The 144179-nt window shown below is 41.6% G+C and overlaps 6 protein-coding genes across 10 annotated transcripts in view; 2 read left to right on the top strand and 4 right to left on the bottom strand.

Moving 5' to 3' along the window:
- Nucleotides 1–265, top strand: part of RAMAC (RNA guanine-7 methyltransferase activating subunit) — a 4294-nt gene extending 4029 nt beyond the window's left edge. For both annotated transcript variants that reach the window (XM_038147553.1, XM_038147555.1), the window contains exon 3: nucleotides 1–265. This exon is cut by the window's left edge and continues 879 nt beyond it. The gene's annotated coding sequence lies outside the window, so the exon portion shown is untranslated.
- Nucleotides 266–16954: 16689 nt separating this feature from the next.
- On the bottom strand, nucleotides 16955–20475 carry C10H15orf40 (chromosome 10 C15orf40 homolog). The gene is made up of 4 exons (XM_038147137.1): nucleotides 19762–20475; nucleotides 19556–19682; nucleotides 18633–18760; nucleotides 16955–17767 (listed from the first exon to the last, which is right to left on the bottom strand). Exons 1-4 carry the CDS (start codon nucleotides 20419–20421, stop codon nucleotides 17675–17677), a joined length of 1008 nt encoding a protein of 335 aa, XP_038003065.1. The 5' UTR covers nucleotides 20422–20475; the 3' UTR covers nucleotides 16955–17674.
- Nucleotides 20476–20502: 27 nt separating this feature from the next.
- On the bottom strand, nucleotides 20503–33957 carry BTBD1 (BTB domain containing 1). Its single transcript, XM_038147135.1, has 8 exons — nucleotides 33438–33957; nucleotides 28496–28652; nucleotides 28148–28253; nucleotides 26536–26733; nucleotides 26082–26274; nucleotides 25404–25491; nucleotides 22514–22660; nucleotides 20503–21636 (listed from the first exon to the last, which is right to left on the bottom strand). The coding sequence occupies exons 1-8, from the start codon at nucleotides 33830–33832 to the stop codon at nucleotides 21478–21480; spliced, it is 1443 nt and encodes a 480-aa protein (XP_038003063.1). The 5' UTR covers nucleotides 33833–33957; the 3' UTR covers nucleotides 20503–21477.
- An 8261-nt stretch (nucleotides 33958–42218) lies between these two features.
- On the top strand, nucleotides 42219–63540 carry TM6SF1 (transmembrane 6 superfamily member 1). Of its 3 annotated transcripts, none has more exons than XM_038146805.1 (10): nucleotides 42219–42436; nucleotides 44330–44433; nucleotides 44931–45028; nucleotides 46053–46156; nucleotides 46955–47037; nucleotides 48392–48513; nucleotides 52972–53076; nucleotides 55102–55194; nucleotides 56156–56275; nucleotides 61724–63540. In XM_038146805.1, exons 1-10 carry the CDS (start codon nucleotides 42345–42347, stop codon nucleotides 61913–61915), a joined length of 1113 nt encoding a protein of 370 aa, XP_038002733.1. In that variant the 5' UTR covers nucleotides 42219–42344; the 3' UTR covers nucleotides 61916–63540. The 3 variants fall into 3 exon arrangements, with proteins under 3 accessions (XP_038002733.1, XP_038002736.1, XP_038002734.1); XM_038146806.1 differs by lacking the exon at nucleotides 42219–42436 and adding an exon at nucleotides 42471–42954; XM_038146808.1 differs by lacking the exons at nucleotides 48392–48513; nucleotides 52972–53076; nucleotides 55102–55194; nucleotides 61724–63540 and having other exon boundaries at nucleotides 42240–42436; nucleotides 56156–56241.
- On the bottom strand, nucleotides 57655–100878 carry HDGFL3 (HDGF like 3). Its single transcript, XM_038146809.1, has 6 exons — nucleotides 100379–100878; nucleotides 78137–78213; nucleotides 74733–74871; nucleotides 73303–73461; nucleotides 71593–71739; nucleotides 57655–64579 (listed from the first exon to the last, which is right to left on the bottom strand). The coding sequence occupies exons 1-6, from the start codon at nucleotides 100460–100462 to the stop codon at nucleotides 64574–64576; spliced, it is 612 nt and encodes a 203-aa protein (XP_038002737.1). The 5' UTR covers nucleotides 100463–100878; the 3' UTR covers nucleotides 57655–64573.
- Nucleotides 100879–126120: 25242 nt separating this feature from the next.
- BNC1 (basonuclin 1) overlaps nucleotides 126121–144179 on the bottom strand; it is a 21096-nt gene continuing 3037 nt past the window's right edge. The window contains exons 2-5 of one of the 2 annotated variants that reach the window (XM_038147578.1): nucleotides 134816–134918; nucleotides 134420–134655; nucleotides 131300–133221; nucleotides 126121–129224 (exon numbers count right to left, since the gene is read on the bottom strand). In XM_038147578.1, the coding sequence (XP_038003506.1) occupies nucleotides 128543–129224; nucleotides 131300–133221; nucleotides 134420–134655; nucleotides 134816–134918 (2943 nt within the window). In that variant the 3' untranslated portion in view covers nucleotides 126121–128542. Of the gene's footprint in view, nucleotides 129225–131299; nucleotides 133222–134197; nucleotides 134245–134419; nucleotides 134656–134815; nucleotides 134919–144179 lie in introns of those variants that run through there. The other variant, XM_038147579.1, reaches the window with a different exon arrangement.

The raw sequence follows: 144179 nt of genomic DNA on the forward strand, positions 1-144179 counted from the left end.
TGTCATCTTCAAATAAATTCGGTGTGTGCAAAATAAATTTTGGAATTCCCATTTCAGTAAAGCTGTAAAACTTTGATGCTGTTGTAGTTTGTATGAAATACTTTGTGCATGTTATAGAAAAAAAGAACTATGATCAGTACTGGTCTGTACTTTTTTCTGTATGGGAAAATAGCATAAACAGTGCAGAGTGTTACTCAGTTCTTAGAATTTAAGATTTATGGGGTTTTTTAAGTATTCACACAATAAAAGTATAGTTCACATGAAAGGATGTTTCTGAGTATTTCTGAAACCTACTTTTGAGACATTCAGGACTGCAACATTGTCTCCTCAGCCACCAGCTGAACAAGGAGCTGCACTGACAGCTAAGTGCTGACATTGGACAGCTGTGGGCTTAAGTCCCAACAATGGCCTACTCAGCTGCAGTCAGAAGGATGAGACACATTGTGATTAATTAGAAATCTGGAGTGTTAATCCACTATCCACATTTTGCTGTAATAGGGTCAGAGTTCCCTGTTTCCCCATTTATGTGATCAGCTAATTTGTATCAAGGGAGCAGTGTGTGTCTTTGTACTTGACATTTTCTTCAGCTGCTGTGCAGAAACAGGGTCCCATCCCTGCTGACTGCTGTAAAAGTCATGGCATTATGTGATAAGGAGTGCAAATTAGTGCATCTTGATTTAAAGACAAAGTACAGAAGTTAAAAGCAGAGTCCCCCAGCTCATCAGATGCTTTTAAGAGCTGAAATGTGTGTTTACACAGAAACAGTCACTGTAGGTAGCTTTTACATAGGCTGTGGTACACAAGTGCCTTCACCTACCTGCTAAGTATTTGTTTTCTGCTTTTCATATAATGCTGTTAGCTCTGATACAGGACTTAACATCCTGCTCCCTGCGGTATTTGCCTTGAATTCAGTTAGAAGTCTTTTCACAAGAGGTTTGTTTTTCCTCTAGGGATTTCTAGTGGATGAAATGCATTCCTTTGAACCCTCATTAATACAGTGGAGCTTTTAAAAAGGGAGATACAAGATCATGCAAAGTTCTTAGGTCTGCTCTGTGGGGAGCCTGCAAGTCAGTACCCTTGGTGAAATTCCCATTCAATTCACAATCATGTGCAAAGTGCCAAATACCCCAGGCTCCCCCTCCAAGAAGGGAGTGCATCTCTTCCTGCAAAGAGCCTGATACTGCCAGCTATGCCACGGAAGTCAGGCTGTGCCAGGATGCTCTTCCACACCATCTGGACTAGCAGCTCAGGTTGAAATTAAACCCAGCAGAAAGAACAGATCTGTTTCATCTGCTGCCTTTCCTCAAGCTCAATAACTATTTTATTATTTTCATTATCTTCCAGCTAGTGAAGAAAGAGTCCTAGAAGGGTTTGGGTGGGAAGGGACCTCGAAGATCATTTAGTTTCAACCCCTGCCATATCTTCCCCTAGACAGGTTGCTCAAAGTCCCATCCAACCTGGCCTTGAACACTTCCTGGGATGGGGCATCCACAGTTTCCCTGGGCAATGTGTGGCAGTTTCTCACCACACTTGCAGGAAAGAATTTCTTCCCAGTATCATCTAAAGCTGCCCTCTTTCAGTTTGAAGCCATTCCCCATTGTCCTGTCACTACATGTCTTTGTTAAAGTCCCTCTCCAGCAGCCCCTGGAGGTAAAGTCTCTTAGGAAGAAAAGAGCACCTCTTCTGAGGAAGGTGCTCTGAGGTCTCCCCAAATTCTTTTCCAGCTCTGTCCCTGTCTTCATGACAGCATCGTGAATCCCACTTTGCTGGCTGTGCAGCAAAGCATGCCAAAAAAAATGCCAGGGGGTGTAGTATTCCAGAAAATGGCAAATCCAATCTTCAGCACTGTGGGTGAACTGTAGAAGCAGATAGATGAGGATGGTCTAGGTGGAAGTTATGAAACAGAATCACTCATTTCCTGGTCTTGGCTCTCTTATTCTGAATTCTTTGATTGAGATCAGGAGAGAGACAGGCCAGTGCAACTTCCCAGCTGGTGTTTTTATATTCATGATTCCCATATGCCTTACCAGCAGAGCTTTCAATTCATCCTTAAGGGTTTGTATTATTTACATAACTTTTCCTTGGAACAATTATGGCAAGAGTCTAATTTGGGGAGGTGGGGGGAGAGGAATACATTGCTAAATACATGCACCCGACAGAAAAATAAATAAAATTCAAAATATAGTACCTAAATTTCCACTTCTATTAATTGTATTTATGATAAAGTCCAGTTTAATGTCTCTGTCAAGCTAAACAAAACCAGTTGAGTATTGCCTGCAATTACAGTTTGTGCAATTACAGTTTGTGCTTTACAGTGTGTTACAGATGATAAAACTGAAACTGGGTAACTTTAATATTTGCAACTTCAAACACTACAGAAATTGTTTGCTTTAACTGTGCTGGAGATTGCAGAGTAAACATTAAAATTCAGTGTCTGGAATCTGACTTTAGGAGATCTCTTCGATCTGACATTTGCTCAGACATCATTATTATCATGAATAAAACAAAGGTAAGTGTTATGTATTAAAAAACGACTGCCATGTTACCAAGAGTGTGAATGCGAAGTTCTGAGTAGGGCTTTGCAGCAGTTCTAAGTCCATTCCTGAACACATACAGTGATTTTGCATGGCTTGTTAATTGATACTGAAGAATAATCATGCTAAATTACAGGTACTGTGGCAAATAACTAAGAAAAATCAATAGCTTTTGTACAATTTCTTGACCAGCATTTTAAAAAATGATAAAGGCTTTAAAAATCACCGCTAAGCCCCTAGAAACTTGAATGCAAAAGAACATGCACAGTAAAAAAAAAGAAATCTCACTGTGATTTGTGAGATCCAGTTTTACAAGTTTTCAGTGCTATTCAACCTCTATTTTATTCTGTCTGTGCAGCAGGGAACAGAAATGTGCAGATGTGCTTTGGAAGGTTAGTTAGAAGCTGAACTACTTTCAAGAAGCTCTAGTAGAGATTTCAGACCAAGTAGACAAATGCTATTTGCAATAAATCAACATTCAACTCCTGGAACAAGGAAGATAAAGTATCTACTGTTTCAAGATATTTTAATATATTGCAGCACTTATACATTTGAATATATTTAAACTCATACTATTAATTTGCTAATAAATATTCTACTTAACTAAGAACATGTCCACATCTGCTTCATACTGAGATGTTGAAAGGGAAAAGCTTTTTGTATCAAATTGAAGAGAAGGTTTTATCTGCCACCACCCCTATCCCTTAGGTAAAACAAAAATCTCTGAATTACACAACACCAGGGAATTTTTCTGCCTGGTCCAACTGTGCTGTCACACCTTCTCTGACACTCAAACAAGAGGAGCATGAGCATCAAGCAAGAAGGAAGGGAAAACAGGACTGCTCCCTCCTGCAGGTGCTGACCACCTTGGGAGCAGTTTGGCAAAACTGCATCTCCTTTGCCTTTCATTTGCCAGTCAGGAAAAATTGCTCTATCTGTCCCCTTGTCCCTGAATGTTAGAAAAGAGCTACATAACGCTGCTGAATTACGCACAGCGCTGATGCTCTAATGCCCAGCAGCTAAGCAAGATTATAGGGCAGATCAGGTTTCCCTGAAAGCATCTAGGGAAAATGCAGCCTGATTCCAGACACACAGAGGTAAATCTAGAGATCAAAACCAAGTCCAGTGGCTCCAGCACTGCCAGGAGAGTCAATGGCAACTGTGCTGTGGTGGTGCACCATAATCTTGCCTCTCAAGAGGCTTATTTTTCGATTAGGCCCTGCAGGCTGAAATATATTTTTGTGTTTACCATGGCCTATATTTTTCTTCAGAAAGCCTGGACTGCACTTAGTGGCTGTCAGTCCTCATTTGCTTGTGTGAAACAGCAAAGCCAAAGTGTTATTTTTGTACAGCTTACCCCTGACTAAGTGCCCTGCCCTGCTGAATACAAGAGATGGTGGAAGTGGCTAATACCTACATTTTACTCCAAGTCTAATAAACACACAACAGAAGAAATCCTATCACCATCCTCAATGCATATCTTTAGTGTTATTTGTAACTAGCATGAAAACGAATTAATGTTGTCTTTTATCCTAACACAGAGATGCCTTTTTTAAAATCAAATCATACTTCAGCTGCTGGCTTTTCCCCCCATTGAGTACAGGCTCTCTTTTATTTTGGGGAGTTTTGTTGTATATTGTGTAATTCAAACTTTGCTTCATTAATAAAAGTACTGCTGAGGTAAAAGTTAAAAGCCCAACTATATTGTAAGATATTTCACACAGCTTTTGGCCAGGTTTAGCATGATCAGAGAGTGGATGCTTTTTGTCCAAGGTCATGCGTGAAGTTTGTTTCTGAAGAAATCCTTGAAATTATACATTTTTCTATTGAAAGTGTGCTCAAGAAAATTACAGTAATAATTGCCAAAAGCAACCAGTCCCAAATGATTACACATTCTTCTTTACGTATCAAGAAAATTATTTTTTCCACAGCAAAGGCCTGGTTTTCAGTCATCACGGCATCTTGATTTATGAATGCCACTGAGACCTAACCAAAGTACATTTAAGAACACTGCTTCAGTGGTTTTAATGGTATGAGCATTTAAATACAGCATAGAAAACCTCTGGAGTTTAGGTCTGTTTAGTGCAAGAGCTCTGTGGGGACACACATTCTCCTCAGATCAAGCTCATACTACTCATTTACAAGCCACACACTTGAAACACAAGCTCTGAAGTGAGCTGAGGGAGCATCAAGCCTGGGGTACACATATGCTCCTCTAAACCCCAGCTAAACTCCTGTAAGAAAGAAAAGCAGCTTTACCTTAAATTGTCAAGATGGGAAAATCCTATTTCTCCAGGCTTGTGGCTCAGAGGATACTTCCATCAGAAGGAGTAATTTATTTTTATGTTCTAAGAGCAAATGGGAGTGGAGAGGTGTTGTTACAGTGCTGGCAATGAAGGGAAGGAGCACAGCTGAGCTAAAGGATTCTTTCATGGCTGTTTCCCCATGTGTCCTGCAAAGGAGAGTAAGTGTTGAGATTTGACTGCTGTCATCAAGTGACTTTATGGCCACATCACAGCCTGGAGGGTGGGAAACGAAAACCAAAAAAAAACCAAAAACCAACAACAAAACAAATTCCTCCCTCCACAGACTCCAGGGACCTCCCCATCACAGAACAAGCTGGCAGAATGCAGAATCTGGAAGCAGTTAAGCAGCTGCCTCATTACACTGGCAGGCTTAAGTCCTTAAGTAAGGTGGACAGATCCAAGGGACAATAAACAAATCACTGTTTATTACATATCCTGCAGTCTGGGCAAATCCAATTGAAGAAGCTCTTTAGACCACACCCAGCAGGATTTTAGTTTTTAGAGACAAAATGGATTTAGTGCTAGATAATAAAAGCTAAGCCTAATCTTCCTTCTCTCCACACCTGCATTGAACATATTCTTTCTACTGACCTAAAAATGTTTTTTATAAACCTGACACTGTTTTTACTCTTGCCTTCCTATCCCTGCCACTTCCGGGCACCAGGCCACTTATTTCAGATACAGCTGTTTTACTAGTTTCTCATATTCTGAGCACTTCTGAAGACAAGAACTCTGAAAGCTACTTTAAAATTCTAAAAAGACAATTTTGCCACAGTTCCAGAACTAAAAAGAAAGTGAAAAGGATGTTTTCAAAAATAGAACCAGACATGCGTGTTACATGCTCAGCTACAAATCACATTTAATGCTTTTGTGTCTCAGCTTCCATCTGTAAAACTGTGGTTCCCTGCCTTGTTTTCCTCTTTTGTGCTCTGAATTTTGGCTACAAAACCTACCAGGCAGCAGCTACTCCATATAAAGCATAGGTGTGGTGTATAAATCTCAGCAGGGGTCTGTGTGTTGCAACACAATGTATTAGAAACATTCTGGTGAAGAAATTAATTTGTTTGTTGATTTTTTTTTTTTTTAGCTAAACCCAAAGATATTATGAAGGCAGTGACTTGTTTTAAACAGTGTCTTTATGTCACTCCATAGTATTACAGCATAAGTATTTATGGGATTCTGCAGCCCAGGAAGCTCTCAAAGCTAAACCTGCAGTAAACACTAAATGATTCTAGTACTATGGGTATAGTAGAAAAAGCCTTATAAATTTAAATGGCATAAAGACAGCCTCATCATAACCAAGAAGTGTGGGTAGTCCAACACTGAACCATATAGAAGTGATTAAAAAACTGAATTATATAGAGGTGATTAAAAACAAGGGGACAATCTACTCAAACTAGATTTCACATCAATAAACTTGTGACAGTAACTGTATTGAATGTGCTATTCATGTATATTTAATGATTTTATAAACATTCTCACACACACCATACAGTCATAGCAAGGGTGAGCAAAATTCCATTCTTAGAAGTATTGCAGTGCTTGCTTTTTAAAAAAACCCAAGTAGATGCAAAAATGGTAATGCAAACAATTAAAATGACATAGTTAAACATCTGAGTTTCAAAAAAAAAAAACAAACATAAAAGGTAAAGTTGTTCTTTGCACCTACAGAAAAAGAAAAGAAAATACAGTGGTAAGGGGAGGAATGGATGAACCAACTGTGATGGAAGAGGGGATGTACTGGTGAACAAAAAGAATGATAGATCAGCTGTCGCAAAAAAAGTCTCTTATCAGAAATAAAGTTTAATTCTAGAAGAGTCTACTGAAAGGTCAGTGTCCTTAGTAGCTGAGAAGAAGAAACCATACAACTGAAGGTAAAACAAAAATCTATTTAAAAGTCATTTGTAATTGAGGAGAACTGGAAGACAAAGATGGCATCACAAACCGTTGGCAAGAGAATTGCTCCATATGGCATCTATTTCTCATTAATGCTCTGAGGGAGGATCCCAGACATCCCAGCAGGTCCTGTCGTGACTTTGGATTCAAAGCTGTCCACACACTCAGCTGCTCTCTGGCTGAACTCCACTTTTGCTGCACATAATGCACGCAGCAGTGCCAGGAACACGGGCCGATGAACGGCTTCTGTCTCTTTCATCACACCTCCCATACTACATTTGGAAAGGTGGAAACCTGTCCCTAACCATGCCACCCAAGACATGGCTCAGAAAACCTTCTCAGATTCTTCCTATTTTCTGCTGCTGGTATAGAAACATTCAGTATTCTCTCTGAAAGCTGCTCTTTGAACCCCTGGAGCTCATTGCCAATTCCTTCTCCCAACAATAGCTTAAGCCTGAGAGCTCTTCACCCACTACACTGTTTATCATCAGCTATGGATTGGTTATTTTGGGATAGCTTCATTGTGGAACAGTGTGTGGCAGTGACTTTGTAATATTTTTGTCTGTGCCACTTGGGATAAAAGCAGCTTATTCAGAGATCCCAGCTGAGTTCAAGATCCTTACAGCACCTACCAACATCTCTATGGAGCACAGTGCTTGTAAGAGACAAGATGAGTTTAATATGACAATCTCAGTAAATTACACAAGAGTGCCTCAGTTTCAAAAGCTGAGAGGAGGTTATTAAACAAAGAAAATTACTGTAGGTAATAAAAATCACTGACACTTCAATGGGAATTGCCTGGGTTAATACAGACAGGGTGGAGAACACTACAGACTTGAAAACAAGGAAGGGTCAAAGAGCAGGATTTATTCGAATTCCTATGGATTAAGCTGCTAAATAAACCACATTTTTTTCCTATGAGCATAACAGATCTAAATACATAGGAGCAGTCAGTCCACTGCAGCATGCTGAGAGCCCAAACAAACATTCTAACGCACGAAGGATCTGGTGTGTGTAACAGGCAGTGCCTCGCTGGGGCTGCCGCTCCCGGTGCCCCGGTGTCCCCGTGACACTGCCAGCCTGCAGGCAGAGCAGGGCCCTGCTCACTTTGGTCACAGGGCTGATGAGCTGCCAGCAGCTGAGAAACTGCAGATTCCCATGCAGTAACAGCAGGGCCTTCTGCTTTAACTAGCAAAACACTATAGCAGGATCACTGATCTGTAGCTAGGATTTTCTTTAATTCATTAAATTGTTTACTCTGTGTCCACATCTTACTCCATTTCCAAGTCAAATTAACACGTCACTTCAGACTAGGATAAGCAATACATCCTGAATACTGATACAAGCCAGAACATGATTACACTAAACTCAGGTTAAAAATCTTCTTCATTGACTCTTTGTCAGGAAACTTCGCTATACACAGAAGGAAATAAAGGAATAAACCAAAGATTGTATACTGAAGAAACAACTAAAATGGGTATTTTAATTTACATTTGTAACTTTCTAAGAGATTTCAAATTTATATGGCTTTAAATACTAATGATTTTGACAAAACAAATTTTTTTCCTCTGTGAAAAGTATTAACAAGAAATTGAAAAGCTCAAGGAAAATGAGGTTCCATTTTTCACATCTGAGATGAGCCTACTCTGACTGTGCGGTGGGAGATGTATTTATCATGCATAGCCTGTCCTCCTCCTTGGATGCTGCTCTCCAGTTTGGACTGGAAGCACTGTGTGTTCGAGGATCATTAACCAGGGTCATGTACATCATCTCTACCTCACAAATGAACACTGTCAACACTGCACCAGCCACAGAGACACTGTATAATCAGGGCCCAATGTACACATTGTGGCTCGCACACGACAAAGCAGACAGACTAAACTGCACAAAAGAAATCTGGTTTTCCCTGAAACATGCTTGTTCCAAAGCAAGGGCAAGGCAATATCCTCATAACTGCTGCAAGGCTCCTTGGAGCTGGTCTATCCATGCAAAGCACAGGCCCTACACAGACACCTCTGGCCCTGAGGGATCCTGCCACCAAGAGTTACCACAAAATTCTATTAGCTGGCTTCCAGATGGACAGTGTCCTTATCCCTTGGATTACACAAAGTTTCAAGCACGTGACAGGAGCTTTACGCTGTGAACACATTATGAAAAAAGACTGGAGACAAATACCACGCTACACTGCCTTGTACAAATCATGGTGTAGGGAATGAGTATCGTTTCATGGAGCAAAGATGTGGGTCAGAGAGCCATGTCACATACTGCTTTCACATCCACACTCTCCAAGAAACACTGGCTGCGTAGATTTACAAAGCAATCAGATTGCATGGTGAGAGGTATAGAGGTATATGGAAGATTTGTTTTCTTCACACTTACGTTCCTGTCTCTGAGCTCTAAATGCAGTTCTCTCTGACCACTACTGCACTGCTAAAATTACAGGAAAGTAATTATTGAAACGGAATTAATATCTGTTAAGTTTTTCCCACACAATCTTGTTCCTTACATGGCACTCTTGACCCCTACCATTCTGGAAATCATTTTAGGTTCCTCTTTTTGCCATAAAAGAGAGGAATGCAACGCAGTACTGAAGAAAACTGAGTAAGAACTTCATCTCCTTCCAGGAGTCTCATGATCTACTCTTAAATCTTTTTCCATTACTATTTAATGGTATTATAATTACTGTTACTCTCCAGTGTTCAGAATAATCACAAAACAAACACAACCTTGATTATGCTCATATTATTATTTGTATTACAGGGGCAACAAGAGATTTTGAGCTTTACCCAAGGAACAGCAGAATGTGCATCTCCAAGAACACCCACCTAATCTGTAATGAGAATTTGTAGGTTATAAACAGAAGACTGGAGAGAAGGGGCAAAATACAGAGGTTGGTATACCTTGTTTATATGCTCTTATTTTCTTACTTTATAAGTCTGACATTTTTCTTTTGAAAAGATTCTTTCCTTCATGAAAATGGACACATAGTATAAGACATATAGGCTAATCAGCAGTCCCACTCTCTACAATTGGCTGAAACCTCATTGTTTAGGACAAGTTCTTCTCTAAAACCCCTAAATACAGTTATCTCCTCTGCTGCCAATCCAACATTTGCGACAGCCTTGATAGCTTATTCCCTGCTGCCAAACCTGCCTCCAGTCACACTTTTCTGGTGCAACTAAGAAGTCACAGATTTATTTATCCTCTAAAACTGTGGGCTGTATTTATCCTCTAAATCTGAACAAGCATGTAGCAGTAGACAAAAGGCTCCTTTGTGGAGAAAGCATATAATCTGGAAGACAGACGGGTGTCTCTCCTGCTTGATGCTGTTCACAGACAGCAGAGCAAAGGAAAATAAGTGTTTGATTCACTCTCTCACGCACTACACTATCAAGTGAGTCAGTTAATCAGAAAACCTGATTTAACCATTCTCAAGTGATTTCACTTAAACTGTGAAGTGTCATCCTCTTTTGGCATTTGCACTTTTTCCAGCAGTGACAATCCATGCAGCAGAGGGGCAGGTCTGAACTTCAGAGATGAAAGGTCCCAATGATGGGCATGAATTTATCCAAATTAATCTTTAATTAACATCTTTGTACTTTCTTTTCTGACACAGGAGAGCATGTCTCATGTTTTGAAACATATTTTTAATGCAGTCCAGAGTTCTCTTCCCCTGCAGAGCCAACTCACCCTATATCCACTAACCTGAGTGAGCATTTCTGGCAGCAGCTCCTCCTGGTGCAAAAGGCTGGAGGCTGGGCTCCCAGGGCTCCCCTCAGTGTCAGGTGAACCCGAGGGAGATCTCACAACACTTTGGACAAAGCTCTGTAGATAAGACAAGACCTGGGAGCTGCAGTTGGTTGCCCGTGGTGCCAAGGAGATGTGCCAGCCTCTCACAGCAATTACAAAGTGTTAGTCCTCCCTTGCTGCAAGGGGTAATAGTTCAGCCACCAACACAAAAAAATATTGGCAAGATGTAGCTGCCTTTGTAGAATCAGTTTACCTAAGATGGGAAGGCAGAATAGATGAACTACTTACAAGTAGTTGATCAACTTTTTCATCTGAATTTGTATTTTAACCCACACAACTTTCAAAACAAACACATAATGGATACTCTTTTTATATTTCACATCAATGCCCCTCACATGAACCTATAATTTCAGAAGATGAATCTTTCCTGTTTGAAAATTTCAGATTGGCAGGACTCAGGAGTCACACTAAGAGGGCCACAGGTAATATTTTACCACCTAGATTCACAGATTGCCAGCAAGAAATAACTGTGAAATTTATATTGCAAATTATTAGATTTACAGTCTTTGAAAACCTGACAGGTTTTTTTCCCCATTCTGACTTGAGTGCTAAACAGCAGAGGAGGTGCTATAAAACATCAAGAGTCTATCACACCCTCTATTCTGTGTATCTTTCTCAGCAGAGTTTAGAAGGACATGCAGGACAAGCCTGCCAAGTATTGCTCCTAGCCCAATAAACTACCCTTCAACAAAATTATTCCATCCCTCCCCATCATGTTTTATTTTCTTTATTTTTTGATTCAAGATGTTGACCTATTACATAAATCCAGGAGTAAAACTAATAAGGTCTGTTTCTTCAGATGGTCTTATCAAGGTAACATTGGATAATCACAGGGCAAAGCCTAAAACCCAGCCTGAAAATCTCTAAGTCCTGAAAACGAGCTAACAGGATTTGCTTATTTAAGTTTGGAAGTCCAAGTGTGTAAAACCTAGAGCACTTCACTAAATTCCTCCCCAGGTAAAAAGACCAAGTTGGTTCACTGAAGTGAGCAGGAATTACATGCAGCTGAGAAAGCAAAGGTTTTCTATAGGTTTCCTGTGGAGACCTACCTTACAGCAAGATCAGTGAAAAAAACCCTTTCAAATTCAGGTTTGCAAAGGCGGCCCCATAAATCTGGCAGAACAGCTTACGGCAAGCTCTGGTATTAGACATTCTTTTTGTCTTTAAGTGCATAAAATGTATATCAACACCTCATCTGACAGGACCCTTTACTTGTTTTTGTGTATTTAGGATTTACAAAGTAGTGTTTAATTAGATCTTACACCTTCTCTGCTTTTACATACACAGGTACTTGACTACTGAAAGATAGGCCTTGCCTCACATTCTACAACTTAACTGCAGCTATTGTCAAATTAATGTTTTCAGATGTTCCATTTTCACATTTATCTTCTGCCAGAAATATTGTCTGGCATGATATTAAATAAAGGAAAAAATTTATTCCAGATGATATGTCATGGCAATCACAGCAAACAGAAGTCATAGACTTTGAGAACATCATTATAAGCTGATCATCCTTTAAAAATATTTAACAAAAAGCTCCTGGGTCTGCTTTAGCAGCTGAACCTGAACTCAGCGAGGAAGTGACTGAACAGAATCAGACATTCTCATTAAGTAAAATTAGCCAAGTGCAATTTGCCTGGCTGGTTCCCTCTATGTATTAGCATTTATATTCAGTCACTGATGAGCATAATCAGGTTTTTCAAACAAAAAAGGAAAAATCTCCTCAAAACCCATAAACCTAACAGGTTTATTACTAAGTTTGCACTTCCATTGTAAAAAGGCAGTTAAGAAACTGAAGAAAATTGCCTGTTCAGAAGTGTATCTGAGTAGCTACCAGCAATCTCTCCTCATAGCAGGAACATGACCTCACATACATGCTGGCTGATTGCTGTCAGATTTACTGGAGACAAAAAGAGACGTTTCACTAAAGGGCAAATGCCAGGAAGCTACAAAAAGCTGCCACAGGGCCTCACTGGAAGGGACAGGTTTGCCCTCTGATTGCAAAGATTGTATCACAAGGTCTTTTCCCTCCTTCCTCAATGAATCCATCTCTAAGGGCTGTCAGGCCCAAAAAACAGAAAAAGAAATGTGGTGGCATCTAAGGAGATAAGCATCAGCAACGATGCTGATGTGACAAAAAGAGAGCAGAAACAACCCCTGAGAGCCCGGTCCTGCTGGAGGGCACTTACCTGCAACAGCAGCAGCAGAACTGAAGGTGAGAGGCTGCAAGAGCAGCCAGATGTGGCAGGAAGGTGGCTCCTGGGACTGACTGTGTGTGCTGATACCTCCATCAAAGGCAACCCCACACCCCTTCTGAACATCAGAAGGGAAGCAAAAAACTTCACAGATTTTAAGACAAGCTATGGAAAGCAGCACTGATGGAAAAAAAAAGGTTCCACACAAATTGCTTGTTTCATAAAATTCAACTTGGTAATACCCCTGTCAGACAGCTGGGCACAAAGTACATCGTAACACATGTTGAGGGCTTTCAAATTTGTTATAAATTATGCCTCAGTGCATCCTGGTTTGCAAAGCATTACAGCAATAAAAGCTGTCCAAAGGAACAGCATTGCTGCAGCCCTTCCCACAGGCACTGCACACCTACAAGGTATTTAGGAAAAAACCAAATTCGTGACAAACATCCCAAGACTATAGTTTGTAACTCTGGTTGCTCTCTTAAGGCAAACAACTGCTTTATCCGAGCAGCATGAAATGAGGCTTTGACCCTCTGTTGTTTGTTCTTCTTTCTTTGGGTCCATGGCTGACTGCTCTCTTTACAGCATGTTTCTATAGTGACCAACTGCTGAACTGATACTCAATATATTTCACTTTTCACCTGCCATACTTCAGATTTGGAAACTCTGAATGTTATTTAAACAATATTCCAAAAACTTACCCTCAGGCTGTAGTAAGAGATGGCACAGTAGATACTTCATCACTCTAACTTCCTCAGCTCTTGAAAAAACAAATAAATGCACCATTTATAGATGAAACAAAATTTATCACAGCTCAGTAACAATTACTTGAGAAGTCAATATATATGGGATCAGGAAGAAACAAATTCCCAGTACCTCAGAGAAGTACCAGACTCCTCCTTTCAGGCAAGCATTTCATTTCCTCAGAAGCTTTTTTATTGTGCCTCAGTTGTATTAAGAGCACTCTGCCTCAAGTGCAGCTCCTTCCTAGAGAGTAACAACCAGGACAGCTTTTACAGGAGGATAAAGCACTGTGTTCCCCAAAAGAGACAGGGGAGCCCATTTTTAAATCCATCAATATGGCAATGAATCATCCTCCCAAGACAAAGACTAAAACATTAAGAGTGGAATACAGTAGGTAGAAGTAATGCAGAAACAATTTTATTAACTCAGCTGGTTCAAGTTTTACGCATGCAAATAAACATTATGAGAGGGGAAACAAGAATGAGATGTGAAGTACCGAGCAGGAAGATCAGGTGTATTTATCTTCCTGGAAGCTGGAAGATATTAAACTGTGCTTTCTGCTAAATTGCTGCTGCCAGTTATTGACAAAGTTGTCAATTATCCAGGATTATTTAGACTGATGATACCTGAAAAAATGAGGATTTAGAAACACTTGGGACTAAAAGGGGAGATAGGAATGCGCTCCAGATGATAAATGGAGTGGATTGAAAGAAAAAGAGCAAAGAGACCGTTTCAGAGGGTATAATTAAATATCCTTAATTAGCATATTACATTACTACAATGAAACCAACTTTCACAGCTGGATTTTAGAAAATAAATATAACTGAATGGATGAAAGACTAAGACCCTTCTATGCCATAAGAGTGGCATAGAATTTATTCAGATAACTTCGATTTTGCTAACATTTAAATTATGTAATTATACTTTAAAATTGCACTGACTGTGCAGGTCTGCAAGCAGTCAAATATTAAATCACCATTAGATGGATTTTACTGAAATAGGTCATACCATGGATTAGAGAAAGAGGATAGTGCTTGATTTCAATAGTTGAGTAACCATGTAGCTTAATGCACATGGATAAAGCAGGTAGCAACAGGTAAAAGTTATGTAGCAACAGGCACAATGTTTTTAAATTGGTCCAGGAATAAGAATTTATTTTGAGCAGGGATTTGTAAAGTGTTCTGAATTTCCCAGAAGAAGCTTCTTACAGTATCACAAAGCTCTGCTCTATGAAAACATACTTTGCTTTGCACAATTTTTTCAACAGAATGAAAGACATTTTACTCTGTTCATGAGGAGGCAGTTGACAGGTTAGGATTTCAATGCAAGACTTGCAGGAGCTAGGCCTAAATCACAGTTTTGGCATTGTTTGGTTACACAAGTTTCTTAGCTCTTCTCTACCTCTCTGGATATCCAATGTGTCACAGCTGAGATGGCCACAATAGACAGGGTATCATCAGACTTCTCCCAGAAAGCTTCAACCCATACCTTACCACTTCAGAAGGCTTCAAGCATCTGCCCATGCAGAGTAACATTATTCCACTTCAGACAACTTCAAGTGTCTGCTCTTCTTGTTCTTCAGCCCAACCTTTTACCCCATCATGTTCATGCACTGCACTGTGTGCCCTCTGTTCCCTTGTGCTTGGTCAGGGCACCTGGGCACTCCATGGCTCATGGCTGTCAGTGCTGCTCACCTGCTTCTCACAGCTGCACCCACCAGGGCTGAACCTGGGCCAGCCCCATCCCAATCACCACAAACTGTGTGCCTACAACAATGCACCAGCAGACACTGCCCTCCCAGGCATTTAAACAGGTTACCTAAATCCACAACCAGGATACTAGGGATACAATTGATATAGGGATAAAGAGCACAAAAAACATTGACGTAAGAGGCTGTCAGACATGATTCTATATGGCAACACTCCAGTGTTACTTATAAAACCATTCCAAAATAATTCTGATTACTCACATTACATAAATTGCACATTCCCAGCAAGTAAAGGGTTTATTTGCCACACTATCAGGAATTTGAGTTACTTTCATCGATCAGGAAGAACAGATGCAGAATGGCAGCTGAAGGCGTTTAGGAAAGGTGAAGAAGCCAAGCAGAAGCCAGCAAAGCCTCGGCAGAACCTGCTGACAAGACAGAGAGGGCACTGAAAAACTAAATTGGCTATTTCAGGTAATCATCACTGACGATCAATGTACTTCACACTGTATCTGTCCACACAGCTCCTCCCTCAGTGGAACCGGTTGGAACTGGTCGGAACGGGTTCAAACCAGTCGGAACCAGTCACAACCAGTTCAAACTGGTCTTCAACAGAGTATATAAGCTTTAAAAAATATTTTATAATGGCTGTTGCAGCATCCAATTCCAAATGTAATTTATAAAGACAGAATTCCTCAGTCTTTTTATTGCCGTTTTCTACTTATCATAAGAAGTTTAGGAAATAAAAGGAAAAAGCCCCAACACCAAACCACTAACACTTCATCTCGGTTTGCCTGGCCTTAATTTTTCTGCAAGACATGGCACCCCTCTGCTGGGCAAGAGCAGATCCAGCAGCAGGAAGGAGTGATGTAAAACAGATGGAACAGTAAAATAAAATCAGCCTGTGCAGACTGAAAAGATAAGTAACAAAAAAGGACTGAGGCAATGTATGGCTGCCCAAATGCCTGAGAAAATTCGGGGCTCAGGTGTGAACCATTAAACAAACCGAATTCAGAATTTAGACTTATTTCTCCAGAAAGTACCATTTTTCACAACATCTTTAAAATTAGTCACCTTGAAGGAACTGCCATCTTGAAAAACACCAGTTCTCCAGCTCCAATAGCAACCGTTGCAATATTTAGAATAACAGGACACTGAAAGAGTTCCCTAAAGTAAAAGACTTTTGCCCATGAAAAAGCTGAATTATGAGCTATGAAGCCTGTACTGAATCAATCTGGCAGGCATCTGCATAAATGCTTATGCATTCACAACATTGTTTTCCAGGAGAATGTATGACCAACCTTAAGCAAACTTTCAGAATAGTTTATCTTTTTCCTTTAGCCATTACTTTATTTTTAACATGACAACCATAGGACAAATACAGGACAATTTCAGACATCAGCAGCGATGCAGAGGAAAAAACAAAGACCTGCCAGAACCACGTGTGGTATCACCCACATCTTTGAGAAATGTCAGTTAAATCTTCCTCTGACCTCTGAAGCATGATAAATAGAGAAGTTCAGCTTTTTTCTCATCAGCCCTGAAACTGGAGTATAGTTGCCCATTTTGTTGCAGACTTCTTGTTTTGTTGTGTTCTACAAATGACTCAGCTCTGTTCTCTAGGGGTTGCACTACTTCTCATTTTTAGACCAAGGAAAGATTGTAAAAAAAGGCTGTTTCAAAGTAGCATTCTATGAAGACGTTTCTAGGAAACAACTTTTTTCTTTGTTAAAAATATAAACACAAACCAAAGCCTGATAATACTTTTTGCCCCTTTTATTAAAAACAATCATTACAGGTGACATACAATTGGCAAAGATACGTATGACCATATCTCTACTTTTAAGGAAAGTATTTACAGACCATTACAAAGTGACCCCACGTGTGCAGTGACTGGGTCCAGCACTGGTTTTTCATACTAAAAACTTCTGGTTTTCTTTCAGTTGCTCATGAGATTCTGCTTTCAGTTTGTCTGTGTGATCAACAACAGCACACTGGCTTCAAAAGACATTTATTTTAGATATCTGTAAGTGCCCACAGTGAAAAGCTGTACACAGCACCTGCTGTGAGATATCAGAGAGAACATTCTCTTTTATGTCTCTGCCATCCAGGTTTGTCCTTTTGTACCACTTCCCACATGGAAGGCTGTCACTCCAAGCCCCTCACTTTGTTAACCAACATTTGCTCCACTAAAAAAAACCATGTCCTAAACCATTTGTTTAGGGACCAGGAAAGAGGACAAATCTTACCCACAGGAAACCATCCAGAGCAGAGGGAAGTCTGTAGTGACAGAAACAGAGTCTCAGTTTTCCAACCAAACTTACAGAAAAACTTCAACTGTACAGCATCTATATTAACAAGGAGAGGGGAAAGAAGTATCCTCCTGTAGTCATTACCCACACTCTCAACAGCACTGCATTAAGAAAGAATATCAGTCCATGTACCAAGATGCTTTTTCCTATTTCCTGCTCTTGTTTTAGGTCAGCTGGAAGCTTCTTTTTTCAGTTTTTCTAAAACCTCATCTGGTGTCGCTGATACCGAAATCTTCACCACTTTGTCACGTGATTTACCACCCTGGTTTAGACAAACAGAGAAAAAACCTATCTGTCAGAGAAACACCCTTTAAGGTAAGAAAACAGTGCTATTTACGAAATGCTGATAAACAAATGAAGCAGTTTGCCCATGATTCAGGGAAAACAAGACTCACATCCTTTTGTCTCTACCTTTTCATAACATTTCCTTGGTCATCTTATCCTTTACTACTAGTCTTTAAAAGACTTCTATAACTACCCCATTAAACCAGCAGACGAAAATAAAAAGCACCATTTTTCATTGTGCTCTTGTGCCTATAAACTATAAATGAAAATGGCTGGAGAGATTGACTTCAAGTACAATGAATTAATAAAACAAATTATTTATTCAGTGCAATGAATAAAACAAAGATTTTCCACTCACCAAAGTCAAGCCATGTAAAGTCTAATACAGAGAAACTCTTGTGGCCCAGCTACAACCCAAGTGCTTACATATGCTATTGCTTATGTGTGACAGTAAAATGTCAGAATCTTTTGATGCAAATACATAAGTTAATTTTTTAAAAAGTGAAAAGTTATTAATAAAATGCACATTCTCTGCAGAACACAAATTCTGTGAACTCATTTGACACGAAAACAAGAGAATCTTGAAGAACACAGAAAACCTGAATTACAGAGATTTGCAAAACATTATAATGATAACCCTTCTGGTTAAAAGATCTCAAGATCAGCCATAGTTCTTCCTACACTAAGCTTGTTCGCAATGAATCATTCCATTAACTCAACTAAACTTTCTGAAGTGTCTTTCAGACTGAACTTGGAGTAGCTCCCTGTACTCAATGTGTAAGTTTCAAAGTCTTGAATTTCAACAGCAGTAGGGCAAAACTGAAAGGAAAGAAAGGAAGTACCTTCTCTAAAATAACATCACTCTTCTTCACTTCAAGCACCTTGGCGAGGTAGCGACACAGCTCTGCATTTGCCTCCCCTTCCGACGGAGGTGCAGCAATAGCTACACCTACTGCCTCAGCTGTCACATCTGTAGCAAACAGTTGGAGGAGTTTATGCTCAAAATATTCAAAACATCACATCATAGTTTCCTAAAAATGAATGTTTGTGCTTTCAAAAGTGTTTTGATTTAAAACCGTGTAAATGTATAGATTAGCAGGCGAGACATTTTCACATTTCATGAATTCCCTTGATTTCTGGCCAGTACAATCAAATATAAACTCCTGACGATACAAGCAGCGAAGCCTTCATGCTGTGGCAGGGTGCAGTCATGAGTTACCAGCCTTCTCACAATGGGGCACTGCTCTGAGCTCCCCTGCCCGTCCTGTGCAGGTGTTGTCCCGCTTGGCACCACGTAACACGACTCAAATCGGTTACCCTTTCCACCTCCACCCCAAAAGCCGCTTGTTAAATCAGTCTGCTCAGAGAATTACATTGAAATTCCCGGTGTGACCAAAGGGGCCTGGACATTGCCACAGCCCGCGGGTGTCGCACACACGGGGTGTGTGAACGCAGTCCCAATGCGTGCAGGCACAAGCCTAGGGCTGAGAGGGAGAACACGTATTATCAGATCCAACTTTTATGGCTCTAATAAAACCGCACAGACCCTGGAGACACAAACAGCCTGCACGAAACCACAGATGCCAAACGGAAGGATTTAGGATCAGGATTTACCCCGTGCTCACCGCGCCACCCAGCGCTATACAGGGGGAAGAGCCGAACTCTCGCTTCGGTTTCCGGGCGGGATTTTGCGCGTTCCCTCCCTCCGCCCCGGCTCCTCAGGGGGCAGCGAAGCAGCGCCCGGTGCCCCGGCCCGCAGACCCACCTGTGACGGCGCTGCAGCGGGCGCCGGGCTTGGCGCGCACCGCCACCCTCACGGAGCCGCCGCCCGCCGCCACCACCGGTCCCGCGGCGGCGCCCGGCTCCGCGGGGCCCTTGGCGGCTGCTTTTCCCTGAAACAGAGGAACGGGCGCGGTCACCGCGGGCACCACCCGCCCCTGCCCCCCTTCCCTCTCCGGGCCCTGCCCGCACCTTCCCGGGCATGGCCCCGCCGCTCCGCACCGGCGCCGCCCGCACTCGCAGGAACCCAGCGAGGCTCGGCATGGCCGGGGCGGCCCTTCCGGCAACCGCGCCGGGCCCGCCCCAGGCGCCTGCGCGTTCCGCACGGCCCGGCCGGGCCGGCCCTGTGCCCTCCGCCGCTCCTCCGGCACAGCCTCGCCCTGTGCCCGCAGCGGCTCCTCCGGCACAGCCTCGCCCTGTGCCCTCAGCCGCTGCTCCGGCACGGCCTCGCCCTGTGCCCGCAGCGGCTGCTCCGGCACTGCCTCGCCCTGTGCCCGCAGCGGCTCCTCCGGCACAGCCTCGCCCTGTGCCCTCAGCCGCTGCTCCGGCACGGCCTCGCCCTGTGCCCGCAGCGGCTCCTCCGGCACGGCCTCGCCCTGTGCCCTCAGCGGCTGCTCCGGCACTGCCTCGCCCTGTGCCCTCAGCCGCTGCTCCGGCACTGCCTCGCCCTGTGCCCGCAGCGGCTGCTCCCGGCCGGGCCGGCCCTGTGCCCTCCGCCGCTCCTCCGGCACGGCCTCGCCCTGTGCCCGCAGCGGCTGCTGCCGGCCGGCCCGGCCGAGCCTCATGCCTGTCTCGGAACAGCGCCGTGCCCTGGGACAGGAGAGCGCTGACGGAGGGTGCACACAGCTGCATGTTTGACAGACACGTTCTAGACGCAGACTTTGGACACCCCAAACCTGCGTGACCTCCCCCTTAAGAAAGGAAATTTTCTTATTTTTTCTCCTGCATTGTCAAATTTTAGTATAACGTGGGGGAGGGTACAGGTCTTTGTACACCAAGCCATTCTGTTACTACATGGTACATACTGCAAAGCACTGAATACTATATACATACAGCAATTGCATCAAATTATTGTATGCCAGCTGTAAAACTCCTTGCACACCAATAATTCTTAGGTTTATACTCATTTTTTTAGTACTAGAATATCCAATGATAAAATAACATCATTACAAGTCTCGTATTCTCATTTTCACATTATACATCTTTTATAGGCACATATGTATATATACAGTGGCTATTTGCATAACCAATTCTATATTCCAAAACAGCCCTTCTGAATTAAGAGAGATTCGGGAAAGATCTGTTTCTTGCTGAATTTGACTTAATATTTATTTCTTCAGTGCTGCTGCAGATGTTCTCTGCAGTGCAAAGTCCATTAATTCTCCATGGCTCTTGGAAAAAGTCAAGATGACGGCAATATGAACGCAGCTTTGCTGATGTACTTCAAAAAAATACAGTAGCAATCCATGTCCATAGGGTCAATCCAAGGTAATTTTGGAAAGAAGTGCAAGATGGGACTACAGCAGCAGCTTTACTGTCTTTTAAGGACAGATTGGAGAAAACATACACAAGTTGTTCATAACAAGTAAGGATTTTCCAGTTCAAAAAATAAATTTTACTACATGAGAAACAAAGGGGTGAAAACACAAAGTAATTAACCACAAGGTACTACTTAAAACAAACTTTTCAATATACAGAGTACTTATGCCATTAACATTTCCTTTAGAGGAAAAGCTAAATTACAACCTACCAATAACGATGAGGAAAAAAATAGCTTTTCTGGTACCCCTCAAACAAATTAAGGGTTTTTTTACACATTAAAGTAATTTAACAGAATTTTTTTAACTGCTGCCAATGGTGAGCTGAAGTCCACTGAGACACCAACACATTCCAGATCATCATGTGAAACTAAGTATAAAATATTATTTCTGGTATCTGTCCATCTTCTATTGATGTACCATTGTTGTTACCTGGTGAACTATAAAAGACAAAGCATGTTTTGCTAGCAGTAGGAGATTCGTGGATCACTTTCTTCAAACCTTTTGTTCCATAGTGGGAATCAGGACCCTGAAAAGCATCACAAGAGATTAGCAACAGAATGGAAGTGGGCAAGACCCAAAAATTGCTGATGGTCAAACACAACTAACTTGGGCTATTTTAGTAGTATAAAATTTCTGTACCCACATCATATAAATTATATACAAAATCACAGGCAACAGAAGCAAGGGCCTATGTCTAAATAACAAAAACATATTTCTCTGACAGCAGACTTAAACCAGTTGATTTTATCCAACTAGCAATGAATACTTTCCAATAATTCTCCTTATTACACAGGTTGTCTGTATTCTTACTTAGTTCCCTGACTCAGCTGCTTTTTATGTGCAGGACTTTTTCCAACCCACTGAACTCTGATTTCTGTATAGGGAATTATATTTAGAAGAACATTAAAATATTTTTGAGAAATAAATTTGTTCACAACACTAAGAGGAGACTTTCTGAGAACAAGTAATTCTTGCCTATTATTTCAGCACCAGTATATAAAAAGTAATGAAAAAAAGCTGTTTTCTTGAATTTAGCTAGTGGTTAGAATATCCTTGATAAAAGAAATCAAACGTAAATTTTGATAGAGAGCTGCCAGATTATGTTTTCTAGACAGTGCTTTTTTTCCCCCACAGAACCAGTGACTTCCATTAGAAGTATTCTAACTCCTACATCAAGCAAAAAAGTGGGAAGGCACAAAGGATCCAATTACGAAATCTATACTGTGGCCCAGAAGAGATGTAACAGTCTTACAAACTACAACAGAGTTCTAACTATGTCCTTCTTTAGCCCTAAAGTTAAAACAAATTCAAGATTCAGAAGACACTTTCCCATCAGAAGACTGATAAAAGAACAACTCTTGCATCAAAGTAACACTTTCTTCCGTCCTGTTAGACATGCTTACTTTCAAGGTTGCACAAGCTGTGTAGCAAACCGTGGGCAGGATCTCTATGGGCTCCTTGAACATGACTCTGAAGGTACTGGCTGTTCCGTCACAGCTAAATCCAGTGTCGTTCTGTCCCAGCGTCTGATTCTTCTCATAATCAATTATCTGGGCAAAAGCATGAACATTGTAGTTTTATGTTTACAGGCGTGAGAAAGGTTCTGATTGTATGCACGTGAGAAGGTTACAAGCAAACACTTGCCTACCCCACCCAGCCTAATGCAAGGACAGTGCAATCTCAGCTGGAAAGGAGCAGTGATTTCCTGATACCACTGGAGCTGACGCAGCAGCTCGGAACGATGGCTCGCCAGTTTTACACGGGCTGTGGGCACTGCTCCAGCCAGGTTAAAGTCTGTGCTTGGGAGATGGAGAACAGCTCTCACACTTTCAGCTCCTGACCTTCATATACAATATCTAATCCTGTGCTTAGGTTTGCTGATCTCTGCACACCTTCACAGCCCACATGAGGGAATCTCATTTGCTGCCTGTGGCTAGTTTAGAAAACAAGTTTTAACAGATGATGTTGGCAGTCAATGACACCTTCATAAAAGAAAACAAACTTGGGCTGTTATGTTTTATATAATTTATTACTAATCTTGATTCAGTATAAAAAATTCTACTCAGATCACACAATATTTATTTTGCCTTCAATTTCAGTGGTGAGTAAGAATCACTAGTTCCAGGGTAGTAATAGCAGATTCTTTCCCATTTTGATGGCAATCCTGATCCATGCTGCCCAACAACTCTTGCAGAAGTTGGATATCAGAGCTTTAGAGCAGAACACTTCTTGTGATTACTGCACTAAGAAGAATCCTATCAGTTTTTACAGTTTCTTATTAACTTGCCATATAACTTCTAGTATTACCCATGCATGAGGTGAAGCTTTATTGTAGGCAAAATGTACTCTATTTTTTTCCCCAGCCACAATCAATAGAAATATGAACAATTGTAGTGCTGAAGACTTAAGCCCTTTTCACATAACAGATGTATTTGCAGTGTACATTATCACTATATTATGGCAAGTTTTAAATGTTTAACTCTCTGAAGCTCTGCTAGTACTGATGCAGAGCCAGGAAGAAAGCTAGAGGCACAAGACTTAAATAACTGTCTGAAAAGATTGTGACAAGAAAGTTTCAGATTCATCAGTTATTAGGGATACTTCCCTAATAGGGTAAAGAGAACCTAAGTAAGATGGATGGCCTTAATATGAAGGTTTATTTAGCCTTTCAGTCTTTTTCAAGTGAATCTTCTAGTCATTCCCACTTAATATGCATTGGTTTGAATTGAAAAAAATCGAAATTCTTTTCAGATTAAATAAATCCAGCAAACATCCTGAGGGAACACATCGAATGCTTTCCTCTGCTAGCAAGAATTCAGCTGACAGGTTTAAAAAAGGGTTTATGCGAAGTAAAAATCCCCAGGTATTTTAGTATAGCTGCTAGGTTCCCAAGATCAACTCTTTTGTTCTACAGATCCTGTCCAGTGCACTATGCTACTCATTTACATGGATGTATAGACTGACAAAACCAAACTGAAGATACTTCAAATAGAGGATTTTGCAAGTGAGCTTTTAAAGTGAGGAAGGTAGAAAAGCCAAATTCCTTCAAAATGCCATTCCAGATACATTCTGTTTGGAACATCATTAAGAGGAAAGGCAAAATATTTTTTCCTTAGGAGACAGACACAAAATCCCTATCCTTAAGTACAGAGTAGACAGACAATAATAATCATCAAATAGGAAGCAGAAGACAATTTGTCATTTAAACAGAATGTCCATTAGTGAACTGAAACAAAAATTCCAGCACATGCTGGAAGTCTTGAAAGATAGGGACAATAGAATTTCTGCCCCTTTATGAAGTCACAGACTATTTATTTCACAAAATTTCCATGCACCTAATAAATCAATGTGACATGGTAGTATCAGGTTATGAAAAATGCAGCACAGGGTAAAACTGTGCCAGTCATGGAATCCTAGTAACTTGTTAGAAGCTAAACAAAACCAATCTCTACAAGAAAAATATATCAAATAGACTGAAATTCCACACTCAAAAAGGAAAAATAAACCAGTGCTGGATCAATACTACTAGAAGACAATCCTGACCACAACATGCTAAGGGATCTAACAGGCTACAAGAGCAGGAAATATGATTTTAGTGGTGTCTTCAATTGCCTGCTGGGACCAGGCAAGGGTCACATCAGGACATGAAGCAGGGGGACATTTTTAGATGCTATCACTGGCCACTTCATGAGCCTGCTAACCAATTGCTCAGCAGGAAGAAACGCAACCCTTGATTTGGTACTGAGTGATGAGCAGGATCAGATTCAAAATTTCATAATGGAAACACTATGTAACTGTGTCCATAATATACTGAGAGCCAACACTCCCACATGAACAACAAAAGCAAATCCCCCACAGCTGTGCTAAACTTCAAAAAGAGAAAAATGAGGAAGCTTGCTCAAAAGAAACTAAAAGGAACAATTACAAAAATCAAATCTTTATGAGAAGCAGACAGGCTACTGAAGGACATAACATACCCAAGAACAATATCAGTACATATTTCCTATTAGGAAAGGCTTGAGAAAAGAGGAAAAAAGCTGTATGTTGAGAAACACCTACACTGAAAATGATTGGAGGACAGCAGAATAGAGGAGAAAGGGAGCAGAGTTCCATAGTGTTCTTTTGCCTAGTCACCCACTTATGCCCACTTGTGACAAAACACAGCTTAGATTCCTGGCCTGTCAACTGCTCCCTCCCAAATATAAACCAAAGCTGCTGCAAGTGCTACCAGTGTAGCTTCCTTCTGCAAGTTCCTACAAGTGTACAAGCCTATTTAAACATAATATACTGTACCTGTATATTTACTTGATAGTCTGTGGGTCCATGAATAGATCCATATAATCCAAATCCCACTATGGAAATTCTTCTGTTAACTGTGAACCTGGTAAGACACAAGAAAGGAATTCAAACAACTCTGGTGAGTGTGTTACCTTATTTCAAGTAGGAAAAAGACTCCCACTGAAGAGTAGGGAAGTACACTGAGAATGGCACTGCATTTTTTTTTAATAGCACTTTTTATTTAGATTTCAATACTAAGAAAAATGCTTTGTCAGCTTTATAGGTTAAAGCTTTGCTAATTCCTCAAGATATTCAGTATTAATAAACAAAACATAACCAGATTCTTTTCAGTATCTCCAAAATGAAAACAGATCAAGTATTTCATGAATTTTTATGAAAATTCATTTTTATTTTCATGAAATTTTATGAAAACAGTATCAGGTATTTCAAAAAGAAATATACAGATAACACTCAATCATTCTAGAATGCACCCAATCCTCCCAAATCTCATTCTTCTATTCATTTTATGTGTGTAATAGTCTAAGTTATTTAAAAAAGTGGAAAATATCAAAGGTGTGCAACAGACCCAGCATGTTTGCTACTGTACCTTATACCAAAAACTAAAAGTTGAATGATTTGCTCCCTTTCTCCCCACCCATTTCTGTCTCTCCTTCACAGTTTCTGAAGCCCCACCTGATCCGGTCGCTCGTTCCGCTGTAGCCCCAGCGACTCTCCACCTGCTGGAACCTGTTGATGCTGCATTCTTTTCCTCTAAGGCAACACCTTGGTCGGTCAATATAATCTACTTTAGGTTTGGGATTGACAGTAAAGTGCAGAAAGAGATTTACTACTTCCCTATCCGACAAGATTCCAGATTGAGCAGGGCCTGTGAAAACATAAAACTTCTAAGATGATTTGAAGGATTACTCCAGCTGCTGTATTTAAACCACACATATTCACAAACTGAAGACAACAATAACATCTTCCAACAGCCAGAGCATCATCTGCAGAAGGTTTTGCTTTCATTTGTGCATCACAACTGTTATTAGTACAATATTAAAAACAGAATTGAGTGCTAAGCATCTAAACACAGTTAAACAGCACTGAGACATGGTTTGACAGTAAGACAAAGAACTCCAAAACTCACCCGCTGCAAACTCTTCAATAGTCATTAATGGAAAACGGATTAAGGAAAGAGCTCTTCCAAGGACTTTCTGTTTGTTCCCGAATGTCACAGGCAGTTGTTGTCTTTGACATTCTGCTTCTGCCCAGCGAACAACAGCTCCAAAGAGCCGACTTTCTCGAATACTGAGAGTGTCCCTTTCTAGAACTGCACATAATGTGTCTGAAGAAAAAAAATGATAGCAGCTTCAGATCAGTTTTCATCCAAGCCAGTAACAGTGCTACACTCTGTAAGCTTAAAATACCATTTACACACTAAGAACATTCATAACAAGACTATTACCTTTGTCTTATTATTATGTGTGTATATATATATTACACATGATTTATCTTACATAAAAAATAATCTCTCAACGACATATAGATGTCAAAATAAAAGTTAATTTTCCTGCTATGAAGACAGGATATGAGCTTTCTTTTTGATTCCTAAGAGTGTAACTAATCCCTATAGTGATAACAAGAATCCTAAAGGATTTCCATTGCTAGAGCAAGATCTAAACTGAAAATGACCAAACAGTGAATGCACACTACTAAAAAAACAGGTTCCTCATGATGACACTACAAAACCAAGTTACTCACGATGACAGTGTCATATTCTCATCTGGGCAGCCACCTGCCCATCTGGATCAACTACAGCCACAAGCAGCAGTGGTTCACAAAAACCAGTTTAAAGATACATGAAAGTCATCTTAAGCACTGACATATCTGCTATTCACAAAGCCTGAAGGTGAGGCAAGGTACATATTTAAAAAGCAACTTATCCTGTATTTATTACTCCTTCTGGCCTTCTTTGAATAACAGGTATGCACAAATTATCGTTGAATACAAGTCGAAAAATAAATGAGTTTCTACATTCTGAATCTTCTGTCTTCGGGAATTTTTATCTGCCTTGAATTTAAGTATGGCGTGTTTGCAGTTATAGAAAATAGCATATTGGAAAGACAAAACTGATTGAGACTTACCAAGACTTATCACTCAATTTGAGTACAAATCCTACTGAACATGAGTTAACAATGGCTTTAAAATTTCTTTATGCAGTGAAACACCTTCCTTCAGTCTGAATTCTTCCCACAATCTAGCTGAATTGGAATAAAAACCTTAAATACATATAGTAGCAATGAAATTGAGTAAGTATATTTACAACTGCTAGCTTTTGATAGAAGATTAAACAGAGAAACTAGCAGTTCATGTATTCATTTTTTAAAGCAGATTTCATTAATTGTACCTGATCTGTGCAACTTTGAATAGACAAATACCAGTAGCAACAGAACAGTATGATTCCTGTTGCACATGAAAAGCAGATATGGATGCCTCAGGCATGAGGCACAACCCTCAGCAAGTGAAAGCTTTGGCTTCAATGAAGTGTTGGTGCCATCACAGTGGGAGCCCTGGGACACCACCACTGCTCCAACGGGGACACAGTGTAGTGGAGCCCAGCTCAGGAGTGAAGCTCAAAGGAAAGCACTGCAGGGGTGGACGGCCAAGAGGGGAAGAAGTGCTTGGGACACTGCACACTCAGATGGGGGAAGGAACTATCCTGGGCCACGGTCATTTCATGGACACACAGAGTGACTTACCTATGTCGATATCTGTAAAGCCTTCTGCACTTATGGCATCCATTGTGCTTTTGTCTATGGTGTCGAGACAAAGACTAGCAAGCTGAGGTTCATCAAACAAACGAGCCTGGAAAGATTAAGAAATACATCTTAAGCATAAAGCTGACAAACTTCTAATCTTAAAAAGCAAGCATTTAACCTCTATTATAGACATAAATTGAAATAAGTTGATTTGCCTAAGTACTCTTTGTGTTTATACCTTAAAGAGCACTTAAAATCTCAAAGGAGTACATAATTAAGGAGAATTAGTGATTTCCCTCCAATTGGGAATTCTTCTAGTAAATCAAAACTAAGCTTAAATTTACCTACTTGAGTAAGCAGCATAAAGGCATTATCTGCTCGGAGATGCTTTGTTAGGAAATCCACACAATGTGCTTCCAGGGCAGGGACTGCATACTTTTTAGCAGTGTATAAAGTAGTCATGACTGTTTCTGGACCAATTTGAACTTCATCTGAATAAAGAAACCTATAAATCAATACACAAATACAGATCATAAAAACAAATCTTTAGAGGAGCAGCCAAACACAACAGTCTCTTTGCATTTAGAAAACAGCTCAAAGATTTGCACTATGAACAGTGCAACAGCTGACCTCACAGCATCTTCATAAATAAAGAAGGTAAGTTAAAAGGTTCAAGAAAGACTATTATCTTAACCTAATGGCATACATTTGTTTTAAATATGTATTACTCCCTAGGACTGATCTGGCTGTACTAGTTATACATAGCTCCCCAACTGTAAACAACAGCTGAGCTGCAGAATTACTTAACCTACGAATGCATGCTCTCAGTTCATCAGGAAAATATCAACGCACAATCCTCTGTGGCTGTACTCCTGAAATTCATTTACTGACAGTGCACACTGGCTTCCCCTCCATGAGGGAACAGTGTCAAGGACTTAGATTGTGAGAACATCTATGTCAAAGTTACCCCTCTGTAGTATTCAGAGAGGAAAGGGAGTACATTCTAGCACATGACCTTGACTCTTCTACTCCTGCCACACTCTGGCTTGTCTTCACTGCCCGAGGCAAGAGGATTGATTGAGATTTTAGCATAAGCTGAGAACCAGAATACAGGAGCCTCCACCAATAGCAGGAAAAAAAAAACTGTTTCCTGAGCAGTTGTTGTCTTTTTAAAAATAACTTTTCTCAAACGTGACATTTAAGATAATTTCAGCAAAATTTCATCAGCCTTTCAGATAACAATCAAGAACAGTCTGTGATTTACAGAAATGCATTTGTCCCCAACACACATAGGTAATTAAATATGATAAACCAGGGCATGCTAGCAAATGCAAGAATTCCACAATGAAAACCAAGTCTTTTTTTAATATTCCCTAATATTTGTTGTTCAGAACATCCTGGAAATGAATGACACACAGAAAGAGAAGGTGTGTTTAGAAGGGTTTTTAAATGTAGCCATCAGCATTTTGCATCTAACAAGAGAAGCTTGTGAAAATAACAGACTAGTTAAACTTCCTTGCAACATAGAGAAATTGAAGTAATATAAACCCAGATTTAAAGAACCAAAGTTCTTCAATGTTTGTATTTCTTATACTCCAAGAAAACTAATTCTCAGTAGTTGCTAGCACACAAATAAGTATGGTGTTCAACATTGAATTGCTGTCACAACAGAGGTACATATTTACCATTAAAACACTCAGGTCTTCTCAAACAGCCAGCTTGCACATCACTTTGGAAATGTGAATGATGCTCTAGATAAATTTTTTTAAACTGGATTTAAACTGAACAATGTTTAGGAAGAACTAATTTAATTAAATGCTAACTTTTTTTTTTTTTTTTTAAGTAGCAGTTTCATACTGAAGTTTCATCAGTTCAACTAGAACTGATTTATGAAAGCTGTAAACTATTATTACCTGTTGATGAAAACGATGAGCTGACTTGTTCATCACAACTGCTGACAAATTTACTTTTAAGAAACAAATATTTCACAGGTACACTTTTACATACTTAATTGACAAGCTCTTCATTAAAGCACTAGAACATTTCCATTTTGGTTCTAAGATTTAAAATAATCCTGTTAAAAAGCCTAACTTTTGTTGTATGACTTTATAGGAGATTAGAGTCCAAATCATGTAAAAGTTGATTAACAGGCTGTAAAAAAAGCAATACTGCCATGCAAACTATAGTATGCATTTTATTTAACAAAAAACCCCAAATCCCAAGTTGGTTTTGGAACATGATTTTGGTTTTATTCCTTAAGTGAATCCAATCTGAAGCCAATGAAGTGACACACCAGAGGAGCTCATCTGGCTGGTGTTTCACTTTCTGCTGTACCTTCCAAAGAGGGTGCAGTCCTAGGTGTGTCTTCCCTCTACAAATCCCCTGCTCCTGCGTGCCAAGAGCTGTGTCTGTGTTACCTCTCCCCTCTGTGGCACGCCTGAACTAGCACAGCTTTATGTTTACACCTCTGCTCCTCCTCCACTTCACTCAGTGGGACTGACGATCACTTCTCCTTCCCTCCTCTCTTTCCCTTTGAGACAGAAACAACCTAATTTTATTGGCATCCAGGATGAGGGAATGGGAAGCTGGGGGGGTGTGTGTGCATAGTGGAAGAACATTTTTAGTGACCAGAACAAACAATTTTTTCAAGTGACCAGTCAATCATTCACTCTATATAAGCCTCTCATACATTTTATGCTATTTTTATTTACTCTCTGGTTAGCACTTCCTTCTCCCCTTGTGTGAGCATCCTCTCAGTAGCTGAAATATTTTCACCATTATAAAAACATACAGGAATCTTTTTTTCAAGTTGGGCATGATTACCCCTTTATTTAATGCTTGCCAAAATTCTCTAAAAAGATTTTTAGAAGACAGACTGTCAACTTGTGCCATATCATCACTTTCCTTTATCTTGTGATCAAGGGACAAGTTAGCTTATTGTAAAATATGAATGAAAAAAAAACCTTAGTAAAACCAGCAAAAAGAAACCATAAGGCAGAAGCCTACTGAGACAACCTGAATTTTCTTGATCATTGCTACTCATTTTGTAGCTAGAAACACACACAAAAGTTATTTCATTGGGAAATAGATTCAAACTTTGTGACTTTGATATTATTTCAGCTCTTAAGGATTTATCTGTCAAACTACTTTGGTTTTTTTTTCACCAAAAAACCTTTTCCTTTAATTTACAAGTAGCATTTGTCAGTAGATCTTTCTGAAACACATAAACTACAGACACGACATAACAAACCACAAGAGTAAATAAAATGGAAATGAGCTGAGGAACATTAAATAATTAGTAAACTATGCCTGGAAAACTTTGAATTACTTAAACATTTCCTTTACTTGATGTTCATTTGCTATGTGTATTCAAAGATCCTGACTTAATTTCTAGCCAATATACCTCAAACTGGTATTTTCAAACATTAAAGAAATGTCCTGCGAAATGTAATTATCATTATCTGAGTGATTTACTAATGACAGATAAAAGAGGCCAACAGTGCAAGGTATCATTCCTGCCTCTTTCAGTCAACACCAGGAAAAGACCCCACGTTGTTTCCATCATGGAAAAAGTCCAGTACTGGCTTGTATTACAGAAGTTCTCCCTAGTTATGTTTTTAACAAGGTATTGCAATGTGTATTTATTTCAATATAAGCTCAAAGAAATATACAAAGCAGGGAAGAATGTCCTGAAGAGCTGGCACAGACAGCAAGCCTGAGTGATGATATTGAGACAAGACACAAGCACAGTCAGTCCACTGACGCAGGTCCCCTGGCCATTATGCACTGGCAGCCCTAACAACACAAGTGCTTTTGTTTGCTTCTAACACCACCTCTTCATTCATCCTTCAGTGTTCAAATACCATCCTTCTTATCTTTACTTAGGAATCTCTCAGAAATCTCAGCTTCTGTGTTTCTATTTTTGTCCAGACAAACTTGTATTGTTTTTCCCAGCCCGGTGTTTTTCCCACATACACAGACATGAACGGATACGCGTGCCCATTTACTTTAACCTTCAGAACCAATCTGCTTGAAAGACACTTCCCACTACCTCTCGCTCGTCTGCACAAAAAATCCACAAAGAACACTTCATTTGCTAACAGCAACAGAAAGACATTGCTGCTCATGGGGTTTTTGTGCACATCACTTGTTTTGTCTCCTGTGCCCGTGATTGCCTAAGGACGAGGTGACTCTTCTAATTGTCTCAGAATTTGCCTCAGCAAAAGCAGGAAGCCTTGCCAAGACACTGGAGTTTTTCCTATTACAAAAACCTCTGAGACACTACATATTTATTTCCAGGAAATAGTATTACTTGTTTCCCAAATGTTAATTACAGAGAACTGTTTTATATATTTTATGGCTTATATTTTTTTTTTTTTTGCCTAGCAGAGTGGTTTCTCTGACAAAAACTTTAAGGTTACACAGTTTAGTTGTATTACCACACCACAGCCCAAGGCACAAATAAACTGTTAGCAATTGTTTATATGAACAGCATCAATTTTATTTGCCACTCCACTGAGTAAAGATAAATGGTAGATGAACTCCTCAGTTTGTGAACATGTGAACCAGCAGATCTTACTCTGCCCAAATTAGAAATCACTAACACACTTTATTTGCTTTCTGCTATCACTGTGCTCCCAGTCTCACACTCAGATGGCCTGGGAGTAAAAATCAGCAGGTTACTGCCTTCTGCTGCACGTTCCCTCTCTGCCCAAGTACGACTACAATGGGTGTTACTATGGCAAAAAGATGTAACAACTTATTATCATCGCTGACAAAGAAAAGTGAACGGGAAGATGACTAAGACTTCAAAGTAAGTATCAAATTTCAAGGTAAGTGTCAAATGAAACGAAAAGCTTGGTACAACAGCCTCTGTGCCTTCTTAGTCGCTATTAGAAGATGGCTGGATAGTTGTCCAAGGGGACCCACTAATTCCCATAATTGTACTCTAACAAACCAAAATACTGAACGCAAGAGCCCAGCCAGACACCCACCGAGTGCTTCCCTAAGCGGACTGCCATGGAATGAGGGCACTTCTCTCGGGAGAACAGTGCAGGGTAAAGAGCAAGGAGGGACCAAAACACGTTGGGGGCGCGGTGTGACCTTGCGTGGAGCCCACAAGGTATCTCCGCGCCTTCCCCGCATCTCCCTGCAGGGACGGGCAGCAGGGACAGGCCGGGCTCTGAGGGGACAGGGGCCGGGAGGGGCCGCGGAGCGAGGGAAAGGCACCGGCAGCCAAGCGGGGCCGCGGAGCCCCCTCCGTGCGCGGCCGCCCCCGCCCCGCGCTGACCTGAGGAGCGCCAGGAAGGCGGCGGGCTCCACGTCGGGCAGCTCGATCTCGGCCGAGGTGGTGGCCATGCCGCCGTTGAACATCGCGTCGAACACGGCGCTGCCGGCCGCCAGCACGAACCGGTGGGCGGGGATGCGCTGCTGCCCGGGCCCGGGGGGCGCCGCCCCGCCGCCGCCGCCGCGGGCGCTGCCCTTGCCCACGACGAAGTGCACGTCGCTGAGGAGCTCGTTGGAGAAGAGGAAGGCGAAGCGCTCCCGCAGCGAGCCCTTGGTGGCCTGCCAGTTGTACAGCGGCTCCCGCTGCAACACCGCGCCGGCCTCGGCGGCGGCGACACCCGCGGCGGTGGCGGGCGGCGTCTCCGCGGGCGCCCCCGGGCCGCCCCCCGCGGCCGCCATCGCCCTCGGGGCCGCGCCGGGCCGGGCCGCGCCGGGCGCTCCGTCAGCACCGCCCCGGCGTCAGCGCGCGCCCCGCCCCGCCCCGCGCACGCGCCGCTGCCCGCGCAGGCCCGGCCGGAGCCGCCGCCCCGCCTGACCCGGGATGGGCCCGGGATGTGCCTGGGATGTGCCCCGGGATGTGCCCGGGAGATGCTCCGGGATGTTCCCCGGGATGTGCCCCGGGGTGTGCCCCGCGACTGCGCCACTCTCCAGGCCCGTCAAGGCGTCCGGGCCCGGCCGTGCGCAGGGAATGCGCTTCCAGAGCCGAGCGCACGGGCCGGGCACGGAGCGCCGCGGCAGATAACTGATAACGCCTCCCGTGGGAGCGAATAAATGGCAGCGATTGTGCTCAGGCGCGTGAAATGCAAATTCATTTTCATAACGCCCGTTCCGCTGTGGTAACAGGCCGAACAAGGGCCCCTGCCCAATTTTAACTGTTTCTGAGGTGAAGCGGAAACATCGGCGGCTTTTAAGGCACATCCGCCTTACAGTCCCTCTGCGCGTAGTGTGTCTCTCGACATCTGGTGTTTGGGCTCCCCGGGAGAGAAGTCAAAGCAGAGAGGCCCCTTCTGCCCCCGCAACACTGGCACAATTCAGCGCCCTTAGTTTGTAACTCAGGGGTGCAGGCAGGGAATTAACCTGGGCGCTGTCCTGCTCAGCTTTTAGGAAAGAGAGGGGAAAGGAACAGGTGTTTGCGTCTTCCCGGTCCTGTCAAACCGCTGCAGGAGTGAGGCGATTCCTTTTGCCATCTGCCGGGGTTGTGCTGTAAGCACAGCGGCGATTTCCACCGAGCTGTTTGTCACCGCTCCCGACTTGTCAGCATTTATGGAAGCGTGTGGCTAAAAGAGGAATAGAGCATGTCACCGCTCTGCATTCAGGTTTATAATTAGGACAAAACTGAGACCAAGCAAACGTGGTCCGTTTCGCAGAACAAGTTTTTGAGAGCCTTTAGCAAGATGGAAGCAATTTCAGCAGGGTAAACTATAGTGGGAAAGGGCACCAGAAGATACAGTGTACCAACCAGAAAGCAGCAGCTAGCTCTGCACAGAGGCTAAATTTAAAAATAAAATCATACTGCTGACTTAGAAGAATGAAGGTATCATCTCTGCACTTTTCTTCTCCCAAGGTGGACAAAGAAGGGAAGGAAGGAGAGCCCCACACTCCCTTGATAGCTTAGGGACAGAGATGTGAAACACTGACCCCTTGGGCACAATTGGATAATTTTCATTTAAACGGGACCTTTTTTTCGGTGACGGGATGGCCTGAGTATTAATGAGCATTTCTGTCGTTGCTGTCTTTTTGCTTTTATCATTCTGTGCTCACTCACAGGTTAATCTGTCAGCTGAGAGCCAACAGCCATGACTGCTCTGCTTACAGAGAACCTTGCTTGCAAAAAAAGTGTCGGTAACACTCTAGAGGAAGCTAACAGGGATGGAAGAAGGCTGAGGAAAAAGGGAAAGGTGCACTAGAAAAGTAAAAGGAGGTCAGCTGGGTCAGACAAAGCGTATAAGACAGCTTCAGGGATGAGAAATCAGTCATAAGAAGGCAAAGCTATGCAACATAGGAAAAGAATGGAAAGACCTGTGTGATGGTCTGAGAAAGAAAATGGAGAGAGAAAATGAGAGGAAAGAAACAGAAATAAAATAAAACAAAATTCTGAAAAAAAATAAAAACAGGGAAGGAGAAAAAGAAAAGGAGAAATGTGACCAGGATGTCCATCTGATCTGTTCAGCTAAATGCCAAATGCACTAATTGAAACAGTTTTTAAAGGGAGAACTAAGAAAATATTAAGTAACATATTTCCTTTTGACACTGGGCTTTTCTTCATGTAGACAATGAGCCTCAGACATTTGTTTCACCTTGTAATCTTTGTGCTGGCTTCCTTGAAAAAAAAAACAAATCAGCCAGCTTTTCTTTGGCATTCTCAGTGGGTGGATCACAGCCATTTTTAAATGTGATGTCATGGGATTGTATTTGCCAGTCCAGATCAGAAATAATATACAATGCTTTTCCCAAAAGGGCTACACATGAATGTCACTAAGATGCAATCCCATTATTTGCTTTCTCAGTGTGTTCAGGTTTTGTCTAGGAAATACAATAGAAATTAGTATAGGATAAAAAAACATTTAGGTAAGCAATTCAAGAAGACATTGTTTTGTTTGATGTCACATATCAAAATGGTTACAAATCAAGGGCTGCAAACAAAAGTTCAACAGTATTATGTAGCTGTGAAGGTTGTCCTGATCTCTTGCCAGCAAAACAGAATGTCAGGGAGTGTCTACACTTTTGAGCAGCTAATTTTCAAGATCTACATGATAGCCTGAGCAAGCCCATGCTGACCTGGTGCCTTTTTTCTGCAGAAATTCATGAAGGAAGTGCTCTCCAAGGCTTGAGGTTCCTTTACCTGTCAGCAGGGAGAGAGAGGACACAGTGTGTTTACACAGACGGAGGAAGAAGCAGAGAATGCTGTGATCAAACTGCAGGGATTTCTGAGATAGCTGTGATGCCAGGGATGTCCCAGAGACACGGGAATGCCTGCCCAGTGGCTCTGGCCTCCCTGGCCCTGAAACAGGGCCAGTTCTCTGAGAGCCATCAAAAAGGCTTAGGTTACTAAGAGTATTGTTTTCAACCATTTGTTCCTGAAATGATTTAAATTCTCCTCCCTTTCCTTCTTTTCCCCACATGAACTCAGCTCTGTGTGTGCTCCAAGGAGCTGTTTGTTGTTATGATCAGAGTTTTTGAGCTGGCTCATATTTTCACAGTGATTAGCAATTGTTCTCATAAGCAGTGAGCATCCTTTCTCTGCTTCAGGAGGGAAGGGAATAATTCAGAGTAAATCACAGATTTGTTTCTGATTAAGCTTCCTGGCTGGAGCCATTTGATGACATATTTTCCTTTCCATGCTCAATTAGACTCTTAAAATCCCCTACCTCTGATCCATGCCACTGCTGTGAATAACAGACATGCACGTTACTGTTCCCATCACTTGAATTACCAGTAGCATTACAGTTGCTCAAATGTGTAATTTTTAATGACTGCAGTTAATAACAACCACAAAAACAATGTTGTATCCTTGGGCATTTTCTTGTGGCAGTTATGGTTATCTTGTCTCTGGCTTGCATCCCTGTACTGTTGGGATGTGGGGTCTGAAGATAACAGATCCAGTTTTTGGAGCACAGGATCCACTCAGGCACAGAAAACTCAGATCTGAGTAATGCTAAGGGCAGGGTTTAAGTTTTATTCTTATGTCTTGTAAAGTGCCTATTTAATGTTGATTTTAAAACTCTTTAATAAGAGAAACTGGTATTTTTTCTCTGGTATAAATTCACCTGCATTCAAAAACTGACCATAAGAATGCAACATTCTCAGAATTTTAAAAATCCATAATAATTCTTTTTACTATCATTTCTACAAGTAGTTCTTGTATCTGAGCATTTTATTTCTCATTTTCAGCTATGCTGGCTAGCTGTCCTGGAGTATTAGGGTATTTATGTATCTTGTGCCCTCTATTATAGTGATATTTTTCTCATTTTTCGTGACAGTACTAATGATTTGTGCTGTAATTTCTATTACTGTGTATTAATTATTACTTACAGCACACTGTTACCATTAACATTCCTGCTAATTAAAGCATTTCTGTGAATTTTTTCAGAATTGTGTCTTAGAGATGTGTACATGTGATACAAATGTGTCATGGAAGTTTTTGAGGACTCCAGTTGTGGAAGTTTCTCTGTCATTTCTCATTCAGCACATTTATGCATTTCAAAAACATACAGCAAGGGGCAACAGCAGCATTCATCACATCTTTTCTCTGAAAGTAATTACAAACCAAAAGAAATTATTTAAGCCATAGAAGATTCTACTCACCACATACCTATTTTACATATAATTTTAAATACTGACATGTCTGGTTCTATGAAAAACACTGTACTTTAACATATATTTCAAAGAATTAAAAATAATCTGCTACTGCATAACTGAAGAAGCAAAGGAGAGGAAATTCTTTTATTTGTTATGACCAGCATGTCTTTTTGACTGACCAGTGGCTATTTTGTGAAGCCATATACCTTTCAATCCCTGCTAAATGTGTTGAGGCACAGCAGTGTTCAAGACAGGATCCCTATTTCCTACACTTCTACCAGGGTATTTAGCTAGCAGCTTAATTTCCACATAATTAACGAGATTCTTACTGAGAAATCACACTTGCCATTTCCACTTTAAGACAAATAGTGCAATTGACATGCTCCCTTTGGATATAATGCCTATTAATTTTACTCTGGCATGTCTTTATTTCCTCTTATTTGGTGAATAGAGAGGTTGTAGTATAAAAATCAGCTCTGCTTTTGAGGTACTGGTACTCAGATTTGTAAGTGGAATGGTCATGGATCACTAATTCCTCTTTGGATTCGTCTTTGATGCTGTGATTGTTGTTGGTGAATCCCTCAAATCCTCAGCAGATCATCAGCACTTGGCCTCCTGACCCCCATGTGAGCTGCATTTTGTGGCCTCTGATGCACCATGCAGCCTGAGATTTACAAGCATCCCTTATTACCTGTTACACCTCAGCTAACAAGAAATTCAGAAACAGAAGGGGTTGGCTTTGAAGCTGTTAGAGGATGGCAGTTATGTGTGGTCTAAGATGCTCTCTCAGCAAATTAAAACATTAAGAAAAGACACGAACATGAAGCTTTTAATTCATCTCTTAATTCACCCTTTGATCCACCCTTTTACCTGGACTCTTGGTTACTGACTACTCTTGCCTTAAAAACTCACTTGCATATACAGGAAAGTAGAGCCTCCAAAATGTACCAGCTCAGTTCCATAAAAATTGAATGACACAAGTTGTTTTGTAGCAGGATGGCATTTTGTAGCTGGCATCATAATGCAATGAAGGCTTGCTGCTTGGCAGAGCCCTGTGTGAAGACGAGCAGTGCTTCCAAGTGATATAAATAGTGTCTCTTAATCCTTGCATTGATCTTCAAGAGCTTGCTTAAGGTTCAGCTACCTATGTTTGTTTAGATTACTGTGGATTTAAAATTAAGACAACTATGTTTTAATATAATGTTAAATCCTAAAAGCAGTCATGACTTAATGGGCAGTTATTAAAGGTAAGAGCTGCTTCTCAGGCTAAAATTAGACACAAAGACCTAATGGCCAGTTAATCTCCTACTTTGTAGCTGACCATTAATAAATTACCTATTTTTATATTCTCCACAGTGTTTTTTTTCTGGCACACTTACAAATGCCTTCTCAGTCCTGACATCAGAATTGATCTGCCACCATTTAGTACAGGGACTGGAGAGGAACAACTTCCATATGACAAGAAGTAATAAAGAAGCCGACAAACATCAGCCCAAGCATATTTGTTGCTCGTGAGTTGAGCTTTGCCAGCTGAGGGGCCACACAAGTGGAATTGGCTTCTTGCTGTGGCCAGGATTCCCAGTGAGGAATCTGACATAAGGCTGATACTTGTGATTTGACAGAGAGTTGGGTTGCCTATTTTAAAATGACTGTTTAGACAGAAATTACAAAACTTCTGACCCAAGAATGTTGCAGTGTGGTCAAGGATCACCACTTTTGGCACTGTGCTGCTGAAGGGACTGTCTTTCACATGAAACATAAGTTCAGAACTCCAGGAATCTCTTGTCAATAAATATGATCCTCTGACAATTTCTGCATGGGAAGGAGTCTCCATGTCCATGTTTTCATTACTCTATTTTGCTTTCCTAAGCTTCACTGTAGTCTATGTAATTGTATTTTTCAATCTTATCCTGACATCTAATATTGCTAAATAGTTAAATAGTTCTTGGATTTTCTACAAGTTAGGGCATTCACATGTCTCATGATGATGTTACCATTTATAAAATCTGGGAAAAAAAAAGATTTGCAACATCAAGAAATGAATAAAATTGAGTATGTGACAGGGAGCTGGGAGGTTACATTTATTCTGGTGACAGCAGCTTATCAACACTGCTTTCATATAACACTTTGATTAGTAATTATGTTGTTAAAGACACCCTATTCCTACCTTCGTTTTTATATCACTGTTCTGGTACATGTGAATAGAGGGTGGTGTTACAAGCAGTTGAAGTTGAAGTTCTTCTTTCCCCTTCCTCCCCCACAAGAACACTTAGAGTTGTCAAAAATGCATGTGTTAGTTTTTGAGGACTCCTGGTTTTCAAGTGAGGGTGTTGTTTGATCAGTAAGATTGTTTGCTCTTTGACTTAATCTCTAACCTAAGCCAAATTTTGAACTATTTGCCTTTAGGGAATTTGGTCGGTGGTTTTGGACGGTGCTAACCGAGCAAGTTTTCCTTTTTCTCTAGAATTGGTTTCATCTGTAAAAATAAAGTCAACAAGAATGCTGGTGGTTTTATTTTCTTCCTAAAGCCTGAAATAGAAACCAGGATATTTTGGCACAGAGCAGGAAGGCCAGAGTTAGAAGGAACTGTAGCGAGAAAAAAAAAGACTTCTGATATGGAAAGTGAGGCACACCAGAATCCACATGTTCAGCACTATCATGGGTGGGCTTGGGGGCCTCCTCTGTCAGGACATGGAAAGGAACAATGGAGCTGGAAGGCTCACTGATGTTTCTTTCATAGGGTGTGAGATGAAAATGAAAGGGAAAAACATGTCCTTTGGACAAACATTTCAAACGTCCCATTTCAGGGGTCTCTTCTGCTAACAGATGCTCATAATTATTTTTCTAATTAAAAGTGGATAGATCTCAACACAAAAGACTCAAACACTGCATCTCTACTGTTGAGCTGCTATGTGATTACCACAGGATGTGCCTTGACATTTTCTACTCAGAAGTTTAAATTGGACTTGAGGAACAAGCTGGATGCAAATCAGTGCTGGAATATGCTGGCAGAGTGGTAAGGAAGAAGTTTCCCATGTAGTGTTTGACTTCAGGGACGCAGGAACTGAGAAGCCAAGCTTGAGACATGAATCTTGAGACTGCTCTGTGGCAGCTGCATACAAATAAGCAGCCTATACATTTGAAAGCTTGAGAAGTGAACCGGCTGTGCATTGAAAGGTAGGCATTTGGAGGTGGTAAATTTAGCCCTGACTCATCCAATGGCAATTTTGACACTTGGGTGGACTAAATTACTTTTAGGAGTTGCATCATGTTTTTATCAGATAGTTTGATTGAGCATGGTTTAACCCATTTGTAAGCCTATGGCCAGATTAGAGATCTTTCTCACTTGAAATAACTATGCAAGGATTTGTTTGTATAGAATAGATAGGACACAGATATGTTCTGGGTCACCAAGTTCCTTCCTGTGAGAGGTATTATATCAATCTATTGCTTAAACTGCCCAAATATACTGTAAAAGACTTAGAATACCCTTTATTGCTCATAGCTGTTTCTGAAAACTAGTGACAGTTTCTTCACTGCTTCATCCTTCAAATTAAAGAGTTCTTTCCTCTCGCAGGTGTTAACTCCTCTAGTATTTACAAGAGAGCACTCTAAGCCAAGCTCTTCATGCTTTCCTTGCAGACAGGTGCCCTGTTTGCTCAGCCACCTTAGCAGCCCTCCTTTGTATCATTCCAACAGGAGGGAGTCTGAACTGTGCCCGTTTTTGCAAAGGGTGTTAATTCTTCCAGAAAGAGCTTGCCTGGCACGCTGGAAGTGCATTTGCTGTTTTCTTCAGGCAACACATTCTCACTTGCCAACGTCCTGGAATTGAATGCTCAGTAACTTCTAGGAACAGCGGTTTTCATTTCTGTTTGCCTTGCACACAAGGCTCGTTCCACCGCTGAAACTTGCGTAGATATTGAGGGATAGGCAAAGTTTGAAGCTAGGAAGAAAAGGCTGATGGAAAAGGTCAAACATATTCCTAGGTTTTGCTAAATTTTTTTTGGCACTTAAATGGAAAAGATCAACTCTTTTCCTCCCCCAACATTTTTAAAACGCTAATGTCCTTGTTCAAAATAACCCAGCTAAATACTGCTCTGAGGGGCGCAAAAGAGATGCATAATTTTTTTACGGGTTTCCAGGGAGTTCCGCACTATCCGGACCAAGGGACCCTCTCTCCATCCACCCCCTGTCATGACACGGGATCGCGTCGCGCCCCGCACCCCGGCTGCCGCCGCCCCGCTCGCTCGCCGCGCCTTCAGCCCGCAGTTACCCCGCGGCGCCTCGGTCGCGGCGCTCAGCCCGGCTGTCACAGCAGCCCCTCGGCGCGTCGCCTCCGCCGGTCACCGGAGGAGCGTCCGCACCCGCTGTCCCGAGGGGCGGCGTCGCCCGTCGGGCAGCCCCCAACCCCGGGGCAGGGGCGAGGGGGAGCGGGGCGAGCCCCGGGGCGGCCGGAGGAGCGCCGGGCGGCTCCGGTTTCCGAGGCGGATTTAACCTTTGCGGCGCGGGCGGGGGGGTGCCGGCATGGGGCGGGAGGGGCGAGGCGGCGCCTCGGGCACGGCGCGGCGCTGGGCTGGGGCGCGCAGGGCGGCCGCCGCCTCCCGCCGCGGGGATGAGCGCCTCGGCGGCCACCGGCGTGTTCGTGCTCTCGCTCACCGCCATCCCCGTCACGTACCTCTTCAACTGCCTGGCGGCCACCGGCAGGTGAGGCGGGACGGGCCCGGCGGGGCGCCGGTGCCGGCGGCGCGGGGTGAGCGGGACGGGGCGGGCGGCGGAGCGGGGCAGCGCCGGGCGGCCTCGCCTCATCGCTGCCGGGTCCTGCCCGCGTCCTCTGCCGGGAGCCGAGCCGGGATGCGGGAGAGCGGCCGCTCGCCCCGGGAGCGCTCGCTGCCGGCGGCCATCCCCCGGAGCGGAGCGCTGCCCCGGGCCGGCCGTGCCGCCGAGGGCGCGGAGCCGCCCGGCCTCGCTCGCGGGGCAGCGCCCGCAGCCGCGGCCTCCCCGGGACACTGCCCGCAAAAAGCCGGTTCTGCTTCGGGGCGAGAGGGAGAGCAAGCCAGCCCCGCAGAGCTGCCGAGCCGAGCCTGCCCGCGGGCTCCCCTCAGCCTGCGCGTCGCTGGAAGTGACCCTGCGCCCTCGCCCTGCCGAAAACCGGGACCCCGGGAGAAGCCGCGGGTCTAGGAAAGGAAAGGCTTTTCCCACGGCAAAACCCGCTTCACTGAAAGGTCTGCGTGGTATTTTGTGATCCCGCAGCCCGGGGTGTTTTGCAACTTTACTGCACAAATATTTGCTTCTTGTTTTTTGCTACATCTGTTCCTTCCCCATTTTCCTCCTTCTGGCCCATAACTGAATTTTTTGTTTCTCATTGCTAGAGTAATGTCAAATAACACATGGTGACTTACTTGATTAACTGCCAATATTTATTTCAAATTGATAGACCGCAGTGAAAAGTCACTGCAATATTAACAGCTGTAATGGTACGAAGAAATTCATCACTGGGAAAACAGACTAGCAGAAGATTCAAAGCACAAAATAAATCAACAAGCTAGTACTGCTCATCCTGACTTAGAAACTACGTGTGTATATTTTCTGAAATATTTGGTCTTGCAAATTCTTTGCAATAATTTTAAGTCAAGTTTCACTAAGGTTGATATTGTCATAATATAATTTGTTCACAACTTGTTTTCTTGATGCAGGGTGGTACTATGTATAAAATGATGTACCAGATATTTTTAGCTTATGCTTCTGGACTTTCCCTAATTTTTCCCTCCATTTTTTTCCCTTGTACAAGGACAAAAGTGAAGACTGAGGAGGAGAATCTTACCTTAACGAGAACTAAAGACAATTTACACCCTTAGATCTGTGAAACAATTTTAAACTGATTTTCCTAGCTTGCATTTTCTTGGGGAAGGAGACGAATTTGCTTTGTGACAAAGATTTTTTGTGCTTTATGCCACTCCCACTGTCCATGCAGTAACATTATAGCTCCATCTCCAGGGAAAAGATCCTTTTGCCTGAGCCCACCTGTGCTGGTCACTGAACCTGCTCAAGTGGTCCTGCCTTGTAGGGCCAGAGAGCTCTCTGGTGGCACTTCCATAACTGAACATTAGCCCGGATCCATCAGAGGTGCCCACACTGCTACTCCTTTTCCACGGGACTGATGTGATTTATTTCTGAATTTGTAATCTCCTGAGTACATAATTTATTACTGAGGTTAGATAAAATGTCCCAAATGATCCTTTTTGGCCTTGAAATCTCTGTGGGTTTGATCCTCATCTTTCATTGCCCATAGTTTCTGTTTATTTTAGTATGAAAACTGATTTTAGTCAGACAAGTCTAGATTTCTGGATATGTTGTTTATGTAGTTATTTTTGTATTTTCTTTTTTTTAGCTAATCACACATGCAAGAGAGGCACATAAATTCTGCAAAACTATAGGATGAATACTACGGCAGACTGTGCAATAAACATTAAAAATCTGTATTTTGAATTATTAAAAGTTACTCTATGAGTATGTGAGTTTGAGGACAGCTGGCTGACAAAGCAAAATTCTATCTGTTTTTCCTTTAATTTTTTTTTTTCTTTTTACATACTGTTACAGTCCCTGGGTGATCGTTGCAGTAGGATTGCTGGTTCTGGTTCTCATTGCTCTGTTGGCCCGTGTTCTTGTCAAGAGGAAGCCACCCAAAGACCCTCTGTTCTATGGTAGGTCCTGCTAGAGCTGAGTGGCCTGGCTCACAGCAGTGGCTGGCTCGCCCATGGCTTTGCTCTAGGCTGCTGTGGCTCGTGCACTTTGCCATGATCACCCGCAAAAATGACAAGTCATGCTTTCCTCTCTGCTCCTTTTTGCTGTCCTTTCTCCTTTCCTTTCACAGTCAAGGCTGTAGACCCCATGTGCCCAGGATTTGTGAAAGGCTGCACAGTCCTTTCTGCAGACACTGACCTTCCGTGGAGGCTGTGCCTGCAGCTCCACAGAACTTCACATTCCTCAGAAAAGCTTCCTAAGAGCTGTGTTAACCAACCACCAGTTAAAAAAATCCTGAGCTAAATGGGAAAGTCATACTGTGTGCTGAATATCTGTGACCTCACAGTTGACATTTCCAGTTCAATAGATCTCTGCCTGACAATTTAGTGGACTGTGAAGCAACTGTGTGATTCCAAGTATTTATTAATTTATTTTTTCCCCCTTTTTCCTATTACAGTTTATGCTGTATTTGCCTTTACCAGTGTAGTGAATCTAATAATTGGACTGGAACAGGATGGAATTATTGATGGATTCATGACTCATTACTTGAGAGAGGTAAATAGTAGTTTGGCTTACAAATGTAAATAAAATCTTCAGTATAGATAACTTGGTGTAGTGTTTGTCACAGAGAAATAGCCACTTACACATTCAAAACAGTCTTGATTTTTGTAGTTGACCTGCTTCGTTATTGTTATGGATAAAACCTTCATTGACTTGCAATCTACTGACTCAGTTGGCAGAAATAATATAGCTTTCAAGCTCCATTGTTGTTACAGTTAACTGCAGGAACCCTGTTCTGTGTGAACTTCTGTGGGAATTGAAGGGCCTGGACATGATGGCAGAAAACCACAGAGAGCACTCAGGAGTGGATGAGTTACCACACCAAAATGTGTTACCGAGAAGAAAACAAAATTGCTCCTTTATTTTTCTCTAATCACTTTACCAGAAGGAATTAAAGTAGAGTTAAAAAATGATGATGCCAGATACCTAGTCAGCAGAATCTGCTGGCTGCTGAATATCAACATCCACCAAAAATAGCTCAGTAAGAGCTTGACAGGAAAGTCACTGAAGTCATTGAAAAGATTCCATGAACTTATGTGTGAAATGGGTTGGACCCTACAAGGTTATTTGTTGACATCCATATATTCAGTACTGCTGTAGATCTCTAGGCTGCTAAATAGATCTGTATTTGTTGTATGCTAAATCTGTCTTTATTTTGGAGTTTTTTATCACCAAAATATAGAAAAGTCCTATTTTCATAATGTGGCAGAGTAAAGCTGACAGTCACACACAGGAGTTTCCATCTTGCACCCTTTATTGCAGATGTGGAACTCCTTCAGTTCTGCCTGATCCTGCCTAGGTCAGCTCTGGGATGTGCATTGTCAGTCAGAAGCTGAAATGTGCATTGTCAGAAACTGAACTGTGTACTGTCAGCCAGAAGCTGAAATGCGTAGTCAGTCAGAAGCTGTACCACTGCTTGAAGGAACATTGTTACTGTTCTGAGCTTGTTTCTTGCTGTCCTTTATGGGTTGTTTCTCCTGCTCTGAGCTGTGTGTGTTCTCCCAAACCCCGTTCCCAGGGGGAGCCGTACCTGAACACCGCCTACGGCCACGTCATCTGCTACTGGGACGGCTCCGCGCACTACCTGATGTACCTGCTGATGGTGGCAGCTATTGCCTGGGAGTGAGTCTCATCTGGGCACTGCTCACCTGGCTTGCATTCTCATATCATCTACAAAGGCCTTTCTTTTCCATGCAGTAGTTAGATTTTTATTTCGGGGTGGTTTCGTGTTGTAGGCCAAAGTAACGCTGTTGAAATTTCATTTAAGCCCAAAAAATGCAAGGAGATGCATCCTGTCTTCACCCTGCAGCAGACTGTAGCACATCTACATGTATTAGCTCAAAGCTGAAAGGTGATGTGCATTAAAAGCATGTGTGAAAAAAATTGCTTTCTGAATAAAAAATTTATTATAGCAATAATGTATTGCTTAGCACCATGATGATCTCTCATCCCTGTTAGAGAGTGACATGAAGTTTAAGAGAAAAAGAGGTTGTTTCTAGAGATTCTTATGCTTCTTGCTGTTGAATAAAGAGTTTCAGTGAATAAGCACTTAAATTCCAGAGACAAATGTACCTGCTGGTAACAGTAGCATTAACAGCATGAAATTAATTATTGATTGTCTTATAGTTTTGTACAGCCTGTGATGTGCAAACTCGTGCAGTCAGCCTTCAGAGGAGTGACACTACAGCAAATAACTGAGTATGCCCAAAGCCTGGGCTGTCCGTGGCATAACCTTGTCCCACACCAATGTAGGATTTCTCCATGACCCCTCTTAGAGGCAGCAATCCACTCTTGACTTGTGGTACAGGTTTTAAAAGCCTCCACCTGGTAAAATACAACCCCAGCAATGGCTATAATATTTAGGATAGAGAAATTTTAGAAACAGTTCAATAATTATGTCTTGTTTCTTTATTTTAACAGACAAAGCTATAGAACCATTGGTCTCTACTGGCTGGGTTCCATTATCATGAGCATCATTGTCTTTATGCCTGGAAATATTGTGGGTAAGGAAGTGATTTATATGACCAGCTTTTTCCTGTGAAACATTTTCTAAATTCAGCATCGTGCTATCTATATTTTAGTGCAGTGTTGGTTCATTTCTATATTAATATGAAAGAGGCATTTTAGGAATATCAGTAAAGAGACACAAGATATTCTAAAATTTAAATATGAGGAAGAAAAGTTGGAGACTGGGAAAAAAACCCTTTAAATTTACTTTCAAGGAGAAAAAAGAAAGTATTGTGTTTTGATATATCTATAAGGTTTTCATCTAAACCAGGTTTAAGTAATGAGACAATAATGTCTCTTAGTATCATAAAAATATAAATCTTACTTTGCATAAAATTTCCAATTTCCTTAGAAGTCTGACTTTCCAACAGCTTACAAGAGGCTCCCAAATCACCTTTAAAAGTCAAATCTGGAAGTTATTCTGTTTTCAGAATCTGTATTCCTAGATTTCTAACATAAATCTGTGCTGTTAAACGTGAGGATTGCAACACAAATATTGACATCAGTCTTACTGGCAGGTGATCCATTAAGGGCGAAACCTTTCTCAAGAAAAGATTTCCTTTTTAGCTAAGCTTAAACTGTTGCAAAGTTGACAAATGCTCAGCTGAGAAAAATGTTGATGTGTCCAAATTCTGCAGTCAGCTTTAGGGAAGGTCCCTTTGGTGCTGCTTTTCATGCCAGAGGAGGAATATTCATGGCACAGGCTGGGGCCAGCCCAGCTCCCTCCCTCCTCTGAAGACAGACTCACCACAGAGAAAAGCAGGTTTAGTGGGACTGTCCCTTCCTCTTTCCTCTTAGAAAACCTCTCAAGAGCATGCCTGCCACCTGCCTTTCTGATCCACAGAGTCGCCAATGTCAAAGACACACATCTTCCTGCTTTACCTGAGGCTGAGGAGAGCTCTCTGAATGTTTTGTCCTCAGTACAGGCCTGTGGGAGGAATCAGCCCTTTGGAAAACAAATGCAGTATCAGATCTTGAGAAATTGGTACATTTTATCCCCCGTCTTAAAATGAATGAGATCTCTATTTGAGAGGTTCCGTTGAGAGATTTGAAAGCTGTCCCATCCTATACCCAATGCAGGGTGACAGATGTGGCTTCCCATCTTCTCAAAAAGTCCCTAATTCAGAAATGGCTTCCGGTCTCATGGGCTCTCTTTTACCTGTGTTTCTACTTCTGCTGAGGATGTGACTTTTCAATAGGATTTGTGTGTTAATATTAGTGATTTCTAATGCTTTATGTTTGTTTACATTGCCATAGTTGCTTCAGGGTTGATGTTACATAGCATCATTTTTAATTCTTCTGCAACAGAGCTTAAAAATTCTCATAAATCTTGTAATAATTTTTTAACAGGCAAATATGGAGCAAAAGTGTGTCCTGCTATTTTCCTAAGTATACCATACATCTGCCTCCCCATATGGGCTGGGTTCAGAATTTATAACCAACCTTCAGTGACTCACGACACTCCAGTCAAGGTAATTCTGTTGCATCTCAGTGCTGGCTACTCTCAGGGCAGCAGAAACAAGCTGGCTGTTTCTGGTGGGCTTTGTAGGTCCCTGGTGAGCATGGAATGTGCTGTGACTGCTCACTCTGGTGACAATTGCTGTCTGGCTCTGAAGACTGCAAACCTATCTATACTGCAGGACTATTTCATTATGGTGGAAAAAAGAAAAAGCAAAAGAATCTCATGTCCAGAGTAAAGAACCCATTCATAGATGTAATTGTGTTTCTAACCTCTACCTATTCAATTTCTGTCCGTTTCAGTTTCTTAGCCAATGAAGATACTGACATTTACCAGCTTCTTAAAGCACCACAAAATCCTGTAGAAACACTGCAGGAAAGTACTCTCTGCAGATGGCTTACAGATCTCATGTAATTTAATAATTTTTTATGTGCTGTCTGTAATATTAGATTTTACAGGTGAGACCCTGCACATAAACTGATACAAAAATTCTTTACGCATCTCTTGTAAAAAATCTGTAAAAATTTTTACTTAAAACTTTTTAGACTTCTGCCTTTGAAATAGCTAGATGGGTTGTAATGAGATTAACTGAGCCATCAAAACAATGCATTAATAGTTTATGCACTGTTTTATAAAAAAAATTTAAAAGCCCCCTGCAGTACATAGCACAGAACAGATCTTTTAGCTCTTAGTTGCTGTAGGCAAGCCAGTTTATTGCTGCAGCACTCCCTATCAGTTGTAAGCAATATAATCAATTCATATTTTTGCATCACAAGAGCTGCTGAGGCTCAGTCAGGTTCATTCTGTCCCTGCAAACAGGGACAGGGATGAAGGATTGTTGGCTGCTCAGAGCCAGCAGGCAGCCACAGTGTGAGTGGCACAGAGTGAACAGGCCAGGCAGGACAGACCTGCCCAGAGAGGTGGGAAACACAATCCAGCCAGCCAGCCCTTCTTCAGGAGGAGAGAGAAGCACAGAGAGATGTTCATCTCTCCTCAGGGCTGAAGAACACGTACAGAATCACAGCTTTTAGGGCAAATCCCCATGGAAGGCGAATTGGAGGAACCTTCAGGTGCTAAACCTTCTGCTCTCCTGCACAGGCTTACAGGAAACCACCTGTCCCATGCCAAAGCCATTTGAGCTGGTTCATTTGAAGGAGCCACTATTTCTGGCCAGAAGCACATTCTTTAGACTCATCAAGTGCAGTTAAAGGTAGTGATGGCAATTTTTACTGCACACATCAGTGAGAGCAGCCTTTGTGTGGAGCATGGATGAAGGTTTCAATTTGTTTTCCTGGTATTGGGAATACTACAGAAATAGACATTATAGAAAACATGTGATGGACTGATTACTTGCTGAAATACAGCCACGTCTCCTGGGCTTACCAGGAGATAAACTGCTTACCTTGGTTTGATATTTTAATTTAGTATATATTTCAGAGAAACTCAGATTTAATATCCTATTTCAAAAAGAGAGTTCAGGAAAAGCTGGTGACCTGAAAATTTAACATTGCACTTTTTTGTGAATCCTTTCTTGGAAACATAAACTTCCCTGCCCAGAAGGTTATAGAAAAAGCCTTGATTCCTTTCACTGGGACCTCATAGCCCACCCAAGCTGTTTGTTTTTCAGAAGCTGTATTTAGTCTTCTCAGGTAAATTATGCTCCATATCTGAGCATGCCTTTAAATCTTATCGTGACTACTGATGAATTTTTCATGCAACTCTTTCAGTCCCAAATTAAAGAGTTGTTTCCAGGAAATAATTGTGTTTAATGCTACTAATCAGAGAGATAATCATTGTAAGTTCTGAACATATCAGTAGATCATTTGGAATCAGCTGCAAAATTTAACTTTTTTAAACTATAATTATTCAGAGTTGGCATTAAAAGATTCAGGAAGAAAATGTAGAAATGGCTTAAAAATGCTATTATTAGTATATAGGAAAATACTTATATGAAAGCAACAGAAGCAAAGTGTGTTCTGTTGGCCAAGGTATACACAGCTATAATATTATTACAAACCTGTTAGTTAAAAAAATAATCACTGTGGGGGCAGAGGAAAGGTATTCAAGTTTTAGTTGCTTTCAAATAGAGGGGGTGCAGGGGAGTGGAATGGAGCTATGCCCTCATTTGGAATCAAGCCCAGCTGTGCTGCAGTCTTTAGAAAGCCCAACAGATTTATCTGCAAGTATATCAGCTCAGAAAAGTTTAATGGAATTTAAAATCTTTAACAGAATTAATGCACAAATTCAGATTTGTACATGAATTCTGAACGGGCTGATTTTTACAGACAGCACACAAAATTATTCCAATTCCCTAAAACTGATGACATTAAAGCCTCTCAGAAGTTATGGAAATAGCTTTTTCCTGGAAGTGAGAGGAATTGCAAAGCATGCCTAGCCACTTCCTTCTTCCTTGCTGCACAAAAGCACCCCTGGGGCTGCAGAGATCTGTGCAGAGTTCAATGCTGTTTGCAGTGCCTGAGAAACCCACGGCAGGCCAGCTCTGCTTGGCCAGTGTTCTTACATGTAACTCAGTTTAGCATGGGGTGATGGAGCTTTGCTGGGCTAAAGAAAGGTGAGGAAAAACTACTCTTTAGTAGTCAGCAAAGTGCAACCTGTCTTTCAAATTCTTGCTTCTGCTTTTTTACCTTTTTTTTTTTTTTTAAGCTTTGCATTTTCATGTTGTTTGCATGCATGCATAAAGAAAAAAGGTGCAACTTTTCTGTACCCTGGCAATTTCACAGACTGGTACTACACCAAAGGTTGCTTCCACTTACAGTGGCTTTGCCTCAAACCCTCTAAGCACAAAGTTCTATTGTAGCTTTGTGATTACAGTAAATACACACATCCATTTAATATTTAAAGAGGAATATTGAAATATTTGAAAAGAGGAGATTATATGTATCTATAAGCTTCACACATAGTCCAAAAGAGAATAAAAATATATCAGCTTTCCATTATCCTAGGTAGTCTACAACTGAAAATTATTTGTAACTTAGCCATAAGTGACCTTTTTCTTTCATAGGAAGAAATATTTGAATATAGGCATCCGTAGCAGGTAATATTAAAAACACTCCTACACCAGTACTCTGAATACTGTGAAGTGACACCATACTGCCAAAACCTGTTACTTGTGTTGGAAAATCAAACAAAGGTGTCACTTTTTTTTTTTTTTTTTCTGAAAAAGATCCTTTAAAAGAAAATCAGAAAAAAAAATTGTTATGAAAGGGACAGCTTATGTTTGCCACAGCCTTATTTTTGTTAATCTGTAATCCAGATCTTGCAGTATTTACTCAGAAATTGTGCTTGCAAGATTGTTTCTCCTGTTTCAATAACTTTATTGTGAGTATCTTGATCCTGTGTGCTTTTAACTGTGCCCCTGCATCCTAATTTTTGTTTTGCACTTTGGAGACAATTCCACAAGCGTATAACAGGAAGGAAATCAGGTTTTTCTTTTTGCTGTCTGCATGCCAACAAACGGCCAATAAAAAGGAAGAGGAAATGAGTAACACATATACATGGGGACGTTTTCCCTCTGAACTACAGAAAGATACTCTGTTGAGTTTATAATTTTGTCTGTGATTACACAGTGCAGAAAGTGTAGCTCACATGATTTCCATGTAGGTTTTACTGTGTAGGCAAAGAGACGCCTTTGGTTCCCCCAAGCCACCTTCCCCATTAGACGTGGAAATGGCCTTTGCTCTGCAGGGTGTGATCCCCTCCCCTCTGTCCCTGCAGCAGGGGGGATTCCTGTGCTGAGGAGGCACAAGGTCAGGGCCAGGCATTGGAGGTGCCTCAGTGCCACCCCAGGAATTCCCAGGGTTCAGTGACAGAAGAGGAAGAGGAAGGGTGTCCACATACTCCATACACCCACATTTCATTCTCTATTTCTGCACTGCACACTGCCATACACTATTTGCTCACTGAACTCAGCAGAGGACTCAACCAGCCACAGAAAAGCTTTTATTTTATGCCAGTGATAGTCCATTAGTTTTAATAGTGTCACAAGCTGCTGAAAACCAGCATTCAATAATGAGATGGATCCAGTCCTTTTACAAAGCATACTAGATTGATGTTTGAGACAAACCTGCATTTCCAAGGCTTTTCTACATGGGGACATTCAAGAAAACAAATTACTTCCAATACAAAAAGACAATTTTGAAGAAGTTATGCTGCTTTAAAGCCTTAGGTGATTGCAGAGTTAGTATTCATTTGATTTAGGTTGCTTGAAATGACACTTATCTGTATTGAGATGGCTTCAGTTGGATCCATCCATTTCTAGAGTTTATTCAGATGAATTTTCCTCACTACATCCTACAAAGTCTGGAGTTGCCTTTTTAGGTGGAAACCTTTCTGTCTCTGAAATCAGTGGATAGATGTGATGTTTCACACTCCACCCTGTCTGCAGTGCTCTGGAGTGCAATACAGGTGGCATGGAGCAGGATGTACCTACCCACCATGTTCTGTGTTGCAGGTGGTGCAGGAAGTCCAGAAGAAAGGACTCTTAAGACGACCAATAGATTTAATGTTAGCTGCATACCTCATTCTAGCCACGGGGTTTTGCATATTTAGGGGCATGGTAAGTTGAACATGTTTTAATAATTTAAGCCAATTTTCAGTTGAACTTTTAAATTTGAGTCCGTATGGAAAAGCATGTACATTGTGGTCAGGGGAAATCCTGTTACATTTGGGTTCAAACAGGCCTCAGATATAAAAGGATAAATTATATATGATAAATATTGGTGCTTAGCTTCTCCATTCTGTGCTGTGTGCAGCATGTTTTTCAAAAGGACGTGCACAACCACCAGAGTAAATAGCATCCCAAGAGGAAATCAACATGACCTAAAACTGTTTTCATTGGTCTGTTGTTCCATTTATGGCCAAGAACATGGAGACAAAGCAACTAAAGTAATTCTGTATTCATGTTTTTCTAAGCAGTAATGCATATTTAAAATTATATACAAAACCAAGTTAGCTTACACTGCATGAGATAGAGGAGAACATTTCCACCAAAAAGGAAAAAAAAAGATCCATGTTGTGAACAACACACATTGTTTCTACATACCAAGAGACAATTTTTAAAAATGGTTGCTCTCTAAACATAGTTGATTGAATCAAAATTTGAGGGAAGGAAGCAGTACTGAAAATGCTTTCAGGAGTAAATCCAGTCATAGGTAAATCTATTCCCTTGCCAGCTCTAATGCATTTTCTGTCTTAAGCAGAATGAAACTTGTGTATCATTCAGTGAGCACAGCTCAAATGTTTAGGCATCTCAGATAACTGCCTGCTTGCTTGATTTGTAGATTCGATCCTTTCTAGAATAATTCAAGTGGGAAGTGATGATAAATACCCAGAAACATTTTATTTACCTAGCACAGATTGTCCTTTTGGAGTTGTGCTGCTCACATTCCTCTCTCACCTCCTGTTTCTCCTAAAACTTGCCTCTCAGAAACATTTTTTTCTTCCAGTTTGTCAGACTGCTTTATTTCTTATAGATCATGTTACTTCAGAGCACTGCTGATACAGGTTAAATCGGTTTATCTGTAATTTCACTGTAGAAAATATTGGTCTCATGGTCTTACTTGGTTCTGTAGTCCCACTTCATTTGTCAGAGGAAATTTTTTTTGCTTATTTTGAGACTGGTAATTTCCTTATAGATTTCCTTCACCAAGCAGGAATTGCTTACTGGCCTTGATTATACATACAGAGATCAACTGGACGTCTCTGTGTAAGGTGCAGGAACCATAATTTTGTGCAAAAGTTCCTAAAACACAGTCCATTATAGTCCACTCAGACCTGCTTCTTGGATGCTCATGTTGGAAAAGAACAGGGAGGAATATTGACTGTAAAGTTTTGCATTGCCCCCTCAGAGTCACACAACAAATGCCCATGAAATTGAGCTGTGCAGAACTTGCTGTTCAGCCCTGTAGCTCAGGCATTAACAATGCCACAGGCAAGCCCAGGGACAGCTGCTAACATGCATTGCTAGCTCAATTTAGAGCAGAAATTTTTGTAGTAGTTTTAAGGCTTACCACAAAAAGGAACTATTTTTGCAATTTACCCATGTTTATTTGGAACTTTTCGTTCGTAGGAATAAAAATCCAATAATCCCTCCTTTACTACTCTCAAAAATTACTACTTTAAGTAACACCTGTCTCATGCATTGCTCTGCACTGCTGCCTTGTCCCAGTGCAGCTCTTTTCTTGGACTACATCCAGAGCTTGCTATCCTAAAACTGGGTGCTTATCCTGAAGTTTCCACTCTTAGAACAATTTTCCATTGGAAAGTTCATTTGGTGGGATCAAAGGCTATTTATCAGAGTAAATCAATAGCAATTATACTTTTACAACAGCATAGACAGTTGGCTAAATTCTCTTCCAGTCAAAATCTTCAAAGCAGGCTGCCAGCACTTCCTCACAAGCCCACTGAGCAGGAGCTGAGAGGAGCTCTTCCCCTTTCATTTGGTGATCACATGGATCACCTTTGTGAGCTCCAGGGTGGCTGTGCTGCAGACCATGAGCACACCCCTAGGGCTGGTAACACGTGTCAGCTTGGCTGGTTTCAGAACAAATTGATCACTGCAAGTTTGAAAACCTCTCCTCAGATTGCCCTGGACTGCCCTGCCGAGCTCTGCCGGCTCTACATCCAACTGCACGAGCCCTACATAAAGGATCCTGCTGCCTATCCCAAGCTCCAGGTAAAGCACTGCCCGTGGACTGGTAAGGAGGGATTTGTACACAAAGATGAAGCCATGGGTTTCGGAGATGAAAAGATTAATATGGGAATTATAATTCATGGCAAATGAAAGGGCATTTTCTAGTACTATTTCTAGCCATTGCAGGATACCAACTCCTTGTTGCGATAAACTCAACTTAGGTTCAAATTGGTTACATGGAGCTACACATCCTAATTACTCAGGATTCTCTTAACACAGCCCATGAAACAGATCTGTGTACTTTTTATGTTATTTCCCTTCCTTAGAAAGGCAAAGTAGACTTTCAGTCAGGAATTATGGAGCAAGAAGGGGTGCAGTAGGACTAGATTCCTTGGGCTCACATTGCACTTCCATCCCCAGTGACACACTCTGGGAAAAGGGCACTGCATACAAAAAGCACTGCAGATGAGGGAATGCTGTGCTTTAGTTCTGTAGAATTTGATGCTGACATTCTTTACCCAGCCTGGCTGCTGCACAGGGACAGGGCCCAAAGCAGTCAGAGGACACAGGGGTGAGGAAATGAGCAGAAACCAAGTGTCGCTGCTGGATGAGTTCTTCCTGGGAAAGGGAGGGCATGGCATAGGGCATGGGAGAGCTGTGTCCCACAGCTCCCAGCTGAGAGTGCAGTGGAGCCTGACAAAGGCTCCCTGTGTTAAGGAGTTGAGCCAGGCCATGCTTTTTGGCACTGTCTCAAGATAGTAAGGGGCAGGAATACATGTCCTGGATGAAGTGTGTATGGATGGGGCAAGGAGACAACAGCCACCAATATCAGGAGAGACCTTAGAGCAGCTGGATCCAGTCAATAGTATCCAGGTGTGACAAAAAAGCCTGGGAATCACTGCTGCCAGAAGTGTAGTCTCAGCTGCTCACTGAGAAGTTTACTGATTTTTAAATGCATCTCCCTCACACTGCAAAGGAACTAATATTTGTGTTTGAAATGCAGATGCTGGCATACATGTTCTACTCCGTGCCATACTATGTGATTGCTCTGTATGGCCTGCTGGTGCCTGGCTGCTCCTGGATGCCTGATTTGACCCTTATACATGCTGGAGGACTAGCTCAGGTATTTCTTTGCAAAATCTTCACTTTTAAATTCCATTATAATAAGTAGAGACCTACAGAATGAATAAGGGGCCCAGGACTTGATCTTCCCATGTAGGTTTTGTGCTGATGTTACTAACCCAGATCACCTTTTGTATCTGTAAAAGCCCCTTAATTTAAGGGAGTGAATGATCAAATCTACTACTCTCTAACGACCACATTCTTGCTTTAGCAGACTTCTCTCCTTCTACACAATGCTTTTATTGGGCTCATTTAAACCTTATTAAGCACCATGCACTCTTTAGCTGGCATCATGAAGGAAGCCCATCTTAAAGCTGTGACAGTCAATTGTAGAAAAACCCAACAAAACCCAAACACAACACAACAGCACAATACATTGTTTCCATAATATGTGTTGGTCAACTAGGTAGTTTGAAATATATAAAGAGAAAAAGTGAAAAAGTATCTCCTTGTCACACAAAATGTACAATATCACTGGATGATGTTGAGAGAACTCAGGGAACCCCCTGGGCCACAAACCACAGTAACACCCAGAAGTGTCTGTGTTCCCAAGAGCAGGCAATGATCATTTTTCTTTTACTCATTCCATTCTGGTTCTCTTAAATAAACAACTGTAGTTAATTACTAAATGGGGCTGATGCTTATGAGAAGACTGACCAAAACAATTCAACAGGAACTAGTAAATGACTTATGACAGATAGATAAGCATTAAAGAGATGAGACACAGGGACAATTGGTTTGTTCTGTACATAGGAAATGAAATGTGTGTGCTCAGAACATCCAGACAACGCAGAAAATAAGCACGATAATCCTGCCACAATACTGACAACACAGGGACACAGCAATAACTGGAATTCAAATACCACTATGAGACAAACACAAACCAACACTTGGTTCCTCAGGTCTGAGATAATCATAGATACAAACTACAATCCACTTTAGTTGCCCAATAAGAAGGGTGGAGTGACATTTTCTATTTGGGAGCAGTTACCACAGAGAAGAGGATTTTTTTCTTCTCTACCAGTTTACATAGAGAATCTTGAACTATCATTCAGTGATATCAAAACAGAATCTGGCAAACATTAATGAGGACGTTTAGATGCTCAAAAGGTATCAAAATCTAATTAAAAAAAAAAAAAAGCACAAGGTAGCTATGGAGGCAAGGCTGTGTCAGGAACTTCCTCTACTGACAGATTACTCAGGTTCCATAAATTGCCCAGACAACCAGGAAGCAAACCACTCCTTCAAAGATTTTTTTTAACACAAGAGAAAGTAAATCAGAAGTCAGAGTGTGCTGACTATCACAACCTTGCAAACTTTCCAGAAATCTCAGCCTCCCAGTCTGGAGGTGATTTTGTTTTGTTTGTTTGGGCTTCCCCCCCCCCCCTGTTTTATATGTTTCCTGTAGCAAATAATTTTTTTTAACAGCCCTTTGTACCTTCAGATGTGTGAATGCTAAACTTTGTTGCTGAAGTCTAAAACCCCTCTGTTGTTCTTTGTGGTTCTGCCTCAGGATGTCCATTTACACATTAGACTAACACCTAATATTTCCCATTTCACTATTTAAAGCTTGTCCTGGCATCAGAAAATGCTGTGAGCTCACAAAAACTGATTAAGAGAACTCTATGTTGCTGTGCACTCTTCATATTTTATCTTGCTTCAAAAAACTGTTCTTGACATTTGGGAGGGTTTTTTTTGTCATTTTGACTTTAATGCACTGCATGATGAACTTCAGTTATCCTACAAGTGAACGTGATTTACTTGATTTGACTTGGCAAACTGTGACCAACCTGGGATGTAAAATGCGTGTGACAAAGAATTGAGGGCTCTTTCTTGATTATTTGGGTGCTTTGTCATTTTGAGGCAAAAAACACATTGATATACACATAACAGTAGACAAATCTGTTACCTTAAGTTAAAACACTTAATTGATAATTAAAACATATATAGTTACCAAAACACACTTTGCTTTCTCTCACACAAAAGGTCCAGTAAAGGTAAGTGTCTGATGGTGGGAGCAGTGGGCACTGCTCCCTGGGAATGAACACTGCTCCTACAGATGGGGAACATGGAGATTTTAATTATTTTTATTTCTATCATTATGACGTACTTTTTACAAAAACAAGTCACAAAATACCATGTGATGCATCTAAACTAAGAACCTCCAAGGTGCCTACTAGCCTTTCACACAGAAACACGTTTCAGAATTACAAATAACTTTCAGCTGGAATGACTCCATTACTAACACTCAGACTCCAAAACCAGCTGTGACCCAATAATTACTAGACTTTCTGAAGCTTCAGGAGGAGCTCTTTGAATTTCATATGAGGGAAGTACCAGGAGCTTTGATTGTACAAAAGGGTTGGAACAGCCTCTGAACTTAATGAAATTGGTATTTCCCTATGCAAGTGAGCCATGTGAAAAGGGATGAAGACCCACAGCCTTACTAGCCAAAATCAGTGTCACCAACTCTCTACAGCCCATTTCTCTGTTTCCTCAAATGTAGAAAGTTAACCTCTACTCCCTCTTAGTTTTATGTTTTCCATAACCCTGACATTTTTGTGGCTATTTTCTGCAGTGCTTCTTGTCTACCAGAGATCCTAAACCCAAGGAATGTATTTTATAGGTTACTCCCTTTCTATTTGATGGCTTTGTTAGGCTCATGAGACCAGGTCCAGACCCTTCCAAAGTTACAGTCTTTGCCTGATTTTAGTCAGTCTTAGCAAGAAGGCACAGAGTGAGGAAGGACTCCTAACCTTTTTCTGGGTCTTTCTGTGTCCTTAGCTACAGGGTAAAAAATACTTGAACTACTGCCTATGATTAGGCAACAAGGCAAAAAATATTGTAAAAATTCCAAATCCAGACTGCTTCATACAGACAAGCAGGTCAGTGGGAAGCAGGCAGACACAGACTGCAGCTGCCAAGCCACATCCAGTACCTGGCAGCTTCCACCTGCTGGGAATGCCTGAGGAGCAGAGTGGCCAAGGCTTCAGGGGTGACAAAGGCTGGATGTTGGGCATGTAAGGCTACCTTAGAAGGTTACCTGCAGCATCTCATCTGGTTGATTTCTCAGCCAAGGCTCAGGGGTTTGTTGGAGCCTCCAAATTCTCCACTTGGAGAGGGGATCTAACAGAAAGCACCAATGAGTGGCGTATTTGCTGAGAGACCCCAATCACAGCAAGGTAACACAACAAACTCGAGGTTTCTCTCACTGAGCACCAGCCTACTGCACACAGACAGAGCTCTGCAGGGACTGACAGCTCAGAATGAGGGGTTTGGTGCCAGTCTGCCTGAAGGAAAAGCAGCACTGGGCCACTGGTGAGTGAGAGATCTGCTTTTAAAACATATCCCCTCCAAGTAAGAAAAAAAAAAAAAAAAAGTAGCAGCAGAGAACAGTCATGGAAGATAAACACAGGAGATTAAAGATATAACATAATTTTCACAGAGGCAAATCAAATAAATTAAAAAAAAAAAAAGAAATACTTTACAGACCTAAATATCCTCCTTGGTAATGAAAGAAGAAGCCATGTGTTACAGTGAAAAACAAGTCTAATAAACAATAACTTCATTATATGGTGCATCATTAACCACTAAAAATCTTTGTAGGCTACAGACAGGACATCATGTTACTGCTTTTTGGTTTTACAACAATTAAAGCTCACTAATGTGCCACACCTCCTGTAAGAGACAAGATCACACAGTAAGGCTTAGATACTCAGGCATCTTGGAGGCTCTGGGAGTTCTGGGTCTCTCAGAAGCATCCCCTTACAGCTCCTTCTGACAAGGTTTACTGTGAATGATGAGAAATGTACTGTCAACTTACTCTGACTCACAGCTGGCCACTCTCGCAGCCTCACAACCCTCCACAGAGAAGGAGCAGCTCGTTCACCCCAGACAAGGCTCTAAAATGCAACCCAGAGGCTCTCAGTGTCTGGGGGAACACCAGACAGCCCAAACCTCCTGCCTGCAGCCTGCTGGCAGCTGTCTGTCTGGGAGTCTGCTGCCCTGTGCTACAAGAGGGCTTTGCTGCTGACCTGCTCTGGCTGCCTGGGCTGAGGAAGCTCCCCAGCAGGAGAGGTAGCAGGGATTTCAGCAAGCCCAGCCAGGTGCCACAGGCAGGGCCTGCCTGAGGCAGGTGAGAACGAATGGGCAAGAGACACAGTGAATTACCAAGCTGATATAAAAAGGCTGCTGACAGTGTGCCCCTGAACATCTGTTTGCTGTGCAATAGCTATTTACAGAAACATGCTAAGTGGCACTCTGCTGAAGTGTGTTTGTATTTGATTTCGTTGATTACTTTGTTTCCTGGCTCAGGTTTGCTCAATGAGCTCTCCCAATTCAGTTCAGGTGGTTGGAATCACCTGAAAACCAATTTCTGTTTCTGTTTTGATGGATGGTCTCAGCCTAACCTTTTGCTGGGGTGGTGCATTGAAACACCTGCACTTTACTTCCCCTTCTACTCTGCTGTGACCAGAACCATGTTCTGCATGAGGCCAAAATGACTCCTGCTGAAGCCAGAACAGAGGATGTGATTTGGCCGTAGTGTACTCCCGTGTTCCTAAAATCCTGGTGTCCCAGTGCTCTCCCTATGATCAAATTGATGTTCCTCTTCTCAGATCTCCTCCAGTGCTAGCTAACTAAATAGTAATAAAAAAAATTGGACACACAATAGTTAATGTGAATGAGCAGTGGCTTGAAATAGCAGGTAACAGATGGAAACAAAAGACACCGACTATCCTGACACTTCTATCTTTAAATGTTTGTTTATGCTAAAAATATGCTTCAGGCCAGCAAGCCTGTCTGTGCCTATAACCTTCACTGTATGCTCAATTTATACTTCAAACCAGCCAAGCTTGAAACCCAAATACTGCAGACATTTTGTGAAATCATCAAGAGTTGTGGGATCAGAATCTGGAACAATCTGGGTTTAAGATTAAGAAGTCCAAACCCAAACCAGAACTAACATAGGTTCCAAGACTCTCTAACTTTACCCGGAGTGAATGTCTAGCTGCTCCCACTGATGCCAAAGTCCCAACAACCCTCACAGGCAGGTGGGTGAGAACCCTTGCCCTGACAGGGCTCTGCAGGGATGTGCCCTTCAGTGGCCACTTTTCTGTGGACCCTCTAGCACAAATTATGACCCAGAAAGCCAGGGTGGAATCCTGTACCTGATGAAATGATCAGTGCCACCATGTGCATAAAACAAACCTCTTAGCATGCCACTGATGGTTCCGGTTATGCCTCACACACCAAGATATTAATGATTTTAGTTTAGACTGCATTTTTATACCACTGTGCAAAAGTATGATGGATAATTCTGGAATAAGAATAAGGGCTGGCTTGGAAAATGTCACTGGAGATGCAGACTTGCACGCAGATTATGCCATCTTTCCAAAAATATACATCAACTTTACCTTTTTTTAATATATGTGTTATATACACACCACAGGCTCAATTTTCCCATATTGGTGCTTCTCTTCATGCTCGAACTCCTTACATCTACAGAGTCCCTGAAGAAGCAAAAGAGTTTTTCCTGATATTGAACATTATGTACGGGATTCTTCCTCAGCTGTTCGCTTACAGGTGTGTCAACAAGCCAGAGTTTTTTATGAAACCAAAACAAGAAGAAAAACCAGAATAGCAGAACTGTTTCCAGCTCCTGTCCTTGGCTATGTATATAATTGGGTCGGGATGTAACTGAACTGTTCAGATGGAACCCAAATGAAGCGTGTAAGATGTGTAAAATTGCACAACTGTGTAGTCGCACGGTCTGCTCTGTTTATCCTACTGAAAAAGGGAAAATAAAGACAACTGCCTTTAGCACCACTTCTCAACATTGTGACTTTGCAGTGCATTGCCAGTTCCCACAGCTATTTTTAAGTAAGCTGCTTTGACAGTTTTAGAAATACTGCATGAAGTTAAATAATAATAATGATGTCAGTGTTTAGCCTCCGCACGCTGAAGAATAGCAGTGCTAGCAGTCCCTGCACAGAGCTACTGCACAACATGAAGGCCAGCATTGTGAAGCATGAAAAATTAACATACATAACTCTGTCACATGCACATGTTTTATTTGTCAAAAAGTATGTCTTGTGGGTCGACCTTGTTAAAAATCCCAAGAAATCTTTTAAGAAGCAATCAACTCTTATGGTAAGACTCCATATATGATAAGCAAATCATATAGTTTTGTTAATTCTCTTCAGGATTCACTTCTGCAAGGACTGCTCACCTGCTTGAAGCTGAGCAGGTGCTCAGCAGCACTTGTGGGCTGGGCACAGAGGGCTCAGGACCGTGAGCCACTGGGCTCAGGCCGTGCGTGCGTTTCCAGAGAGGAGGGGTTTTGGCTGTGTCTCTGCAGCTACTTTTGCTAATGCTGCTGGCTCAGAAACAAGCAGCAGCAAACACAGCGACCTTGGTTTGGGCAGCTTACGTTTCTATTTGCAATCACAGCTATTTCTATGCCTTCTATGTGTATTTATATTAAAAGCAGTACACCTAGTGCCTTTCTCACAGATGAAACTAGCTGATACGTTTTAACTGGAAACACTTTATTTGGGTTTGTTCACTTCTTGGTGTTTTGATTGAAATAATTTTATTTTTAAGTCTAATCAGTAACAAGGAAGCAGTTGACATGCCTGTGTGCTGCACCCTGCACGAAGGGACCTTCAGAGCACTGAGAAATGCAGGCTGTAACGCTCTCCTGCTGAACACTGCCAGGCAGTTCCCAGCAGCAGTCAGAGGAGATTAAAGACATAACACAATGCATCCCTGGTGCAGCTCCTTAGGCTTTGGGACAGCTCCATCCCAGTGCCTCTTCACAGGGAAACAAACCCAGCTGGGCTGTCACAGGACGTGCTGGCTCACAAACAGGTATTTGAGCCTCTGATGTTACTTCTGATGTCTTGAAAGAAACTTTGAATACATTCAAGGTGAATTTAATGACCTCCTGTTATCCAGAAAAGGCAAAGTACAGAAAAAATAAAGATCTCACCTGCACTTGTATCTATTATGGTCAACTCATGTTAACAGAATGTTTTGCTTTAATACTTGACTTACATTAATACCTCACATTATTACACGTATGAAGCCAAATATGACGCTAACTTAGTTGCTTACAACCTCAAACCTTACTCCCAATACACATTCCAATAAATTTATTCTGTAAAAACAATACAATTTTTTTGTTTCCTTTTTGTTTTGTTTTGGTGTTTTTTTTGGTTTTTTTTCCTTGTGGTTTTTTTTTTTTAGATTTTTACAGTAAACTCATCAACTACAAACCTTGAATACGCAAAAGATGTTCCAAGGACAAGCATAACAAGGATTGATAAAACCAGACTAAATATGTTTTCACAATAAAAGCTGGCATAAAAATAAATAAAAATCTCTATTATCACAATAGCAACAATAATGTACACAGAGTAATGGATTTGGAATGCTTACTTACTAGTCTAGTTCTATTTCCAAAAGGAAAAAAAAAGCCAGAATGACAGCATCCTTTTTTAAGCCTTTCATTATTTAAAATTGATGTTTTGTTTTGGTTTCCCATAGGGCTGTATATCACAGTAAGCTTAAAAATGGAAAGCATCCAAATGAATGATTTCAAATTGTGTTGGCATTGGAAAAATCCTTGTATTAATCTAAAGAAACACAAAAAGACTTTCACTAACTCCACATATAGGAACTAAGTCAGATAGTGTACATTACATCATGGTTTGGAGAAGTATTAAGAGTATAACTAGCTAGGTACTTCTAATAAGGAAAGGTATTTTATTACATTATTGAACTTGGTGGTGATTTCAACTGAAGAAGAATTTTTCTTTCATGTTGTAAACTGATCAAAACCCAAGAGAGAATGGATCTAGGAAAATTTAAAATTATGTCTGCATGTGGAAGATTATTGTAGCATTGTATGGAGGGGACTCATTTCTAAGATTTAGTTGTGTTTAAAAAATGTTGATTTAGAATGATATAGTTTGGAGTTATGCCTTTTCTGTCTCGAAAAGGAATTTAAAACATGTTCAAGTATGCAATATCTTCATAAACCTCAGCCACTGGAAAAGGGCAACTTCATGCAACCAAATAATATGAAAATCAAAAAGTAACCCTTAGAAAAAAGGGTAAAAATGTCATTTCTGCAAACACAACAGATAGGAATGTGAATAATGTGCATACAAACTGGGATGCTGTTGATGGTACTAATGAACAGATGTGGTGACTCATATCAAATCCAAGAATATTAGACAACCAAACATGTAACCTTCTTGTGTTTTCCCTTAATGTTCAGCAGTCATTATGTTGGTTAAGTCTGAAAGAGAAAGAGAAAGAAGTCACATTTAATGTAAGAAATAACATGCGGCATCAAACTTGATACAACTGATGTTATGTTCCCACACTTCTAAGTCACAGGTACAAGTAGCCACCTGGTCTGTTCAAACAAATTTTTTTCTAGAGAAAACAGCTTTGTTACATCAACTAAACATATCACTACAAAGTATTAATGAGCACAATTTAAAAGTAAACATTAAAGGCTGTATTCAGTAAGCAGCTCCAGTATATATGTGGGTGGGTTTTTCCCCCAATCACTCCACTACAAACCTTGTAGCACACTTCAGGCACAACCAAATTTTGGTTTTTTCCACTGCACAAAATCACTGATGGGCTTCATGCAGGAGCTCAGGCACTGCTGCATTCCTGGATGTCCAGCCACAAGAACACCCTCTTGTTCAAATACAGGAAAACTTAGCAAGCATGAGCAAAGATAAACATTTTCATCACTAAGGGATCCAAATGCTGCTTCCAAAAAGGAAACAGCTTGGCTCCAGTTCACTGTAAGGTGATGACAGAAAAGGAACTCCCACGGGAGAGTCAAGGTCAGCTCTTGCTTTCTCTGACATTAGTGGGATCAGGATCAGACTGTCCTCACATGATCATGGCAAGTGATACAAGTCTCGCTTTCCTCCAATTGAACAGAGATAGCAAAATTCACCTGGTGGCCCTGGGACAGGTTACATTAGCCAGCAACATGACAGCATGCAGTGCACCATGACCACCCACCCCTGGGCAAGGCATCCCTTCTCCTACAACGCTACAAAACCTTCCCTGTCTTTGGTCAGTGCAGTTCTCTCCTATGACAAGGGGTTTGTGAAGAGTAAAAATGGAAGCCTGTGCTTTCCGTGTGGGAGGTCCTGGTACATCCTGGCTAACGACACACAATCAGGGTTTATTATCAAGTGCTCAGGCTTACAGGAACTACCTGAGCCCTGACTCCCTCAAAAGGGGAAACCATGTGCTGCCCATCCAGCACACCACACTCCAGAGGCATCTCTCCTGTTCCAGAGTCAGTGAGATCATACTTAGAGATGCTTTGGGGGGGTTCACTGCTGTTCCTTTCCCTTCAGACTCAGATACCCATTAAACAATTACATGTGATCAGTCAATCAAACCCAGCTTTCTGCTAAGGTTCCTGTTGGCAGCGGCTGCCCAGCACTGACAGGTAGGATGGGGTAACACAGCTGCTTCCTGTGCTGTAACTGTCAGATCCAGTACAGAAAGATGTCCTTTTGGAGCATGAAACCTTCGCAATTATTAACCACAATTCCCTTCTGGGCTACGTCCAGAAGACTGGGTATGATCATTCTTACATGGGGTGCTGCGAACATTAACACCTCCCCTCCACGCTGTAGCACAGATACAGTGTTGGGCCACAGCATGGCACGGGAGGGACAACAAAGAGACAGATAATGCAAGTCATCCTCTAGGCTTTCCACAGTGTCCGGTGGCATATTCCCCCATGGCACACACTGTGCCTCCTGGCAGCTCTGCCAGGTGCCCCAGGGGCAGCAGGTCCCTGTCCCCAGCAGGGAGAGCTGCAGGGGCAGTGTGGTGGTTCAGGTCTGGCTGGGCCCTGCCCTGCTGCAGGCCTGGCTGGGCCCTGCCCACGGAGGCTCAGGCCTGGCCGGGCCCTGCCCATGGAGGCTCAGGCCTGGCCGGGCCCTACCCGCAGAGGCTCAGGCCTGGCCGGGCCCTGCCCATGGAGGCTCAGGCCTGGCCGGGCCCTGCCCATGGAGGCTCAGGCCTGGCTGGGCCCTGCCCCGCGGCTCCTGCTGCCGCTGCTCGGGATGCTGCAGCGCTGAGCACCTCCCCTGGTCTCCATGGTTTCACATCTCTCCAGAAACAGATCAACTCTCAAGCATCTTTGTTTGAACAAGTCTCTCAGCTTCACTGTAAGCTGTGGTACAACGTGTGCCACGCAGCACACAAAGGAAAGAGCACAGGGTCTGACTGATTTGAGAGCAAAGTTTCTGTTATCAATGGCAGCACACAGAAAACAGAGCAGGGAACAAAACTAAACCCACAAACTGCCGTCTGTTTTTCTGGCACTGAAGATTACCTCCTTAACAGTGTCTGGCAACTAATTCAGCCATCCTGTACTGTAAAACTGCATGGGCAGAAGGATAATCGTTTACTTGCTCTGTACAATAGTTGTTATTCCATGTTGGTTTGAGGTCAAAGTGGTCACAGGATTCATTGTACACAGAGCTGCAAATATTTCATCTGTACTGGCTGCTTTAATCTCAACTTGATTTCAGACACTTATGTTTCCTCTGAGTTATGTCCCATGTCCTTAGCCAGCAGTGCTGCTATCCTGAGCTACTGGAAGGCAGCAGACAACACAACTCCTTACACCATATACTATGTCACTGTTTGATTATTACATAGGATTTTTTACTGTGCAATACTTAAACACATTCTAAAAAATATTATCTTTTGCTTTGAAGGGTAAATTTTAGCATGCCTCAAATTACAGGAAAAGAAAATCAGACAGAAAGACATACTCTGTTTTCATTTTTTGTACAAAATGCTTTTACATTGTACCAAGCCCTAAATGCTATGCTTTCAATGCTGATAAGCCCCCAAACCTGTTATGCAGCCTGACTAATGTTATTCATGATAAGTAAAGAAGAGCAAAGGAACCAAACATCTCAAAGCCACATCAGAACAGGCCTCATCACATCAGAAGGACACAGTGAACCTGTGCTTCTCTGACCAGTTTGGCCATTACACTTCTACCTCACAGCAGTAACTGAGATTGTTGCTACCCCACAAGAATGCCACAACAAAAAAGCCTGGACACAGGCTGTTTTAAATATGTTCTCCTAAATGCAATGGTGTCAGATGGCAATAATTTTGGACCAGATTTTGATCCCCTTATTCATGCTGGCAGTTGCCTCCACAAATAGATCCACTGACTCAGTTGGTAACTGATTGTCAGTGTGAGAGAAAGGATCACACTCCTTTACTCCATTTTAATATTCAGGCTGTACCAGGAGCAAGAAAATGTATCTCATTTCCAGCAAATTTATTCTTCTCTGAGGAGAGTAAAATCATTCACCTCCTGCACCTGAGTGCCAAGCAAATGCCTCCTTTACCAGTACACTGCCCAGGCTGTCACTAAAACAGTGAATACCAAAATGAAAATTTGCCACATACCCTGTGTGCTGGCCCTGACCTTCAAACACTCTCTAATAAGGCCAGAACCACAGCCAGCTTTCAAACATGAGTATGTGGCCATCCAGAAAGTAAAGTAAAATGCAGTTTAGGTGTTCAGTTACAAAGATTCAGTTATGCCAGCCAAGAGCTAAAGACACAAGTCACCAGAGATTTAAATGAGGAACATAAATCTGCTGCCATGAATTCACTGATTTGTGAACTAATTTAATACCATGAAAGTAAACAACACAGAGCCATGAATATCTTTCCACCAGAAAATTCTCTTTACGTGGTATTCTGAGAGAGCCGAAACAATTTAGTATTTAACAGCAGGGAACAGTTCTGGGAATATTCTGTGACTCAAGATCTGAGCAAACCCTGGGATGGGCTGTCTTAGCTAATACACTATTAGTTAATTAATATGGGATGATTAACCCCTGAGGTTCAGGCTCTGCATCTTTCTGGGGAAGGAATCAGACAAAGAACAGCAATTAGGGAAAGAGCTTCAAAAACATGTATTGATGGGACACAATTACCAGCTATGGTTGGGACTGAGGAAACATCTCTTTCTTGAGAGTGCCTGTAGTACTCAAGAACAGCTCAGAAACTAAGGGATGGAGATCAAAAAGAAAGCACCTTTGTCTACCCAAGGGATAAGAATAAAATCACAAGTTAAGCCCTTGAACGGTATGATATTGGTTGAAAAAATGTAATAGCTCTGAAAGTACTTTTATTTGCTCTGGGTTTGAGTCTTCAGGAAGCCATCACTTCGCATTTTTAAGCTTACCTCTACCACCTGGAGGTTAGAATTTTCATTAAAAAATATAGGTGAAGGTGCTCCTGCAATCATCTGACTTTGGCTGTTAGCCCTTGAAGAAGATCCCTATAATGCTGAGGGTAAGAGTGTGATTAAAGGCAGGATTCCATCTGATCTGAGGAGGAGCGATGGGTCTTCAGCCTGCAGTCCAGGCATTATAAAAGGCAGCTACTACCTCATTATTAGTAGTATTATTAAGAGAAAATCTTGTCTCCTCGAGGCAACTCTGCACAGTCTGAGGCCTGGGAGGTGCAGAGCAGCCAAAGGCACTCTCAGCCCAGGGGAGCACCTTGGCTAGGGTGGCCAAGCCACATGTGCCTTCATGGTGGCCCAGCCTCCATGAGCAGGCAGCTCTCAAGCAGCTGCTCACAGTGGTGAACCAGGACAATGAAACACACCTGTCCTTGAGGTCAGGATCCTGAACGCTTGGTTTGGGTATTGGACTCTACACCGTATTTCGAGCTGTTCTGGAGGCTCCTGGCGCCATCTCATGGCCACACCAAGGTCCTGGAGTGACCGATTTGGGGACAGCGGGGCACTGGGTTCTGCACACCGCAGGGAGGAACCCCATCCCCTGCACACTGCCTGCTGCTGGCCCAGGCTCTGCTCACGAGCTCAGTGGTTCTAAGGAGACCATTATCTCATCTATGGTGGTGTCTTTAGCAGGTTGAGACATTCGTCTGAATTCATGTGTGTGAACAGAAGGATCACATCCCAACTCCCCAGGTGCATGTCGGTCTTTTTCAGCCTTTCTTTCTAGAGCAGAGAAGTCCAAGAGTGTGGGCTGGAGGAGCTCAGTGCCCTGCAGCAGAGCCTCAGTCTGGGTGTCCAGCAGGACGTGGCTGCAGTGTCCAGCAGCCCGCCAGCCCTGTGGCCCAGCTCACCAACCCGGACACTGCGGGGCTGGCTGTTTAACAGCAACTCAAAAAGAACCTGCTACTCTTCTCCCAAGTGCCCTGTGTTTTCTAAAGGCAGACCTTCTAAAAAGTCCCTTGGTCTGGTTCTGAGGAGCAGAAGGAGATGGAGTGTCCCCTCCTGGTCCTCAAAGAGAACTGCACTACTGACAAAACCTCAATGACACGCTGAAGAGATTCATGTGTCAAATGATGATTTTGCAGCAGAAATGGCCAAGGTGAAATATATGGATCAGGATGTGAACTTTTCCAAACTTATCAGTCCTTTTATCTCAAGCTGCCCTTAAAAACACATCACCATTGTCTCTTTAATCTGTATTACTAAAACTCCACATTTTCCATGACATTAAAAGCATCCAAGACCTAGCAACAGACTGATTGCTCAAGCATGAATTCAAGGCTGTGTGGTGGGGCTGCAGAAGTCAGAGCAGAGCCACCTCCCCACATGGGTATGACAATATTAACTCTAGATATTTCTTCAAGTTGGTGCTGGCAGGAAGGATAAGACTATTGACAGTATTTCAGCACAGAGGCTAAAATATCTGTGATCCTGAAAATGCTGAGAAGCACCACGATGTTGTAGCATGCTGGACTCTACCTCCCAAGCATGTCACAAGCATGTCACAACCAGAAGAAAGAGCCATATGAATGTCAACAGCCACAAAGCCAACATCCTGTGTGACGTTTTAGCCACCTAGTCTGTGACTGACCTAACTCAGTAAGCATTTTGTCCTTACATGGAAAATGTGCCTAAAGTTCACAGACATATGCCCTGTCACTGCCACAAACATGGGAAACACAGCAGGGCCTGCTGAACCTCTTGTTACTTCAGATGCATCTTACAACCAGTTTTCTCACTCAAATACCTATGTGAAGACATGGAAGTGTCACAAGGTTCACTAGGCAGAATGTGGGCCACCCTTATTAGCCTCTGACATTCTGTGGGTGAGAGGCTGGAGGGCACAGCTGAGATGCTGGGAGGGCACAGCTGGGCAGGGTCTCCTTGCATCAGTCCCTGGCTGAAGCCAGCAGCTTGTTCAGAGTCAATGGGAGTGTGGATTTTCCTCCCGACCCCATGAGCCACCTATCAAAGTCTTTAGAAAGCAGAGTCACAAAACAACTACACTGCACTGCAGAGAGACATGGGGAAAGGAAGCTCTGGGGGGAGTGGGAGACAGCAGCAGCTCCCCAGAGGTTGTGTTTTGTGAGAAAGGGCTGTGGCTGAGCACACAGCTGGGTGCTAAGGCACCTCAGCAGTGTCAGCTGAGAGCTCTGCTGGCTGGCCTCCTCTCACACCTGGGGATTTGTGTCACTCAGCTCCTGTGACAGCCCAGCCCAGCTGCTGCCCACGTGGCAGAGCCTTGGCATGGGGACTGCACAGGGACTGCTGCTGAGTTGGAGCTGTAAGTGTTGGAGCACAGAGGCTTGTGCTGCTCCAAAGGCTCAGAAATAGCAGGGCTTGTTAAAGGTGGCTGAGTAACCAGCTGCCATGCTAATCCCCCTGCCCAGCCTTCCTCTCCTGTTGTTGTGGTCACAATTAAGGAATATTGATATGAACACACAACTGACAAAACACACAAGGAGATTGTATGAAGCTGCTTTGGAGCAGACTGCATATCCCATCCTTGGAAGGTCCTAGCCCAGGGCAGCATCTGCCCTGGAACCTGCAGTATGCAGAGTCTCTCATGAGCACATGAACCCTCAAGAACTCCAAAGAAGGCACTGGGACCCCACAAATTAAACAAGTGTGAAAGGGTAAGCAGGCTCCCTCTGTTAGTGAGCCACATGCATTATGCAAACAGTCTGATTCTGTTCCCACATCAATTTTGCATCATTCCAGCTCATGGTTTTCAGTAGCTCCTCTCAGCTGACATCTATGCAAGTGTCAGAACAAAAATAATGCTCTTTTTCAGTCATTTCTCTAGAGGAAAATTTGTACCACTGCAGGCACCAAGTCCACATTTCTGTTCTAGACACATTCTGAGCACTGAAATGTAACCCAAGAAGGCGGCACATGGTACACACAGGTCACCCCTGGCTCCAAAGCCCCCCAGGAGCAAACAGCATGAGAAGTGAATGACAGGAACAGTAGATTACCCCTTCACTGGTTTTCTGCAAATCTGAAGAAGTGTTTCTTGTGTCATTGCCTGCGTCCCCAGCATCAGAGCTGCTCTTATTTTCTTCCTCTTTGCAGTCCTTATCATCTTCATCTCCAGGAGATTTCCGTGACTGCTTGGAGGATTTCTAAAATGATAACAACAAAGTTAAAATTAAAACCTGAGCATCAGCCACAGAAAGACACTTCTGAAATGTATGTGGAATGCTGTCTGATCATGCATGTCCCTGGTCATGGTGAATACTGGGGAGGATACATGGCGTGAAAAGCATTTTTCAGGTGAAGTAGCTGGAGTTACTGCCAGCAATGAAGGAAATTTCTCTGAAATTCTGTGTTCAGCACAGGTTGGCAGCTCAATTGACTGAAAGACAGACACAGTAATAGGAGCTGGGTATTAGTGCTGGGTCACCTGTAGGTTTTGTTAGTTAATGAAACAGATGGTGCCAGCTTGGCAAAAGTTTTGATTAAACACAGAGATGTAAAATGAGAATAACATTAGCAGAGCTGCTTTCTATACTTTTTTTTTTTAGTGCTGTCAGCTTTAATATATTAGGATTAGAGCCATGTGGAACCAATACATCTTTTCCTTTACATCCCTTTATGTTATGCAATTCTACAGTACAAAAGGATAAATTGTGGCATTAAGCCACCATTTTCATAATCCTCTGTTTGCCCAGAGTCTTCTGGAAAGAAGATGGTAGACCAGACCTGGATTTCTGATGTAAAACACACAAAAGGGATGAAAATACATTTTGTTTGGTGGATCAACCACAAAAATTCACACTCTCCCCCAAACTGTGCCTGGATCAGATTGTTTGATTGCTTCTTCTCATTTCCATTAGTTTTCACTTTCAGAGAAGAATAACATGAATGTGAATAAATTGACTCTGCCACACTTCACACAATTTTTCAGGCAAAGTGCAGCCCTGGAGGCACACACAGAACTAGAGGAAGTGACTATAATGTTGCTCCCCTTCACCCCAGGTGACAAGTGAGAAGACTATCTGAACCCAAAGGTGTCACTTCTCAGGGGATTTTGTGTACCAGCCACTGTGAGACAGACACATCACTCTTAGCTTCCTGATCTACGCTGTTACTTAAGATATTAACAGGGCTGGTAGGTACTACAGTGCAGGTCTTATATCTACAAACTGAGCATCCTACTCCCTGCTTAATGAATTAGTCCTTCCACCTTCCCATTCTGTATCCTGGACTGAAATATTTTACACTCAGCTACAAGAAGAGCAGTTGAGCACATCTGGCCCAACCAGATCTTTCTGAGAGATGACAGGGGAAGCTTCTATTCTCCTGGACAGGAACCAAACCTGAACTTATGACTCTCAGGAGGCCCACTCCTAAGGATTTTTTTCTTCTTGGGGATAGACTGATCTGAGATGATCAAACCTATCGATCCATCTTCGCATGGGTTTTCTTTCCAGCCCTACTGATCTCCTTCCCATAGTTTCACCTTCTTCTCAGAGTGTGGGCACTAGAGCAGGGCAGAGTATTTCAAGTGGTGTCTCACCAAGGCTGTCTACAGAGTAAGAGCACTCCCCTTTTTGCCTGTTTGAACACCACTGTCATGGTATCAGAATCAAAATGCTAAAGGAGCAAGAACAAATTTCCATGAGGTGAACAGCATTCCAATTACAAATGGCCATGGATAACAACAGGAAAAGTCAGAAGACAACCTTTGAAGTGTAGGATTTTTTCCGTTTTGAGCCGGCTTTTTCATTCTTTCTTTTTCCTTTTCCATCCTCTTCTACCCGATCACCCTCCTCCTCACTGCTGGCATCTGCTGTATTTCCTCCTTCTCCTTCAGTTTCTGATGAGCTCTGTTGCTGAATTGCCTTTAAAATAACAACAACAATAATAAAATCAACAATGAAAATATCACTAATACCTATTACTTGATTTTTGTTCTGCATTGAAGATGGAAAGATGGAAATGGACAGCTTACACTTTAATTGCTATAGTTAGGAAGAGCTCAGGTTATTTTATCAGGGAAAAGGGCTGCAAAGGCAATTTTCTCAGTCACCACTTAAACTCAGTTATCAGACGCAGATTCTGGGATAGTGTGTTCTGAAGGGTTTACACAGAAACAGAAGATCCAATAACAAAAACGTGTTTGCTGGAGGAGAGCTAAGGGCTGCTCAGAGGAGAGACCTGGCAAGTTCTACTCTGGGAAAAACTACTGAAATGTTCAGACTTGGCTGCAATAGCAGAGACTTTTTTGTGAGAGAAGATGGCTGTTACACTCCCCTCAAAGGGCAAGATCTCTGTGTTTTGGAAAAGCAAACCCTGACCAGCAGGCTGAGCACTCTTTGACAGCCCATCTCCCACAGACTATTCACTGGATTTTTTTAAAAATCCCCAAGTGTATGCAAAACATGTGTAGGGCTGAAAATATGAAACAGGAACTGAGAGAGGCAGCAGCTTTTCTGCAGGTGGTCTGTATCTCTGGCTTGTAGTGTTTTGTGATAATAATGTAATAGGTGTTTGTCTGCTTTTGGAGGTGATTCCTGCCTTCAAAGGACCACATTTTTTAACAAGAAAAGTTCTTTGTTTTATACAGCCCACCAACTACTCTTCTCCCCCTCCAGCTTCACTGACTTTCTGCTCTGGACATCCAACAGGGAGAGCTGTTGTACAGCAGCAACTTCTCCTACCAGCAGCTTAACCCTCCACCTTCTTACTCCTCTTAGCTTTGGCACTGCCAAATGTAAAAATCAAAAGTGCAGTGACCTTAATGTCTGTGTAAAATACATGGAGCCTGACATAAAAATAAACAACAGAAAGAACAAGTCAGAAATTATTCATGTTTGTACAGGAGTAAATAAAACCATCCATTTTTAATTTAACTAAATGTGTTGCAGAATTTTCCACTTCACCACCCCAGAATGTCACAGAAAGCAAAAGGCTCTGCAGTATGATTAAAGTTCCATTTGTCACAGAGTGTGAGACCACAGTTGTCTTTACATTACAAAATTACCAGAGCTGTGAAACTTTCTTGTTCCATCAGAACCAGAGCCTTACACATCACTCTTAAAATGCTCACTTTGACAAGCAGTAAAAGAAGAAAACAAGAAAGACAGGAGCAATAGATGTGAGAGTCATTTACCTGATATCCAGTAAACTTTACTCCAGGGTTGTTTTCTATTTCCCACAGGCCTTCATTAAATCCTTTTCGCTTGTTCGATTTCCCAAACTTATCTTTATATTCTTTATACGGGAACAGGTCTTTGGGCCCCAGGAACGCACTGCATTTTAACAGAGGGAACATTCAAAGAACTTATCACTCTCCTCTTCAAAAAATCATAACATTAACAGTGCAAATGCTTTCCCTATTCCTCTGCTCATTCAAGCATTTCTTTTCTAGGTTTATTTATTTATTTTTTGGTCACACTGGCTTTTAGTTTACTGCTGTGAGTCTGATTTAAGGGATTGGCTCACCATCCTGATGTTTGATGTAGTAAAATCATGCTGGGTATCTCTAGAAACAACTGAAACATCTCTATTTTATTAACTACTGCTGGGAACTGGCACTTGAACAGTTTATGAAAGTTTATGAAACAGTTTATGATGTCATTGCTTGCGATAGCAAGGGACCAAACTTCCAACACTAGTGTTATAAATCCAGAAAGGCCTCAAAAATGCCACATGAAAAGTTAAGCATGTAAGGAGTGCCTAGGACCCATAAACCAAAATTTATCCCTTGTACTGTGGGGTAGAAAAAGCAGTGGCATTTATTATTATCTATACTGCCAGTAAGCCTGGGAGCTGCTTTCTTGGAATTAGCCCCCCACATACTAAATTCTGCAGAAACACAATAAAAATGCTCTTTCCCAAAAATCTTATAATTTCATATAAGAACAAAAAACAATGGATGAATATAGGCAGATGAGTAATACAAGGAAACAATGAGACACACAGGGTGCTTGTGGCCAAATAGTTTTTTAGACAGCACAGCAAAGGAGGGATTTTGTGCTTTGCTGCTGCCTAAGTCAGCTATGCACTGGGCCAACTAATTTCAGGCACAAGCACCACAGTGCAGGGAAAAATAATTATAAAAAAAAAAGAAGAGTGATGATTTGTCCTGCTTTTTCTACACACATTACAGTAAAACTCTAACTTCTTAACTCTTAAACTGAAGGAAACTTAACTTATAACTTTCTTTTTGTTGGATATCTATATCTACTGAATTCTGCATGGTGACATTGAGATTTCAATCACAAGTTAAATTAATGAAGGCAAAAAGACCCCTTCATTCCCACATGTAAAGATTCTGTGTCATCAATGATCAGAGCTGAGCAAGTCCCAGTGTCCTTCGCCATAATCACTGTCCTACTTTCCTGATGGTCTTTGCAATTCATGTTAACTCTCTGGTCTCCATTACTGTGGGACTGTGGAGCTCCACCATGTCCAACACATTTATTGTTGTAACCTCACCACGACATTGGGAGTCTGCCCTTTTCTGCAGATGGGATTCTGAGGCACAAAGATTTGTCCAAGGTCAAACTCTAACTGACAGCAGAGTACAGAGGAAAAACCAGCTCTCTTCAGTCTCAGTCTAATATCTTAATCACAGGATAATATTTCTTCCTTTCTGCAATCATTATTTCAGATTAATGCCTGATTTATGCCCAGCATTTATGAATGTGCAAAGTTCCATTCACTTAAATCATCCCACTGGCCAAGCAGTTTGCCAGAGGAGAGCCAAATGGTTGCTAAAAAGTCATCAGATGACAAGTCCCTGAGGAAAGAGCTTCCTTTTGACTCCACATGAGACAGCATGGGATCCACACTCAGTTGGATATTGAGAAACATCTTAATTATATAATTACAAAGCGAAGAATGCATTTCTACCTGAAAGCCAAACAGTGACTCCCAAACTAACAGATGTCATGTTAATATTAAATGCTACACTGAATAAATTATCTTATCTATGCTTTTGCTAATACCAGGAGATGGCTCCTTGTTGTCAAAAATATAAACAAACAGTTCTAACAGAAATAACAATGGAAAACTGTATGAAACGTAGTATGAGCTACCTTAACTTAGCTCAAGAGTAATGTATGGAAATGTTTCTACAGCCTTTTATGTAAAGTAAACACTGAAAAGCTGTCTATATCTTTGCTTGAAATGCCTTCATTGCCACTGGGAGCGTATAAGTTTCTACTGCTCTGCCATAAAACGAAGGAGCTGCAATCTACAGCTCATTTTTAACACTTAGGCTTTTACATTTATAAGGTAGGAACTACAAACTGGTTTTCTGTTTCAGATGCTACAGTAAGATCATGAGCTCACAAAAGCCAAATCAAAAGAGATTATCAGTTTGGGATTCACTCACTTTGAAATAAAAGTGTTCAGTTTTTTTCCTAAATGTTTCTCAAAAATGATGTTTCCATCCAAAAAATAATTACATTTTGGTTTCTGATTTGAAAGCATTGTAAGTTTATTTAAACTTTAATCTTTTTAGATTATTTTGTGACAGTACTAGTAGACCACAGTATATCAAAACATCAGGTTGTTTCATTCTAGCAATGAAACTAGTAAAACTAGAAGAACTATTTTAACTAAAGAGAGGCTATTATGAACTTTATAAAGCAGAAACTGCCTTTAAAGATTTTTTTTAAAAATAAAATGTGATGTATGAGCTATGGAGCTTATAATATTCTGGAATAACATTAAAAATCAAAAATAAACAAAAAAAATTTAATAAAGCTTCAAACCTCTAACACTGAATTTAAAATATCATCAGAATTTCATTTTTCCAGTTTTAAAGGAATTTTAGAAAATATGTTACCTTCAAATGGGGAAGGAAAAGTTTTAAAATTAAAATATTTTGCAAAATGGAAGGTGACTTATTTTTTATCTATCTCAGACATAGTTTAAACTAGAGACATGTACATTATAATATTGAAACTCTGTACCTTGTAGCAATTATGATGAGACCTAACTTACCTCTTGTGCTCTGATTCCTTTCTTTCCCTATCAGCTCAGCCAGCCCAGTTCTTCTATCACTTCTGTAAGCTCCATCCTACAATATCCCAGCACGGATCTCCCAGGAATGCACATATTTTGAAGCTCTGCCTGAGACTCTGGGGTCTGCTTCCTTTCATATCACAAACCACCAAGCGAGTTCTCACACAGGACATGAGCTCAAACATGTCCAGACACAAGAGCCTGATCTCTGCTATCATGGACATCCAAGTAAAAAATGTTTGCCCCTGCCTCTGAGTTAGGGCTTTTTCAGACCCTTTAATGAATTCATGCCCACACATTTCTCTACAGGATACACAGGCTTTTATGTTTAGCTCATGGTAGACCATGAAGGCAGCAGCATTCCCAACTACTTCAGCTTTCACTCCCGTTTGTTAATACCAATGAGTTGGGCTTGCAGGACCTTTCTCTAGGCTCCCAATGGCTTCAGTCAGGATTTGTTCCCATGAAATCAGAGGAAATGATGTTAGCTGTGCTGCAAAAAGGCATTTCCAAAGGAACAGGTCACGCTCATTCACTTACGTTTCATGAGTCCCAAAAAAGAAGATGGGGTATTTATTTGCTGGAGGCTTGACGGCCCCTTCAGGAAGTTCATCAATCTGTAAGACAGAAAGCAGGGGAAAAAAGATTATTCCCAAAAGTGGTGTCCCTCATCCCAGTATCCCTACCAAGCCGTGCAGGTGCTAGCAGAGGTATCCTGCAGCCCTGGGAGGTCCTGCTGTGAGCTGGGGTGGGGAAGGGAAGACAGCTGCTGGTTTTTCAGGCAAAGTCAGCATATGACTGAAACACTGCAGGGACACAGCAGAAGACTCAGGAGCACACACAAAGTTTTAATGATTTCATGGGCATTATAATACACAAAGGCAATAAAATCAACTCTGCTTAATTTAAGTGTTAACTTCAGATGCTGCCTCATCAAAGGCATCAAAGCCCAAAGGGTAATCCTGCCTGTCTCACACAGCCACCTCAATAACTTCTGCAACAAATGGGGAACAGATGGGACTCTGGGGCTCTGCAGCTGGAAAACAGGACAGTCTCCCAGTGGTGTTTGCTGTGGTGATGGTGGTACACAGTGTAAAATGTGTAATGCACACCAGGGAGGAGGGCCAGGGACTCTCCTTCCCCTGCAACACCCTGATAACTGGATTTGGTTACCACTCCCCTCTCTACCCTCTCTCTTCTTGCACATTTTAATCCTGGCCTCGTATTTCTCAGGATACAGCTGCAGAGCAGTGAAAGGAGGGATGCTGAGGGTGTCCTTCTGAGACAGAGCTGGTACTGGAACAAACTCAGGCTGAGCACTGCCCAGACCCCTTCTCCCAATGTCTGAGCGAGAGCAGGAGGTGAAGCCCAGGACTTAATCTTGTCTATGTCTAATTTTGCAGTCCTCTGCAACAGAAATAAGAGAGTCCAGGTGCCTACCCACATAAACCAGAAACACAGCAAAGCTTTAAATAAGATCCAAGAGCCTGCCTTCCCAGAAATGGCACTTCTGAGCATATGTGTGTGTGTGAAATTAAGTGTCCAGAGAACTCTCTGGCTAAGAGAGAGCTTAATTAATCTAGATATCTACAGGGCAGCACCAGTGAGCAGGTGAATGGCCTGGTGCCTGGTCTAAGGCAACTCAGTCTGAACATCAGCATCCTGCCAAATGTCACTGCAACTGAGAGCAAAGTGCTGACATAACAGTGCTATACAAAATCTGCTCCTCAGCAGAGCACAGGGATATGCAACCTGCATGTTTTCACTCAGGAGGCCAGACCCACATGTGCTTTCCCTCTCTTTTCTTGCTGAAGGACCCCTAACACTGAATTCTCATTGATTAATAAGCACCAGATTGTTTTCAAAGGATGTCCTCTTTCACGGTAAAGCATCTGCTTGGCTACGTAGCTTTCAAAGGAGTATGAGCTTTGGTAAGAATTCAAACACTTTTGGTCTTTCTGCAAGGACACCCCTTGGGGATGGAGAAACGAGAGCCACATGTGGAACTGTTACATCACAAGACTCCTCTCTGTAGAAGAAATGGATGCCTATCTTTTCAGTCTAACTGGAACATTCTCTGAAGCTGCACCAAAATCTGGATATCTGAGAGCACTTCCAAACCATTTCCTCAGGGGTGTGCATGGTGCGGCTCTGGGACACTGGGTCATGTGTCACCATGCACCCATTGCCCAGCACAGTCTGCAGGAGACAATCTGGGATTGTCACAGGTGTCACATGTCTTGTGGGCACAGCAATTACTTCTGTCTTGTACTTAACAAAGCTAATGATTTTTGATAAATAAAATGAGAATCTATTATTTAAATGCGCATAGAAGGAAAATACACACTGGTGGAGGATGAACATGTGCATTCCCTTTTAACTCAGCTGTTTGAAAGGAGGAACTGAAACAACATGACAGGATTTTTGGTGTCCTCTTTATCATCAGGACTACGCCAAGGAAAGGCTGTTGAAGACATTACTTTAGAGCTCACCATTTTCTGACATTAACTATTTGTTTTTTAAAAAAGTGCCCATAAGGTTGCTATTTGCTCACAATTAATTATTTAAATACAGGTATTAGACTTATTATAAGAGTGATAAAAAGACTGCAGGTCAAAACCACTGCAACTCCCTTTCCAAACTGATAGCAAGTCAGGGAGATACTGCATGTCTGCAAAACATTTTATGCCTCCTTCAAGATGGAAGTATCCACATGTCTGAGCAAAAAAGGCTGTGCTGGCAGTTTACCAAGTGCAGGGAGAGGTAACACACCTCGACTGTCCGGATGCCATAGCCATCATCCTCTTTACTGCGACAAGGAAGATGTCCAGATACCAGACCCCAGAAAAATGTGGACTCCTTTGACTGAGACAAACAGTGTCTGCTGGGACTTGAGTGCAAATCTCATTTGGCCACTTGAAACACGGCGCCAGCTCTGGGCTGCATTACAGAGCAGCACAGCCCAGTTACTGCCTCAGCCCGCTCAGAATCTCTCATGAAATAAAGTAAACAACTGTAAATGATCAGTAAAGGGGGGGAATGAAGACATGCTTAGTAGGGAATGCTGATCAGAAGGGACTGTGGATCTTACATCACACAATGTGCTATGCTCTAAAGCAGTGAGGATCTCCTAAGCAGAATCCCAAGTGGAGTTAAGCCTTCTGTCTTATTCCCAGCACTTATACTGTTAGCTAAGGAGCAACAACAAAGGACAGAACACACATCTGTCATGCAGCTCACCTGCTCCCCATTTTGTGGCATATTTCTTTATTCATCCAAGTATCCCTTCTGACTATGTATCATCACAGGAAACCATAAAAAAGCTTTTCATAGCTTTTGGGAGTTGGCATACACATACAAACACATGCAGTATAAATCTGCACCAAACAGCTCAAGGAGAGACTGTTAATGCTCCCACTCTAACATTTCACTCTGCAGCTGAGGTCAAGACTTTTCCTGCCTTCACTGATATTGCTGTGAGCTCCCCAGCTCTGGGGCTTATGTTGCTAGTACTGTAACAAGGTTGGATATAAAGTGACAGCGTTATCTTAGGGCCATTGAACTCTGTGGCAAAAACTCTGGGGAATTTAGCGAAGGATGAGACCCTCTCTGCCATTAGGAAACATCTCTTCCCATTTTACCTCTTTCACATAAATCCCTGCGCTAGAGACTATGAGAGGAGAGCTTTGCCCAGTCTCTCTATTCCCAGTAAAGCCACCTTAGCCCTCTGTGAATGTGGAGTCCCTTCGTGCTTATTTAGCTGCAGAACAACCCCGGCACTCCATGACAATTGCTGTTGTTTTGGTGTAGCAGAAAGCAAGCAGTACAAGCAACCATACTGCAATCTCCTGCTGCTGCAGTCAGTCACAATTTATTCCCATTTTACAGGATGTTTTGGTTAAATATGCTGCAGATTTGGATCTGATATTTTCCCCCATATCAGCAACATCAAAGACAGAGAGAGAGAGGGAGGGAGAGGAAGAGAGTGAGCGCATGAGCACAAGAGCGAAAAAAGCATCGCTGCCTTGAACCAGGAACAAAAGAGGAAAGAGCACCCATACTAGAACACAGTGTTGTAGTCACAGAAACCTCACTAATGACTAAAGCATCTGTCTATCAGAGAGCCAGACTGTGACTGTGTTTTGCTCCTGGAAGGAAACAAACAGATTCTCAAGTACCCGCTATAACCTGCAATCAAACACGAGCTCCATCCCTGCCTGAACCAGAGCGGGCTGGAGCTTGCTGCCACAGAAATCAGTGCGAGCAGCTCATGGCGTGCAAATCTGACATGTGCATCAGCAACACCATGGGCAGCCGCTTCAATTATGGCTAAAATTAAAGCAGGTGGTTTCAGATTTCGAGTTTTATCCCCTTAGCTCCCGTCGCTGTCATCTGCTTAATGAATAACAATTGCTTTCTTTTTGCACAACCTCAGCAGAGCTGCACTGCCCAGCGTTTGTTTGCCAGCCAAGGAGCAGAGCTTTAAAGATGTAACTGCGAGGTTTTTTCCAGTAAACAAACGCCAGGCTTCTAGGGTCAAGAACACCGAACAGAAAATTCAGCTCGGTCCTCTCCAACCAGAGCGGGGCTTCATCAAACCGTGTTGCTAGTGACTACCGATGTGGAGGCAAGAAATCTGTCAGATCCTTGCACTGCGGTTTACTGGCTAGGATGGGTGTGCAGCCCGAGTATTTTGCTCTCGGTGGTGCCGAGCGATCTCTGAGCGCTCAGGGAGTGTTTCCCGCTGGCTCTCAGGGTGGGTTTGGCAGCCCTCGCACTGCAGCGCTCCCTTCCCGGCTGCCGTGAGCTTGGGGACCCTGGGGAGCGGGGCCGGCTGGGTGGGCTGGACTGGCGCTGCAGAGCAGAGCCCAGCGACAAGGACAACAACAGCGGCTCCCGCAAGCACAAATCATCCCCGTGCCTGCCCGTGGGATAACGTGGCGTATTCCTGACAGGCTGAGGAGCTCGCTGGGAGGGCTAGTGCAGAAGCAGAGGAAGCTGCACCCCCTCCCGGGTGCCGTGCTCTGCAGAGCTCTTCATTCCCTGCAAAATGGGAACCATGGCTGTGCGAGACGCGGAGAGCGGCACGCTTTGTCTGTGCCCCGCTGGCACAGCCGCTGCGGAGAGGCTGGTGTCACTGCAGCGGCGGGGAAGGGGCTGCGCTGCCCACCAGGGCAGGACGGGCATCCCAGAGGCATCTCCTTCCCGCCGGAGGGGCAGCAGGTGTCATGTTTTATGGCATCACAAAACCTCCGCGCTGTGGATAAGCTGCTGCTCAGAAGCAGGAATTCCAGGCTGTCAGGGTTATCTTTGCACCAGACCCAGCAGAATTTTACACACGCATAAAAAAAGGTATTATGCAAAATACCTATCAGGTCCCCATTTGCAGAAAAGAAAACTTTACATCAGCATGCAGGGATGCTTATGTGGGCACCAAAAACCACAAGATTTCCTTTCATTTTGCAAAAAGTGGGAATTAAAACTGCAGAGCAGCAATCACTGATTGTTTTGAGATAGCGTAAATGCCTTTGATTGGCAAAAGCACACCGAGCCATTGCCGAGAGCCGCATCTCCCACTGAAATCCCTGGAGCTGCTGCACAGCAGTCGAGCAGAGGAGGCCTATAGTATTTGCTGGAAAGTGGTTCAAATTGCTTATTATTGCCCAACACATGCAAGCAGCTTGATCTTTTGCAGTTAGCTTATTAGCAGAACTCTAGATGGATAAAAGCAATAGTCCTCAAAATCCATTATTAAAATAGGATATTTTGCTTTACTACAACATTTTTATTCCAATGGATTTATTATGCTTTTTAATAGCTAATGCTACTGGGAGTCAGCAGTATAGCAGTATCTTTTCTAAACCATTATTTAAAATACTGTTCTGTAAGATGTAAAATATTAATTTTTTTTTTCCCAGAGGATCCTAAAACGTAAAAAAAAAAAAAAAAAAAAAAAAAAAAAAAGAAAGAAAGAAAAAAATCCAACCTGCTTTAAGCTAAAAACTGTGACTCAAATTCCATAGTGCTTAAATTGAAGAGCAATCCAACTGAAGCTGATTGGAGACTGACTTTTCCTCTCAGGTATCAAGAATGATATTTGAAGCAGAGCACTACTCCCCAATGTACATCACATACCTGAACTCCTGGTGTGGAATGCTGGCATATGCACTTTTTCACCCATTAAAAAAGATAACCCTGTGAAGGGTGAGACTGGAAGCAGAATCCAACTTAATAAGGTGGAATTGCACAGCTACAAAAGTAAAAATTAAAAAAGTCTCTGGGCATGGAAGAGTGCCACCAGCAAAAACAAAAAGCAAAACAAGATTAAAACCAGCAGAGCATACTTTTGAACACTGCTGAAATGGCTGAAGGGTATCCTGCAGACAGCCAGAAATGACAATATAAAGACATCTATCCTCCTTTTTTTTCCTTTTCCCTGTGCATGCTCAGGACCTCAATGAGATAGAAGACAATGAAGGGTTAGTTGGAGTCCAAACAATGCTGGCAGCAATGTCTCACTAGAAAAGATCAGCAGTCTTGCAGCTGAGTTCAGCCCCTTTACATCCCTAATTAGCAGCACATTTTTAAGACAGAAAGTTGAAATACACTTTCTGCAGAGCTGCTTTAATCTCCAATATGAAAATGGGGCCAGAGCTTAGTTCTGCGTGACTGGTATCTATATGCATGACTTTGTAGATAACTGATCTGTTCATGTGATTCAAGTCCTGTCTGCACTTCTGGGGCTGCTGGATGGAAGACTGTCAGGGGAGGAGACTTGGGGGATACAAAGACAAGTCCTCTCTCTGCCACTGGCCCCTGGGATGACCTTGGCCACATGAATCACTGCATCTCCTCCAGCCTCACTTTTATGAATGGGGACTATGGGACTGTTCTTATAAAGCACTGGAGGTCCACAGCTAAAATGAGAGTAATTCCTAATAATGCACACTTTCAGCTCTGTCAGAGTTGCCTTTCAGGTTACCAAGCTGTCATCCTCCCAGTGAGCACACCTCAAAGCCAGGCTGCTGCAGAAATGCTCTGTTTTCTCCAAATGAAGTGTTTCCCTGCTACTGTGATTGAAGCAATGGTGCTACTGCTAGGATTCTCTATTTCCCAGTCTCTTCCCTAAGGAGAGAAAAGGATGTGATCACACTGTTTTCAGTCTGACTCTTACCTGCAATAACTCAGGGACACGTCAGACAATTTTGCCAAACCAGACAAAAGGAGAAAGGCCAGAGAGATATTAAGTTTCCCCATGTTTTTTGATAAATAGGCTGTCCAACAGAAGATGGGCAGACAAGTAGTCCATATGCTGAGAGACAGCTTGCAATGCAGGCTGAATCAAAACATCAGACAGTGGGAAATCCACACAAAAGCAAGCCAGTGAAAAATAAACTTCTTAAGTTTCATGGCTCACAAAATTACTTTTTATTTGTGTATGGGTGGGGAGAGCTTGTTTATTTTAAACAAATATTGCCAGCTCTGAGGCATTTAACATTTACTTTTCTTCCCTTTAAGCACAGTGAAGGCTTGCTTCTCTTCATCTGAATTATTCCTCAGATACCAAAATACTGTTTGCAATGTACATCCACCAAAGCAAATCAAAAGACTAAGCCCACTAACACCTAATGAAAGCAGTTTCTGATGACAAAATTTGGTTATCCTACTTTACCATCTTACCACAAATATTTTTTGTCTTGAAATATACAAGAATGCAAGAAATACACATATAAAAATGTGCTTAGAAGACAAACAACAAATAAAAATTAAATAACCAGTCAAGACATCAATAAGTAAGAAATTTCAGGGACTGGGCATTCACAAACATTGTATTTCTGTCCTCCTACTCTCTTCTTAAAAACCAAAGAGACATGAAAAGTCATATAACCTTCCTCCCCAAAGTGTTCAGATAAACCTGCCACCTTCTGTATCTCATCTCCTCAGAGTACATGGATAGAGAAGAACAAGAACTCTTCAGACTGAGGAATATGTTTTTTGCATCACAATATTTACACTAGAATGTTACTATTTAATTGATTTTGTTTGGTTGTAAGGAAGAATGTTATATTCATGAGGTAGGATTTTTTTGCCAGTTAACTTGATCAAAACACTTTCAATTACATGCAGCCGGCCTAGAGCGTTGACATTTGGTCAAATACACACAACTGAATTTATACTTGAGGCTCATTTGTTCCAAAGCTCCATATTCCACTGTCCAAGCTTTTATTAAAAGAAGTGTTGCAAGGCCTTACTCCTATCAGCACACTTAAAGCCAAAAGGTAAGGAAATTTCCAGAAGACTGCAGTCTCCTAGACTTGGCTGGCTTAATTCACCATTTCTTTTTCAGTATCATTTTCTACCCCAAAAAGTCAAGTTGAAAAAATCAGATTTACACAATATTTCCAGGCTGAAGAACACGGAGCATCTCTGTGCAGTATTTAGTCCAGCTTCCCAAAAAATACACAAAACCTTACTGACATTACAACTTGTGGCTAAGGTTGTTTTGGGTAAGGAAACGTGGTCGATGGAGAACACAACCCTCCAGTTTGTGACAGGGTGGACACACACCTGAGACAAAGAAAGGAACAGTCTCATTCACTTATTGCAGCCCCTGCTGTGGAGGATTCAAGCTTGAGACTCTGGAGATTCCACTATTATCTGGGTTTTGGGGCACAGAAAACCCTCCTGTGTCCTCTGTGACCTGTTTTCTTACCATCAGCTGCAGCTAAGGGGTGTTACATCAGGGGCCTGAAACACTCCTTGCCACTGAACAAGCTCCTCATGCAGAAAATGCTTACTGTTGCCTGGGAAAAGAACACAAAATCTTGGTCCCTTGAAAACACAGAGCATTTTTAGGATCCTGCAACCCTCTGAGGTTCAGGTGCAGCAGCAGAGATGGGACTATGAGTGTCCTACCAGTCCTCTAGAGGGAATGGAGACACAGCCAAGCTCATATTTGTCTGCACTATGCCGCTCTTTGTGGACCCACAGAACATAAAGCCTCACAGTCTTAATGTGTCACACCAGAACCCTTATTTACAGGATTTCAGCAACTCCTTCAAACACCAAGTTCTGTTTGCTGGTGAGCTGATGTATCCTGTACAGGCACAGGCAGCCTGCACCAGCTGAGCTGCGCACGCAGCGCCGCAGCCGCAGCTCATCTGCAGCACCGGGGCTGCCACAGCAGCACAGCCACAATCACAGCCCCCAGTGCCAGCTCTCACCTGCTCCTGCTGCACTGGGACAGGCCTCACGTCGTACTCTGGGGCTCTGGATAAGTCTGATCACCCAGCATCACTGGCACACGGGGCGGTTTTGCCGTGATGCAAGTGACACGTAAGAAACAACAACATGTACGCAAGCTGGGGGAAATGAGAAGCAATGAAATCTAATTGCAAAGGCAATGAAATGGAGTGATTTGCAATAATTCTGCAACGGCAGGTTTTTCTGTTTCCTCTGCTGCCAAACTGCAAGCTCGTACCTGCAGGAGGGCTCTGGGTCTCTGAAAGCCCTGGTTGCTCTAAACCTAACAACTGTCTGTAGTTAATTGTTTCCTTTACTCCCCCAGCCTCAGCCACCCTCTAAGGCCCAAAACAAGCCATTAAACCCCCAAACTATTTTGCTAAGATGGAACTTTTGCCCGTGTCAACTGGGCTGCTAAAACCATGGAATGAAAAAAGATCCATGGAGTCACAGTGGTCTCTGTGCAGCACTTGGACCCAACTTTGGTATTTTTACTGGGTTTGCTTTCAGTCTGTGCTCCTATTTCCAGGAGCTGCCATTGGGGTGTCAAATGCCTTCTTTGCAAAGTCCCCCAGTCTAGGTTAAACTCTTAGGAATTTTAATCCTCCTGCCTAAAGAGACTCAGGAACAAGTTTTTCCAAGTCAAGTCATACTCCTCCCCACCTGCCCATTTTTCTGGTTCCAAAATCTCAGAATGAGAGTTTTCATTCAGTTTTGACTCTAAATTTATAATGTTGCTGAAATTTACTTAGATAGTCCCTAAAAGAATAACAACTTTATTTATTAATTTTCCTCAAGCCCAGCCCCCCAAACTCAAGCAGCAGCTTACAGGAATGAAACTATATTAAAATATACAAAGCACTCCATTATGTACTGTAGACCTATGAACTTAGATCCTAATTACTAATCCATGTTAGAAAAAAAATAACTCCAATGAAATAATGAAAACATGAAAGACAAAAAGATGTATTTTTAGAAATACAAGTGGCATTAATGTCAGAGACAAGATGCATACACCAGTATGGTAGTGCCCAGATTTGCTAGGGGGGCAGCCCATCATTATAAAGAAAAATTTTACATCAAAACCAGTAAATAGGAGTTTTAAGCATGTGAGTACTCTTAATTCACAGGGATTAATCATGGGCTTGAAGTAGCCTATATGTTTATATTTGTGTAGGATGAAGAGTTACTTTTCAATATCCGTTGTTCCTATCCAATATGTTAATAGATGTATAAAGTATGCGTCAGTATTTTGTGTTACTCTCAAAGAACCTCTCAGAATATGGTGTTGCCATGAACACAAGTTACCTACAAAACCCAATAACTCAGCTGCAGTTATGTCACAAAGTTTACTCCAGAATCTGCTTTCTTCCTCTGATTTTCTCTAACTTTCCATCTCTATACTTTCTGCCCATCACTATCCCAGAATGGGAGAAGTAACCAGAAGATTAATTTTAAGGATCCACCCTGTCAAGGAACAAATTACATGTGTGGAACTGTATTAACTATTTCCCACATACATTAATATTGAATTTTTAAAACCTATGCATCAGGGATGGCATCCATAGTAAGCATGTTTTAAATCAGGTTGCTATTTTGTTTTAAAAAACAGCTATGAAGAAACAGTATATTATTCTAACTCATGTTGTGCAAATAAATGGAAAAGGCAATTACAAATAAAAGAGGACTTGGTTAGTGATACACATATCTGGAACTAGGAAGGGCATTGGGAACACTGCACATACAGATTTATACTGGGATCCAGACAGAATGTTTACACAGACCTCATACAAATCAAGAAAATCCAACCAAAAGCCTTTCTGTCACTACTGCAAATTTTAATTCTGTCACTTGACTTTAGTTTTTAATGCACTGGTGATGACACATGATGTGTCCAAACAACACCCCACAACCATAGTGTTTTAGCTCACGCTGCTTTTACCTGTCAAGGTCCCCAACTCAGCCTCACAGGCAGCATTCAGGATGGCATCATTTTCAACAAATCTGCCTTGGTTCCAACCCTGACACCCCTGTCATTACAGCAGGTCACTGCCTGGCTGACATTTGACAAACAAGCAAACCAACGCCATCATCTAGCAGCAAATGTTTCAGAAAAAGTATAAGCTTCTCATTAAAAAATTGTTCCCCTTGCTCCCACATCTGCTAAAGAAGCTGGCATTTCTTCTGAACATATTGCCACTAAAATCTTTATTATTATGGCCTTCTAGAAAGTTAACAGCTAGAGGCTTGATCCTGCAAGCACAGCTGGGTATACAGTTTGGCAGCATAAACAAAGCCATTGTCTTTGTATGATCAGATCCCATCCAGCACAATAACATGGCAATTATACACACAGGTGAAGCCATTCATTTGTAAGGCAGGAGATGGCATAAAGCATCTTCTAAAAGATAAGGAGCAAACATTCACAGCATTTTAATGCTGAAGAGCCCCATCTGACAAATGTGTCTTCTCTAATGTTTTCATCTTTTAACAAGGAGTTCTTGTCATTTTACCAGAAGCACCAATTCAAAAAATCTGTTCACAAAACTGACCCACTACCTTACAAACATTAGAAAGCTCCAAAGCAGAGTCACACAAATAAATGCAAAGAAAACAAAATATTATTAGAGAGAATAAACTTACTACTTTGCAGACATTGAAATTCTAACCATGAGGCTTAATAGCTTTATGCTACCTTCTTCTACAAGCTGTGATAGAAATACTGACTGTGACAAAGGAAAATAAAATTTGCACAAGAGGAAGATTTTGAAAAAGAACTTCTGATAAAAAACAGCAAAAGGAGTACCTGCACATATGCAAGTCACCTGATCCAGACACCATATGAAAAGAATTATCTTTTGAGTTTGCTGCACCAATAATATCTTTCAAAAGTCCTGGTATCTGGAGAGGCACTGCAGTAAGGAATGTCAGATTTTATTTTTTCTTTTTTTAAGATGAATGTCTGCCTTCTCCCTTAGGCTGTGGTCCTACTTTATGTTTCTACAGGCATGTCAGCACACATGTAAGCAGTTTTACTGAAATCAAGGAATCTTTATGCAGGCAAACTCATTCTCTGCCTTTGGGACATGGTCTTCAGAGAGCAAACTACTGGGTATCATCTTCCTTCTGTTATTCCATAACACCCAGGACAGCCATGCAGTGGATCTGGTCTGGGCAAATAACACATGAAGTTCCCCAGCCCTTTCCTACTGGGGGATAATGAAATACAGCAGTAATAGTATGCTGTTAAGAACACAGGAACCTCAATTCTGCAAACACTTCCACATGTGATTAATCCTGAATGGACGCTATTTAATTGGATTCCAGATAATAGAGTCCAAAGAAATCCTTACAGAAATACAAATTTACACTGGCTCAGATGGAAACTATGACATCTGGGCTGAAAACCAACAAGCAACTGATTAGTTTAGGAAAAAGATGACAAAAACATGCCACTACAGTAGGACACACTGCCTGGGCATGAGATGCCTTGTTTAGGTGCATTTTTTGCCAGGATCTGCCTCCCTCAACACCTTTTTCCAGGTTCTGGAAGTGGCATTTGGGACAGCAAGGTGGGAACCTTTGCAAATATTCAAAGATAGTCTCAGGCTCGCAGGTGTGTATGCAGAAATGTGCAGTCAGTTCCCTACACCCAGTGATTGTAAACCCAATGACAACTGACTCACAGTCCTGGGTCTGTGAGAAATACGAGCTGCACGTAAACTGAGATTCAGTCTGCACAGGGAAAAACACAACACAGCTGGGAAAAAGGATTGGCAATGTCGGAGAGAGAAAGCTGGAAGCAGCAATACTACAGGAAGCCAATAGTGGACCACAAGCTACATTTGAATAACCAGTGTGCTGCAAAGGTCAAGGCACTCTGCAGCAATCCCATATACAAACACACATCCTGCCAGCGTGGGCAGAGCCCCACAGGGTGCAGCTGCACCTGGGAGAATGCTCCAGCCCTTGTGCAGGACATGGATGGACACACTGGGAACATGTTAAATGAACCTAAGGAAAAATATACAGATGCACAGGGCAATGCACACACCAAAAGCATTCAGTGGGGCTGGTGGGATTTAGTGTTCAGCAACCAGATCTATCCTAAGAAAGGCAGGAGACCATAAATGTTCAGCTTTGCTTTTCCTATGGAGTGCCAAACACAGCCCTCCATGCCTGCTGGCTTTGGAGCCCCCCTCAGCCTGTGCCTGGTTGGTCTCTGCCAAGCAGAGGTAGGAAAGAGAAAAACAAAACTCAAGAGGAGGAAGGAGACAAATCTCCTTTCGAGGTACAGCACTCTGCTTTCTGGCACCCCCTTATGCTGCTGTGTCAGGACAGACAACCCAGGCACAAGTGAGTCCAAACACTGCTCCATGGGCACCTCTCTCCCTTGCTCCCACCCCACAGAGCCACAGAAAAGTTGAACTGTAAGTGTTCTACATCCAAACGTTTCCCAGAGGATTAAGCAGAAGAGGAGCTGCAGGAGCTGCCTCCTAGTTACCAAACAATGGGTCAGAGACTGGGGTAACAGTCAGGGATGGAGACCTGGATTCTTTTCTACACGTGGAAGAGATTCCAGATGAGGAAGATACACTGTCCTGCAAGTGTATCTCTCCAAAATAAAGGGCTGACGGTAACCCTTTATGGAAGTGTGAATGCTGTAAAATAAAAGTTTTGTGAAACTGAAGAGAAACTAGCAAGAATGAGCTGCTTGGTTCCAATGAGTTTGTATGGAAAACATATCAGCAGAACAAGGAAATAGCAGCAACTCCAGAATTGTTCTTTGCAACTATAGCTTTTGCCCCTCTCTTTGCACTTTCCTGCTTCTCCCACCTGGATTGCATCTCCAGACTGATGCTACACATCTCTGTAAGGTCACTCCCTGTGTTATTATTAAGTTTCAATAGGTACTTATATTTAGTACATTCAGTAATCCAGTCTGATATGGGATTGATTCCCAGAAATGGTTTGCATTATTGTGCAATTGTATCTTGAGCTCTCCCAGACTTAAAGTTTCTTCTACTCATTGCCTTTGGTGTGGTTTTACTCTTTGTATTTTAAGTGGCTTCACAGGTAGGTGCCTTCCAAGGCCAAGAAGGACAAAGTTCCTGACTTGAAAGGCTGACACACTGTTTCCCAGGTGACATCAGTGACACCACAGTGACATCTGTAAGGTCCTTACAGTCTGGAATTTTTTCCTTCCTCCCTCCCACTACTTACTCTGCTGCACGTAGGATATTTTGTTAACTGATGGTCTTAAGGAAATTCTTTGGTGTATGATATTCCTTGCCCTGTTTTTCCTCTTTGTTATAGGATGTCTTCTATTCAAGCAGCCAAACCAGAGCTGGCAAACAGCCTCTCTCTAGGTTTTTTACACATTGCTGCAAGGCAAAATAAACAGTTGTTTCCAGTTTGCATTGTCGGGGCTACAGATGTATGCTAATTAACCTTTCAATCTGCTGATGGAAAGCTGAAAGAGATTTAAATGTACTTTTCTAATGCAGAGACCAAAGTCTGTGGACACCTGTCCTTTCTGATGTTGGGCTCTGCGTGGCCCAGAGCAGAGTACGTCATGTCCTCCCTTTATGTTGACTCTGAAGGCATTTTCAGATTTCAGCAGAGCTTTACAAAAGGCCAGAAGGCAGAGATAAAATCTTTCTGAAATTCAAGGACATTATGTGTCTTTTTGGAGAAACACTGATGCCAAGGATAATATTTGGGTTGACCTGAGACCACTTGAAGGATGGGGAACTTCAGTCAGGAACTACTTCATAACATAGGAAGTTCATTGTTTTTTTAAGATGCTGCAGTATTGATTCAAATTTCTTACCCTCTTTTTGTTTTCTAGAACCAAAAACCCACAAACAAACAAACAAACAAACACAACCAATCCCCAAAGGCAGGTCTCATGTACCCTTCAGGCAAAAGTATTATCAAGCTCTCGTGTCAAACAGTGTGAGCAGAAGAAAGGAAAACGAAATGAATCTGCAGTTTATATCCAATTTCAGTATCAGGTTTAGAACTGGCTGCTACGCAAATGAATGAAACAATCTCAGATGTGCAAAGCCAGTACTGCAGAGACCTTCCCAAGAGGAGGAAGCAAGGATCTGTTTCCTTCTTTAAGTTTTAAAAGCTTTACCTCATGATACTGCCTTGTTTGCCAAATATTTCTTGGAATCTTTCAAATAATGGTTCATTCTCATTGCTCCATTGTGCTTCAGCCAAACCACTGGCTGTTGATGCTGCCTCTGTTGGAGTCCAGAGTCAGCTGATGCCCTGCCCATGCGCTGCTCCTGTGTTCTCAGAGCTAACCTTTTCCAGGGGAGCATGTGCACAGGACAGGAGTGTCTGCACACACACAGGCACATCCCTGGCAGCTGGGATCAGAGATGGATGGCACAGGGGCAGCCTTGAAAAGTACCAGGGTACCTAAAGAAACAGCACAGTGCTGATGTTCAGCTAACTCCTAACACCTTTAAAAAGCCATCTCCACACCCTCTTCCTGCCTGCTCCACACAGACTACTTCCCTGTGTTTGTTGCTGTATTTACCACTCAAATTGCAGTTTTACTGAGAGGCCTCAGGCCTCATTCTCCCTCATGCCTCTCAAGTACACAGTGGAAAGGTTTTTACTGCTCAGGCACCACCATTTGGAACAGTTAAAATGCCCAACCTCTCCCCATTGTTATCACTCCTCCAGCATTATCAGGAAGTCCTTTCATCTATCCTCAAATGACAATTGTATATACTTACTGTCAGCAATCACTTGCTTACAACATTTTTATTACCCTAAATGCAGGAAGACTTGTTAATGTGTTATTATGACAGGAAAATAAGGAAATGAAGAGTTAAGGCTGAAAATTCTGTCTTCATTTTGCTGCCTACAAAAAGTTCATTCCTGTTGGGAATCCTAAAAGGTTCTTACCCAATTAAAAAAAAAAAAAAAAGAGATCTGTCACTTAACAAGGGGAAACTAATATTTTTCCTATCTTTTTGTAGTAGCAACATACAGATTGACTTGAAGGGTACAGAGTTCACTGAAAGGGGCACTATTCCTTCATCCAAAATACATATCCAATGATTTCCATGAGATCAGTTGATGAAAATTATTCAGCGGCTTCAAAGTAACAAGGAAAAGTATCTAACAAAAAAATCTGTAGAGTATGGGTATGAAAAACTTTTTTTGCTTATTGCCTCAAAACTTCTGAGACAACTGTTAGCTTCATTTGGACTCAAAATTGTGACACTGCAGGAGAAAATGTATTCATCTATTGTCATCTACACAAAAAGATCAGACTTGCACATTTGGGGCTAATTATTTAAACTAATTAAAGAGGGAAAAAAAAAAGTAGCAGAGAGATTTAAAGAACAGAATTTTAAAGATGTTTCCCCTTATACCCCTGCTGTGCTAACAATAAACATTGAACACCTTGGCCCCAAAATTATTTGTTTGCCAGGTAAGAGTTTTACTGTAAGCTATGGTTCAACATCATGTATAAAAATGATAACATTTTATGCTACAATCCTCAGATGAAAGCTTTTTAATTCACACTTAAAACTGATTGCAGGAGGACAGAAAAAGACCATCAGCTACTTAAGTTCCCAACTTTCCAAACAGTAGGAGAATTAATACTTCACTCCTTGTTATTTTTGTTTCAGGAAATGAAGGAATCATTACTCAATGAACTGATTAGGTCACTGAAAATGCATTCACTTGTACTCTAGGATATGACCAGGTATCTGCAAATAAGTTTAAATGCTGTCTGAGCAACATGTGTCAACGTAGTGCAGAAGAATTAGAAAGTACAAACAATTCCATAAAGGACTCATTGCCTTAAATGTGCTCTTCTCCCATGGACCACAGCAGAACTCATGGAAGTGTTGCCTGAAGAAGCCACAACCTCACCATCAGTTCCCAGGATAAGCCAGACCTTTGCAGTGATCAGCAAATCATGCCTCATCTCAGGAAGGAACAAACAGAGACCTGCCAGGAAAAATTGCTTGCAGATCTCCAAGGACTGATGTATGAGTGAGGTACATAATTAAAGAGGGAGAGAGACTGAAGAAACTCTGAGTTGGTAAAGGAGAAGTCACAGGGGACTCGTATTTAGTAACATGGCAAAAGTGAGATCATAAACCAGAGCAACCAAAAGGGGGAAAGGAGAAAAGCACATGGTGCAGGACTGGACAGGTCCCAAATGGCCAAGGAGAAAAGCTCAAAAGACTGCAGACCAAGTTTTGGCAGAAAAACACAGAGAAAGATCTGTTGTCTATTTTGATGGACCCTTTGAAGTTTTCTGGATCTAATCTGATTTTTGTCTGTCATTCTTTGCCAAAAAAGATAAACCCTGCCAGGGAAAAACCCACCTTCCCTTATTCTTGTATTAATACAAGAATACAAATGGTCTGTTTTAAATATCAAACACTTAAAACACAGAACCTTTCTTCTATGATGTGTTGGAGAGTTCAATATTTGCAAGCTGTCATACTGGCCATTATAACAGACCCAAGTTGTTTCTGTACCTTGTACTTTATCAAATGATGTCAGAATGTAAGCCTTGGTCCTATTTCTACAACTGCACCACAATCAACCCTCTGGCTCCATCCACACTTCACTGAATTGGTTGACAGAGGCTTATTTACTAAAATGTCTGAATAGGGGTGTCCAAAATATATTTTTGAAATTTTTTTGTTGATATTGAACGTCTTCTGTCACTCTGTAGTAATTTCTTTTAACAGTGTCTAACATTCTATTACATTATGATACCACAGTGTTATGAGCCTTCCTAGGCTGACATCTGACACAGTCTTTAGGCACAAGCTTACCTTTAAACATTTCCCTTGAATTGTTTTAGTTCATACTTTCAGGTGCCTTACTTTCATGCCTTGTTGGAGGGGGGACACACTCAACAATACTGAAAAATACTGAGCTAAAAACTACCTTGTAATCACTACATTATGATGGCTCAGCCTGCCACTGCCACTAGTTCCCATTAAAATGACAGCATTTACTACCTATTACTCTAAGCAATATACTGAACATTTCACATCCATTTGCAACTAATACATTGAAGTGCCCCAAATCCCATTCTGCCATTGCTACTGGCAGATGTTTTTTCACAGTGGCATTCATAAGAGTGGCATCCATTCATTGTTAGATAAGCAGCAAATCTGGAGTTAAAGTACATGTTAATTCAGAGTAGCAATAAAGGAACTGGGCAAGACAAACAGGAATCCAGCAAATGGGAACTTCACCCTGACAAGATGGCAAATACACCTTCATAATGGTGTGACACCAACATTTTAAAGGCTGTGTTCTCCTTCCAGCACAACATTTTAAACAGCTTTAAACCTCCATTATTTACATTAAAATCCATTTTACTTACATTAAAACGCATTGTCTTACCTCCTTGGGTCTCTTGTATTATCCCAAATAAACTTCGCCATCCCTACACAAACTCCTGCTGCTTATCCAAATACAGTTCCTGTCTCCCCAGCTGCACAAGCCCAGACTTCTGTTCAATAATGGCATCAGCCACTTATTTGGGCATGTTCTTATTTTATTGAGGTCATTCCAGACTTTTTCTCTGCTCTCTACAGTTGCATTAACAGCTTCCTTCCTATTTTTAAATCAGTAGCTAATTTCAGCAACTAAGTGCCTATTGTTTCTTCAGGGTCACTCATAAAACAAACACCATTATTGATCTTCTGAATCTACCACTAGTTTTCCCTTTTATCTCATCTGAGTGACTATTCAAGGGGCAATTTCTCAATAAACCAGGACATTTATCCTAGATAAACTAGGGTATCTGAAGGAAGAGATTTTTCTGTCTATGTGTGCTAATACAGCTCCTATCACAGCAGTATCAAAGAAACTCATAAACCTTAGGGATTTTGTCTCTACAACACCTTTTTAAAGGGACAAGAGTTGTTAACTGTCTTTTACAAACAAGGAAGTAAGACACAGGGGGATTTAGTGCTTCAAAGGCAAAGACCACTCATCAAATGTACAGCAAATTAAATTCTTGTTTTCTACATTTTAACCACGATGGCATCTTCCCTCTATTTTTGCATGCTCTCTGGATACACAACTGCTTCCTTGTTGGATTGATGACCTGGCCAGTTTATATTTATTCTGCATTTTTGATGAGCATCTGAAGACAACAGACATCATAGACAAACATAAAAACCATGTTAACCAAACTATATTTCCTTTATCGTTATTATTAAACTTCAATACAATTTTAACCTATTTGTTGTCCTCCAGTTAAGCTAAAGGAAATTTTGGCTTTGCACAAGAAAATGTGATACTAAAAAGCAAACCAGCCCTCCCAGGTAATTAGACCTAAGTGACCTCTTTCAGCCATCAGGTATCTGGCCATTATTGTTTTGGCCAAGTATGGCAAATCCAGTCCTTCTCAACTGAATTCTAGACCAATCCACAAAGAAATGTTAAATGCAGTTTGGCTGCTAGAGCGCTCCATCAGTTCTAAGTCACAATTTTCCAATAGTGCCCTGGCATTTCATCACTATTTTGCCACTTTTAGCATCTTTTTTCTCTCTTTACTCATAGGGGTGGTTTCTCAGGCTTGTTCTTACTGATCACTGGATCAACACAGCTCCAAAGAGAGGGGTGGGAAGCTAAGGCAGTAATTGAGAGGGCTGCCTGTGCTGGTTTTGTCTGTGGTGCTGTGGCACGTGGAGCTGGCTGAGCCCCCAGCACCATCCCTGGGAGAGACAGGAGTCACTGAGCTGGGGGCAGGTCTGCATTCTGCTGCTGGAGCCTCTGGGATCTGAGGAACCTCCTCTGCACGACACTACCCATGTGCACAAAAATGCACGGCTGACTCTGAGCCAGGCCAGTTATGTCTGTGTTTCATTAAAGGGCAGGCAGATCACTTCTGTCCTGCTCCAGCACTTCACAGGTTTATTAAACACAGTTTAAGAAGTTTGTCCCTAGACAGGAAATTCATGCCAAAGGTCTCACTGATGCCAAACACCACTTGGTAGGGGCAATAACACTGCCATTTAAATGTATTGTTACTCGTATTACTGAAGCTACTATATTAGCATGAAATATAGAAGTTTTTATGAGAATACAAAGATCAAACATGCTAATTGCATAATGAATAGAGAAGAAGCTAGCAACCACTCAAGGATCTGGAAGCAAGTGAATTCCCTGGATAAAAAGGCATTCAGTTAATCAGAAGTTTCCAAGTTGCATTCTCAACTCAAATATTTCTTTGCTTCTTATTTGTATGCCATAATGTTTTCTGAGAAGCAAAGACTAATGTTCTCACTAGGTTTTGCCTTCACTGAAGAAAGTGTGCATCAGGCAAAAGTTGGCAACCAAGATGATGGAAAGTCCTAGCAAAGATGGCATGAACTATAATTTTAACAAGGTTCAGGCAGACATCAGCCTGATCTACCATGAAGCTGTATGTAATGGCATCCCAAGTCACAGGAGCACATTCTGTGCACACTCTGCTGAACTAACACCCAGCACTAATGCTCCCCTCTCAAGACAGTTCTCTTCATACCTGATGGTAGACTCTGGGCTCTCTACAGGTTCTGCCTCTACTTGCTAAGTCATGTTAAAACTACAGATTGCTTTGTCTTCACTTGAACTTTACATCCTGTTAGTCTGCACAAAGGAAGTGAGTTATGTGAACAGCACACCTATTTTTTCCTAGTCAAGATGTACTTTGTTGGATATTATTGCCATTCAGGTGCCTATTTAGTAAGCCAGTCAAAAGCTATGACCAGCTGCATAGCATATAATGATTTTTTGAAAGGAAAGAAAATGCCATTAAAACAAAAGGCCCTGTTCTGCTTCTGAGTAAACAAATGGGAGTTTTACAAAGGCTCAAAAAGGAAAGGGATTAACATGCTTGAACGTGGTAATGGTCTCAACTGTTCACATTAAAATTTTCACAGTAAATTAAACCATGACAGAGGTAGGAAAGAAGTCAATTTTCAGTGGCTCATGCTGTTCTGCTGACATAAATTGCCATTTTTTAGGTAGTATATCCACCAACCTGTATAATGATAGAATTACAAAACCACAACCCGTTGTTGATTATGTTCGGCCTTTTGCATGCTAATTTTAGCCTGCTCTGCCAAAATAATTGCATGCACCACCTCATTACCAGGCTTCTGGATATTTAGAACCCTGTCGCTATTCTTTTTTCACCGACCTTTGCTTAAGCCTGCTGTGTTGGCCTTCCCTCCTTGTACGGTGTCTGCTGTTCAACAACACTTCTGCTTCCCAGTTCTGCCCAGGACACCTTTGCAGCACTTACACCCATCTTTTTCCAGGGCTGTCTTGCCAAGGCTAATGCTAAATGTCAGTCCATCTCTCCCCTGCTCATCCATGTTTCCCTGCAGGTTGCACACAACTCTTCACTATCTTCATGCTCTTTACAGTCTATAAAGAACAGCAACTTTCCTTGACTAGCAAATGATGGCATGAAGCACTCCCCAATCATCCCAGCAAGGCCGGGGAAGACAAGTAAATACAGACTCACTGGTTGATGCCTGCCAAGAGTTCCCACAACACGTGTTACTTAGTGAGTTTACACAACAGTGACCAAAGAGGAGGGAAAGGACAGGCCATGTAAGTGTGCCAGTACCAGACCCCCCACGGAAAGCTCTGCCCGGCGTTATTGTAGCAGTACCAGAAATGGATGTTCAAGTACAATCAGCGCTTATCTGACCGTCAAATGACCACGGTGCCTTTGCATCTCAGTTGTATCACAGCAGTGTAAAACAAAAAATGACAAAGGCCTATGAAAGAAAGTCAACCCATTAAAGGGCAAGGTGCGGCGGGAGGTGCGGGAGACCCAAAGAGCCTGGGTGCAGTGGGGCGGCACCAGGGCTGGGGGGCTGCCACAGAGCCAGACCCGATTCACCTCACCCAACCTCCCCGAGCCGGGCTGAGCCCGCCGCCCTGGGGACACGCACAGTCTGACCCCGGGCCTCGCCCCCTGCAGACCTGTCCCTGTCCCTGTCCCGGGCCGTGCCCCTTCCCGCAGGTCCCCGGGCCCGGCCCGCAGCGCTGTCCCGGCCGGTCCCTGGGCCGCGGGGCCCCGGGGCGGCGGCCGCCCAGCCCTGCCCGGGCCGCGGGGGGCGGCGGGGGCCCCTCTGTCCCCCGGGGGAGCCGGGGGCCGGGGCGAGGGAGGGCGCATAATAAACAGCATCGTTTTCATGCAGGCAGGGCTGCCGGCTCCCCAAGCCTCCTCCCCGCGATAACAACCCAGGTACAGCCCGCGCTCGCCCCCCTCCCTCCCCCTTCCTCCTCCTCCTCCTCCTCCTCCACCTCCTCCTCCTCCTCCTCCCGGGGGGCCGGGGAGAAATCTACAGATCAAAGAAAAGATGCACAATAATAGCGGGGTGGGCTCGCACCGCGGCCCCCCGTCCGGCGGGGCCGGAGCCGGGGCCTCCGGCGGCTGCTGGCCGCGGCCCGGCCGCTGCTCGCCCGGCCGCGGGGCGATGGGGGCGGCGGCGCGGGGCCGGGCGCCCCCGCCGCGGTACTCACCCGGGCCGGCCAGTGCGGGTACCCCTTCATTTTGGCGAACACCAGGTCTCCAGCCTTGTATTCTCGGGGCCGCGGACGAGCCATCGGGAGCCGCCGCGGGAGCCGCCGTGTGTCCCCCCGCCCTCCCGCACGCCGCCCCGGGGGCAGCCGGGCGAGCCCCCGCGGGGTGCGATGCGCCCGGGCACGGGGCGCAGCCGGGAGCGGGGCCGGGCCGCGGGCGATCCCCGATCTCTCCGGCGGCGGCGGCGGCAGGAGGAGATGGGGTGTGTGTGTGTGTGTGTGTGTGTGTGTGTGAGTGTGTGTGCGTGTGTCTGTGTGTGTGAGTGTGTACGCGGGGGAGGGGGAGGCCTTGGACACAACCCCAGCAGCCCCCGGTACCAGGGAGCGGGCTGGCCGGGCGGGGGCGGCCGGGGAGCCCTCGCCCCGCGGCGGCGGCGGGCGCGGCGCTGCCCGCGGCCCCCCCGTGCGCGCTGGGCTACGCCGCCCGCGCCGCCCGCTCCATCCCCGCCGCAGCCGCCGCGGCCCCGGGAATATGGAGCCGTCTCCGACGAATTACTCCTCGGGCAGCGACCGAAAACAGGATCTTCTTATCCCCCCCCACCCCGCCCGCGCCTCCCCCCGCGCTTTCCCTTCCTGTTATTTTCTAGGTACACAGATCGGTTTCTATGAAAATAGGAGAGCAGAGAGCGCTCCAGTCCCGCCCGGCCCTCCCTTCCCCGCTAAAGCATGACATGGTTCTTTATGCGCGCCCGACATGGAGGCAGCGCGGCGAGGAGAAGCCGGCCCGTGTTGGCAGCAGGGCTCCCGCTTCCCCCGGCCAAAGGCGCCCGGCCCTTGGGCCTGGGAGTGCCCTGGCCCCGCTGTCACGGAGGCCCAGGCCCAGCACGGACCGGCTCCTCCGGGTACCTGAACATCCATCCTGAGCCCTCCCCATGCCAAGCAGCCTGAGCAGACCCTGGGTGACGGCCTGGCTTCTAAGCACAAGGTTGTCACAATTTCTGTACCCAGCCTCTCCTCCACCGCCTGACCCTCCACCTGCCTTCTCAGCTTAAAACTAAAACCCACATCCACCAAGCCATGGACCTTGGAGCTGCACAATGGTGATGTCCCCTCACAGGGTGTTTGAGATCTCTTGCTTGCCAGGTGATGCCAGTTTTTCCCTGTGGAAGAGAAGCCCTGGTAACTCACAAATCCCAGATATTGCTGCTTTTACCATAATGTTATCAGTTCACCTGTAATGTTCAAACATCAATTATTATTGACATTTATTATACTCAAGTACCTTATCTAGTAAACCTAGATAGGCACCTGGTAGGTGGGTCACAAGTAGCAAAGTTTAGGAAAGGTTTTTCTGCAGGTCTGGCTGAAACTAGTAATAGGTTCTCCAACCACTCCCACATTTAAGATGGCAACTGTCCTCTTTGGGTTTAGCGAGACAGCTCTGGCTGGTACTTCCCAACTCCCAAGGAAAGCCCCTGGCCACAGGCAGTTCCTGCTGATGAAGAAGGAAATAGATGGCTGAAGACTGTAGGGTCACATTTTGGGGATGGACCACAGAGAGCACTTCCAGTCTGCAATGGCTGGTAATAGCAGAAAAATAAGATAAATAAATGCTTTTTCAAGCACCTGTTCCTGGGCTGGCACAGGACGATGAAAGCTTGCTTTTTATGGTAGCCCCAGATGTGGCTCTGGAGCCCAAATGCTGCTGTTGCTAGTATGTAAATCAAGAAACTTTTCCCTCTGGGTCATAAAAAAGGATAAGCACTTCACTGCTGGTGGAAGCACTGCTGTAAAATCATTAGCTCAGGTATCAGTAGCAGACCAATAATGGAAAACGAATTCCAAAAAAGCTGGATAAACATTTAGATAATTATCCTGCACTGTGCTCAGTGCTGTTACCTGTTCTGAAGTACTGATCGGTGACAGGGTTGCCAATGCAGCCATCTGCAGTATATACATCTGGTCAAACAGCTCACTTTCACTTTCACATCAAATAGGATTTTGTATCCTCTTAAATTGATACCTAATTCCTTTCAGAAAAATGTAATATAAAATCTCTGAGTATAGGAGCTGGGACTCTGATCTGACTCTCTCCAGAATAATCCTATGTGCTGTCTTACACACACAGGATTACCTCCCCAAACCAGCCTTCCCTCCAGAATACTTACTAGAGAGGTGGAGCTGCCTTTTTTTTTTTTTTTAATGCTTTGTTTGCTTTTCATCTCAGATATGAATAGCTCTTTCTAGTAACTTATTTAGTGACCTTAAATCAGAAAGGAGCAGGATGTGTGCCAGTTAGTTGCAAAAGGAAACTCTACACTTTATGTACACACCCAAACAACAATGTATTGCTAATGTCAAAATAGCAACATTTGAAGTGACTAGATACAAAACTGAAACATCTCATGGCAATGTGCACATTTGTATTTCCTTTTGTCCCGACATCGGTGTCTGCAGAGAGTGCAGTGAATGGTTTCTAGTCTGCAGTGAAGATAATCATATACTAGAGCTCCAAAAAAACTCATCCTATGGACACGCAAGGATGCAACTCTCTTTTCCTCATTAATAAACTGCAAAGGATGAAAAAGTTGCTAAGGTAAGAACTCTGTTCAGGTTTGGCCAGCTGAAAACTCTTAAAACACTCTGCAGATAGTTCCTCCATCAAGCTATGCTTAAGATGCTGGGAAAAGATGGAGAAGAAAAAAAGCAAATTTCCTTGCTGACAAATGAAAAGCCAAATCAAATGTTGCACACATTAAGAGGAAAGTAAAGAACAGTGGCACATAACACAAAGGAGTTTGGTAGTGTGCATAACCCCTCAGCCACTCATCACAGCATACAAAGCCTGAGATCTCCTGCTAGCTCACCTGTATTCTGGTCCTTTCTCTTCCCTTACAAAGGGGAGTTCATCTACTCCTTCCGTACAGAAGTGGAAAAGAGGAGTGATGAGAGTTTCTTCCAAACACTTCAAGAGCAGTTTCAGATAACAGCGAGTGGAGGGGTGCAGAGGCTTGATGATAGATGCACTGCATATACATAGGCCAGGTCCTAAGTCTACAGAAGCCAAGAGCTGGGTCTGCTTTGGGCAAAAAGATCAGCAGGTCACAGAGGCAGCAACAGCTATGTCCTTGCAGAGCAAGGGAGACCTGCAGCAGGGATTGGTGTCTCCTTCTCCCTAAACTGTCCAACATGATCATACCAAATTCTCCCTCACTTCTCCTCCTGGCAGCCAGGTGCCCTATTTCCAGAGCAGGGCAGTATACACGAGTATGAGCAGAGGAGATGGTAATGACAGAGGCCCAGCAGGACCACGAGGGAGGTGGCAGGGCCAGCAGCGTGCTCAGCAGTGAAACCCTGAGTCACCCAGGACAGATGGAGTCTGAGATAACTGCTCCGAAGTCATCACCACACCACTGAATTTTGCTTTCCCCATAATTCCCAGAAAACAGTGTTTTTAAGCTATTGAGAAGCTTTCAGCTAGTTCTGATAATTTTTCCCCAATTCATATGAGGAAAAGAATAACTACACACTCCTGGTTGAAAACTTTCATAGTAAAAGGATTTCATTGATTTGAAAGTGTAGATCAATCTTTAAGAAGAGAGCATGTGGACAAAAAACCTAATTTCAAAAAACCATCCAGAGTCCTGAATAAATTTTTAAACATACCTAAGTTATGCATTAAATACTCCATGACCATGGTTTTGCACACACCTGTTTGCACGCAGACAGTCTGGAATGTGAATCCTGTTCATGCTGGTTTCTTGCACTTACCATTTTTTTGAGAGGCTGCCTATATTGCGTCTGTTGAAGCCACGGGGATTATTACTTTTGCCTCTAACATTCTGTCCCTGGCCACTTTACAATTTTTGCTTTTCCTGCTGAAATCTCTTTTGACATCAGACTGAAAGTGCTCTGCAGCATGGCCACCTGTACAATCAACTTTACTGTTAGATAATGAAATAAAACTATTTTTACTTACCTACCTATGGCTGATATAATTTTCTTTCCTTCTGCATTTCCTTTTCCTATATGTAAAAATGTGCCAATAATGATTACCATGATTAGTATTTTGCCTATGACCACAGTAAAGTAGTGCTTCTCTGTTAAATATTTTAATAGGAAATTGTTCTGAAACACAACTGAGCCATTCCCCTGTGCAAGACATGTCTGAGAGCTCTGTCTGAAATCACAGAGCTACTTCATGTGAGGCAGAAAGAGGCCATGATGGTTTATGTCCATCCCAACCTGCATAGAAAGGCACTTACCATGCCCATTAGGATATTCTTAATTACTGGAGATAAGAAGCTCACCAGGGGATCTCAAGCTTTCTCTTTAATAAGCTTAGAAGGGAGAAGGGCATGTATCATAGCTGGAGCAAGTTATCTATACCTAGTTTCATGAATCTTCTTATGTTATACACTCCTAATCATATTAAATTAGACAATCTTTAAGGTGATTGCTTTACATGTTGCAGAGGTGTGAACACATATCCTAGAGGCAGAAGAGATAGAAGCACTTCAGTTAAAATTAACTTTCTCTCTGACTGGGAGCTTTTCACTCCTAGGTGGAAAGGTTTGCATGGGATGGAAATGTTATTAACAAGTATGCATTGCTGCCATTCCTTGTTCTCTACAGGCATTTCAGCTAAAGCTTCAGCAGGCAAAAGATGTCTACAAAAGTGCTGCTTAACATGTTCCAACTCAAACCTCTGTTTCTAGTTTCTTCCATATCTTTCATAATTTAACCATTAGAACTGAAATTTTCAATGATTCAAAACTCTTCTGACAATGACAGTAAAAGAAATAATTGTAAAATTACCAAATTTCCAGGTACTGTATAAATGTAGCTGAGTTTCAAGTATCTGAAAAGCATTTGTACACGCTCAAGAGGGATTAATAAACAAGCCTCATGTTCTGTGTGGACTAAACATGCTCTAGGCTAAAGTGAATGTGATTCATCTCATGATGGAGATGACTGTGGAAGCAAAGCTCATGAGAGGAAAAAATGGTTCCCCTTGAGAGAACTAGGGAAAACTGGAAGGGAAGCAGGAACTAAAGCCTGGAAAGGATGTGAGAAAAGCAGAAAGGGATTAAGAAAGAGAGGTAAAAGCAGACGTGTATAAGAACACAAAGATTTCAGAGTATCTTTGTATAAATCAAGAAAACCTTCATATTACCTAACAAAATTCTGCAGCCCAGTACATCTCATTCTCTGCTGACAAGTTCTCCATACAAAGACTAATGACCTGTCACTGTGCTGTCAGTTAGCTCATCAGCTTATGTGGAATTCCACACTCAATTCAAAGGTATTGGACTTTATGACCTACCAGTCCCTTCAGTGGTAACCAGCCTGAGATTTTCTGTGGGGAAAAAAAAAAAACCAAATCAGAAGGAAGTTTTTAAAGATTGCATCACAAACCTTTCCACCAACCTGAGTATTTCATAACATTAACTACCTGACTTTGCAACTTCACTGCTTGAATTTTCTCTTGTGGCATGTGAAATGTTTTAGCAGCCATTTATTAAGAAACAGTCATAAAAATCTAGTACTTCCAAAAACATTATGCATGCTATGAAGATTATCTTGATGGACAGAAGTTGCACAATTTACTTTGCTGTTCCCATAATTTTATGTGTTTGTTATACATATCATTCATTGCAATGAAACTAGTGACCCTCATTTCCATTTGATTGCTAATCTATAAAATGCTTCTTCAAATGACCACGTGAGAAACTCCACCTTTAAAGCTATAAAGTCATAATACCTAAGAAAGAAAACCTGCAACAGATATTTCTCCTCTGGACAAATATTTCAGATGTGCTGTCTAAAGTCTCAGAGACTTATTGGGTGAGAAGTATGTTGAGAGTTGACAAGAACAATAAATTTAGTGCCAGATTCGTGACACTTACCCCATCGTAGTTTCCCCTCATAAATACTGGAGAAAAGGATTTCTCTCACATGCCCTCTGGTACATTCATCAAAATGCCTTTTGAAATGTGAATTAATGAATAATTACATCCCAACATGGACAATGGAACATATTTATTTAAGGAGATTTGTAACTTCACTTTTGTATCGCCTCAATGACAGTGTCAAAAGCCAGGAAACAGAAACGATGCAGCTAGCATGCAAATTCTGGAGATTGCTGCTGCTTTGCACCATAAAACCCCTCTCAAGAGTAGCAGATTTTGATGATGGGATGTTCCTCTTGCTCAAGAATTCACACTTTAAGAACCCAAGCCCTGAATCTCATCTGTTGTGCTGCAGTCTAACACAGAAGTGTTATCACAGGGGGAAAAAAAATTCTGTCAGGAGTTTCTTCTTGGATAGGTTGGCATCAGCAAGAGTTTAATAGAAGGCAAACTAAATTACACAAGACTATCATCCCAACTGTGCTGAAATCAGCAGAAAAACTCTTAGCATGTCACCTCTGAAACTTTCTTCAGATCATCCTTCTCTATTCCATGGGCAACATACCCAAACTCAGTGACTCAAATCACTAAACTGGGTCTTATGCCCATCTCCTTCCATGTCTTTTATCTAGGCCACATCCAAATCTCACTGTCTTCCCTTTTCCAGGAGCATTTTTCATCTCTGTGAAGGCACTTTTCTCCAGTAGATCTTTCTTGACCTTCCCCATCCACATGCCCTCTTTCTCCAGTTCATGTGAAGCAGTGCCTTTGAGGATGTGGCCATTCTTTATAAGCATTTTGCTTTGCTCAAGAGTCACTTGGAAACATCCTCTCCCTGTCAGACCTGCGTTTTTACACCTTGGCTTCACAGGACTGAGCATCCTGCTGCTTCTTTGCTGTGGGTTAACTTCAGTAGGCAGCCAAGTCCCACACATCCCTGTGGGGTCAGCACCACTGGTCACAAATCCAAAACACAGCACCATATCAGTGACTGTAAAGAAAATGGACTATATCCCAGCCAGAACCAGAACTTTTTTTTCACCTTGCCACCCACATCCTGCCCAGATTTACTACATCAACCCCCTGGCACCTGGATGATGAAGTCCTAAAACGGACCTGGGTGTAAGGACTGAGATACTACTGGGTTTGAAGCATTGAGGAGAGTCCTCAGGCTCTGTGGTTGTGGTGATGCTGAGGGTGATGACTGTGTTGAGTGCCAGGATGAAAACAGGCATGAAGAAGTGCCAGGGGAGTGGATATGGATGGTATTACCCCTGATGGGTTGCAGGGGAAGTAAGTAATCACTGATCAGGCAGAAAACACGGCAAGTTACCTTCTCTCTCTTCATCATTCTCAACAAATAAGGGTTCAGCTCTCAGGGCAACCATTTCTTTCCTCTCCAGGGCATATGGGAAGCTGGGATGCAGGGACCAAAGTGGTTGAATCCACCACCACCACCACACTTGGTGTGACATGCTGTTGCTTAAACCTTGTGGTGTACCCTGAAAGATCAGCACAGCACCCTGCCCAATGCAAGAACTGCTTCCAGCTGCCGCCCATGAGAACTTCTTAAAAGCACATTTCTTCACACATTCCACATACCCTCTACCTCCAGATCATGTTTCTTGTGATGGCCTGCGAGTCTGCCCCTTCCTACTTACATCTTGTCATGTGGCAGCCACATGTTGATTGTTTCTCCATTAACCAAACCTAATATCCTGCTCACCTATTTGTCTCTCAGAGATCTGCAGCCTGTACTCCTGCTCATGACATCCTTTTAAAAATTGTAACCTCATTTCTTTTGAATTCCTTTCTCAAAACTCCATCCCTCCCAGAAAACCTAGGATAGCTGATTAGGTCTACCACACCTCTAATGAGTGAGGGTTAGCATTGGAGCCTGGAATTAAGTGGTACAGAGGCTGAAAAAGTCAGGAGTAGGTTGTGGAGGAGGAAAGGAAGTTAGCATGCTTAATAACAATTAAGATTAAAATGTATAATTAATATTACCTCGCCCAGTGTTTCAGTGAGCCTTTGTTGTATAATGTATCTTTTTCCCCACAGTCTGACTTTGTTTTTTCAACACTGCCCTCTTCAAAGAAGGCTTCTCCTTCTGAGTTTGGAAAGTTACACGTTTATAAATAATTAATACTACAATAAAAAATCAGGGCTACTGCACTTGCTAGCAAACAGCCAATATGCACTAGGTCTCTTGGAAGTCAGAGGTCTGTTTCTGCTGCTGTTTGTGCCACTTTATCTAATTTGATGCAGTGAAGTTGTTCCTGATTTGTATCACTGAAAAACTGAGTTGCTAAAATGTAAAATTGCAATATGAATATAAATATGAAAATATAAATATAAATATTACAAAATAATACACATGCTAGCAGATGTGCATTATTTGCAGAGATTTGCAGAGATGTCATTATAAGCCAGGAAACACAGCTATTTCTAGAGAAGTGAAAGCATTACTATGTAATTAGAACAAAGAGGCTTCATAAGGAAATGGCTTGTTTCTGTCCACTTGTTTATTTTCTTAGTAAGCTGTCACGTTTAAGTGGATGCTATCTTACTGAACATGAACCACAGTTCAAACCTTCCCACTGCAGTTCAAAGAAATACAATGTTTCAGAAGAAAAATTATAACCTATCTTCACTGAATAGAAGCAGCAAAGGACTTAGTATATTGCTGGAAGACAAACATAAAATATTTAGGCTGGTTAGTATTAAGAAAGTCAAAGTGAATATCATGAGATGAAGCAGCCAAACAGAATTGGCAAGGACAGTCTTATAAGGGAGAGGTATTAATAGACTGCTACTCCCACTGGACATGGTTCTCCTGTCTCACTCAGGCAAACCTCCCACTAAAACTTTCAAAGGGCATAATGCCAGTCCAGAGCTGAGCAGGAACTTTGGGACCAAAAGCACTACCCAAATCTTCTGTCCATTCATGTGATGCCTTTGTTAATTGCTGGTACTGCATCCTCCCTCTGCAGCTTCATGGGGCCTGGCAGCTGGAGGGCCTGGCAGCTTGCTGGACTGGGCAGAGGCTGGCCCTCTGAAGATAGAAGTCAGAGTTTGTTGCCAAGTGGGCCATGGTGCCTAAAGAGGAGAAATAGTTTGTACATTCACAGCTGCTTTTGTCATCCGTGATCAACAGTGAACTTCTGGGGCATGGCTAGCAGAAGATCAGTAGAAAGGCAAGAGTCGATACAACTGGTTAGGCACCACAGACCTCTAGTTAAATTGTGGTGCCCCACAAACTTTAGTTTAAACAGAGCTCTGGACCTATATGTGTTTTTGGACCTGCTACAGGAAATGATCTACTTTTCCATACTTCTGTGTGAGGAAAAAATCTCAGGAAGCAATAATATGAAACTGAAATGAGCTGCAGTTTGCTTTCCCCTGCAGTGTCCTCTTCTCACTCCCAGTCTTCCAGGACAGTTTTTACCTTACAGCAGTAGCTTAGGGAACTCATAGGATGCAGACTTCAGCATCCAATATAGAAGGATTCAAACAATATAAACTATTTACATGGATGTCAGTATTGTCCACATAACATAAAATTAACATTGTTAACAGGGGATAAGAAGAATTGAGATTCAGGTCAGTAATATAAACAAGTAACAACAGGCTGTTCTATAACCACAAGCTGTAAGTTATTTTACATCTAGAACTGGCCATTTTATAAACTTTGTGCTATTTGTTTGTCTGTTTGTTTCAGCAACAGGACTTTAAATGAAGAGGAAAAAGATGGTTCTATTTTGTTAATTTCTCCAGGTTAATAAAGTGTCAAATTAAAGCAAGGAATTAATTTCTCAGCAAATATGTAGTTTACAATAACTGTAGTTGTAACAAAGGTCAATAGACAAAATGGCCCTGTCTTGGTGCAGCTTTGCTGAGGGCAATACAAGAAATAATTTGGCCACTGTGTATGTGGTGTAGCCAGTTCTCTGCTGCACAAGGCAATGAAAGGAAAGACACTCACACAAGCCTGCTGAGTGCAAAGCTCCCATAAATGCTCACTGCACTCTCGCACAACCAGCAAGATCCTGCTTTTGAGTTCTCTGGACAGAATTTCAGTCTTAAAAATACTATGTAGTTCTGCCCATTTATAGACTACTAATGAAAAACTGGTAGATGAAATTGATGAAATTTATACTACCTGTTGCTTAAACTGTATATATATATAATGTAAAGTGGTATGCAGTGAAGTATATACACAAATGTAAAGCCTCAGACACTCTTTTATTTCACTGCATGTGAACTCTCTCTCTCACACATGCTCTCACACTCACACTGTAAGGAACCTACTGGTCCTCACTGATCCCTAGCATTCCTGGGGGGCTGGCAAGGTCCAAAGGTCCTAGTAGCTCACTCTGCCATATGTTTGCCTTTTCACACAAACATTTGCTAGGAAATCTATCACCTTCAATGCAGCACCATCACGTGACATGACACTAAAAATGTTTATGTGCAGTCTCTCTCACTGTTTTCCAGACAGGAAAGTATCTGTTGGAATGAAGACACTGCTGTACCCTCCCTTTTAACTACCTCCCCTCCCCCCCCCCCCCCCCCCCCCCCCCCCTTATTTTTTTGGCAATAGCTTTGATCCTTTACAAGTGTCCTTCTGTCAGTAACCACTCTGGCTTGGATTAAGGACAAATGCTCCAATTCCCTCATTTTTTAGTGAAGCACTCATGCAAGCTCATTTGTTTGAAGCTTGTGATTCAAACACTTAAAAACTAGGGCTTTGAGCTCCTAAGTATTTGCTTTCAGATTCATGGCATGTTCATTGCTAGGCATGTCAAAGGCTGCTGCCTTACCACATAGCATGGTCAGCTCCAGTCTTCCATGGAATGAGCAGTGGCATTTGGAGATGCTGCTGCAGAAATGAGCAGAAGCCAGGTCAAAGCATGTGCAATTATTACTGCAATTGATGGGAATCTAGGTTATGCAGTGATGCTCCTAAGGCCTGGAGCTGTATTGTTACTGTCTATCCATATACTGACTGAATCACTCAGATGTCCCACAGGAAACTCCAGGAATAAATGACTGAGTAGAATGAATGCTCTAGTAGAGACATCTCCATTTGAAACAGCCCATAGAGACAAAGTAGACATTCTTACTTCAAAAGGCTGAAGATGTCAACTCTTGACTTTGTGTCACTGTGCATTGGGATATGCCCGGGCAGTGTCAACAGCTGAATCTCCACTGGATTTAGTGGAGTCCTCCCTTTCCTGGCTAACAAAACTGCTGGGGATAGGTTTGCTTTTAAAATGTTAATTTATTAAATTTTAAAGGCTTATTAGTCCCAGTGTTGGGCTTTTGTTTTTGGGCTGGTCTGAATTCTTCATCTAGGAGAAGGTGTCAATATGGTAACAAAACTGGCTTAATTTCTCATCTGTAAAACCTACACAAATCACACAGCTCTGCCCTATATTATGGCATACACACATGCACTCTTGACCCATGGCTCCTGCTATGTAGAGGGTGAGGTTTTTCTGCATTTTGGTGGGTTTTGCACTACATGTCAGGGAGGCCCAGCTGAGGGCTCCTGCACTATTTAAAAGGATACCGCAGGGCTGTTTTAGTGTAAAAGTAAAAACAGATGACACTATGTGAAAAGGGCTTCTTACTTGCTTGCCAAAACCTCTACAATTTTGAAATTCAGCTATGTATCTTTTAATATTCACTTCTGTGATCATTTGTAACATACAAACTCTTTTAAAGTGGCCTCCAAGACTTTCTAAACATTTTTGCTTTCCGTTGTACTTCTAATCCTCTTATTTGTAGGGTGAAAGGAAGATAATGTTGGCTTTCTCTAAAGCTGGCTTACTTTCAGGAATATATGCACTATGACTCTTGCTTTCCTTACAATGCTAATGCTGTGCATAACAGGTAAAAATACTAATAAAAATGGGTATTTAAAAAGATTTGATGGGCTACATGCTCCTTCCATCTGCAATCTCAATTATTTCGTAAGAGTTGAGCACAATAATGTAAGTAAACTTCTGCCTAGTGCTTGATCCTCTGTAAAATAATGGAGTCAATTTGCTGCTTTGTACTGACTACTCTAAGCTGGCCACATGTTTCTTTATGAACATTGATTGTAATGCCAAAAAATGCTCAAAATATTTTCAGTTTGAATTACTTGACCTTTCAGAATATTTTTTGAGGATGACATGGAAACCAAGCACTTGGAACATCTTACATTAATTTTTCTCCTTTGACACTAAAATGGCCACCATAGTACTTAAGTTACCTAAAATGTCAAAGCAGATCTGAGTGCTCACAGGAATAAGCAGTAGAAAACTCAGTAAAGACATGGTTTTGAAAATGTTATGGTGGAGTATATGAAAAATTCAAAAACTTTGTTTGTTCTGCACATGTCTAACACAGCCCAGTGGAGCCTATGTCTGTGACAAATGTTTGTCACAAAATCTAAGTACAGACAGATTATAAAAACTGATGGTATCAGGAGAAACGAACAACATTCAGGCCCAATATCACAATAGCAAGCATTATCACAGTGTGAATTCTATTTATGACTAGTAGGAAATAATGTAAAATAGTTTTGAGTGATTTATTCTGGCATGACGGGGAAACTAATCTGTATGAATGCAACTCTGTATTTTAGGGAATACATTCTTTTTACTTTAAGTATTCCAGGCTGCCAGATAGATATTCTATCTACCACAGAAAACTAGTGTTAGTGTAGACCCAAGAAAAGTCAAACAATGTTTTAGGAAGGAGGTATTAGAGGACATAATTAAACATCAGCACATGGGTCAATGGCCTCTTTGTGTAAGACAAAATTTATAAGACCCATGGTTTCTTCTGAAAATCAAAAGTCAAGCAGCCCAGGAATTCCTAAGATATATCTAGGATTGGTGTGAGAAGTGGTTCCTCAAATAATGAGGCAGATCTGAAGTCTGAAAACTGACTGAGAAGGAATTTTGTACAAGCAGTTACATACAGAGGCTGGAGTTTGGGGTTGGCTGCTGGAGGAGAGAGCTTTAGGCCAAGATTATCTGATTTTTTTCTTTAAAAAGAACGTCTGTGACTCTTGATATTCTTTTAAATAAAGACATGTGTGAACTGAACTAGTTCACAAGTGTTCAGTATTGACTGTGCCAGTAGGAGCAAGAATGTGTTTGTATGAAAATTAACTGATAGAAACTTTAACCAAGGGAACTATAAAATACTACCAACTTGAGATTTCTAAACTGGGCTTTGGTCTGAGGATAAGACAAGAAAGTTTTTGCAGGTTTGTTTTTTTTAAAGAAAAATGGGAATTCTACTGAGAAGCTTAAGTTTAGAAACTAATATCCCAGCCTCTACAAGATGTCTGTCAAACTGTCACTCATACTGAAAAGTACACCACCATTCCTTGTACACATGGCCACCAGCTACACTCTGCTGAGTTTAAAGCAGAAAAAAGTGCAGTTTTAAATGTCCAGGGAAACTGCTGAAATGCATCTACAATGTATGTGTACTATGGAGCTGGTGGAGATGCTCTCTGTGAGCACAATCAAAAACTTGAAGGCAGTAGAAATCTTTCCACTAACTTCTAAACTTTTTACAGGGGCCATTTTACAGCACAATTTACTCCAAATTGCATTGATTATACTGCTTGTAGCTCTGTACCATACCAGACCAATGTACTGACTGATCAGCTTATACTTCTTGTATAAGTTTTTGTTGTAAATTCATGTAGATCTGGGGAGAAGATAAACACACATGCTTGTGACTTGGATTTTCAGAAGTGTTCCTGTATTTTTAAGCTTGAATGCTGTTGTAAAGAGATGAACTTGGGACTCTTCAGCATTGTGTGTGGTGGATAGCTGTTGAACCTTGGGGGCTTTGCTGGTTCTTTTGCTCTTCTGCTGTCCCAGAGCAAAACCAGTTTCCTTTCCAGAAAGAGGAAGCCAATGCTTATGTCAGCTACCAAATTTTGCAACCTACTGGGAAAAACTACTAGGTCAAGCCCTGCTTTAGCTTTATTCAACCTGCTGTGAGCTGAGGCACTGGCACTGTACTACAATCTGTCCATTGTGCCTAAAAGCACAACTATTGATAAAGGAAAATATCCATGAGGAAGCTTCTGCAGGACAGACTAGCACAGGAATTATGGCTTCAGCATCTTACTGATCATTTGTTGACGCAGGGAATGGCTCTCTCTGAAGCTCCTCCACAGGCTGGTGCTGTGCCATGGTGTAGATGTCAGGACTTGGCCACCAGGACTTTCTCTTCTCTCTGGGGTCCCTGAGTTAGCCAAAGGTGCACCCCAGCATGGCTGTCACCAACACCATGGACACACTGCAGTCTGCCAAGGCACTGCTGGGTCAAATGGACTGCTGCTTCCCAGAGGCAGCTTGGAAGGTTGCCATTGTTGTACTTGTCTACAGATCCAAGTTAGTTTGTTTATTTTCTTTAAAGAGTGTCATTCAGCTGTCCTAGAAAGGACATAGAGAAAAGCCACATTAAAAATATCTATGCTGCTGTTAATGCAGTCCTTCCCAGGCCTCTGACCTTTCTCACCAGGAGGGTTTTCCAAGCTTTGTTCCAAAATACAGATCTGCATTCCCCTGAAGTACTGAACAATTTCCACCAGAGGTCTCTGTCTACTAATAATTGCAGTCTGGTAGGATTGCTTATGCACTGCAGGGTTCCCAAGTCAGTGTTAGGCTTTGTCTCTTCACAGGAGTAAGAAACAAACCCAACATTTCCCAACTCCGAGTGGCTGGGAAATCATAATTTACTTTACAGGGCAGTAATACCCATCTGTTACATACACAGAGATTTTCAAAAAAGGTTTCCTTATATAAGTTAGTTAAATAACTTTCTTGAGCACATGTAGCCTATCTACCAAAACCAACATTTCAATGAATTTAAGAATGAAGAGCACTTCATTAGAGTTCAGAAACTATAAATATCATGCTTTTACATGCAAAACAGGTAAGTTCATTTGAAGCAAGGAAAATAAACTTCTATCTTCTCAAAGTGTACTGTGATCCCTAACTCGAGATATAACCATGCTCAGAGGGAACTGCTCCAAGAGACATTTAGCTTTCATGCTACAAAATCTTTGCATCTCATCTGGCTTTAATACAAGTGTACCATCTGCTTATGACAAAATTATTTATTTTTATGCCTACATTCCCCTGTCTTTATTTTATTTACTAATCTACTTCACTCTATGGGATGCACTCAAAAAATGCAAGGTACTAAAAATAAGGATTAAACATTTCTGCCTTGAGGTTTGGTCTCTAATTGCTCTGTGCAGCACCTCAATTTACCAAGAAACATTAAGAAGTCTCAAAGAGAGGCTCTTTTGAAGCTCAAACAATATCATCAGGGTGGGGCAAGTTCCCTTCCCTCACCTCAGGAAAGAACCTTATCCTTCTCTGTGCCAAGCCATTTGCTGGTGTTTTGTTATGGCAGAGGAAAGTGTGACATGAGAATCTTGCAGCAGAACCAACACAATTTCCCCAGCTCACAGCAGAACCACACCATTGCTTGTGTGGCACATGACAGTCAACCAAAGGCTGCTAATGGCTGCTCACCCTGAAATCATCTCAAACATACCCTGGTGGAGTCTCTCAGCTGAGATGTGAAAGGTGCACATTCCTTTCATCTCCAGCTGTCCAAAAGCCACAGTTCCATATCTGAAATTGAAACAAGGCCAGTGACCAGTCCAGCACATCTGTGTCACCACCAGCAGCTTTTCTAAAGAGATGACCAATGGACAAATACCATGGGAGCATGTGCAAGGTCTGATCCTACCCATCTCAGTAGGGTGACTACAGCAGTAGATTTTGTGGGGAATGCCTGAAGAGTTACAAGCTAATTTCTTAGTAGCTCTTACCCATGTCATAAAACATACCATTACTATATGCTAATGCCATATATATACATACATTCACTCAGCCCCTTCATTTCTGCAAAATATGACAAGTTGGGGCATTGAAGCAGCACTGGAAGTTGCAAATATTGCACTGAGAAAAATACTGAAAACAAATTCAGCCTTAGAACACAACAAACAACAGTTGCAAGAGGAGAAAATGTATTAATGCTCTTTGCAACATCTGGCACAAGGCCTACAGCTTACCTTATCTGAGGAGCAAAATTTACTCCAACCTGCAACAGAACTCCTACTGCAGTTCAGTTGGCATTATAAGGAAGGATTGTAGGCTGAATTCCAAGAGCACTGTAATTCTTTGTTCAGTTTTGACTCACTCCCTTCTGTTCATGCACAGATAGCAGAAGGGGTATTTATTGGATGAACCGACTGATAATGTGCTCACTTACTCAGTGTCCACTGCTATAACAATCCCTTTGGGATTAAGAGAAAGAGGAGAAACTGCTTGTGATTTAGGACAAGGAATTTTAACAAAACAAAACAGAAAGTTCCACTGTGTCTCAAACTGAATATTTTAGTCAAATCAATGCCTGTACCTGTCTTCTGCTTGTAATTCATCATGAGACAGAAGTCCCTTGGTAATCTGGTAGAAATTCTTGCAGTCCTTTGAAAAATTCACTTGTAATTCAGTAGTTCTTTGATTTGCAAACTCTGGGTAGAATTTGATTCCTGTTTCATTCACTCTTTTCCAGCAAATACCCACATTCCAGCTAAAGCTGATCCTTGTTTTATCAGTATTGTCTCTGACTTAAGATGGTATGTTCACTTTTTTTTTTTTTGGGGAATGCACCATAATCTAACCTCTCCTTCTACCTCACATTTAGCTGCAGAAATCTCTTGTGATTATGATAATGGTGAGATGACAGGCAGACCTGGCTACCAGGGCTCAATTTCAGTTCTGATACTTTGCAGTTTGATTCTTTCCTCCTACACAGCTGTTGCAGGCCTGGATGACATTGAGGGTATAACTCCCTCCTCTTTCTGCTCTGCCAGAGCATGTTATAACTGAAAAGCCCTGGAAGAAGTTGCAGACTGAGAGAGGATTGTCTGGGAACAACACAGAGATTTAACTTGAAGCTATGGATGTAGAGAATCTCTAAAAATTATCTAAAAGTCACAACAGTATCAGAGATTCCATCTGAGGTCGAGACTGTCCTCCTTTTCTCTAAAGCCAAGGACATCAATGTTCTGCTTTAGGTTCAACAATGACAAAGACTATTTCATTGAAAAGATCCGCAGCTTTGACCCATATGATGGACCAGAATGAAGAAATGTCTCCACTAAAAGATGATTTGGTCCTGTTTTGTGTCCAAAAGAGACTCTTATGTTCACTTCATGTGAAAGAAGCAGAAGGATGGAGGAACTTTGTCCTTGTTTAGTCTCTGAATAGAGTTAGGTCCTTGCTTTCCTGCTGCTCTAAAATTTATGGCCTTTCAGTAGCCTACAGCTACCTTCAAGAAAATAAAACAGGGCAAGAATGGACCAGCAACCCAGTAGAAGATGAGGCATGATCTAACCAGTGAAAAGAGGTTGTGAGTATTTTTCCCTTGTCTTTTTAGGAATATTTTTTCATAGCAGAGAGGTTCAGACCCATTTTACCACGTATCTTTTCCCAACATCTATCCTTTTGCTTTACATCTGCTATAGCAAAACATTTAGAAGTGTCTTTATATATAGAGAGATTGCTATTGACCTGGGAAAAAAGACTTTTCCCCCCTAGATCTTGACTTCAGCAGAAATACACACTTATAATGTGAGAGCACAATCTGAGAATAACAGAAGACAGAAGTGCACAAGTTATCCAAGAGCTTCACTTAGAAACTTTGAATGTGCTCCAGCTTTTAACAAAGTACAAGAAAACAAAAGAAAAAAGCTCAACAATAGCAAAAATATTGCCAAACAATTTGGAGAAATGTCTCACTGTAAGCAATGAGATTAAAATTCTTTACTCTCAGTTTTTGAAGCCATAGACATTAAGATCTCAGCAAATATTTCAATACTTTCAGAAGAAGAGAACTCATATTTATTCTACCTGCAGATATTGGGCATACTGCTGCCATTATTTAACTGTTTTACAAAACTGAAGTCCATTAATTCAGTTACCTGCTGGTGTGAAGTCAAGGCTTTTGACTGATGAGACACTGTAATTCTAACAGTTCCTGTCAATTCCTGCATGACAATGTTACACAGACAGTATTCATTTTTAAAAATTTAAAAAAAATGTACTTTTGCTCTATGCTGCTACTCAAAGTTAGCACCCGAAAAGTGAGAATCACTTTTTCAGGGCAAAAGGCTTGAGGAAATAGGGAGGCCATGATCTGATTATGTGAATAATCTTTCCTTATGTCACAGTGCACATGAGAAAGATATTGCAACATGGTCCTTGAGTGCAACACTGGGCTTGGTTTTCACACTGTAAACAACAGATAAAAATGGAATACTAACAACACTTGGAATCATAATGCATTATGTTTTGGGCAGGCTGCTTGGTGGAATATGATTATTAATATCTAAGCTTTCCCAAATCACATTTATTGTAATGTGCTGGTGGCACTAATTTCTCTAAGGTTGGGTCCTTTTTTCTCACATTTTTCATCCCCACTTAGCTTTAGATTCTGTAAGAATTCTCAGGACTAGAAGTAAAATCCCTTTTTCTCCATTTAATCAAATTATAGTTCTGAAGTTTTGCATAGGTGCAAAGAAGCCACACAGCTGCTAAGAAGAGTACAGAACTTTGTGCCAGGATCCTAGGTTGGAAAAGGGTGATGAAAAAGCCATTATACCACACAGAAAAAAACCTCAAAGTACACCCAACCCAACCATATTGTGGGTGCATTTTAAGCCCTGAAGTTTGCAATGAAAATAGCCCTGGGTGTATGCCCTTGCATGCATTAAGGCACTAGTCCTTAAGACACAACAAGACTCTAAGTTGAAACTTGCACCAGGATGAACACAGGGTCACCCACCTGGATCCAAAATCTTGGACTATCCTGCAGGTCAAACACAGCTTCTATAAAACTAACAACTGTCTTGAATATCCACTTACCACTAGTTGCTTCTTCCCTTTGGTAACCTCCTTCTGCTAAGATGGCAGCACGTAATTATTCTAACGAGACCAGCAACAAAACAGCATTCAAACTGTCCTTGTGACTCAGTCCTGGGCCTTCAGAGAGGTTGCTAGGCCAAAACTCTGGGGAGGGAGCATTCTCTTTGTAATGAATGTTCCACTTGAAAGTATTTTCTGTGTGCAGAATTAAACACTTTTATCTTCATTTAAAATGCCCTGAGACTCTTCTGCGATGTTAAAAAAGTGTACTCTTTGTTGTTCACAGAATTTGTGCAATTTTGTGATTTTCTACTTACATCCATGTTAAAGCACAAGAGAAATACATCCAAGAAAGAGCCGTGATTTAATATGAAGATAGAAAGTGTAAATACAAAACAAAAAATTGGAAAGCATAAATCTTCCCTTCTAGAAAAGCATAACTACTACTAGCATCACAAGGCACTCTAAATTTCAGAAGGGCGCCAAGTAGGGGGACATTGCAGGCCTGCTCTGCTAAACCATGTTCTGCAGAGATTTCTGGGATAGAGTGTGCTCACTTTAGTTAGCAGGATTCTTTGTGGTATTTACATTAGTGAAAAAATTTGTTGATGTAATGTCATGATGGTGGTCTTCTGCCCAAATCCAACATGTAATTAATGTGATTAAAACCACAACTTTTCAAAGAAAATTTGGCATGCTTTTCTAGAAGAATATGCAGACTTCTTGTGTTTGTAGTACATATCTGAATGCAAATGCATGTGTTTGATTTCCCCTGAGTGCTGTATGAACAGTTATTATTACTGACCTGGAAATTATTCTACTTTCCCTATTTGACTATTGTTTTTGTCTGGGTTAATGCATCCCTGAAACCAGATGTGCAACACTGGATATATTTCCATTACTTAACATGATCATGGGTATTTATTATCCCAATGTTTGAGGCAGTAACAGTTGGTTTTTGCTGCCCACTCCATGACTTTGGTCTGGTACAATGACCAACAGGCCTCACAGGACAAAATGCAGGGTGCTGCAAGGAATCCATGTCAATGAGGCATTGCCTGAGGTATTACTGCCATGAACCACTTGAAACAAAAGGAGAGAAAATTTAGATCTTAGTTCTCTAAAGCATGACTCTGTTAGATTTTACACAGGCATCTACCATGTGGCAGAACCAGCATCACCTCCTGCTGTTAGCAATGAAAAGGTTGCTCTGGCCAGTTCTAATTCCAGCCAGAAGAGTGCAGCAGGACATACCTGTGTTGAACATGTCCTCACAGGGCAGACTTAGAAAATGGCCAAAAAGTTTTTAAATATCACCCACTCCCTACAATAATAGCCTGACATGTAAAACAAAATAAGTGCCAGTTAACAACAAATTGATTTCTTTCAGTCACAGAAAAGGGCAATAGAAAGAAGAGGATAGTTGACCAAACAGTGGCTATTGCTCCTTAACTCTAAACCCAGTCATTTACATTGCTGTAAACAAAAGACTAGTAATGGAGGAAGTGATTGTTTGCAAATACTGAAGATTTTTAAAGAATAAATTAGACTGGGGGAATTTAACATCACGCAAAAACTATATTTGCAATAATCCTCCATGGGGATACAAAAAGGGTTTTATGGAACCAGATTCTTAAATGTTCTGCAATATCACAGTCTACACCCAAGCTTTTGTGTTACTCTTACAATTTTCTTATGAGGTCAAAAACTACTGCTCTGAGTGTGCAGTAAAATGCATCTGCAGATCTTTGCTTAATTCTAAACAGAAAGTTAAGAGTTATGGCTGCAGTTTTCATGCCAACCAGCTCAGTTACCTGTAGATAGCCTTCCCCTCCTCTGCATGAAGAGCTTGCACCAGATCCATCTTAAATCTGCTCAAGGACACCAGCAAGAGAGCAGAGTAATGTGTAATGCAGTGCTGGCAGCTCCATGTGAGAACAGGCACTGCTTTTTGGAGTTTTGTTTCCAGCTGAACTGCATGGTCTGAATATGGGGGAAACACCCATCCCTTTATCATAAAAAGATAAAGATACAGAGATACAGGTTAGATACCGGTTACAAAGATACAAGTGGGAAACTGAGACTGCTTTCCTACTGTAGCCTTAAAGAGGTTTCTTTATACAATCATAGCAGAATACAGGAAAAATAAGGTAGAGGAGCATTCCCAAATGCAACAGGGAAAAGTGTAGGAACAGGGAAAACAGAAATTTTCCCGTTCATTTCAACATGCAGATATTCCTCCATTTCTGCTTCATCTCCCACGCCTGGCATCATCCACTCACTGGCAGTAGCTGTTCATGCCTGCATAGCTTCCAAAATGGGTTCTTCTCCATTCAGTTCCTACTGTTTGAAATAAAGGTATTCTCCCTTTCTGCCACAAATAATATTCAAGAAGGAGTTCTTCATCAAAGATGCTCTCTCTGTGGATGGTGGTAACCACCAAAAAAGTGCACAAATGCCCCCCACAATATTGAGTGCTCCATGCATTCCTTCCCCCTTTGGAACCACCCTGTGGCTGCTCTCCAAATTACAGTGCCCCAGTTCCATGCTCAGCTACTGCTCCTCTTCATTCTTGTTTGTGCAGGGTAAAACGGAGCAAAAGAAACACAGAGACTGGAGATTTTCACCGAACTCCACAGAAGTGAGAAAAACCTAGGTGCACCACCGCCCCTCACCTCCCCTGGAAAGGAAGGAGATGGAACAGCTGAAGGATAAGGATGGGCACAGCAGAAGCTCTAGCTACACTGCCCTTTGCAGGCAGAGGGTGAAGGAGTTCTGTGCTAAAGCAGAGAGAGGCAGAGTGCTGGGAAAGCAAAGTAGATGATTTCACTCAAAGGAGTTTTTCCTGGATATGCTGAGGAAGGCAAAGGGGCTCACAATCTACAGGATTGCAAAAAGTGGAAGCTCTGCCCACAGCCCTTTCTGAAAAGAGAGAAGCCCCCATTTTTTGCATATATCATTACCAAGCCTTGCATGACTTTGCATAGGATAGCTTCAGGCAAGTTGCTGGCTTGGGGCACACTCTCTCGAGCTGCTCGCAGCCTGAGAAGCCTGTGCGTCCCTCTCGCTTGCACATGGCCTCTCTGTGCTCAGGAATCCAACGTAAGGTTTATATCATCCCACACAGAGGTGCAGATGTTGGCTTCCCAGAGCAGCAATAACATGTCTCCTTTCCAGTAAGTTATGTTGTTTTCCTAGCATCTCCTCTGAAGTCACTCTGGCTGCTCCTGGTTCTTCCACATCTCTATACTCCATACACTCACACATTTTGTTCTCTTTGAGAATTTTTGGCTGGAGACTGTCAGAATGTCATAAGGCATATATGTCCATATTTTGAACTTGACTAAGCTGGCCAAGCTCACTCAGAGTCAGTGTTTTATATCTAGGCAGGATCTGTTTCATGCTCTCTTACCAGCAAAGATAACACTAGTGCAGTTGTTACGTTGGTCATGTAGAAATATTGCCTGCAAACGAATCATTTACTGTGGAGACAGGGGTGTAGAAATGAGTAAAAACTTGGTTTTTCTTTCACAGTGTAGTATTTTGACCTGTTTTAGTAAGTTACCAGTTACAAAGCACTGTAAGCAGCCAACATGGGTCTATTTACTCACACATGTAGCTAATGATCCTTGTTGAGACATGATTCAAGTTTTATAAGCCCTGTTCTACTAAATTCATTGAAACTGCTCCCAACTTACATTACCATAAATGAGAACAGAATTAGGTTTAACATGAATATGCAGCCCTATACATATGCAATTTTACTATGTATTGATATATATGTGTGCATAAATCACCTATGCATGAAGCGCACATACATATTGTCATTCTTATAAATCAGCAGATTCAAATAAGATATTTTCCTAGAAAACAGCTTGTATAATGACTATAGTTAAAAATAATAATTTTGTAATTAAAATGAGAACTCTGGTTGAAATCTTTTCATCTGTTCAGTTTTACTGCAGTGCAAGTTGCTCAGTACATACCTTAACAGTAGTATATTCTTTACAACTATGGGATTCTCTTTTTTAAAAAATCAGGAAGCTATTGCAGCTTATTGTTGTCACTGAACAAATGTTAGGACTATCTGTTTCTAAATTTGAAGGGATACAAAGAAGAGATGAGAACAATCCAGGATAATTCAGCTCATCCTTGACAGTCGCCGCACTGGCTTTAGGCTTCAGGAAGAAGGGCAGACTGGGCTTCTGGTCTTGAGAGACACTGGTCTGGGGTAGGATATGTACAGAAGAGAGAGAGTAGGAAATGTGCCACGCACCTTAGGAACTTACAGTCTGACTCAAAGACTGAAAAAGAGCAAAGAAGCTTCAAAAGTACAGAGTTCTCTCTCTCATATCATCGTATGACCGGGAAGGCTTGAGCTTTTTCTAGTACATGGTATGCCCATCTAGGACTTTTTTTCAAGCAGCCATCAACATGCTTTTGCAAAAAGTGGTAACTAATTCCCCAGTCCTGACAGTTTCTCAGACTCAAAAATACTGGCAGAGCATACAGTCGTGTAGTGCGTACAGGCACATGACTGCCTGCCTCTACCTAAATTTGCAAGCTTCTAAAGAGTGGCAGATGCAGGAGTTAACAATAGCAGCAATTTTATAAAAATAACACATTTTGGAAATCCCTACACTGAATGAGCAGAAACTACAGAACAAGAAGAATAATGACCAAAGATTTAAAAGACTGAAGCAAAGAATCAGCTCACACTTAAAACATGTTTGAATTGGCATTAAGTTAGAAAAAGAAAAAAAGAAAAGAAAAAAAAAATCAAAAAAATGTAGAATGATGCTGATATATGGTGCTCCTCACAGTCCAAATTATGAAGAGTTTTGCTAGAGACTTTGGCAAGCACAAGTCTGACAAACCCTTTCAGTGCTGTACTCAGCAGTCAAAGCAACTTCTCTGCTTATTAAACACAAGCATCTGCAGGCAATAATGGATAGTAATTCACAGTAAGTTTTACCAGTTTAGGGTAGGAGCTACAGAGACACAATATAAAAGGCTACAAATGCTCCCATGAAGCTTTAAACCAGTGCAGAATTAGACAAAGTGCTCACCAGAGAGGGACTGTCACTTCACCATATTACCTTTCCTTTGCCTCTTTACAGACCACACATAAAAGCTGGAGGGTGCTCACAGGGAACTGAGCTGACAGAGCTACAGTTTAACAGGGTGATGTTTCAACAGTACATTTCCAACTTCGCAACCTCCCATCATCCAAGGACTGCCAAAAGGCAAGGGGAGCCAGGGGGTGAGGGGTGAAGGCAAGGGGAAATTAAAAGCCAGTCTACCTTCAGAAACATGCTTGCTGAGGTTATGTGGAAATTTCTCTAGACAGCAATCTGTTCAAAAGTTTTCCAAGTCATTCAAAGCTGACTCGATCATGCTATGCATGCTTAATTCTACTTCAAACCGTGTCTTGCCCTTCCCTCAAATCAGGGGGACTGCCAGTAAATGCTGCCCTGAACAAAACCTTTGATCCAACCTTCCTCCTCTTATTGCACTGTTGTCTCCTTCCCAGTTCAAACTCTCATTTCAGCTTGGAAGTGAATGCTCACTTGCAGGCTGAATGGAATCCTTATGGGCTGTATCTCAAACTCTAAAGGTGTTTTCAGTTTAGCTGCCTTTCTTAAATCTATTGCTGATTAATCAGAAATTGCTCATGAACCCTTTTCAAGGAGGACCTGGCACTCTACTTAAATATCCCTGGATTAAGTCCAAGTAGTTAGCTGTTTTTTAGGCTTCCCTATTCAACACAGGGCATCAGACAGGTATTTTCAGAACTTGTTTCTCCACTTCGCTGGGTTTTGCAGTGTATACCTTCAGTAAAGATTCACTAGAAACAACAGCCTCTGGTTTTGCCACAGTTCTTTTTAAAGTACTTAAACTGGGGCTATAAAAACAGATTCCTTACACTCCATTCAAAATAGATTTCTGCAAATACTCCTGTAAATACCAGGACGTTCATTGTTCCAAAGGGACATAGATTTGCTACCACAAACTATTCAGAATACCTGTGTTCTGAAACTGGATGCTCGGAGTGGCTACCCCCCAGTGTGCACCCGTGCCTTCTTTGGAGCCACAGAAAGACGACAGGATCTAGCTTTTGAGGTTCTTGTTTTCTAAGGGAGAAGAAAAAAAATAAAAATAAAAAAGGAGCAACATACTCAAGTAGCAAGGGTGGGCATGCCCAGGCCCAGTTCAAATCTCAGGCAAAGATTTGATCCCCCAACTGCACATACTCACAGATTGCAGATGTGAACATCTCTGGAACTGAGCCCCAGCCAGGGGAAGCTGCTTCAGCTCTCCAGACCGACTCTGAAAAGCTCCAAAAATAATGGTACTACTATTCTGAAGTGAGGTTACTTCCTTCAACATCTGTGGTGAATATGTGATACGGGCTGCTATAAGCATCACACGTATTTAAAACTAACAGGAGATGTCAAGGCTTGGTCCAGCCACATTGTGGTCATTAGGAGGAGGGAGCTACACAAACGCTTCATGAGATACATATGCTGCTCTAGGGGTACTAAGGGTTAGCCTATTCTGAGAAATCTCCCATCCTGTCCAGATTTTGGAGAAATAACAAAAAACCCCACCAAACCCTTCCAAAGTATACAGAATAAAGAGGGCACAAAATATCTTTCAGTGTAGTTCTCAATGATGAGATATTTACCTTCTCTTTAGCTGACAGATTTTAAACGAACCTCTACCCTTGCCTACTGCACAAAGGGGAAAAAAAAAAATCAATAAATATCTGACAACATTTATTACATTACTTCTAATGGCTCATTAATATAATGACACTTCCCTGTTATGGAATAAGTTAGTACCATTGTCAAACCAGTGCTCTCTACAGACAGAAGGTGTTCTCAGAAATGGTTCTTTTTTTAAAATAACAATTAGGAATAGCAGTATTTTCAAGCAAAAAAGCCTACTTTTCTGAATCAACCAGAGGCATTATTATTGGTTTTTATTAACACATACAAAATTATTAGGGTATACAAATGTATTTCTTTTTTTTTTTTTTGACACAGTGAAAACTAAATAAATGGGCATTACATTTGTTTACATCACATTTTTTCAAAAAACCAGTTAATGATTAAACAAAGAGGTTTATATATATGTGTATATATAGGTGTATAAAAAAAGAGAGCTTGAAATAGCTGGATAACAAATAATTGATTTATACTATCAAAAGGCTGGGAGCAATTGTGTCTCCTGTGATTGTGCCCGTAGCTTTCAAACTATGACCCCCACTGATATGAGTTGCTACTAAAAATCCAAAGAAAACAACAATGAAAAACCTCAAACAAACAAACACCACTTACTTGCCCAAAAAAAACCAAAATACCGATTCCCCCAGAACACAAAACCTCAAAGCAATGGCACAACGTTCCTCAGGCTAATATTTTTTCCTGACGGCTTCAAGCACAAATGGATTATTTTAAATATCACATAAACCTACAGTAAATTAAAAAAATAGAAGATTACTTTACACAACGCATGGAAACCATTTCTAGTGAGCACAAACATTTACAACTGTGTCATGTTTTTTCCTTGCATAACCCATACTCACACACAAAACAGTTTTCAAAAGAATTGGTGAAATAATCAGTCCACATTTGTTTCTTTTATACAATATGAAATGGTTACAATACCATAGTATTTTTTAGAATAAGTTAAACATCAAGACAAATGGCAATAGCATTGTACTATTCTTTCTACATACATATGAAATCCTGAATTTCAGTCTATTTTTATTCAGTCACAAAAATGAATAAAGACTAAGATCCAGTTATACTGGAAAACTAGGCTAGTTCTAGAAACCACAAATACTGTAAGCACTTTGGTATAATATGTACAGATTGTGCTGTCAATGTCATGCTTGCATACTAGAATTGATCAACAGATTTCCACTGGTGGAATAACGTAAAAAAGGTACTGTATGACTTGCTTTCTTATTTCTTTTTCTCTTTGCAAATGACAGAAAAAGGACACACCACAAGTACACACACAGCATTTGTATGATGTGACTACAAATTAAATATTAAAGTGTTTTTAAATACAATGCAAGGCCAGTCTTCTTAAGTGCATAGAACGTAATGCAGAATACTGTTAATTACAGGGGCAACCTCAAAGATATGAAACATTTTAACAGATATTGAACAAAGTTCTTACAAAAAAAGAGGTGTGAATGAGAATAAGCATTCTTCTATTGTTACAAAGATCAACACATGTTATCCCCCACTGGTAAGAGAAAATAACTGCTGCATCATAAAAGATGGATCTATCTATTGCATCCATTTTATCACTTTCTCTCAGAGGCTTAGAATTGCACCCTCAAACTCCTAAGCAGTTTGGAAATTTGGTTGGGGATTTTTTCCTTTTTTTCTTCCTCCTATTTTAATAAAACTTTTCTCTTTCTGAAAGCAGAACTCAAAAAGTGCATTTTAAATTAAAGGGCTTATTTTCTCCCTTATTTTATGGATGCATTTGCAACAGTTTAGAAATTTTAGCTTAACCTATTCATTCTACCACTACAATTTATCAGAATGTCTCAGATTTATTCAGGCTATTCTGCCAACAAGTTAAGTAGCCCCTTTTCTTGCAAAGCAAATGGTATTGAACTCTTAAGAAATCCAAAATACTGTAATCTTTACTGAAGTGAAATGCAAACTTAAAGATAAGGACTGCAGGATTTTCAGAAGATTTGGACTTTATGCAGTTTCCCCAAATTTGTATTTTCTCCTTTGGATTTTGGGATATAGTTAGGTACATATATTCTGTTCTACTAACACTGCAAGTCAGCTTCAGACTAAGGTCTCAGGAATGAAATGGTAGCCTCAAAATTCTCAACCCAACCAGAGGAAACTCACCCCGATCATTCCTCATTTCTTACACAACACAACAACCCATTTAACATGTAAACACAAGCAATGATGGTTCTCATTTGAAGCTCCTATTGTGGCCAGTAATACTTCACAGGTATCAGAAATAGTTTGATTAATGTCTCCCTATTACCCCCATTTCTAAGATGTCTTCTTTTCCTTACAGAAGTTTTAGCTATTCAACATCAAACAATTGCACAAAAACTACAGCACCAAGCTTTGCTAACTGAAACTGCTGGAGAGCACACACAGGAGAAAAGAATTTGACTGTGGTTGCTGAGTGAGCTAGAAGTCAAATGAGCTTAAATAAAACTAATGTTAACACATTCCTTAATTGAAATGATTAGTTCTTAGCAGAAATAAATTAAGATCAGTCTGATCTTACTGTAAGCTAGTTGGTGACCCAGCCAGACTTTTGTGCAGATTGGGGTTTTGACTGTGCCTGTTCCGACTGCGAACAGATGAAAACATTGTGTTGCAACCTGGGACTTTGCATTTGTGGAGCTGGCGGAGATGCACAGTTTTGTAATGAGCCCTGAAAGTTCCTTTATTACTGTATGTTTTTTGACATATATGACAAGTTATTGGCAAACTGGAAGGTAAGTTTATCAAGTTTTGATTAGCTTTCTCAATTAGAGAACAGTCTTGGTAGAGTTCATCATTGGGCATTAGGCTGGGTCCTTCACAGCTTTCATCACTATCATCCAAGGGCATGGTGCATATCTCACTTCCTCCGTCAGAATCCCAAGAAGAATGAGCACTGCTCTCAGATTTAACGCTGGAAGTAGTGCTTAGATCCAGAACAGCTCCATCATTTAATGGATCATATCCATAACTCTCAGAACAGGGTTCTGCAATTTTGCTCATTGGAAAAATGTAGCTGCCTGTTCTGTTCATTCCTTTGAAGATTACAGAAGTACGTCCAACGTGTTGTTTTAAAGAGACATCCTGGCAAAACTCCTTAGCCATGTCTTTCAAGAGGTATGTTGCATTGAAATGGTTGTTCAATTCCAGTGTATCTTTAGTCAGAAGTTTATGGTGAAGATTTAGGTTTGAACTATGTCTAGAAGAACAAAGACAAGCTTAGCAAGAAAGTGTTTGACCTCACTTAGCAGCTGTTTCAAAATGATTATAAACAAAAAAAAAAAAAGGAAAATCATTATTTAGTAGCATGCATGAATTGTATACCTCAGATTTGACCAACTACCACACAGAGTGCACATGGACAATTTACACATGCGACTGGGTTTCTGAACTTGCTTGCACTGGCATAGATCAGATTCCATGCAATAACTCTACAGCAATCCATGTTTAAGATTCTCACTTGCTTTGGGGGTAGCTGGCTGCTCTGCTAGATCCAGTGCTAAGCCTAAAAGAGGTGGAGGCAGACTAAAATCCTGTAAACTGAACTGAGATCAGAGAATGGACTGAGGAGGGTAAGAAACAAGATTCTTTCCCAATGGACAAAGCAGGAAAGGATTGACACGTGAGTTTGCAAAAAATGTTGATGATCCCATGTACTCTAACCATGTCCAGGATGCAGCTGTACTCATCAGTACAGAGCCTTTTCTTGACAGAAGTTTCCTTGAAAAAGGAAAATTGAAATATATACAACTTGCAGTTTTCAAACAGGCACCTCTGGGTTCAGTTTAAAACCACCAAAACATACAGAATCACTGTTCCTCACTGAATATTATCAATCAGCTCACTGGGAACTTACAGGCTCTGTCTAGAAGGCTGAGCTTATTGTAATACTGGTAAAACATCTGTCTTTCTCCTTGCCATCATGGTTTAAACAGAACCATGAATTGTTCAGAAAGGCACAGAAATGTTTGGCACTTGTAGTCACACTACTCTATGATAAAGTCTAGAAACTTCTGCAAAGTTGCTCCAAATAACTATTGTTTTGTATGAAGTTTGTGAAATGACTTCTGAGCTTGCTTGTCTTTTTTTTTTTTTTTTTTTTTTAAAGCCATCTTCCAAAAAGCACCTATGTGAAAACTCATCTCAACATATTGGTGTGGGAAGGAATTTATGGCATGTGAATGCAAATCTTACTGCTGGCCCTCTTTCCTGTGGCCCATATCGCAATTACAGTGGAGAGGAATTCACATCTGGAAAGATGCAGGAGCAGGGTATGAAACCCTGCCAGCAGCAGATGAATCTGTGCATCTCAGATGCAGCGGCCAGTCCTCAGAGACCGGCTCATCCTCTCTCTGGATTGCATCAGCTGGCTCCAGCACTCCTAGCAGATTACAGACAATCTAAACCGCGTGTCACTCTGAACTACTATCCAGGCATGCTTCCTGCAGCCAAAAGCTGCTCTAACACCGCTACACACTTGGAAAACTCGTAACACTTCGTTGCACTTGAATAGGTTGGTTACCTACCACTGACCACTTCAGATACATTACTGACGGTCAACAACAAAGCTTCAGCACTTGTTGCTCAGTTTATGTGCAAAATAGGTTGAAATAAAATGAATTACAGCAATACAGTACTGAAATGAACATTAAACTGAATCAAGCTCATGCTTTAGTTTAGAAATTAGTATTTAATCTCACAGAAAAGCACTACTGATATGGATAAACACCAGATAGTGTTAGTTTGACTACCACTGCCTAAGGTTAATTTTGGGCTGACAAAGACTAATCTTGCTTTTCTTATGGGCTTTTCTCACCAGTCTGTTCCAAATCCTTGAGTAAAGAAAAAATAAGGGCAAGTGAAGATTTCCTAAATTGACCTCATTGCTTTTTCTTTAAAAACACTGTATACATTAAAATATACATGAAATTACATATTAAACATGTAAGTCCACACATGCATCTACTGAAAAATTGCTGAATTCATACCCTTATGGCTTTCCCTTTATGTACTAAAGTATTCTTTCAACTACTGCAGTCTTTATCAGTTATGAAATTTTCATGGCTTTATTTAATACCTTGTAGTCTTGTGGAAAGGAAATGTTTCTTTCAATGGATTTTCATTTCAAGAACGTTCTGATAAGTTATCATACCTGTTATATGAGGATACACAGAAAATATTTGTAGGCTCCATTCCTCAAACACTCATTTTAATTTCAAATTAGGCTCCATTGTGATGGTAAAATAAATACAATTTTGTTTATAATTTTCTTACCTGTCTCGACTTCTACGAGAAGGGAAAGCAGCATTACAGCCCTCAACTGTGCAAATATGCATTTCTTTGAGATGTACATTTTTGAAATGCATTTTTACACTGTAAGGGTTTTTAAAAGTCTTCTTACAGATGTCACAATGAAAGCGGCTTTCTTCCTTCTGAATCCCTAGTGCATGTTGACTGACATGATCCATATCTTTAGAGTCTTCAAAACAAGGAATGGCAGCACCCCTGTTTGACAAAGTGCTGAAAAAGCCCCCGGTCAGCAAGTGGTGTTGCAATTCAGGGCAGTCATTTTTAGGAATCCTTTGCTTTGACTGCTCTTTAATATACATGGGGGGTTCAGTCATTGGTTTTATAACATCACTGTGGTGGTGTTTTGGATCTTCATATATAATCTCATGGGAAACTATTTTTAATGGCTGGTTTTCTTCTGGTTTAACCTCTTTCTCACAGTGTTGCAATTCATTCTCAGAGATATCCTCGATGTATTTGTTATTTGGTGCAAAGACAGATTCAAAATACTTTGGGCCCTCTACCCCAGAGAGAGATTTCCATGAATTACCTGAATGGGGGTGCTTTTCCACCCTGTCGGTCACCCGCTTCTCTATCTTATGCTCACAGGTCTCAAGCTCTCCATCGCTTACCCCCTGCAGGCGTGAATCATCTTCAGAACTGGCAACATCGCTACTTTCATGGGGTGTCTCAACAGCTTCTTTCTCTATCTTAATGGGCATACTGGACTTGCGAGACTTCTTCTTGGGGAGCACGTCAAATGGCAATTCATTGGCAACAAGCTGCTCTGGTATTGAGGAAGAAACAAGAGGCAGAGAAGGAAGAGTACCTGGAGTATTGGCAAGCTCAGCTGGTGTGACTGGACTACGGTAAAAAGGAAGAACAGGCTGTACTGTCTTCAGGTTTGGAAAGAGGACACCGTTATGTCCAATACTGGAAAATCCAGCCTGGCCTTTTGAATCTGTACAAGAGCTGGCATAGCTGGAAATAGTTCTGCTATCCGGAGTTAAAATTGTGAATTCTGTCCTTTTACTATCTCCAGGTCCAGCAATGGTCAAACCATTTCTTAGATCTTTATCCCTGTTATTTCTGTTCATTGGCATATGGAGTCTGGGGTTAGGATTTGCACTATGACGATTTCGACTACGCAGAGAGCTAAACACCATATTGCAGCCCTCAATGGTGCATTTGTGCTTTATCTTCAGATGAACAGCATTGTAATGTATTTTCAAAGTACCTTTATCATAAAATGTTTTTTCACATGCAGTGCAGAAGACACGCCCTTTCCTTGGCCCAGTATTTTTTTCGACAGATTTCATTTTGTTTTCTGGAGATAGTGCTGTCATTTCAAGCTTGGCTGCTTTATTATGTGAACTGGAATCACTTAAAAGAGCATCATCTTCTGTTTTAGTGATATCTGGGCCATTTATGCTCCTCTCATTATCAACTTGAAATGGTGCAGAACTAGAAGTTAAGAAACTGCTTTCAGAAAATGGTATCTGAAGATCTTGTTTGGTTTCATTGCTATGGTCTTGACCTTGCTCAATCAAATGTCTTTCTGGTGGTGAACCTATCAAAGGTGGAGGCACTGGACTGAAAAACTGAAACGGCAGCATGAAAGCCATGTTATTTACAATATTCTCAAAGGGATGAATGTTGGTGGGACTCATTTTGTCCAAGGAAGCAGAAAAATTAGGACTGTGTGGGTTGCAGCTCTCAATGAATGCCCTAATATCCAAATTGGCAGTTGGTGGTGGTATTATGATCGACTGCCCTTCTTTCTCTTGAATTGCCATTAACTCTACAATAGACTTAGTTTCTCCAAAGCGAAGGAACTGCTGCAAAGTAGCCAGTTCTTCTTCAGTGGTCATTATGCTCCAGTGATCCAGCACCTTTCCTGAAGCATCCTAAAGCCAAAAATATTTAAATGAGTTAGACATTAGTTAAGGCAAACAAAAACCTCTTCCCCTCAAATCTCTTTTTTTATTCTCCAGCAAAAAATTTTAAAAATTCAACTTAATGAGATAAATGTGAATTCTGTGATAATTTCTTCAAAATTTTATAACATTGGTGATATTACTTCTTCCTGAACTAACAGTAATACTTTCCAATAAACTGTTTTTTTCACAAAAATTAAGACACGTTATTTGAACAACAGATAGTATCCTGTAAGCACAGACAGGAGAGATGGAGCAATCAGACCAAGATTTAGCTCCTCATTTAAGTCAAGTATTCTTTCATTGCAAGTTTAATAATCTTCCAAGCAACTAAGATCAGAGAACAAATGAACCTATATTGATCTATTGCCAGTTTTCACAGAGCACAGCTGTAATTACACTAGTGTTGGAGTTCTTTCAAACTCGAGCTATGCCTAACTTTTCCCAATAACTACAATAAATATTTTATCACAGAACATGTATTTGATGGCCTACTGAGATTTTTCACAGTGCATGTAAGAGTTTCTAAGATGATGAAGAACGTAACATTATAAATTTTTCATGTGATAGAGGTTCAAGGTAATTGATTCCATATTTTTAATCCTAACACTAAAAAGCAAGATTATCAAGACCATTAAATATTGATTCATGTCATAATGTAAGATCATAATGTTACTTTACATAAAAGGTAACTTCCACAGCAGCAAGGACTAACATCAGTGTAAGCACAGAGGGCCAAATACACTCTGGCTGCAGCTCCAGTAAGGTCGATAGCACTACCAGAGATTAATATTGTCCCTGGTGTTTTAAATAATGGTAAGTTTATTTCTTGATGTATTATTCTGCTGTATAAAAGCAAACTCACTGTTTAAATAATACTGGAACAAGTTCTAAAGCCTTTACTTTGATACAACACCAGTAACTTTTGATTTTGATTTTTGCTTACCTTTGTTGTTAGATTTCAGCAAGTAGAAAGATTTCAATTAAGTCCAACTAAAAAAAAGAGACCAATCACCAGAAATCCACCCTTTCTTTTCTGGCATTAAGATTGTATGTGTCTATGCCTTTCAGATATGCCACACTGTTAACACATTGTGAACCACTGAGAAGATTAAGATAGAAAACTACTTAAGGGTCATATGTTTATTTTAAAAGCCCCTCTAAATACCTGCAGCACATATCCACGTATATAATCCTGCAGTGTCCAATCCAGAGCATGGAGAATCTGTATCACCTCTTCCTGCTTCAGAACACTGAAAAGCCGATCAAGCAGAATTTTAAGGCGTACAGGAATGGCTTGTGTTCCGTATAACATGAGGCTACTGATATCAAAGACAACATTGGATTGAACTATTTCTACTTGGCTTGATGGGTAGAGGTTGGGAATCCTTAGTTTGCTCAGGGCTGAAAATAAAAATCACAAAATGTAAATAAGCTTCAGTCCCGAGAAAGAGAAAATGAAATGCAACTAATATTGGGGTGGGGGTTAAGGAGGGACATAAAAAGCATGTAATAGTTATGAGGATGCTAATGGTTTTCTATAGATTGTAAAAACAAATATTACCATGTGCTACCCATCCATGCCGGCATTGGTCACATTGTCGTTGATTTATTTTCCCAGGTTTGAAACACTGACAACTACAGTTCACGAGAGTGCAGCGGATAGCCTGGAGATCAATGGAAAGCATGATAGGTAATATATGAGCACCGTTCAGAGTGTGCAGATTATACATCTACAGTACCCCCATAAAATCCACATGACGACAGAATTTACATACCAACACAGACCTATCAATGTGCAAAGTAAGTAACCCAGGCAAAGCCCGAGTTATACAAGGCTACCTCTGCCTAGAAGAGTCGAGTCACCAGCAGAAACACTACAGTAACATGGAAGCAGAATATTTAAAATATACATAGCAACACTTCTGTGGATTTATTTAGGCTGAAGCACCTTCATAACAATTATTGTTATAAATTATGTATTCATCTAAGCTATGATCCCATATATGATCACTTTCTCAGGAAGGTTTGAAAACAAAGCTGTACAGATGAAAGACCCCTCTTACAGTTTTGCTGGCACTCCATACTGCAGTATTGCAAGTTCTAATGAGCAATGCATCAGCTCTGCACAGATGCCATGCCCTACACACCCAGAATTCACATGAAATATTTGTATTCTGTCAAAGACACAGGAGTTCACTAATTCTCCTCAGCAACAAAGTTCACCAAAACGTACTCCAACTGGTCAAAGTCTAAACAATCACATTTTGAAAGCAAAATAGAGCACACAGAACACCAGCTGCACAGTTCAAATTGTACATAACTTTACTCTTACCAAGGTCATCTATAGTGCAAATCAAATTAGTATTCAGATGTCCCTAATCAATGGGGTGATACAAACTGGCTTCCTGGAATATATGATTTCTGCTGTATGTGCCCATCTGCTGGAGAAGGCAAACAGACAACTTGGAGGTCCTAGTTAAAGGTCCTGAGGGATTTACTACAGAGCAAAACTTTTGCAGGATTCTGCACTGCTTGGATCTGGCACAGAGAATAGTTCCTGCATAAACAGAATATTTATTGAGGGAGAGAAAGCAAAGAAATTGATGTGAAGAATATCTTCACTGGAATAATAATGAAAAAGAGTTAGATCATGCAATTGAAAAATGTTGGCATTTTTCTGCTTTTAAATTAATGTCCCCTCTCCTAAGGTTTTATGCAAAATGGGGACTTCTACTCCTCAACATACCTACAGGAAAGTAAGGTAAGATTTGAAGAAAAAAGGAAATGTTGCATTCCCACACTGGCACTTCAGAAAACATACAAGGAAGCCTGACTGTCCAAAAACTTGCTATGAAAGATGGATGCAAGAAACATTTAAACTCAAAAGTACATGGCAGAAAGTTAATCTCACTGAGATTTGCAACGGGCATTTCTTTAGACTTGCAGCTTCTGGCTGACTCAGGGCACAAGAAGACACTGCATACAAAAGGTTACTATAAACAAGCATGTTCATGACATTTGGATGTCTGGCACTTCACAGTAATGGATTTGGAGGGAGATTTTAAAATCTCAGAATTTGGCTTATCCAGGAGTTGCCTTACATGCACATCTCCAAACTGCAGCGACTTGATGCTGAGGGTTGCCTGTATTTGAAGAATTGGAACAAGTGGCAACAAGGCTCTTGAAATCTCTGAATCACTTTGCCTTTAATCTTTTAAAGGAGCCGTTGCAAAATCCCGTGTTCTTGAGAAAAGCTCTTGCTCCCCATAAAGTCATAAAATACACATCAATACCCTATGCAGTATTGCTTCATTTTAATGGAGGATATATTTTCACTCAGATGCTAAAATACTTCCACATAACAATAAAAAGCCATAAATTTCTTATGGAAACGATGGGGGAAGAAAAGGTGTAGTTGACTGTGGATTCATTTCTACCACAAGATCTCAAACAATAATGCAGATTGAATCTTCTGCCTCTCTGCATACGTAATATTCTGTGACTTGCCTGGACTGAAGCTCTTCCACAGGCAACCCTTCTAGGTTCAGTAAGGTGCAGTGCATTCCATAAATGCATCTTTTACATTCCCTTCAGACAAAATTACAAAAGAGTACTTCCTTTTTCTGCAAGAAGTAACAGAAATCTGCACAATGAAAAAAGCTGTCATGATGATAAGTTAATTGAGATTCCAAAATTTTTAAAATTCCTTTTCCTTTGGACATGTTCCACAAATCACTGACCTTTAAAACTACTTTTTCTATTAATTTGTGTACTTGGACAAGTAAGATACACCCCACCAAATTTTGCATTTCATAGCTTTCTGGAAGAGCATTCTTCTATATGGCACATATGTTTATTTTGCTTTCCTGTGTTTGTGTAGAAGACTGCACATGCCAAAACAGGAACAAGTAAAAGGAGGGCATTTTGTTTTACATATATGAAAGCAGCTGTTCCAAAGGGAGTAGAGTTCCCCCTCTATTCTAAATATTGAACTGAAGCTCTCTCAAGTCACATTATTGCTTCTGGAAACTAGAAGGAGTTAGCTTGCATCCTGGTGCATATGAAAGATGCACCCTCGAATCGGGGAATCTGTGCTGACTTAAAAAATGACTTGAAACAATCCCTAAGAAGAAACAACTGATTTTTCAGATTTTTAGCATTTCACTTCATTTGTGCTTGTCACAGTCTATGCCTCCTAAAGCTTTTCTAGCAACATTTATAATAATATATATAGACACAGAATATATAACAAAGCAAAATTAACTTCTGAAATAATCAGTGAATAACAATTTTAAATTTTCACTGTTCAACTTAAAAAGGTATTTGTAAAATATGCTCCTTGATTATCTCCCAAATTAACACATATCGGACTTGATTGAAAAGAAATTTAGCAATACTTCATGAAAATAATACCCTTGTCTTTTGCCCGTTAATCCTACTGTCCTTAATAACCTATTCTAAGGTACTGTAATTATATCAAGTCTTTTAATAAGCTTTATTTTCCCAACAAGTGGAATGTACACACAATTTCATTCTGCAGAACAAAGAAATAACTTTCGGTATTGCATAGATGCAAAGCTTGAAAATGATAATTAAAGGATTGGAAATGTAGAAGGAAATTACAGTGGAAATTTTTTAAAGTACAATCCTTTCATTCACATCATTATTTAATTTCATTTTCTAGAAACAGAAGGCAGATGGTCTAAAAACTGAATCTTATGCTATCATCAAGGATCTTGCTATTGCTTTCCAGTCACTCTCTCCTTCACAAATGGATCTTTCCTAATCCATTATCAGACCCACTTTCTTAACTCTTTTAAAAAATAGAGTTGAAAAGATTGATCAAAATGTTCAGTGGTTTTACCAGCACGACCGTGGGAATCTGAATGCTGAACTTCAAATAAAAATGATCCCTCATTACAAGACAGACATTAACCATTAAACTGGTCACTGAAAAGCATCTGACTACTCATCATTGCACCTTAACATGTGCTGCTTGAAAGTCACGCCTGCTCACATCCTTTTTTTGCCAGATATTGATGTGGCTTCAATTATGCTTCAAAAGTTACTGAATGTTTCTTTGCAACCCACTCACAGCCCTCACAGCGAAGGTAAAGCCCAGGCTAATGGGACATACTCATGCTGATTCTGGGTATATAATCAGGCTTCATTTCACAAAGCAAGTTTGAGGCAGTCTCACGGGACCTATGCTTACTTGCAACATACAACAGGTTTAAAAAAAAGCAACAAGACAAGAAGGGCATGATAAGCGTATCCAATCTCATTCAGTGTTAAGAGGGTTCTGGTTTGACAGCACTTTGGCTTGGGAAATAAATTAAGAATCAAGGAAATATTGAAGATCTTGTCAGGACCGAGTTGGAGATCTGTGCTCATGCTGGAAAGCTGCTCTGGGTCCCTGCACGCAGCAAGGGCTGCAAGTGCAGACACCAGTAACATGGAAGAGCAAGTCCCACATTACCCTGGTGCTATTTAACAACAGAAATGCGCAGGTTAGCAACCTCACTTTCTGTCATTTAAAAAAACCCTTGCCTTTTTTGCACGAAGTTTCTCTCCACTTAATAAACTGCGGCCTTTTTTTTTTTAAGCTACTGCCATCACATGAAGAGCTTGAGAGCTTCCTTGCTCTGCTATGAGGATTACTGACAAAATGGTGTCATTGATGTCAGGTTACAGGAATATATTTTGCAGGCAGGTCTTAAAAATTTCTATCAGTTTAAAATGCAAGTTGGAAGAAGGAATAGGAGTTAAAGGAAACAAATACATGAGAGAAACTTTCATTAGATGAGCTATAGCAGATACTGCCTTCATTGCCCTCTCTTGAGGGTTTCTAGCAACAAGCCCTATCTCCTATGGCCATCTCATCATCATAATCATCCCACTGAGTATATGTAACCCACCACTGGTGAACACTAATCCTATAGCAAAGAAGTGGGACAAATCCCATATTTGCAGAACAGACGCACAGAGGCTCCACAGTAACAATGTTTGTGGAGAAAGGCATGATTTACTGTGGGGGAAGAAAAAAATTAAACACGGGACATAGGTCTGGTTATTTGGAAGTATTTTCTTGCTTACTCCTTGTAAAATATTTGCAAGGGAAGTAAAGGGGTAGATACCTTTACCATCTCTTAAATTGAAAGTACAGTCACAGCTAACTGAAAGGCCAAATCTGTGTGCACCTTTCACAGAGAACAGTGATTATAAATGAGTGTGAAGTTGCCCTTCTGGTCCATATTTTTTCTTCCCGGTTTTTATTATAATCCACCAGGTTTCTTGTGTTTGCAGAATTTAAATTAGTTCCTTTTTCCTCACTGAGTTACACTTGATTACTTTTGTGTTTGAATCCTTTGCACAATCACTGAAAGCAGAGACAAATCAAAAACCCCGTATCATAAGCATCTCTCTCAGTGCCTTTTCCACACGATTCAATGAGCAAAGCTTTGCTTTGTCCATTGTTTGTTAGGCAACTTTTGCCACTTTCCCTTGGGATATATTCTGCTGCTAAATAACACTGTCTGTCAGTTTTGTCATGATTTAAAACAAGTTCTCAATTTAGCTTTTGTTCACCTTACTTTCACTGTATCACAATCCAGCTTACCCTTATCAGACTAATATCTGGGGTTTTATCCATTCCACATGTATTTGTATCCCCCCTGTCCACTACAGGGCATATTTAGTCCTTGTGTCTGTTCCTCCTGAAGACAGACTTCAGTTTTCAACACACTGTTGAGCTCTCTGTAGTTAACAGGAATTAAAATATATGCCAGCATGTTTCACATACAATCAAAAAATGTGCTGGGCTGCTCGAAATGGCGGAAGTACTTGTTGAAGATGTAGCCCAACAATTAGGCATGAAATACATGTTGATATTAAATCTGTTGGATTAAGCACCTTTACTCTAATTGTTCCTTGAAAGTTTCAATGTACTCTCAGCTTAGAAAGGCTCTGAATCCCATCTGCCTGTGGAGACCATTAGCAGGGCCCCTGCAGCATCTTCAAGGAAAGGCTCTGGGCCATTTTCTTCTTCCTGACATGCTCACTTCAAAGAGGTAACAAGATGCCTGGAGGATGGACAGAATATGGAAGCCCCGTGCTGCCTGTAAGTGGAGCTGGGAAGACACACTGGGAACAGGAAAAGAGAAGAACAGCGCACTGCAGCACACTGATGTGCACAGGTCTGACAGCAAGGCTCAGCTGAGTTACTCTGCACAAAGACTTGGCCCATGCTACAACTTGCACGTGTTCAGCTCAGTATTGTGGTGAGTATTCCTTCTCAGTATTCCTTCTGTCACGTGTTTAAGGTCCTGGAAAGTTCCTCACCACCACAGCACAGAAACACTGCCTGCCTATCACAGTCTGAGCCTATCCCTGAAACAAAGGGATTTGCATTCAAGTACATTTCCACCTAATCCACTACACTTGTTTTCTGCAAGTTCTATTATTTCTATAGTAAAGCTTTGAAAAATTTAAAATAAATAATTAAACAAAATTATTAAAATAAGAAAAATGTCCTTACAAGATTTCTAATTATATTGGACTGAATGCACACATTACTTTCACAGTCTTATATCAAAAAAATCTGTTTCTTACAAAGTAACAGCTGCTGTTAATGGTTATTTAATAAACATAAGTAACAGCAAATAATTTTCCTAAAAAGCAAACCAGCTTTGCAGCCTGTTGTATCCAGAAAACATACCTGATATCTTCTGTATTTTGAGCTTTTAATTAAGTAGAGAAAAGTTGTACACAGATGTGACAGTAAACAGCTGACCAAATAGCTCCAACCTTCTCCATTCAGACCCATTAAAAATGCTGGCCTGAGATGATTCATATGACAAACTTCTTATTAGCAAAATAATTTAGGAAAATTATTGTCTCCTGCTTAAGAGACTGATTAGGAGACAGATGGGAAGGGTGGAGGTGGGCCACAATTTGCTTTTTACAGTGCCACTAAACACTAAAGTTACACTCACAGCTCAGTTCCTAATCTGACAATGGCTCCTTGGTAATCTGGCTGGTTTTCATTCACACCAACCATTTATTCCAACCAAGTTTAGGAGGTGCAAGAACCTTTGAAAAGTCCAGACAAAAAGCTTTTGTTTCAGAGGCCAACCATGGATTTAAAAGTTGATCGTGCCCTATTCTACTGAAAATTTTGGCTGGTGTAGCTACCACTCCACTCCCACTTACCCCTGTTCTGTGGGAGAATTATGCTATGATTTTTCTGTTAGAAGTACACAAATCCACGACTGAATACATTTTCTAGATAAGACGATGGAATACAACCCATTAATTATTTGGATCCTTATGTATATATCCATACTGTTTATTTGGGGTCAGATACCAAAATCTGACCTCCTTTTAAACATCCACAGCCTAAGAACACACATAATCAGGATATTTACAACCCAGAGCCTGCAGCAAATTGCATTACTCCATTGCCCTCTCCCTCTGTGGGGCTGAACAAAACAAATTTTGGCCTAGAATTTGAACAAATATCTCTCTTGTGGGAGCAACTGAGCACTTTTAGTTGAGAATGTTTAATTGTCCTTGTAATAATTGACTAAAATATCCTCAAAACCAGACAAAAGTGTGAGGAGAGTGAATAAACTCAGTAAGACAGAGGTGAAATTAGATAATACCTTCACAGGATGGCACCACTCTGTCAAGTCAACCTTTCTTGTGGATTTAAAAGACAGTCCGCCATGTCACCACTTCATTAAAAATTTTTTCTATGTGAGAAGAGTCTAGGAGTGAGAGCTGAGACAAGAGAGTGAGCTGACACAGCCTCACAACCCAGAGCTGGTTCAGGCCCCATGGCAGAGGGAGAGGAGCTTGGGGCAGTCCCGGGCACTGCGGCAGGCGAGGAAGCACAAGGAGCTGCTTCTGAGAAAGGCAGCCATGCTGTAAGGCCAAGCTTTAATCACAGCATAACTTGTGGGATGAAAATCACTCCTCGTGCATGTCACTTACCCTACAGGGCCCCTTAGGGCAACTCCTGTTAATGGCACTGTCAAAATAATTATAAAGAGAGAAGAATTCGTGTGTGTGTGTGCATGTGAGCGTGAGCACACACACTCGAGTGCTACTCTAAACAAAAAGCACTGGACAGTAAAACTTCATTTTGCCATTCAGCAGCACGACTGTAGATAGACTGGCTTATGCTGCAATTAATCTCACTTGTTAACAACAGGTAAGTGCTGACAGACAGCTCGGTCCACCTCAGGGACACAGGCAGAGCCTCTTTTACGGTTTGGTTTGGAAATGAAAACAAGAAATACAAATTGAGGAAGGAAAGCCATCATGTTATCATTATCTTAGAGCTGTTATTTACTTTTGATTCTGAAACAGACTGTGATGCTACAGTTCCCACAGCATACGAGCCCTAGCCTGTGTAAGTCAGAAACATTTTGCTGGTATTAAGCAGTGTATCTATCACACTATATTAAAGTAATGTCCCTTTAAAATAAATTTTAGGGAAAAATCATTCTTATTCGTGCATTTCAAAAATGAGTAACAGCTTGCTGCATATTGATGAGAAAAACTGGTCAGACTTTAGGGGTAAAGGTGAGTCACTGGACAGAAAGGACATGAAATTTTATGCAATAAAGCACTAGATGCTACTTAGTCTAACAAATAAGTTGTGCACATACTGCTTATCCATACTGACATGCCAAGCATGCTACACTAAATGCTGAAGCTACAGGATCTAGCCACGAACTGCAGTTGAATTAAATATTTAACTCCAAGCCCCATGCTAGCAAGAAGTAAGTGTTATGAACACAAATGCACGAGTATCAGAGAAATGAGGAATATTAGAATATATCAACTGCAAGGCCTTTAAAACACATCTTTAACTCTTCACGTATTTTATAAAATAGTGCATGTGTGCAATGTGGATGAGTTAATGTTATAAAGACAATCCTAAATTTTTCAGCTCCTCGCACCGCTGCTTAAGTTTCAAAGCCATAAAATATACATGCTTAAAATCTCTTCCTTTTTCCTGTTACGGAGTGAAGGCATGGATTAAAGAATAAAAGTGAAATAACAGCTTTCTGAAATATTTAGTGTTACACAATTCCATTTAATGCAATTTCATAAATTTTAAACCCAAACACTATTTGTACACATACACGATATTATCTATGGTGCTACAGTTATGCAATATTTTACGCAACAGTGCAGCTCCATTGGTAATTTCACAATTTAAAACTCAGTATTCCTTTTTATTGAACACAGGTGAGGAAATTTTCCCCTGGCTTTTAGACATCAGTTACTCTCACATGAAAAAATACCTATTATTTACTGATGATCTTTTATATTTGAAATTTGCAGTAAAAAAATAGCATTTTTCTTTTTAACACTTTTTTCCTCTTTGTTTAAATTCTCTAATGGTTTTAAAGTGTGGAATGAAATATTGTTCTTTACACTAAAATGACTAAAGTCGGTTAAAAAAACCCCACTTTTCCTCATTCCCTCAAAAATATTTTTTGAGTCTGGATACTGAAATTTCAATCTCTAGAATTTTTTTAAATGACAGCAACAAAATAATAAGAAATAAAAACTAAAAGGAAGACAGGCAATGACATTTGCTATAAAACTTCGACTGTAGCATCTGCTAGGACAAAACCTGCTTGTTTCCAGCACACAGGAACTGTGAGAGTTACTGCACCACTGAAGCCAGAAAGGACATGAGATGACCCAGAGGGCAAAATCAGTTTTTCTCCCCTACTTTTGGTGGATATTTTATGGAAAAATGAATTCAAGATCCATACCTAAACTTCAGCTCAAATCTGCATGAAAAATGTTTGCTAAATGCCAAATCATCTCAAAATGCTTTTAGAACATGTATCTGGAACAAAAGCTGTAATCTAAACCAAAACGAGAACATTTCTATTTTTATC

The sequence above is a fragment of the Motacilla alba genome, chromosome 10 (assembly GCF_015832195.1).
Source record: "Motacilla alba alba isolate MOTALB_02 chromosome 10, Motacilla_alba_V1.0_pri, whole genome shotgun sequence".
Taxonomy (NCBI): domain Eukaryota; kingdom Metazoa; phylum Chordata; class Aves; order Passeriformes; family Motacillidae; genus Motacilla; species Motacilla alba.

Bases quoted from the DNA above. Each gene is read 5' to 3' on its own strand.
- C10H15orf40 (XM_038147137.1), bottom strand. From the start codon at position 20,421: ATGCAGCTGTGTGCACCCTCCGTCAGCGCTCTCCTGTCCCAGGGCACG. The intron at 18,761-19,555 runs GTGGGTCTGCGG...TGTTTGCTACAG, and splicing joins CCGCTGCAGCGCCGTCACAG to ATGTGACAGCTGAGGCAGTA. The intron at 17,768-18,632 runs GTACTTCCTTTC...TGTCTAAACCAG, and splicing joins GTGATGTTATTTTAGAGAAG to GGTGGTAAATCACGTGACAA.
- BTBD1 (XM_038147135.1), bottom strand. From the start codon at position 33,832: ATGGCGGCCGCGGGGGGCGGCCCGGGGGCGCCCGCGGAGACGCCGCCC. The intron at 26,275-26,535 runs GTGAGTTTTGGA...ATGTTTTCACAG, and splicing joins TATTGAAGAGTTTGCAGCGG to GCCCTGCTCAATCTGGAATC. The intron at 21,637-22,513 runs GTAAGCATGTCT...GATGCTTTTCAG, and splicing joins CAGCTTGTGCAACCTTGAAA to GGTCCTGATTCCCACTATGG.
- HDGFL3 (XM_038146809.1), bottom strand. From the start codon at position 100,462: ATGGCTCGTCCGCGGCCCCGAGAATACAAGGCTGGAGACCTGGTGTTC. The intron at 74,872-78,136 runs GTAAGTGAATGA...GTTAAAATGCAG, and splicing joins TTTTTTGGGACTCATGAAAC to TGCGTTCCTGGGGCCCAAAG. The intron at 71,740-73,302 runs GTTGTCTTCTGA...TTATCATTTTAG, and splicing joins AAAAATCCTACACTTCAAAG to AAATCCTCCAAGCAGTCACG.
- TM6SF1 (XM_038146805.1), top strand. From the start codon at position 42,345: ATGAGCGCCTCGGCGGCCACCGGCGTGTTCGTGCTCTCGCTCACCGCC. The intron at 42,437-44,329 runs GTGAGGCGGGAC...ATACTGTTACAG, and splicing joins TGCCTGGCGGCCACCGGCAG to TCCCTGGGTGATCGTTGCAG. The intron at 46,157-46,954 runs GTGAGTCTCATC...TTATTTTAACAG, and splicing joins GTGGCAGCTATTGCCTGGGA to ACAAAGCTATAGAACCATTG.